At 41.2% G+C, this 144,179-nt stretch overlaps 4 protein-coding genes across 9 annotated transcripts in view; 1 reads left to right on the top strand and 3 right to left on the bottom strand.

The window, feature by feature from the left end:
• Window positions 1–19,037: 19,037 nt before the first annotated feature.
• On the bottom strand, window positions 19,038–21,206 carry LOC146969859 (tripartite motif-containing protein 16-like). Its single transcript, XM_085804563.1, has one exon. The coding sequence runs from the start codon at window positions 20,688–20,690 to the stop codon at window positions 19,038–19,040; it is 1,653 nt and encodes a 550-aa protein (XP_085660689.1). The 5' UTR covers window positions 20,691–21,206.
• A 2,242-nt stretch (window positions 21,207–23,448) lies between these two features.
• On the bottom strand, window positions 23,449–25,548 carry LOC146969860 (tripartite motif-containing protein 16-like). The gene has a single exon (XM_085804073.1). The coding sequence runs from the start codon at window positions 25,407–25,409 to the stop codon at window positions 23,751–23,753; it is 1,659 nt and encodes a 552-aa protein (XP_085660199.1). The 5' UTR covers window positions 25,410–25,548; the 3' UTR covers window positions 23,449–23,750.
• A 2,409-nt stretch (window positions 25,549–27,957) lies between these two features.
• Window positions 27,958–98,353, bottom strand: esyt2a (extended synaptotagmin-like protein 2a). Of its 6 annotated transcripts, none has more exons than XR_015038091.1 (24): window positions 98,187–98,353; window positions 96,332–96,731; window positions 76,023–76,064; window positions 70,999–71,133; window positions 69,672–69,748; window positions 68,850–68,922; window positions 64,643–64,732; window positions 57,143–57,198; window positions 49,982–50,102; window positions 49,559–49,735; window positions 47,791–47,873; window positions 46,937–46,985; window positions 44,242–44,331; window positions 44,058–44,153; window positions 42,740–42,841; window positions 37,020–37,094; window positions 36,463–36,549; window positions 36,221–36,370; window positions 34,778–35,211; window positions 32,073–32,303; window positions 31,869–31,974; window positions 31,705–31,754; window positions 29,124–30,744; window positions 27,958–29,090 (listed from the first exon to the last, which is right to left on the bottom strand). XR_015038091.1 is itself a non-coding variant. In XM_085805386.1 (24 exons), the coding sequence occupies exons 2-24, from the start codon at window positions 96,722–96,724 to the stop codon at window positions 30,699–30,701; spliced, it is 2,826 nt and encodes a 941-aa protein (XP_085661512.1). In that variant the 5' UTR covers window positions 96,725–96,731; window positions 98,187–98,353; the 3' UTR covers window positions 27,958–30,698. The 6 variants fall into 6 exon arrangements, 5 of the variants coding, with proteins under 5 accessions (XP_085661512.1, XP_085661509.1, XP_085661508.1 ...); XM_085805386.1 differs by adding an exon at window positions 38,198–38,260 and having other exon boundaries at window positions 27,958–30,744; XM_085805383.1 differs by lacking the exon at window positions 42,740–42,841 and adding an exon at window positions 38,198–38,260 and having other exon boundaries at window positions 27,958–30,744.
• Window positions 98,354–111,093: 12,740 nt separating this feature from the next.
• LOC146969862 (vasoactive intestinal polypeptide receptor 2-like) overlaps window positions 111,094–144,179 on the top strand; it is a 104,461-nt gene continuing 71,375 nt past the window's right edge. The window contains exon 1 of the mRNA XM_085805422.1: window positions 111,094–111,373. Coding sequence (XP_085661548.1) covers window positions 111,323–111,373 — 51 coding nt within the window. The 5' untranslated portion in view covers window positions 111,094–111,322. The remainder of the gene's footprint in view (window positions 111,374–144,179) is intronic.

The raw sequence follows: 144,179 nt of genomic DNA on the forward strand, positions 1-144,179 counted from the left end.
GGAGAGTCATGGTTTCAGAGACGCTGTAGAAGGACAGAATACCTGCTCTGTGATCCAGGTACACTCCTACTCTGGAGGGATCAAGAGGACCTGAGACTGGAGTCTTAATCTTGTTGAACCAAAATGTGAAACTGTCTTCATCACATTGTAACGACCAAGATTTGTCATTGAATCCAAATGAACTTTCTCTCCCTGCTCTGCTGATATTCTTGTATGCGACTGCTACATCAATAACTCTTCCGAACCACTCCACCTCCCAGTAACAACGCCCAGTCAGACTCTCTCTACTCAGGACCTGAGACCATTCAGTGAATCTGTCTGGGTGACTAGGATAAGACTGAGCTTGACTCATATATGTCACTGCCTTGTTTCCCTTAGATAATAACAGATCTGTGTGTACTGTGTTTGGATCCAGTGTGATTTCCTGTGAATATCTTAAGAAGTCAGCTCTGGTCCTGGGCTCTGGTGGTTCAGCAAAGTAGTGATCATCAGGAGCAGCTTGGAGTCCAGTCTTCTTCAGCTCCTCCGCTAAAGCTGCTAACATGGTGTTTTTCACCAGATCAGGTCTTGGTGTGAAGTTCTTCCTACACTGAGGACAGCTGTAGATTCCCCCCCCATCCTCTCCATCCAAGTGGGTTTTGATACAGTTGAAGCAGTAGCTGTGTCCACAGGGAATAGTCACTGGATCCTTCAGTAGATCCAGACAGATGGAACAGCAGAATTTCTCTCGATCCAGCTGATTTCCTTGCTGCGCCATTTCACCTCCTGAGAGTCACTGTCCAACAGTTTGACGTTCTCTGAACAGAAGCAGTCTCTGTCTCTGAAGGAAAACAGATCTCTGCTGCTTCAGCTGCTGCAGTGAGTCAGACTCATCATCTCCTGCAGTTCACTACATGTTGTCTCCACCCGTCCTCATACTTACAGATCTGTGAAGGGAGGGAACCAGGAAATGTGTTGACAGGGTGGAGCTTGATGAGAGTTGGAGCAGGAAGAGAGGGAGGTGTCTTTGGCCCAATTCCAATCCGACCCCTCACGCACTCACTGACTTACGCCTGATTTCCACCGGGGCCGTCAGCGCCGCGGAACGTCAGCGTCGCGGTTTTGCTCCGTCCTCTGCCCGGCGTCAATCCCCACCGGACGTGTTACGGCAGCGCAGCGCTGCCTTGCGAGCCAGCCGTATTCACGCGAGAATACGGAACGTACGCGAGATCGTTGCTCTTGATACAGTGTAGAGCGGTTGACATTAACAAAGTGGCGACAGCTTTTGATGTTTCACTAAATTTATTTATTTACAGCTGGCGGCACCTTTACTTTGAAAGTCCAGTGGAGCTGGATCAGAACAGAGCGTTTGTACGGAGGGAGAGATCAGCTGATCCGCTGCTGTTGACTTTCTCTCTGAGCGTCTCCGCTGAGTCTCCGCCTCCTCACCCGTTGAGCTGAGCGTCAGGAGCTCATTATATATTAGGCTATATATATTTTATTTTATATAGCCTACAGTCAGTCACCACCTTTATACAGTATATGGTCCCCACTGAAAGAAGTTGTCCGCTCGCAGCAGGACAGACAATCAGATGGATAATCAGTAAAGTTAATAACTTAACTTAATGTGGCCATGAATAAATTAATTCCAGTGTTTTGCCTGCTATATATCAGTGTTGCCCAAACGCAAATCTTGAATAAGTCTCCGCTGTTTTCACATTTAAAAAGGTCTTTGTTGTCTTTGTACAGAGGCAATATGAGATTTGCTTGTAGTGCAGCACCTAAAAAAACCCCCACTGTAACCTATTCAGCCTCGCTTCCAATAAAACACACACTCGCGTTATAATTGCGATCAGTGGAATATATAACAATATAAAACACAATTTAAAATGAGAGTTGATGTTGCTCTAGTTTATTTAGTTTAAATGGATAAAGCTTCATATAATAGCGCAAGAGCTGTCAGAAAAATTAAAAGCAGCCTCCTCTCGTCATATTTGCAGCAACACTGTTGCTGCGATCGTGCTTTTTTTTTTATATAGCCTATATATCGCTCATACTCTCTCCATTAAAACAATTGCACTCCTCTTGGCTGAAATCAGCCCGTTGTGGATCAATTTCGTGCAGAAGTTGAATCATATGACGCCAAATGCCCCCTTTGATATGAACACGCACAGACCATAAAGATGAGAGCCGGACTTAACAAACCAACTTGAGGTTTTGTTGAGCTGGAAGATGAACACAAAGCCTGGCCATGTTGAGCCTCCTTCGCAGTACAGTTTTCCATGACGACCGCTTCTGCACCTAGTCCAACACAGCTGACTTTTATTCTCCGACGTAATGTTGTTGTGAAGTTAGATGACGTGCATGTTGTGTTTTATTTTGAAAGGGAGCGGAAGTGTTTTACTTTGATACAGTGTCTGACTTCCTGTCTGGTGCGATCGGCTCTGTTGAGCTTGACGCGATTTAGCAACGGGAGCGTCAAAAATAGAAGTGCTACGGATTGATAGCGCTGCGGCGCGGAGAGCCGCGGCTGGGACGCTGCTGAGACGTGTCGCGGCGCTTCCGGTGGACATATTAATATTGATTAGAGTGACAGCTATCGGCAGCGGTGACCGCGACGCTGACATTCCGCGGCGCTGACGGCCTCGGTGGAAATCAGGCGTTAGAGGCGCGTTCACGGGAAGTCCGTGAGTGTGTGAGGGCTGTTCCATTGTCAGATCATCAAGTCAGTGAGTCAGTGAATGAGCCCTTACTGCCCCCTTACCGTAAGTCAGCACCGATGCTGACTTTGGGTAGGGGAATTACCCACAATTCATAGCGTTGTGAAGTCAAACCATAACACATGGGGTGCCGTCGGAACGCAAGTGTTAAAAAAAAAAGAAATTAACACAAGTAGTCAGAGAGAGCTCCGCCAGTCTCTTTATTGTTAATGGACAGGAGCCAAAAAAAAAGGAATAAATAAAAAGAAAAGAAGAAGTTAACTGTCAGTATTAACGTGCAGTTTGTGATTATTGATGATGATTTGATCAGATCTGATCCAGGAATATTTTGTTTTGAGTCCGCCTCCCTCTCACACCTTGTGCGTATTGAAAGTACAGTAAATTTATCGGTCCAAGGGTGGAGTTAAAAACATTTTGTTGTCAAGGTAACGTGTCGTGAGAGTGGGTAAGTGCTGTTCCATTCATGTTTACAGCATCTGGACCCTCACAGACTCTCACACTCTGTCACTTAGAGCTGACGTCACTTTAGTCAGTGAGGGTTCAGGGCTTGAGTCTTTAGGGAACGGATTGGAATTGGGGGTACCAGTCGTTACAACATGAGGTTCAGTTTGTGAGAGACAGAGTGTGTTAACTGTTAGACATGTTGACTTGTTGACCTCTCCACCTGATCAGGTGGACCTTGGTCCATGACACACGGTGCCAGATAGGGTGTGTTATCTCCCAGTTCAATTTATGATCCAAGTGAAACAGTTTTGGAGCAGCTCACAGCAGCAGATTATTCATTCATTCATCATTATTCATTCATTATTAGTGTGAATGCTGGAAGCATTCACACTATTGTTATTCGGTTCGGCCATTTTCTGCCTTTCTTCGTCATGTAACTAGTCCTTCATACTTTGTGCTATTTCAACAATTCAAATATCAAAATGTTCAGCCTTTTCGGGACAGGTGTGCTATGTCTTTTCTCTTTTCAACTATTCATACTTTTTGCAATATTCAACTATTTCTGATTTTTTTTTTCCCCATAGAGAATGCATTGGAACAGTCTTGAAACTTTTCAAATCTTCTTACTTCTTTCAGCCTTTAAAGCGTCCACATACTTTCAGCTAGAGACTTCATTCAAATTCTGAGCTGTAGACAAACTTCTAATGTATTCATCCTGTATTTACAACTTTTTCATAGCTTGTACCGTTTTTGAGATAAATCCATTAAAAGCACATGAGGATTTCTGACAAATTTCACACTTTTCAATGAGTGTGTATGGGGTTGGGTCAGAGTGAGTGACATCATCGTTAGAGTGAGAGGGATCGAAAAAACATTCAGGATTCTTTCTGGATAAATTGCCAGCACGGCCACAAATTAAACTCTAGACACATGATTTCCTCACCGGTTTGTAGCCACACTTGTCGTGTCTCATTTAATGTGCTCAAAACAGCAGACAGACTTACAGAATTGTCTCAGTGAGCCTAATTGTCCAGTTAGACCCGCTCCAGTGGCTCATCCACTTCAATATAAAAGTAGGAGCTGATTTTTTTAGAAAAACAGAAATGCCCCCCTTTACCTTGTGACCCCGAGAAAAGTTTTTGCCCTACAAACATTTAATGCACATCAATGTGCTCAGGAAGGTCTCCTTGCCCCAGTAGTCATGGCCACATTCTGATAAGAGGTACGGTTCTCTTTTACTGGGCTGTTTTGGGAAGCTGCTCAGAGCACAAATCTCTCTGCTCTGCTCTGCTCTGTGTGCAGTTGGTCCAGCTGTAGCGGCCAGCTCGTTATCAAAGTCTATTAATAGAGCAGTGCAGCTGCAGCCTGGCCGCTCGTTAAGATGTTTTTAAACACAGCCCCACACACACACATGATAAACCAGACAAACACACAAACACAACACTGTTCCACACAGTAAAATGTAAGCATGGTAGTCGTCATGGTAACTTCTGAGGGCAGGCTGCCAATCAATCAGATCATTAGGGAGAGAGGAGTTCGCAGTAACCGCACTGACGCCGGCGCAAATCACGCGAGATTTGGACGGACCAGGAAGAGGAGCTTCGAGAAGCTTCCGCTACAAACAAGCTTAAAATATAGACTTATTTAATTTTTTTCGGGACAATTACGCAATTTGGGGCTTCAGCACAAGACGGACATTACATACGAGCATCATGGAGGTATTTGGATGTTTTTTTGTGTGTGTTTTTTTACGAAGAGCTCTGGTGTCCCTTTGCAACCGTTATATGGACATGCACTGCTACGCCAAGACCCCCTGTAACTCAGAGAAGGGACGGTGGACTCTGAGAATTCTTCCAGCCCTTAGTCAACATGAGGGTGAGTAGATAATGAGCGAAATATCATTCTAGGGTGAACTATCCCTTTAACAGTTTTACTTTCTGCACATGTACACGCAGACAGAGAGACCGTCAGACTCACACACACACACACACACACACACACACACAGGTTTTCAGCTCAAATTCATCAGGCTCTCAATTATTTTATACTTTTGATGTAAACATCTCCAACAATTTATATTTTTCTCATGAATTTAAGTTCAGACGTTTAGTCTTTCCAACTCTATTAATAGTAGTACAATTACAGGTGGAGCCTGGGATATAGGATGCAGCTTTTAACATGTGTCCTATCTATCTATCTATCTATCTATCTATCTATCTATCTATCTATCTATCTATCTATCTATCTATCTATCTATCTATCTATCTATCTATACCCCTCCCTATTTTTTAACCCCTCTGTCTCCTTTCTTTCTTTCTTTCTTTCTTTCTTTCTTTCTTTCTTTCTTTCTTTCTTTCTTTCTTTCTTTCTTCTACTCCTTCATTTGTATTTTACGTAACTTTTTATATCCTTCCCTCTCTATCCATCCATCCATCCATCCATCCATCCATCCATCCATCCATCCATCCATCCATCCATCCATCCATCCATCCATCCATCCATCCATCCATCCATCTACCTCTTTCTATCTATCATCCCCCTCTCTCTTTTTCTTCTTTCTTTCTTTCTTTCTTTCTTTCTTTCTTTCTTTCACTCCATTTCTGTCTTTTTACTTCTTTGTTTGTTTGATTGTTTCTTTCTTTCTTTCTATTCCTTTTCTCTTCCTTTGTTTTTACTCCATTTCTTTCTTTCTTTCTTTCTTTCTTTCTTTCTTTCACTCCATTTCTGTCTTTTTACTTCTTTGTTTGTTTGATTCTTTCTTTCTTTCTACTCCTTTTCTCTTCCTTTGTTTTTACTCCATTTCTTTCTTTCTTTCTTTCTTTCTTTCTGTCCTTTTCTTTTTTCTCTCTTGTTTCAATCTTTCTTTCTTTCAACAATTTCTTCAGCTCATTCAGCATTGCTTCCAGCATTCACACCATTTCCATTCTTGGAAATGTTTTTTCTAGTTCATTTTACAGTTTTTATCAATTGCTAAAACACTAAACCCTGTTGTCTGAACCAAATTCTCAGTTGCCTGAATCCACTGATTGAATCAATCACTCTTTTGGCAAAACCATCAGCACTTTTCACCTGTTTAGACACATCTTACCAACACATTTTCATTGTGATGCACCTGTGTTGCAAAATGCTGAGCACAGGTGGCAAAAGTCAAACACAAGTAAAGCACAAGTTTCACCGGTTGAACACAACAACTCAAAATTGATAACACTTGTGTCCAATGATGTGAGGGCACATATACTGTAAGCCAGTTCAGGATGAAGTCCTGTGGCCTGATCCAGTACAGAGAAATGATGCTGTGGCTGAGTTATGCACTTCTCATTTCTATATTTTTGTACTTTATTTTTACGTAGGCTTACTGCATACAAGTGCTAAATGCACAAGATTTCTGTTTGTTTTTGTACTGTACAAGTGCTGCGTGTAAATGCACAAGATTTCTGTTTTTTGTACTCCTTTTTTTTTCACTATGTACAAGTGCTAAATGCACAGGTTTTTTGTTTTGCAAGAGGAGAAGATGAGAGATGACAGGGTGAAGGAAGAAAGGATGAGGGAGGGAGGGATGAACTGGGAAGAAAAAATAAGAAGGAAGGAAAAGGGGATGAAATGGATGTGGAGAGGGAAGGAGGAGGGTGAAAGAAAGGGAAGGAGAGAAGTGCTACAGTGTAAATGCACAGGTTTTTTGTTTTGCAACATGCATTTAGCTACAGTGAACGATAAACATTTATTTCTACAGCTTCATGTCCTGAGCATTGTGTTTTCTATTTTTCTATGTAGTGTTTAGTGGTTGCTCAGTAGTGTTTTTAATTTTGATTGACTCGGGGCACGATTTGACAACATAGTTCAGTTTTGGGCACAGATTGAACTGTTTTGAGGTGAAAGTTTGGTTTTGCAAGAAGAGTCTGAGGTTTTGTGAATGTAGCTTGAAAATTGGGGTTTGTGTTCACAGTTTAGAGAAAATGAGAGAAGCTTTCAAGAAATGTGTCTTAGCAATCGAGAAAAACTGTAATTCACCAAAAAATAGTCACAGGTCACAAAAAAGTCCTCTTCTTACTTGGTGTGGCTAATTTCTGCACTTTCCTTACTTTTTTTTTAAGCATCATTGAAAAATCTCACATTCATCAAAGTCTCAACCTCTTCTGCACAACTCCACTGTAGTGTAGGGGGTAGGGTGGCCGCTTGCCAACCCCAAGGTCACTGGTTCGAATCCAAGGGAAGAACTCTTGTTATGTTATGTTGAATTCTGCTCTCCTCCCCCGCCTTCAATTGGTTACAGGTGTTTGTTACTGTATCTCCTTGATTACTCATACCAGTTTGCAGCACATCATCACATTACAATGAATGACAACAGTCTTGAAAGCAGTGTGCTCTCTGTAGCTGAGTGGCAGAGTAAAGGCTTAATGATCATAAGGTCATGGGTTCGATTCCTGCCTCAGTCATTTCACATCATTGCTTGACTTTTGATTCCAATTATTCAGCTGTCATTGGACAGTCTTTGATTCCTCATAGTATAAAGCTCATTGTAACTCAGGTTCTCTGTGGCCGTATGCTTAGTGTGTTAGGTTACCACTCATGAAGTTGTGGGTTCAATTCCTTCCATGGACATGTTTCTTGTATGCCATTCCGCATGTCTTTGTCAATTTATTCTGCTAATTCAGCATGGTTCAGCATTGGGTTTCAGCATTCACACGCATGTTCCGTTAGGAAATGCTGTTTCTAGTTTATTATTAGTGTGAATGCTGGAAGCATTCACACTATTGTTATTCGGTTCGGCCATTTTCTGCCTTTCTTCGTCATGTAACTAGTCCTTCATACTTTGTGCTATTTCAACAATTCAAATATCAAAATGTTCAGCCTTTTCGGGACAGGTGTGCTATGTCTTTTCTCTTTTCAACTATTCATACTTTTTGCAATATTCAACTATTTCTGATTTTTTTTCCCCATAGAGAATGCATTGGAACAGTCTTGAAACTCTTCAAATCTTCTTACTTCTTTCAGCCTTTAAAGCGTCCACATACTTTCAGCTAGAGACTTCATTCAAATTCTGAGCTGTAGACAAACTTCTAATGTATTCATCCTGTATGTACAACTTTTTCATAGCTTGTACCGTTTTTGAGATAAATCCTTTAAAAGCACATGAGGATTTCTGACATATTTCACACTTTTCAATGAGTGTGTATGGGGTTGGGTCAGAGTGAGTGACATCATCGTTAGAGTGAGAGGGATCGAAAAAACATTCAGGATTTTTTCTGGATAAATTGCCAGCACGGCCACAAATTAAACTCTAGACACATGATTTCCTCACCGGTTTGTAGCCACACTTGTCGTGTCTCATTTAATGTGCTCAAAACAGCAGACAGACTTACAGAATTGTCTCTATGAGCCTAATTGTGCAGCTAGACCCGCTCCATTGGCTCATCCACTTCAATAGAAAAGTAGGAGCTGTTTTTTTTAGAAAAGCAGAAATGCCCCCCTTTTCTACCTTGCGACCCTGAGAAAAGTTTTTGCCCTACAAACATTTAATGCACATCAATGTGCTCAGGAAGGTCTCCTTGCCCAGATGGTCAGGACCACATTCTGATAAGAGGTACGGTTCTCTTTTACTGGGCTGTTTTGGGAAGCTGCACAGAGCTCAAATCTCTCTGCTCTGCTCTGCTCTGTGTGCAGTTGGCCAGCTGTTGGGGCCAGCTCGTTATCAAAGTCTATAAATAGAACAGTGCAAGTGCAGCCTGGCCGCTCGTTAAGATGTTTTTAAACACAGCCCCACACACACAAACCAGACTGACAGAGGATGTCCACACACAAACACAGGCATCACACTCACACAGACAGACACACACAGACACTCACACACAGTCACACATGCACACATACACAAACAAACAATTCCATTCCATTCTTCATTCTTCCATTCTTAGATAATAATTTAAAATATTTTTTAAATGCAGCCAGGGAGCTCTCTGCTCTCATTCAGCCCAATGCATTTTTTTCACAGCAGCAGGAGAAGGAGCTCAACTTTGTAACTTGCTGTTAAAGCAGAAGTAAGTGATATATTTGTGTTAATATAAGTCTTAAATAGTTATATCTTCCGACAGCAATCACTTACATAGAGTGTTTGGTCTGAAACACGGGTCTCTCAGTCCCTCTGCTCTGCTCTGAGCCGAAGAGAAAACATTTATCGTATCCTACAGTTTTTATCCAATGAGGAGAGAGAACGGCATGCAGGGCTGTGTGTGCAGCCAAGGAACGCCGTGAATGTGGCGACGTAGGGACGAGGACTGTTATGGTGCGTTCAAGGAAACTCGTATTTTTCCGACCGTGAAGTGGTACCAGTTCGATCTGGTACGAGTTCACCGGTCAGAAGTTACGAGTGTCCGTTATAGTGACTTTCACCGGTAAAACAGGTCGGAAAAACGCGAGTGGGTTGCCTGGAACGCTACAAAGTCGTAAGTTGTGACTTGAAGCTGTAATTTACGATTTCAAAAGCCTGCCTGGAACGCAGCATTAGCGAAAACGACCGGACCACTTACTTCTGCTTTAAGTGCTTTTTAATTCATTTTAATTCACCAAAAAATAGTCACAGGTCACAAAAAAGTCCTTTTCTTGCTTGGTGTGGCTAATTTCTGCACTTTCCTTACTTTTTTTTTTAAGCATCATTGAAAAATCTCACATTCATCAAAGTCTCAACCTCTTCTGCACAACTCCACTGTAGTGTAGGGGGTAGGGTGGCCGCTTGCCAACCCCAAGGTCACTGGTTCGAATCCAAGGGAAGAACTCTTGTTATGTTATGTTGAATTCTGCTCTCCTCCCCCGCCTTCAATTGGTTACAGGTGTTTGTTATCTCCTTGATTACTCATACCAGTTTGCAGCACATCATCACATTACAATGAATGACAACAGTCTTGAAAGCAGTGTGCTCTCTGTAGCCGAGTGGCAGAGTAAAGGCTTAATGATCATAAGGTCATGGGTTCGATTCCTGCCTCAGTCATTTCTCATCATTGCTTGACTTTTGATTCCAATTATTCAGCTGTCATTGGACAGTCTTTGATTCCTCATAGTATAAAGCTCATTGTAACTCAGGTTCTCTGTGGCCGTATGGTTAGTGTGTTAGGTTACTGCTCATGAAGTTGTGGGTTCAATTCCTTCCATGGACATGTTTCTTGTATGCCATTCCGCATGTCTTTGTCAATTTATTCTGCTAATTCAGCATGGTTCAGCATTGGGTTTCAGCATTCACACGCATGTTCCGTTAGGAAATGCTGTTTCTAGTTATTTATTGTGTTTAAATGTTTAAAAATACATCTAACACAAAATTGTTTTAAAATGTAGGCCTATATGTGTTATTATTAGTGTGAATGCTGGAAGCATTCATACTATTGTTATTCGGTTCGGCCATTTTCTGCCTTTCTTCGTCATGTAACTAGTCCTTCATACTTTGTGCTATTTCAACAATTCAAATATCAAAATGTTCAGCCTTTTCGGGACAGGTGTGCTATGTCTTTTCTCTTTTCAACTATTCATACTTTTTGCAATATTCAACTATTTCTGATTTTTTTTTCCCCATAGAGAATGCATTGGAACAGTCTTGAAACTCTTCAAATCTTCTTACTTCTTTCAGCCTTTAAAGTGTCCACATACTTTCAGCTAGAGACTTCATTCAAATTCTGAGCTGAAGACAAACTTTTTAAGTATTCCTCTATGACTCAGCTTATTGATATCTTCAACAGTCTCTGATATTTGGCCGCTTTAAAATCATTACGTTTTTTGACAAAATCCAGCTTTATAATGGGTGTGTGTTGCGTCTAACGAGCAGGGCTTAGAGTGAGTGACATCATCGCTAGAGTGAGAGGGATCGAAAAAACATTCAGGATTTTTTCTGGATAAATTGCCAGCACGGCCACAAATTAAACTCTAGACACATGATTTCCTCACCGGTTTGTAGCCACACTTGTCGTGTCTCATTTGATGTGTTCAAAACAGCAGACAGACTTACAGAATTGTCTCTATGAGCCTAATTGTGCAGCTAGACCCGCTCCAGTGGCTCATCCACTTCAATATAAAAGTAGGAGCTGATTTTTTTAGAAAAACAGAAATGCCCCCCTTTTCTACCTTGCGACCCTGAGAAAAGTTTTTGCCCTACAAACATTTAATGCACATCAATGTGCTCAGGAAGGTCTCCTTGCCCCCAGTAGTCATGGCCACATTCTGATAAGAGGTACGGTTCTCTTTTTCTGGGCTGTTTTCGGAAGCTGCTCAGAGCACAAATCTCTCTGCTCTGCTCTGCTCTGTGTGCAGTTGGTCCAGCTGTAGCGGCCAGCTCGTTATCAAAGTCTATTTATAGAACAGGTCAGGTGCAGCCTGGCCGCTCGTTAAGATGTTTTTAAACACAGCCCCACACACACACATGATAAACCAGACTGACGATGACGACTGAGGATGTCCACGCACAAACACAGGCATCACACTCACACAGACAGACACACACAGATACTCACACACAGTCACACATGCACACATACACAAACAGACAAACACACAAACACAACACTGTTCCACACAGTAAAATGTAAGCAGTTAGTTGAGTCGCCATGGTAACTTCTGAGGGCAGGCTGCCAATCAATCAGATCATTAGGGAGAGAGGAGTTCTGTGGCTTTCTGCACATGTACACGCAGACAGAGAGACCGTCAGACACACACACACACACACAGGTTTTCAGCTCACATTCATCAACCTTTCAATTATTTTATACTTTTGATGTAAACATCTCCAACAATTTATATTTTTCTCATGAATTTAAGTTCAGACGTTTAGTCTTTCCAACTCTATTAATAGTAGTACAATTACAGGTGGAGCCTGGGATATAGGACGCAGCTCTTAACATCTATCTATCTATCTATCTATCTATCTATCTATCTATCTATCTATCTATCTATCTATCTATCTATCTATCTATCTATCTATCTATCTATCTATCTATCTATCTATCTATCTATCTATCTATCTATCTATAAACCCTTTGTCTCTTTTTTTCTCTCTTTTTCTTTCTTTCTTTTACTCCTTCATTTGTATTTTACATAACTTTTTTCTATCTTTCCCTCCCTATCCATCCATCCATCCATCTACCTCTTTCTATCTATCATCCCCCTCTCTCTTTTTCTTCTTTCTTTCTTTCTTTCTTTCTTTCTTTCTTTCTTTCTTTCTTTCTTTCTTTCTTTCTTTCACCCCATTTCTTTTTACTTCTTTGTTTCTTTCTGTTTTTCTTTCTACTCCTTTTCTCTTTCTATGTTTCTACCCCATTTCTTTCTTTCTTTCTACTGCTCTCTGTATATCTCTCTCTTTCATTTATCCACCCCAATTTCTTTCCTTCTTTCTTACTACCCCTCTGTCTCTTTCATTCATTCTCTATTCTCTTTATCTTCTATTATTCTGTTTTTCTTACCTTTTTCTTTCTCTATCTACCCTTCTCTCTGTGTCTTCTTTCTGTCCTTTTTCTCTTTCTTTCTTTCTTTCTCCATCTACCCTTCCCATTTTCTTTCTTTCCTTCTGTCCTTTTCTTCTTTCTTTCTTTCTTCAGCTCATTCAGCATTGTTTCAACAATTTCTTCAGCTCATTCAGCATTGTTTCAACAATTTCTTCAGCTCATTCAGCATTGCTTTCAGCATTCACACCATTTCCATTCTTGGAAATGTGGGGTGGAAAGTAACGAGTTACATTTACTCAAGTTATTGTAATTAAGTAGCTTTTTTGTGTATTTGTACTTTTTTGAGTAATTTTTAAAATCAGTACTTTTACTTTTACTTGAGTACATATTGTTGGAAGAAATTTACTTAGTTACATTTCAAATAGCTTCCGTTACAAAGTAAAAAAAATATATCAACTTGCACCGCGTCTGTGTGGGTTGTCAAAAGTAGCTACGCCGCTGCCGCCTCTCTCTCTCTCTCTCTCTCTCTCTCTCTCTCTCTCCCTTCACAGACGCACACAGCAGCAGCAGGTAGCTACACACCCCTCTCCCCCCTCACAGCTACGTGAGTTTGTGCATAACAGGGCTCGTCGCTATGTTGTCGTCTTAATATTAGCCATTAGCCGCAGCTAGCAGTTAAAAGCTGACGTTAATGATTAAAGACAACGTTATCAGGCATGGTACAGTGACCAAACGTCCTCTTTTGCCCGGACATGTCCACTTCTCACGTCCTGTCCGAGGTGTCCGGGCCTTATTTTTGTAATGAACTCATGAACATGTCCGGCTGTGTTCGGTAACGGGACCGCTGACCCTGCCAGATTAAATGACTAGACACACCGGGGCTGAAGGCCGGACTGGCGGTCCTACTCCCACCGGCCCGTTGAGTTAAATGTAGGAGCCCAGTCTGATCCATGGCCATGCTCAGAGGAACAGACAAGCAGCCCACTGCTTCAGGGCAGTTACAGTAAAGAGGCAAGTGTGTGTGTGAGAGAGAGAGAGAGAGAGAGAGAGAGAGAGAGAGAGAGAGAGAGAGAACCTACAGTAAAATACCCCCCCCCTCCCCCTCCTCCTCCTTGAGAGCAGACAGGAAAGACAGTAAAAAAAAAAGGTGTGTGTGAGTGAAAGAGGGAGAGAGAGATTTTTCTTTTCTCTTTTTATCCGTATTGAAAATGATATTGAGTATTGAATATTTTCCTTAATATCGATATTGAGTTGAAAATGTTAGTATCATGATCATGATCGTGACAACCTTAGGCCAGTAACTGCAACTGTCCATCTGATTGGCTCTGGACAACTGCAGTGTCAGAAGGTCAGAATCAAGTTGGTGCCACAGGAGCTAAAAGATGATGGAGACCAGTGTATCGATGGAGAAGGGACACATTTGGAACACAGAGACATGCACGGAGAATGTTAGTACCAATCTCTGGCCATTATAGTCCCCCGCCAAAAAAAAAAAGTAACTAAGTAACTTTTACTCTGAGTAAATTTTAAATGAACTACTTTTTACTTTTACTTGAGTAGATTTTTACACCAGTACTTTTACTTTTACTTGAGTAAAATTTCATCAAGGTAACAGTACTTTTACTTGAGTAGATTTTTTTGGTACTCTTTCCACCCCTGCTCTAGACACATGATTTCCTCACCGGTTTGTAGCCACACTTGTCGTGTCTCATTTGATGTGCTCAAAACAGCAGACAGACTTACAGAATTGTCTCAGTGAGCCTAATTGTGCAGCTAGACCCGCTCCAGTGGCTCATCCACTTCAATATAAAAGTAGGAGCAGATTTTTTTAGAAAAACAGAAATGCCCCCCTTTTCTACCTTGCGACCCTGAGAAAAGTTTTTGCCCTACAAACATTTAATGCACATCAATGTGCTCAGGAAGGTCTCCTTGCCCCAGTAGTCATGGCCACATTCTGATAAGAGGTACGGTTCTCTTTTTATGGGCTGTTTTCGGAAGCTGCTCCCAGCTCAAATCTCTCTGCTCTGCTCTGTGTGCAGGTGGCCAGCTGTAGGGGCCAGCTCGTTATCAAAGTCTATTAATAGAACAGGTCAGGTGCAGCCTGGCCGCTCGTTAAGATGTTTTTAAACACAGCCCCACACACACACATGATAAACCAGACTGACAGAGGATGTCCACGCACAAACACAGGCATCACACTCACACAGACAGACACACACAGACACTCACACACAGTCACACATGCACACATACACAAACAAACAAACACACAAACACAACACTGTTCCACACAGTAAAATGTAAGCAGTTAGTTGAGTCGCCATGGTAACTTCTGAGGGCAGGCTGCCACGCAGGTCTAATCAATCGGATCATTAGGGAGAGAGGAGTTCTGTGGCGCTTAACAGTTTTACTTTCTGCACATGTACACGCAGACAGAGAGACCGTCAGACTCACACACCCAGACACACACACAGGTTTTCAGCTCACATTCATCAGCCTCTCAATGATTTTATACTTTTGATGTAAACATCTGTTTATTTGTTAGCCATTGAAATTTGTCTTGTTGTAATTTGTTATAGGGGTGGAACCTATAACAAACCTATAATCTGTACAAGCCAACCGGCTTCGTTCCCTCCTTGCACCATTGGAATTTGTGTGCTAAATAAATAAACTCTCTAAACTCTACAACAATTTATATTTTTCTCATGAATTTAAGTTCAGGCGTTTAGTCTTTCCAACTCTATTAATAGTAGTACAATTACAGGTGGAGCCAGGACATAGGATGCAGCTTTTAACATGTGTCCTATCTATCTATCTATCTATCTATCTATCTATCTATCTATCTATCTATCTATCTATCTATCTATCTATCTATCTATCTATCTATCTATCTATCTATCTATCTATCTATCTATCTATCTATCTATCTATTTTCAAACCCTTCGTCTCTTTTTTCTCTCTTTTTCTTTCTTTCTTTTAGTCCTTCATTTGTATTTTACATAACTTCTTTCTATCTTTCCCTCTCTATCCATCCATCCATCTACCTCTTTCTATCAATCATCCCCCTCTCTCTTTTTCTTCTTTCTTTCTTTCTTTCTTTCACCCCATTTCTTTTTACTTCTTTGTTTCTTTCTTTTGTTCTGTCTTTCTTTCTACTCCTTTTCTCTTTCTTTCTTTCTTTCTTTCTACCGCTCTCTGTATATCTCTCTCTTTCATTTATCCACCCCAATTTCTTTCCTTCTTTCTTACTACCCCTCTGTCTCTTTCATTCATTCTCTATTCTCTTTATCTTCTATTATTCTGTTTTTCTTACCTTTTTCTTTCTCTATCTACCCTTCTCTCTGTGTCTTCTTTCTTTCTGTCCTTTTGTTCTTTCTTTCTTTCTCCATCTACCCTTCCCATTTTCTTTCTTTCCTTCTGTCCTTTTCTTCTTTCTTTCTTTCTTTCTTTCTTTCTTTCTTTCTTTCTTTCTTTCTTTCTTTCTTTCTTCAGCTCATTCAGCATTGTTTCAACAATTTTCTTCAGCTCATTCAGCATTGCTTTCAGCATTCACACCATTTCCATTCTTGGAAATGTTTTTTCTAGTTACCTAGTGATACAGGTGTGTGTTTTATAACGAACAAAAAAAAAAAACTAAAGGGGAGAAAATAAACATGGTCTATCATCCTCTCAAGATGGAGGATCGGGTTACCGATCGGTTACCGATCGGCACAAGCCTAGTCACAGACACTCGGAGCATTTTAATCCTATCAGTTAACGTTTTAACAAGAATCGGTTATCGGTTAAAAACAACAATGTGCATCCGTCCATACAGCTATGAAACAGACAATCATGTTCAGGACTCTTACACGATTACAAAGCTTGGTGGCTCTGAGAATTGAGTCAGAGATAAGGGAAGAGGACGGACATGTATGAAGTCTGGGTCATTGTGAACAAGGAGAACAACTGCATCCTGACAAAGAACTGCATTTGCATGGCTGCTGGGTATGTAATTTAAAATAATATCACATTAATTAATCTTAATCACTAGCTTTCCATTTGTAACCTTGTCTTCAGTCACTGTTGTTATTGTAATAAACATTGCACAACTCATTTGCTGCAATTATACAGCTGTTCCAGCGGGCATATCTAGCTTCATCACCATTCAGACTAATGTGTCTAATACATTATATTGCTCGTAATAAATCTCCGATGTACTATTTTCCTTTCTTGTTTGCCTTGAAAGGGGTGCGAGTTGACGTTGTTCTACAAAATTTGCATGTTTTGTTATTTTTTATCAAAACGGTTAGTGCAACCAACAACACAACAATACATGATCGTGGCTCTTGCTGCAGGTGACATGCGCAGTCGAACATCATCGGGGCTACAGTGACGTAGACTGATAATCTCTATGTGGACTTGGTATTTAACTGAGTTATCTACTTCAGGTAGAGGAGACGGAGCTGCTGCTGCTGCTGCTGCTGCTGCATCCAGTTGACGGCCTTCACCCATTCCCTTCACCTGTCCCTTTGAACTGCATGGAGCCGTGAGTATTGACATAATATAAAAAATATTACTATAACTATTACTATAACAACACAATCCACATAATTGTAATATCAAATTTTAGATTAACCTAACCATCAGGTCAGTTGTCTGCCACGCACCACAAGTCACTGATGAAACACACTATGTTGTTAATATGGGGTCAAGGCAGACTGTTTTACAGTAATATGATCAACATTCAATACTGACGATTAAGTACATGACGAAGATGAAGAAAATAACATTCACAGACACTACTTCTGAACAAATCGATCCATGATTATTACAAACAACTATACTCAAATTCCTTTCTGTCCTGATTTTGTGAGACTGAAACTTTAATAACACAGCCAGTCAATAAACAAAACAAAACAAAAAACGGGACAGGGCTGGCTGGAAAATGGTCTGCCAACTCTGAGATCAGAGGAGAAATTCAAATTTTTTTTTTTTAACCTTTATTTAACCAGGCGAAATCAGTTAAGAACAATATTTACAATGATGGCCTGACAAGAGGCATAAGCAATATGGCATAAGCAATATATTCAATAATATTCTAATACAGTGTTTTTGGTCATTAATGCATTTTCTCACAATCATTGAACGATCACTGATATATAGTGGTGTCTCTGGAGGAAAATGTCTCTGATTAGTTTCACATTTCTACCTCCTGACAAAAAGACAAACTCAAACATCAACACAACAAGAAATGACAAGAGGTCAAAGTCCCGCCCATAATGTTTGATTGACAGGTGATCTCTGTGCAGTGCAGAGACACAACAGCAATGAGCTTTTAGCAACAAACATGGAGAGTAAAGAAAGTGATTGTTATTTACACATCAGTGTAAATGTGAGATATCTTTGTTTCCTCAGTGAGAATAAACCTCAGTGATATAAGACGTTCTGATTTCTAGAGATAGGAACTAATCAATAACTTTTAAAACAAGATGATTGATCTCATTATTTCCAGATCTAAGCTCTCTCATTAGTTTCACATTTCTACATCAGCTTTGAATCAGATCCTGGAAAAAAGACACAAGAAAACGTATAATTGATTCTTTGGTTTAACACATGTAATCATCTCTTCATTGATTATTATCATGATATTTACACTCGGATTAAAGCTCAAAGACCTTATTAGTGAGTGGATATGGACAACAATGTTTGGTTTGACAAACACATCAATGTAAATGTGATTCTAGGTTTTTTCATTACACAATGAAAATAAAAGCCCATGCAATGGAAGATAAACAACACACAAACATCAACACAACAAGAAATGACAAGAGGTCAAAGTCCCGCCCACAATGTTTGATTGACAGGTGATCTCTGTGCAGTGCAGAGACACAACAGCAATGAGCTTTTAGCAACAAACATGGAGACTAAAGAAAGTGATGAACTAAAATTAAAGCAGAAGTAAGCGATCCGGTCGTTTTGGCTAATGCTGCGTTCCAGGCCAGCTTTTGAAACCGTAAATTACAGCTTCAAGTCACACCTTACGACTTGTAGCGTTTCAGGCAACCCACTCGTGTTTTTCCGACCTGTTTTACCTGTGAAAGTCACTATAACGGCCACTCCTAACTTCCGACCCGTGAACTCGTACCAGATCGAACTGGTATGACTTCACAGGTCGGAAAAACACGAGTTACGAGTTTCCTTGAACGCACCATAACAGTCCTCGTCCCTACGTCACCACATTCACGGCGTCCCTTGGCTGCACACACAGCCCTGCATGCCGTTCTCTCTCCTCATTGGATAAAAACTGTAGGATACGATAAATGTTTTCTCCTCGACTCAGAGCAGAGCAGAGGGACTGACAGACCCGTGTTTCGGTCCAAACACTCTATGTAAGTGATTGCTGTCGGAAGATATAACTATTTAAGACTTATATTAACACAAATATATCACTTACTTCTGCTTTAAGATTTTAACCAACTGCACCTTCAATGATCTTTGTCTATTTGAGTTTACAATACTCTGCTGTGGCTCGACGTTCAACATAAACTCCAGCATGTAGAGGCTGAGTGAATGTGGTCTGGACTCTGTGGAGGAGAGTCATGGTTTCAGAGACGCTGTAGAAGGACAGAATACCTGCTCTGTGATCCAGGTACACTCCTACTCTGGAGGACTGAGGACCTGAGACTGGAGTCTGGGTGTTGTTGAACCAAAATGTGAATCTGTTGTTGGAACAAACTAACGACCAAGATTGGTCACTTTCTCCAAACCAACTTTTTCTGCTGATATTCTTGTATGCGACTGCTACAAAAACTCTTTCTCCTCTCCTCTCCACCTCCCAGTAACAACGTCCAGTCAGACTCTCTCTACTCAGGACCTGAGGACATGTAGTGAATCTGTCTGGGTGACTAGAATAAGACTGAGCTTCACCTTGTGTTACTTTCCTGTTTCCATCAGATAATAACAGATGTGTGTTTGCTGTGTTTGGATCCAGTGTGATTTCCTGTGAATATCTTAAGAAGTCAGCTCTGGTCCTGGGCTCTGGTGGTGACAGTAAAACATCCACTTCAGTTGGTGTCAGTGAGATGTTTGTCCATGTGTCTCTCAGAAGGTCCTGTAGTTTATCTCTGAGCTCTGACACAGCTGCTGTCACATCCTCAAAGTGTCTGAGAGGACGGATATTGATGCTGGATGAGTGTGTAGATGGACTGAGTGCCGACAGTGAGGGGTAGTTGTGTAGAAACTGGGTGTGATCCTCTGTGTGTGACAGCAGCTTCAGCTCAGCATCTTTCCTCTTCAGCTCAGTGATCTCCTGCTCCAGCTTCTTCTGAAGCTCTTTGACTCCACTCACTTGAGTTTCCTGCTGGGATCTGATCTGCTGCTTCAGCTCAGAGCTTCTTTTCTCCATGAGACGGATCAGCTGAGTGAAGATCTTCTCACTGTCCTCCACTGCTTTATCAGCAGAGCCATTGATGGCCTCCACCTCCTGTTGAAGCACCTTCACATCTTTCTCTGTGTCCTGGATTCTCTGCTGGATTTTTTGTCGACTCAGCTCCAGCTCTCTCTGCCTCTCAGTCCTTTCTGCTGCAGCTGAGACTGTGTCGTGGCCTTTATGTTCATCCAGAAGGCAGACAAGACAAATACACTTCTTATCAGTGCGACAGAAAACCCTCAACACCTCATCATGATGAGGGCAGATGTTCTCCTGGAGCTTCTTGGAGGGCTCCACCAGCTTGTGTTTCTTGAACTGAAACACATCATAATGAGGCTGCAGATGTTTGTCACAATAAGAGACCAGACATTGCAGACAGGACTTGACAGCTTTGAGTTTTCTCCCAGTGCAGACATCACAGGCCACATCTTCAGGTCCAGCATAGCAGTGATCAGCAGCAGCAGCTTGGAGTTCAGTCTTCTTCAGCTCCTCCACTAAATCTGCTAACATGGTGCTTTTCACCAGCTCAGGTCTTGGTGTGAAGTTCTTCCGACACTGAGGACAGCTGTAGATTTTCCTCCCATCCTCTCCATCCCAGTGGGTTTTAATACAGCTGAAGCAGTAGCTGTGTCCACAGGGAATAGTCACTGGATCCTTCAGTAGATCCAGACAGATGGAACAGCAGAATTTCTCTTGATCCAGCTGATTTCCTTGCTGCGCCATTTCACTGCCCGAGAGTCTCTGTCCAACAGTTTCACTTTCTCTGAACAGAAACAGTCTCTGTCACTGAAGAAAAACTGATCTCTGCTGCTTCAGCTGCTACAGTGAGTCAAACTCATCACCTCGTACAGTTCACTACATGTTGTCTCCACCCGTCCTCATACTTATAGATCTGTGAAGGGAGGGAACCAGGAAATATGTTGACAGGGTGGAGCTTGATGAGAGTTGAAGCAGGAAGAGACGGAGGTGTCTTTCAGTCGTTACAATATGAGGATCAGTTTGTGAGAGACAGAGAGTGTTAACTGTTTACTGTCCTTTACAACATACAGTAGGAATTATGAGCCAGGTCAAAGAGTTTCAGTGATATTATTGACATTATACAACATGTAGCCTACAGCAAAGTAAAAGAAAAACAAAGCAGAGGGAGGAGAGTGTGTCTTATCTGATGTCCAGTTATTTGTATAAACTTTATTGCATGTTTAGCTGCAGACAGGCTGCTGTTATAGTGGAATGACTGAGCTCTGACACAGCAGGTATGAAGCACTTAAAGGTGCTTAAGGTGCAAATGAACAAACAAACAAAAACATAATTTTACTTCCAGTGCTGTAAAAAATACATCCTGCTTTGTTTTGATGGTCTGGATCCTGGGACACGTTTTGTGAGTGTGAACCATGAAGTGCATTTATGATCTGGTCTGATGTGGACTTGGTGGGAACTGAATCCCATCATCAGCATTGAACTCCCTGTGATGTGGCGCCACCTACAGCACAGCAGAGGTGTTGATTTGTTCACAGATGCATCACATGTAACTAGTTCATATTAAATGATCAAGATTTCCCCCACACCAATCAATCAATAATCGGTTTCTGCAGTTTTCACTAGTAGTTCGAGGATGATGGAGATGTAAAGTAATTTTTCTCTGTTTCCACTCTGATGGGAAATCCAATCAGACACTGGAAGTAAAATGTTTCTGTTAAAATATATTTACGGGTCAAACTGAGATTTCCATGCATAGTTTGATGACCTGCTGCACGTTGTGGTCAAATTAGATTAGATTAGAAAACTTTATTGATCCCCAAGGGGAAACTGCTTTGCCACCCAATAAAAACACATACATCCACTTAACAAACAATACAAACAGTTCCATACCATTGCACAAAACTTATCAACATGATTGGATACTTCATATGACAGAGTAGGCTGCTCAAAGTAAATCCCTCGGGTACATAAATGTTTCATGAACAAAAAAAATTACAAATAAATCTGTAAAAGGAAAAAAATACAAAATTAAATGTTTTCTACTCTCTGATCTCCATTGTCAACCATCCAACCTGCAGTGTAGTGTTTTAAACATTAACAAACATCTGATTGATTTGATTGATTGATTTTCATTCTGGTTGTCGTGTGTGGAATTCTGAGTAATGTAGCTGGATGAATGATACAGCATCACAGTGAATGTTATAGGTTTGTTGTGGCAATTATAATTCTGGGAGATTTTGTTTGAGCTTTAGTTTCAGTTCAGAACATTTTCATTGATATCACATGATTTTTACCGCCATTTATAAGCAACATCAGTGTTTTATTATTAACTACAATGTTGGAATAAGATATAAGGGCGTTGTAAGTGTACAAACTGATAACAAATGGTAAAGTCATGTATGACAAGTGGACTTTTAATAATAACATATGACATTAATTACACTCAAAGTATCTGTAGTGCCCTTCTTGTACCAATAAGATGGGCACGGTGGCTGGTCTTCGGTGTTCGGACGCGTGCGTGTGCGGTAAAGCAATGAGTGCCCAAAACGTGGTTACACTAGTAAAAACAACATTTATTATGACAAATACCTCGTTCGTAGTGGCAGTCAGGACACAAAAGCGACACATCAAACACGGTCAAAAACTGTGTGCCTTGGACCAGCAACACCTGGCACTGATTGCCCTGGGTTTAAATCACCCCCGCGACCCGGAAGTGCGTGACGCCACTTCCGGTGTCAACGGAGGTTATCACAATAAAACCGCCACATAAAGAACAACAAAATAAAGGCTAAAATGGCTCCTACAGTATCAGTGAAGAATTGATTTTTAACCAAAGCCTTGAGGTGTGGCTGAAGCTCTGACAGAGTTTAATCAAGAGGACGATGAGTTAATCAAAGATCAGACTCATATTCTGATAAACACATAAATAAATACTTTAAATGCCCCTGTGTGTTTGTAGCTAAGCTGTGGTGTTAAAAACCATTTATTAAGTGTAAAGCAGAAGTAAAACAGACTGGTGTCTCTCTGATGTAGTTTTTATTCATTTATAAATAACTCAGTTTTGGTATTTCCTGACTGACTGAGACATTAAAGACCCATTCATAATCAATTGGATAAAAATACCCTGAATCCAAAGATGGAAACGTATCAATAACTTTTAAAACAAGATGATTGATCTCATATTTCCAGATCTAAGCTCTCACATTAGTTTCACATTTCTCCATCAGCTTTGAATCAGATCCTGGAACAAAGACACAAGAAAAGACTGGATTGATTCTTTGGTTAAAACAGTTTTATTGATGATGTGAAGCTTCAGTTTGTTCACACATTGATCAGTGAAGTCTGTTCAATGACTCTTGTTCAGTGATGTCATGAACACATGGATCAATCATCTCTTCATTGATTATTATCATGATATTTACACTTTGATTAAAGGTCAAATACCTGATTAGTGAGTGGATTTGAACAACAATGTTTGATCTGACAAACACAAATATCCAACAAACATTTAGAGCTCAGAGAAGTTTCTATTTTCATGTGGAGAAATGTGAGTTTAGGTAAAGAAACATCATCATGAGCAGTGATCTCCTCCACGGCTCCAGCTCCACCTCAACAAACTCAAACATCAACACAACAAGAAATGACAAGAGGTCAAAGTCCCGCCCACAATGTTTGATTGACAGGTGATCTCTGTGCAGTGCAGAGACACAACAGCAATGAGCTTTTAGCAACAAACATGGAGACTAAAGAAAGTGATGAACTAAAATACAGATTTTAACCAACTGCACCTTCAATGATCTTTGTCTATTTGAGTTTACACAACTCTGCTGTGTCTCCATCATCACCAGCCCAAACTCCAGCGTGTAGAGGCTGAGTGAATGTGGTCTGGACTCTGTGGAGGAGAGTCATGGTTTCAGAGACGCTGTAGAAGGACAGAATACCTGCTCTGTGATCCAGGTACACTCCTACTCTGGAGGACTGAGGACCTGAGACTGGAGTCTGGAAGTTGTTGAACCAAAATTCATAACTGTCGTTGTCACAACGTAACATCCAAGACTTGTTATTGAATCCAAACCAACTTTCTCCCCCTGCTCTGCTGATATTCTTGTATGCGACTGCTACATAAACTCTTCCTCCTCTCCACTCCACCTCCCAGTAACAACGTCCAGTCAGACTCTCTCTACTCAGGACCTGAGAATATGAAGTAAATCTGTCTGGGTGACGAGAATAAGACTGATCTTTACCTCTTGTTACTTTTCTGTTTCCCTCAGATAATAACAGACGTGTGTTTGCTGTGTTTGGATCCAGTGTGATTTTCTGTGAATATCTTAAGAAGTCAGCTCTGGTCCTGGGCTCTGGTGGTGACAGTAAAACATCCACTTGAGTCTCTGTCAGTGAGATGTTTGTCCATGTGTCTCTCAGAAGGTCCTGTAGTTTATCTCTGAGCTCTGACACAGCTGCTGTCACATCCTCAAAGTGTCTGAGAGGACGGATATTGATGCTGGATAAGTGTGTAGATGGACTGAGTGCTGACAGTGAGGGGTAGTTGTGTAGAAACTGGGTGTGATCCTCTGTGTGTGACAGCAGCTTCAGCTCAGCGTCTTTCCTCTTCAGCTCAGTGATCTCCTGCTCCAGCTTCTTCTGAAGCTCTTTGACTCCACTCACTTGAGTTTCCTGCTGGGATCTGATCTGCTGCTTCAGCTCAGAGCTTCTTTTCTCCATGAGACGGATCAGCTGAGTGAAGATCTTCTCACTGTCCTCCACTGCTTTATCAGCAGAGCCATTGATGGCCTCCACCTCCTGTTGAAGCACCTTCACATCTTTCTCTGTGTCCTGGATTCTCTGCTGGATTTGTTGTCGACTCAGCTCCAGCTCTCTCTGCCTCTCAGTCCTTTCTGCTGCAGCTGAGACTGTGTTGTGGCCTTTATGTTCATCCACAGAGCAGAGATAACAGATACACTGCTGATCAGTGCAGCCAAACATCTTCATCACCTCATCATGACGAGAGCAGATGTTCTCCTGGAGCTTCTTGGAGGGCTCCACCAGCTTGTGTTTCTTTAATGCTTCATAATGAGGCTGCAGATGTTTTTCACAGTATGAGGCTGAACACGTCAAACAGGACTTGACAGCTTTGAGTTTTCTCCCAGTGCAGACATCACAGGCCACATCTTCAGGTCCAGCATAGCAGTGATCAGCAGGAGCAGCTTGGAGTCCAGTCTTCTTCAGCTCCTCCACTAAATCTGCTAACATGATGTTTTTCACCAGGTCAGGTCTTGGTGTGAAGTTCTTCCTACACTGAGGACAGCTGTAGATTTTCTTTCCATCCTCTCCATCCCAGTGGGTTTTAATACAGTTGAAGCAGTAGCTGTGTCCACAGGGAATAGTCGCTGGATCCTTCAGTAGATCCAGACAGATGGAACAGCAGAATTTCTCTTGATCCAGATGAACTCCTTTCTGCGCCATTTCACCTTCCGAGAGTCTCTATCCAACAGTTTGACTTCCTCTGAACAGAAACAGTCAACGACTCTGAAGGAAAACTGATCTCTGCTGCTTCAGCTGCTGCAGTGAGTCAGACTCATCGTCTCCTACAGTTCACTACATGTTGTCTCCACCCGTCCTCATACTTACAGATCTGTGAAGGGAGGGAACCAGGAAATATGTTGACAGGGTGGAGCTTGATGAGAGTTGAAGCAGGAAGAGAGGGAGGTGTCTTTCAGTCGTTAACATGATTATCAGTTTGTGACTGCATGTTAACTGTTTACTGTCCTTTACAAAACGCAGTAAGAATTATGAGCCAGGTCAAAGAGTTTCGGTGATATTATTGACATTAAACAGTAAAGTAAGCTTAGACATAGGACAAGATGGTGTTTATCCCATGTACTTTAAGGGTCTTCTGGACAGTGTTGGTGTAAAGCCAACCTCTAGCATAATTCAAGGACACATCATAATTTGTGTAGCTCAGTGTCATCTGGTGTTTCGGCCTTTTAATCACAATACACCCTCTGCTAAAGGAAGGCAGGCTGATCAGACCTGGGTGTTTGTCACTAATTCTTTGGGGGCCCAGCTGGGGTCTTTCCTCTGCAGCCACAGCCACTGACTGCAGTGCTCCGCAGTGCCGGATGTCTCATTAATGCTGTGGGCTTGGATGCAGATCCCCAGGCTTTTAGGAGCTCAATGGTCGATGTTGCAACGAAGCCTGGGCAACCAACCTCTATTGGGATGACTTTTGTCCTCCAGCCTCGCTGTTTTGCATCCCACTTTAGCTCAGTGTGCCGCAGCCTCTTCCTCCTGTGAGATTCATCCGTGGGATCCTCTCATGGTACTGTTAACTAGACGGTGTGCAGTGTGTTGGACCAAATTACCAGGTCTGGTCTGAAGGTGGAGGTGACTATTGTGATTTGCATTTCCCAGTGACGTGTTCCTTCCAGCTGTCCATTCCTGGTCAGTAATGGAGTGTTTCGTTGTCTTTGCTCTCCGTCTCGAACAAAGGATGATGTTGGGGATATTCTAGAGGGTGAGAAATTGGTGGCTGCTCTTTTTACCTCAATATATGCGGCCAGGGATTTTAGTGCTCACCTTGCGTTGAGTTGAGCAGTGGGTAAGGGGTTAGTGTGCAGCATGCAGGATCTTTGCCTAGCCACTGGTGGAGGTTTGTGGGTGAGGGAAGGACGTTGTATGTTGCTCTGATTACCCGCAAATCTTTCCAGCTGATCTTTGCTTTTTTCCACACTTTCCCATTTCATCCAGTGGCCTTGGCGGGCTTGTGAGAATGCCTTTGCCCATCTCGTGGCTTCTTCCTGGCCCCAGACTTGCAAGAACCACCAGCTTTCACCATTCTGATGGGGTTGCCTTTTTCCACAAAGGTCTGTCCTGAGAAAGGCCCAGCCCTCCTCTTCCTTGTTGGACATGGCCCATAATCTCAGTGTGCTGATTTAGCCTCTCTCCATTTTCTGAACTGCTGTGATGGGGATATCGACGACTGTCAGTGGCCACAGTAGACAAGGACACAGACCACACTGGAGGCACCCGAGCTTTAGTTTTTCGGGGATTAGGGGTGATTTATTTTCTCAAGGTCCCTTCCAACGTCCTGCTTTAGTTGCTTAACCTTTTCACCATCTTTGAGGCTTGCATTATAACATCTCCGCAGGCTTTTAATGGATTTTTCAGATATAGTTGGTATCGGTTCGTTTTGAATGAAAAAATTTTGATCTGACAGTTTACACCTTGTGATGGAGATGCTTCTTGATTTGGCTGGTTTAATCTTCATCTTGGCCCATCCGTCTGGTGCATGGTGTTGTTTTGGTGAGGGTTATTATGTCGTCCATTGGTGTTAGCCGGACTCCAGACTTTAGCCACTTTCCACCCACGACTCATTTTGAAGCTCTAATTATCACCTCCATCGCCATGTGGTGAATGCTAGTGGAAATATTGTGCAGCCAGCCATGATGCCAATTTCAAGACTTGGCCACATGGTGACAAAATCATATGTGGAGAAGAACTGCAGGTTCTGGAAATAGGTCTTAACCAAGTCTGTGATTGGCTCCGTTACTCTGAAGAAATTGAAGGCCTGCCTTATACTCACCAGAAGCTGCCTTCATCAGCTCTTGTTAACCATTTCCATGTTTTTCCATATTCCGTGTTGTAAATTGTTTTCCTTGTGTGTATACAACATCTGTCACGTCTTCCCGTCCTGGGTGAGGGATCCCTCCTCTGTTGCTGACCCTGAGGTTTCTCTAACTTTTTCCCTGTTAAAAGGTTTTCTTGGGGGTTTTTCCTCAGTGGATAAGAAGATCTTGCCTTCAACACTGACTGATAAGCCGGAGCTGGCTGATGTTTGTGGACAGAGCAGAGGTATCTCATTTCCAGTTATTTGTATAAACTTTATTACATGTTTAGCTGCAGACAGGCTGCTGTTACAGTAGAATGAGATAATTCATTCAGCTTCAAGTGCTCTGCAGTGATAAGTGTAAAAAGAAACCCCAGAGGAATCAGAAAAGACCAGAATGCTGAGCAGCTTCATGCGGCTGTATCCAGCTAAAGCTCTTTATTCATATTTTAAAAGAGGTTCAGGAGACACTGTGAGACAAAGGAAAGGCTTGTAGCATTTCATTGGTTCTTTGTTTTCTACATGTAAATATCTGTGGGCCGTGTGGATCTTAAGGCACAAGATAAATGAAGAAGACGGAGGAGACAAACCGTCTTACAAGGACACACTCCACCCCAGAGGCATCGCTGTCACATCCAACAGCTCACACACATACATTGGTTTTTAATTACTTACAAAATCAAACGCACACAGAGACAAAGAGCGCGACAGCTGGAAAACACTGAATACAAATTAAAATACATTAAATGCATAACACCACAGTTTACAGACAGAAATGTAAAACACTTCCTTGATGCTTGATGTGGAAACAAACAAGGCAAAGGTCTGTATGTTTTATGTTTTTAAAGGTCACACTGGCCCCCTCCGTGTCAACACACAGTCGCTGCTCTTTGGCCGCACAGGAAACTAATGCATTCATCTAGTGTTTGATAATGTGAACAGTTTCATCTGTGCCTTTGTTACTGACAGAAATCTCTTCTGAGCGAGTGCTGGAGAGTCGACGATTCATAAAATGTGCAACAACAATGTGAATGTGATTGGCAACACTGGTCTAAGTGCTGGATTCACAGCACAACAAACCCAACATGTTGAAAATGACACTTCATGATGAATTAAGACTAAAGTTGAGCCATGAACAAAATGTGAACAACGATCATATATATATTAAAAAAACTAAACAATAAAAACAGTTCTTTGTTGAGAAAATGTCACCAAATTGAGTTGTAAAGCTTCTTTCTAATTCTTCAGTGAGTTTGTAGGAATCTGGTGAAAACTGACAGTCTCTTTGTGCTGCGTTCATTCAGCTCAGTGTTTGTGCAAACTGACAATCATCATGTAAAAGCAGGAAATACTGGTCACATACACACAAACACACAGACTGTGTGAGGTGGAATTACATGAAGTGAATTCAGGAGAACAACATTTCTACAGCACTCAGTCACGTCACACTCTCCACGCTGCTGCGCTCCATTTCTAGAAAGCTGGAAGACTTTTAATGTGAAAATCAGACAGGAAGTGTTGAGTTTTCTTGACCGTAGCTTCTTTTTAATTTCTTTCTTTGCCTCCCTGACAGAGGAAGTTTTCAAAATCAAAGTTTTGTTTCTAATACAGGAACATGGTCCAAGTAAAAGTAATATACTGAGAAGCCACTGTGTGTGAACATAACTCTACCACTGGAGGGCGCAATAGATTTTACACAGGTCTACACATGTTGGCTTAAGATGAATGAAATAAATATTGATAATTGAATCATTTAATTTGAAAAACAGTTCAATTTCATGTAGAAATCAGCTTCAAGTAGTAGTAATATGTTGAGTACGTAGATTAATGGTCATTGTAGTTAGTTTAGCTTAGCATAAAGAACAGAATTAGGGAAAAGCAGCTAGCCTGGTTTCTGTCTGAAGCTAAGATAAAAAATGGACCAATCAGCAGCTCTGAAGCTCATTCAATAACATGTCACATCTCGCTTGTTTAATTCAAAGTTGATTAAATTAGTGTGTTGGCCGGGTGCAGGGACTTCTGGGAGTTTTAATGTCGCCAACAAACAGTCCAGCACACACAAGACCACGATTACTTTTTGGACTTAATGAGGTGCAAATCAAGCAAATGAGTAGTAACGTGTTAATTATTGAGCTGATCATGATGAAGGCAGCTGATGTGGTGAAAAATCAAAGCCAGGATATCAAAGCATTCTGTTCGGTAAACTGAGATATATTTTGTCAAGACTTAAACTTTTACATTTTCAATGTAGAAAAACATTTAGACTTTTTTTTTAATTTGAGCTGAAATTGTCTGATAAAACTTTGGGAGGATTTAAACTTTCAGGATTAAATTACAGCTAAGGGCGCAGATGATCCCCGACCAGATTTAAAACCAACAAACTAACAAATAAATTGTGCAAAAATTCAGTTGAAAAACGAACAAACATACATTGGCCTCATGTCAGTGTAACAGCAAATATATGAACAGATTGTGAAGCTGAAGAAACTTGGTGCTCGCATCATATTGAACCAAATCTCCGTATCTTTCCACTTCCTGTCACATGACTCATAAAAACATCATTACCGTGGATTAAAGCCAGAGTTCAGCGTGTTACCAAATCACATACAAACACTCGTCTTTTCTCTTTGGTGACATCTTTGCCTGCGCCAAAACATTTCTGATTAAAAAAACAAAAAAAAAGATAAAATTACAAACAATCATTTGGCCAAGTCATAGACCACACCCCTCTCTCTCGCTCTCTCTCTCTCGCTCTCATTTGTGCAGCGCCACTTTACATTATTTACAAACTTGTTCATCGTCGTTTGTGACGGAAACTGGAGGCAAGAAAACGCAGCGACAGCACGAGAAATAAAAAAAAACAAACAACATAGAAACAAGAGAGACATTAATATTTTATCTATAAACACGGACTCTTCCATAGCTGTATATAATGTCCTATATAGTTGTGTTTACTCCCTTTAGTCAATCACACTCACTCACTTGTTAAAGGGGAGGTTTGCCTTGCGACTGATGTGATTAAATGAAAGTTAAAAGCTGCTTTTCTGTTTCCTTTTTTTCAACAGTTACAAGTGATGATGAGAGGAAGATGGCGACATCATGATAATGGTGATAATGATGATGGTGGTGGTGGAGGCGGTGGTCTTCTATAGCTGGTGGGGCTTGGCCAGGCCGTCGTCACTCAGCTCATACCTGCAGGAGGAGAGCCACGTTGATGGATGAATTATTGACACGTTTAATCCTTTTATCAATGTTCCTCCTTTTACTGTTTATTATTTACTGCATTTGTATCCTGTTTCATTTCCTCCTGAACTTAAAGTATCATCAACTGTTTCAGTTTCTCCTCTTTAATATCACATTAAAGGGATAGTAGCATTTTTTTAAAGTGGGGTTGTATGATCTACAAATAGCCTCTAAGTACTTTAATTGCAGTAGAAGACTCTCTACACTCCTCCCGTTAGCAACGCCAGCCCATAGCCCTGCCCAGAGATTTACAACATACATTGTTGTGAATGGACCCAAAGAAACGGCCTATTTTCGTGGCCTAAAAGAGGTTTTACCCGAAAAAAAAATACACAGTTCCATTGTTCACTATAATATAATTTTTTCCAGTCCTTCAAAGTGCAGGAAAAACGCAGTTTTTATTTGGACCTAACCAACTCACGTATCTCTCCGGCCCAGGATTTGCGCCCGCCGATCAGCAGTTGGTTAGGTCCAAATAAAAACTGTGTTTTTCCTGCACTTTGAAGGGCTGGAAAAAAATATATTATAGTGAACAATGGAACTGTGGTTTTTTTTTTCAGGTAAAACCTCTTTTAGGCCGTGAAAATAGGCCGTTTCTTTGGGTCCATTCACAACAATGTATGTTGTAAATCTCTGGGCTGGGCTATGGGCTGGCGTTGCTAATGGGAGGAGTGCAGAGAGTCTTCTACTGCAATTAAAGTACTTAGGGGCTATTTGTAGATCATACAACCCCACTTTAAAAAATGCTACTATCCCTTTAAATGTTGCTTCTAGTTGTTGTCATTTTCTCCAGTGAAATAAATCAGAGCTAACAAAACACACAGAGCAAGAACTTTCTCCATCTAATGAGTTGAATCAGTTCCTGTCAGAGCTTCACACATGTGTAACATAGAGTTCAAAGTGACTGACCACTGTGTCCAACCCTTGGTGATGTCATCATGAGTCAGATCCACCAGGACCTGATGGACAACAACACAAGAACAAATACAAAGTGAAGCTGATGTTTTAGTGGCCAAAACATCAACATTAAACATCTGGACATTTCTCACAGCGTGAAGACATCAAGTCCGTACCTTTCCCAGAAGGCCTTTGTGTTTGGAGAGCAGGCCTCCGCCGTTCTTCACGGCCACGTCCAGAGTCCGTCTGTGCAGCTCGACGAGGGAAACACTGAACTCAAAGCTGGACAGAGACAGAGACAGAGGACAGAGGACACCACGTTCAGTCGGCTTTCATCAAAAACAAAACTAACCCAGAGCAGGAAGAGGAGCCGGACTCACGTCTGATCATAAACGGGGTTCAGGGTTTTCTTGTAAGTGTGAGTTTTCCTCCTGCCCGACCGCCGCTTGTCAGGGAGCAGGTAGAGGCGGACGTACGGGTCTGAGCCCTGTTCAGTGAACGCGATCAGGTTTCTGCAGCTGTGAACCACCACGATGAGCTTGTTCCTCTGAGAGCTGTGTCTGATGGTCAGCTGGACCTCGCCCAGCGGGAAGTGACTCGGCCCTGAACCGCTGCAGAGAGGAGGAGAGAGAGAGAGACAGCAGCGTTAAATCAGCAGCTGTGGACAAGTGTCTCCAGGAATGAGCTGATAATTTGCAGTCCTGTGCAAAGGTTCAAGGCAGAATGCTGATCCATCATGCAATACTGTCAGGGAGGGGCGTCTGATTGGCCCCAAACCAGAGATGGGGACTCGAGTCATTGTGACTTGGACTCGAGTTGACTCAAGTCGCTGTTTTAATGACTTGTGACTTGATTTAACAAAAGATACAAGACTTGAGACTCGACTCGGACTTGGACGTTAAAGACTCGGGAGTGTTGTTCATTTCATTCCTTCCACCGCTAGATTTCCTACCGCCACCAGCTCACAAGTCTGTTTTTTTTCTCTCTCTGGCTTTTTATGCATTTATTTTGAAAGGACAGCTGGAGGGAGACAGGGAGGGGGAGAAGAGAAGAGCGAGAGGGGGGAATGACATGCAGCAAAGGGGCCGCCGGGTGGAACTGAACCCAAGGTCGTTGCAGCGGGCATTGCTCTACCAAGTGAGACAGAAGACGCTTATGGCTCAGCGTATTTAATCAGAGATTCTATCGAGCGTTGCAGTGACGGTGAGAGGCCTGGCGCTGCTTCAGTCGGGGCAGATGCTTTATAACAGTCACCGTTACCATTACTAGGGATGTCCCGATCCGATATTGATATCGGATTAATGTCCGATATCAGCCAAAAAAACGAATATCGGATTATATCGGACTGCATCTAAAATCTCCGATATAAACGCTCCGATAAAAGCAGTCCATTATTCCGCTCCAGCACTTCTGTCCCATATGAATAGGTGACTCTCGTTCACACTCCAACACAGTAGGTGGCGGTAATGCACCTTAATGTTGGTGCGCCGCCGCCAGAGAAGAAGAGCGGCCGGCTCCAGCATGCAGAGATCACATGATCACAACAACAACAGCGTGTGTGCGATATATCCAAGGTGCGACTGTAGCAAGGATAAGTGATGTCGGCTGTGTGGCACGTAGGACACACACACACACACACACACACACACACACACACACACACACACACACGTCGCGCTTGCCCGCTAATAAACGGTAAATGCGCTATAAAGCCAGAATTATATTAACAATGCTAATTTCTGTTAGCCCGTCTATGGCGTTTTACATTATACGTTAGCATTAAGCTAGCGGGCTTTATGCTTAGTTGTGACACTGGCTGTGTGTTTTGAACGTTGTTTCAAACTATGTGGGTTTGATTAAACATCTTTGATGCTTAAATATTGCAGCTTAATATATTGCTTTACTCCTCTTTTTATTTTATGTGGGCCATTTTTACTGTAGGGCAGGCTATAATCTTCAATTTGGAGTGACAAATAAAACCTTGAAGCAAGAAGATTTTGCCTTTTGTTTGACATTGATGTACATACAGTAATTCAATAACAGTTGTAAATAAGGTTTATTTTTTAATATTTTACAGTTCAAAAGTAAGCTCACTACTGTCTGTCCCATAGAATAACATGGCAGCAGCAGCCTGTCAGTCAGCAACAGGAGGACTCTCCTTTGTATTAGAAAATATAAATAATCGTTTTTTTTCACCACCCCTAATATCGGATCAATATCGGTATCGGGCCGATATTGAAGGCTGCAATATCGGTATCGTATCGGAAGTGAAAAAGTGGTATCGGGACATCCCTAACCATTACCATACCAACGAGCTAACATGTCCTTCTTAGTTTATGATCTCCGTTCCTTCAGTCACATGTTCTCACTACTCGCTGTTCTGTTGTCAATAAACACACACAGAGATAACACTGCAACCCAACTACACAGCTGTTAGATGATTGGCTGTTTGCCTGTCACCCGTAGCATCCAGGGATGTTTCAATGTCCCACACCCTTGAGTTTTACACTGCTGACTTGTATCATCAGAACAGACATGTCCTTTACTGAATATCAGTAATTAAAATGCAAGTCCAATTCATTGTCATACCTTTTCAACAGGTTGGATAAATTGATGATGTTAACTGACAGTTACTAATATCTTGTCTTTTCACTTGAGATCAGATTTTGCGGGTGCAATAATAAGGTGACTTGACTTGCCCAAGAAAAAATGACTTGGGTTAAGGTGACCCAAGTTGCATGCAAGCCTCAAGTGAGTCCCATCTCTGCCCCAAACATACAGCCAATGTCTTTAAGAACTATCTTTTGCACAGAGAAGAACAAGAAGTCCTGGAAATGATGGTGTGTGATGATTTCCTAACGATTTCTGTTTTATTGAATTTGAATTTTACTTGAACTTGAGTTGAATTTCTGTCATAAACTTCACGTTCAGCTTGACAATGAAAACAGGGAGGAGGTTTATCAGATTATCTACATCTCGCCGAATAAATAAAAGAAAAACTCTTCTAAAATGAAGAGATGCAAACATCTGGGTCAGACGCCCCAGGGTGATTATTATTGATGGAGGTGAAGTGATTGACAGGTACTTGTGCAGCTGGTGGAGTCTCTGCTGCAGCTCCTGGGTGGCGTAGGGGTTGGAGATGTCCGATGCGATGCTGGGCGTCGGCTCCTTGCCTCCGGCCAGGTACTGCTGGGAGCCCGAGATGGCCAGGTTAGAGGTGCTCCTCCCGGTCTCCGCCAAGGTCTGACCCCCTCCTCCTCCTCCTCCTCCACCCTGACCCAGGTCTGTGCTCCCAGGAGACCGGACCATCTCCTCTGCCTCCCTCCGCCGGTTCAGCAGGTCCTGGGGCGACACGGATGCAGAGCGGGGGACGTCCGAGGTGGACGAGGGAGGTTTCGGGGACTCTGAGGAGACGGAGGCCCGCGGGGTGGAGGCGGAGGACGACGACGACTTGCGGACCTGCACCGAGGACGGGGTGGGGTTTAAGGACGAGGACGTGTCCTTCTCCAGACACAGCACCTGAAATCAGACGACAACAAAAACCAACACGTTTCTAATCGATCAATGACTCCGGCCACACAAGATCCAAAACCCACAGGATCAGAAGGAGCTTACACGTATACATCCTCCGTCCCATTCATGCTTTGGAAAGGTGTTCTTTTCAACGGTTGTCCCTTATTTTGTTAATGATTGTTTCTATGTTTCTTACTCTCTCAGTCCCAGAAGTCTGATTTAAAGATGTGCAGTCTGTGGCTCTAACTGTGAAATAATGTCTTACATGCTTAGAAATTATGAAAAAATGTATCATAGAACAACGCAAACATGCGATCCAATAGTGGAAACACTCATCAACTCAAAGTCTTTAGTATTATCACTAGGCGCTTCTTTGGAAAATAAATCCTTGGTGGGGTCTGAACAAGTCAAATAGAGCTCTGCTAACTGAAATAATTTTCCTGGTCCACTCAAGATTTTCAAGGACATTTGACTTGTTTCCCCCTCCTTTTCCATGTATTTTCCATGAATGGAAATTTTCCACGTTTTCCAGGACACGTGGGAACCCTGTCTACATCTGATCCGGTTGGTTCTGGTTTGCACCAAAGAACTGTTCATGACATATTGACATCCTTTCCTCATTACCTACGTATGCTGTGTCTCCCTACACTTGACATTGATGGGTTTTACATTCATATGCCAACTTTTTCCCTGTTAAAAAGGTTTTCTAGGGAGTTTTTCCTCAGTCGATGTGAGGGTCTGTTGTCCAAGCCTATCAAAGCTCTCCTTATGTTATGTTATGTAATCGCTACCAGCAGCATCAACACCATCGGGCCCAATAAGGAGCCTAGTTGGGATTTGGATGAACATCCTCATAATGCAGAGGCTTTAATGTCACTGGCAGGAAATGAGAAGACAACTGCAGGCTCTGTTGTGAGCCCTTCGTGTGGTCCGGACCGAGACCACCTCTTTAAGTCTAAAAGTCTGGACCAAACAAGACTGGTATGAAAGCTCCAAGGAAGAACAAATGTCCTACCCGCAGAGCCATCTTCATCTTGACGGTGCAGCTCGGGCCGGAGTTCTTGAGGGGGAAGTGCTGGTTAAGCGTCATGTCCTCGGCCTCCAGCAGGCGGCTCAGAGGCACCGTCAACGTCCCCAGCGAACACTCGTGCTTGGCGTCCTTCACCTGAGGACACAGAGTTTGAAGAAGCGTTGCTAAGAGGACACGTCTGACTGTATCAACACAACACTGACTTATGAATCCAGAAGTTTTCCTACCTCGACCTCCAACTCCTGGGTTTTGGGGTTGTGGATGGGGAAGGTGAAGGCTTCCTCCCACACTGGTTCATTGGTCTTAAATCTGGTCTGCAAAAGGAAATGACAGGAAGTTCGTGATTTGATATCAGACTAACCAAAACGTGAGTTATTCTGACGTCATTTCAAAACAACAAAGTGTAAACAGACCCAGTAACTGAACTTGTTATGATCGATTCTTATTTAGATACTCTGTTTTATGCATCATAAGTACCCATATACATTATACAAACTACAAATACAAATGGAAGTTTTTGGTATTAGAACAATAAAAATGACTAAGGTGATGAGCTGGATTGTATCAGATAAAACAGATTTTCACTTTTAGGATGTTATGTGCAGTGGGAGTTGTTGCAATACTGAAAAATGATCACAAAGTACTGTAGTAATGGTATTGAACTGGCAGTTGGTTTGAAGAGATCTGAATCCCAACTTTCTATTTGTCAGAAACTCTTTTTATGCACAAGTATCATTACAGTGACTGAGTGGGTGTTGATGAGAGTGTGGTGCTGTGGTCTCACCTTGCTCTCAAAGGACTTGTGTCCCACTGTGAACTGGACAAGTGGACTGGGATCGCTGGTGACCTTTTTACCGGACTGCGGGAAGAAGAACAGGTTTTACAAACAGCTGGTTGCCACGGTGAACTCAAAGCTGTTGCAGCATAGTTTTTACGCAATTAAAAAACACTAATTACAAAAAAAACCATGTAAAATCTGTCACATATGTTCATGTTTGTGCAGCTTCGACCTCAGCACCAGCTGATGGATATTAACACTTTCATTACAGCATCCTTCTGTGTCATGGTGTCACTTTTAATGGGAAAAGTGGAAAAAAAACCCACTAATAGAGCCCAAACAAACAAAAGTTTGAAAAACTCATGAGGTCAGAGTGAAGGAAAGATCCAATCAAAGGTTCAGTGTGAACGCAGCTCAGACAACAACTGTGTTATTTACAACACAACATCGTTAGACACGACAAACGAGATTAGTGGAGTTGGTTAATGTTTTCAGGAGAAAACTGACGCGTTAAAGACAAATCTCTGATTATTACCAAGTTCCTGAGTCTCCTAAGGTCACATTTCAAAATGTAAACGGAGCCGTTGGTGGTAAATGGTGGTACAGGAAACTGAGGTATACCTTTCACAATAATAAAAGTGCAAAGGCTCTTTCCTCCGTCGGTGGCCATGCGTTTGGAGATGATGAGATCTGCTCTTTATGGCCAAAAGGCTGTGGACACATCAGCCTAGACTTTTTGTTTTTATTTCCACTGGAAGGAAAACTTTAACAACTTTTCCTCTGAAATCACATCTGAGTCACCACAAACGACCAGTGTGTGTGCGTTCCGAGGATTATAATGTTAATAAACGTTATTAAAATTGGTTTAGGTTTGAAAATCGTCTCCTGTGTATCTGACCTCACTGACAGAGAAGATGTTGTAACTCACTTTACGACTGAACTGTAACTGTTGTTTTTTTTCTCTTCTTCTCTTTTTATGTATTTTATTTTTAACCGCTAGTAGTTTTTCCACTGCACTTGTCTGAAATCTGCTCCATGAATAAACAACAGACTTCACATATTCAGTGTCCACACACTTTTGGCCTCGCGGTTCGATTCCTGAGATGAGTGTGTGCGTGTTTGAAGCCTGTGTGAGCGTCTGTCGCCGTGTTTTCCTTCAGTGTGGGTCGTTGCCGTGTCGTTACCTTGATGGCCTTACTGAGCGAGGCCTTCTTCAGCCCCGCTTGGTTGAACTCTAACGGATTGCGCTTTGATTTTCCCCCAGGGACAAGGCAGGAGAGAGTACACACACCACACATACACACACACACACACATGTACACCAGGTTATTAGGGAAAGGAGGAGCGTGCAGGACGGAGGAGGAGGAGGAGGAGGACACACCAACACCACCATCATCACCAAACACCAAGGTTACAGCACAAAGGACAAGACAGAGAGAGACAACATGAGCGATCACATGGTTAATGTCATTCCCCAATCAAACCTGGACATGAGGTTATATGAGGTTACATGAGGTCAGAGCCCGATCAATAATGGATCCATGAGGCCGATATTGAAATATGACGCACAATTTACCACTTTAAATTCAAATACACTTTAAATAATAATAATTATGTCACATTTGGAATTAAAAATTCCGCTCACAGCCAAGTATTTCGGACGTTTGCAAATATCATAAATCAATATCGGCCGATATGTATTGTATTGGTTGGACTCTGGTCAAAATACGATGACAGGTTAAAAATGAAGAGGAGGGAGGGGGTGAACTGAGATCAGAGGGAGGGAGTCATCTGATCAGAGAGAAGCTGAGGTGGTTCTCTGTTGTCGTGACGATTGGGGACCAATTATTGATCCATATTGATATGAAATCCATTGATATCACAGCAGAGTGCACAGAGAGCCTCAGTCTTCCAGTCAACAAAGACATGATGAACTGGAAGCACCGGGAGTCTTTTCTTTTCCACTGTAGGAACTGAGAACCAGTTTCTGTTTCTGTTCAGTCTGATTGAACAGTGAACCAGCGTCTCTACGGCTCTGTCGCCTGGAAACAAACATGGACGTTGAGTTTGAAGAGACACTGTCGCCTCTGCACTTCATCTTTAAAAGAGTGACAGAGAAGCTCTTCTTCTTCTAGCATCAATGCCACCATTTTAATTTGATTCACCTCGAGGACACATTCACACTGACTTTGGGTAGGAGGGAGTTAACGACCGATTAAATTACTTTTTTTTTTTTTTTTAAGGAGGGTAAAATATCTATGTCCTGGCTAGATTCATTGATAAATGAATATAAATTACTGTTTATTGTTCTGTATATCTTGGAAGCTTGTTTGTTTTTTTGCTTTTTCTCCTTTGTTTTCTTTTATGATGACACACTAGCCATTCTTACTTAATGTTTAGTGCCTTATAAGCCCATTTGGGCTGGGCACAAAAAATGTGCATGAGACTTAAAGCAGAAGTAAGTGATATATTTGTGTTAATATAAGTCTTAAATAGTTATATCTTCCGACAGCAATCACTTACATAGAGTGTTTGGACTGAAACACGGGTCTGTCAGTCACTCTGCTCTGCTCTGAGCCGAAGAGAAAACATTTATCGTATCCTACAGTTTTTATCCAATGAGGAGAGAGAACGGCATGCAGGGCTGTGTGTGCAGCCAAGGGACGCCGTGAATGTGGCGACGTAGGGACGAGGACTGTTATGGTGCGTTCAAGGAAACTCGTATTTTTCCGACCGTGAAGACGTACCAGTTCGATCTGGTACGAGTTCACCGGTCGGAAGTTACGAGTGGCCGTTATAGTGACTTTCATCGGTAAAACAGGTCGGAAAAACACGAGTGGGTTGCCTGAAACGCTACAAAGTCGTAAGTTGTGACTTGAAGCTGTAATTTACGATTTCAAAAGCCTGCCTGGAACGCAGCATTATGGAAAACGACCGGACCACTTACTTCTGCTTTAAATAAACAATCAATCAATCAATCAATTATAAATCATTAAGATGAGTGGTTTTTGGACAAAAGGTGGGACTAAAAAAGTTTTTCTCTACTTTATCGGTTATTATTATTCTTATCTCTTTTTGTTGATTCTTCTTTGTTACACATAAGAAATGAAAATGTCCAATTCTTTCAGACGGTCTCAGTGTTAGATGTGTTTAGTGCAGGATTTTTTTGGTTGTTTTTTTGCTGTAGAGGAAATTAACTCATAAATGTTGATGAACTCCAACTCTTCATGTCACTACATGACAGAGTGTGACTCTCTTCTTCTTCGATCAATCAGATGTGAAGGAAACTAGAGTAAATCTCTCATCCTGAAAAAGTTTTTTTTCGATGGACGGAGATAAAGGGAGTCGTCTTCTAATTATCCAAACACTGAGCGTTTGTTACAGTTCCTGCAGTGGAAAACAGAAGATTCCTGAGGAACTCTCTGGTGTTTCCATCTTCAGTTGACTGGACTTTAGAGAAATACAACATGACACATTAAAACTGTAGAATATCAATGAGTGAATGTTTGGAAATGTGGAGGAGGTGGAGCAGGATCAGACTCTGGTCCTGATCGGGTCTCATCAGTGATGGGATCAGAAATCACTGTTTTCCTAAAAGGGAACACAGACGTGTTGACAAGAACTGTTTTCATTTAAAGAGGATATTTTACTCATCGCTGCCCCCTGGTGGCAAACACACACACCTGCATTACCTCTTCAAATCCTCTATATCTGACTGACTGACTCACTTCCTGTCAAAAGGTCTGTGTGTTTTGGGTGAAGGTCACCACGGTAACTAACTTCAGCCTCTCATGGAGCAGTTAGTGTCCGTGTGCTGCCCCCTGGTGGCAGAGCGGAGCAGCCACAGAGGAGACTGATGGGGAAAACCATGGAGGATGGAAAGGGAAGCAATCCACAGAGAATTCACCCCTCCCTGCTCTAACACGAACACAACAGCTCAAAACACACGCCTCCCTCCAAAAGACCGTCACACGGGGACACTGACCTGGTGTCGGACACAAAACTAAACTCAAAGAGGAATCTTACTTAACTCTTACTTCTTTAAAATAACAACAACAACCTGCGTTACTGGCAGCTAACGGGATCTTTAAATGAATCAGGAACAATATAATATTGAATTCATATTGATATTCAGGTTTTTTCCTGAAGAAGGTCAGTACCATTAAAGGGATAGTTCACCCAGAATTCAAATTTCACTCATTATCTACTCACCCTCATGTCGACTAAGGGCTGGGAGAAGTTTCAGAGTCCTCCGTGGCTTCTCGAAATTGTTCCGCCGGTCAGTGCAAATCACGCGAGATTTGCGATGACACAGGAAGAGCAGTGAACTGAGACACTGGGAGCTTCCGTTACAAACAAGCTTAAAATATAGTCGGGGCTTCAATACAAGAGGGACATTACAGACGAGCACTATGGAGGTATTTGGATGTTTTTTGGTGTGTCTTTTTGGACGAAGAAAAGTGAGCACCATTCACAACCATTATATGGACAAGTACTGCTGCGCGAACCCCCCCCCGTAACTCGGAGAAGGCACGGAGGACTCTGAAAATTCTCCCAGCCCTTAGTCGACATGAGGGTGAGTAGATAATGAGTGAAATTTGAATTTTGGGTGAACTATCCCTTTAAAACTGTTTCTGTGCAGGTATCACAGTGTGCAGGAGTCTCTATATTCTGCACTGTTGTGGATTTAACTGTCCCTCTTCTACACACTTGTCAATCTAATTGATGTGCAAAGTATTTTCTCTATTTACAACATCATACTGAGAAACATTAAAGCAGATATCAGTGGAATGTTTTTGTTAATATAAATCCTAAATAGTCCTATTTTCCGTCAGCAATCACTTACATGAAGTATTTCAGCCTAAACACGAGTCTCTCCGTCACTCTGCTCTGCTGTAACCCGAGGAGAAAATTTTCCTTGTGGGATACAAGTGTTATCCAATGAGGGGAGAGAACGGCATTAAGGGCTGTGTGTGCAGCCAAGGGATGCGCGTGAATGTGGTGACGTAGCACGAGGACCAATTGATGCCTGACAAGGGCGGGGGCTGCTAACTCATGGTGCGTTCAAGGAAACTCGTACTTTGTGTTTTTCCTTCCTGTGAAGTCATACCAGTTCGATCTGGTACGAGTTCACGGGTCGGAAGTTACGAGTGGCCGTTATAGGGAACTTTCACAGACAACAGGACGGTAAAAACACGAGCTACGGGTTACCTGGAACGCTACCAAGTCGTAGTTGTGACTTGAAGCTGTAACTTACGGTTTCAAAAGCCTGCCTTGAACACAGCATTAGCCGAAACGGCCGTGCCGCTGTTATGTGCTTTAATGCTCTAAATCCCTGTAACCCTCAAAGGTAACGTCACAGAAAAAAACAAAACTTCAACATCATTTGTGTATTGGGAGAAAATGAGTTTGAAGTTCATTTTATCAGACACGCTGCTGTTAGATCAGTGGAGATGACTGGAGGAGGGAGGGTGGTTTTGATCTGACGCCTCGCTGCTGTTTCCTGGTCACGTGTCGTGTTGCTCAGTCAAACTCCAGACAAATGACAGTCACAACTAAATCAATAATATTAATACGTAGGTACAACTCAACCCGTGCACTAGTAAAGGGGGTTCATGCTAATCAGGCAAACAGTTAAAAAAAACAACAACCTTTATTTAAAACCAAACGCAACCAGACAGCAGCGTCTTCTCCAAACTACTGTAGGATGCAGAAAACAGACTCACAAACAAGGTCCTATAGAGAGAGGCCGTGTTCTCGCAGAACACCAGGCCGGCCGCCCGCCTCTCCTTTAAGTAGCCCGAGCCCAAGTTCCCCTCGAAGACGCTCTTCAGAGGAAGAGGAGGAGGAGGAGGAGGAAGAAGAGGAGAGAAGAAGAGGAGGCTGAAAAGAGGAAGGTGAAGGAAGGAAGACTCTACAGAGGTTTAAACGACGGTAACGTGAAGCGTCCTGAGACAAGACAAGACAGGACGGGACACGTGTCTGACTGCATTGTTACCACAAACAAACAAACAAAAAAAAAATCTGGAATATCGAAAATAAAGTCATATATTTTGTCATCACAAAAGTCACAAAATTTAGAATAAAATCATAATAATATAAGAAAAATAGAAAAATATATCAATAATAATGAGAAAAAATAGTAAAAAGTAGTATCTAAACAGTAATAAGCCAAATTTCATGAGAGAAAAGTTGTAACATTTGGAGAAAAAAGTCACAACATGGAAAATTATAAACTATATACTGTATATAAAATCAATAAAATAACAATATTTAGGATTATTACAAGCAAATGCTCAGGATCCTTAGATAATTAAATGCTTTAGTTGCTTGAATAAATACACTACACCGTATGTTCAGGTTTAAGAAACAACCAACTTTACCTTGAACTTCAATATGACCCACGAGGTCTCACCTGTTTATGATTATTATATAAATGATATTTGTTCCTCACTGTATAAAAAGAGTCAGACAGTCAAAGAACTGAGAGTTGATATAAAATAATTAATGTTCTTTCATCTCTGAAACAACTTTGTTCACAAACATGTCAGACCTACAGTTTCCACTCAGACATATCAACTTGTTTCAACAGTAAAGACTCTGATGATGATCAGTTAAAACAAGATATTGTACTGAAAAAAAAAAATTTTTTTTTAGTATTTTCAAATATAGTAAAATATACATTTAAGAAGCTAAAGGTGACGAGTTCATATGAAGTCAGAATCATTAATATTTTCAGACAAGATGGAGAGAAGATGAAAGAAAGGATGAAGAGCAAAAAGAAAGTTGGGAAAAGTAGATGAAAGAAAGTTTTTTTATCTTCCTTGAAGAACGGGAACACAACTAAAACACCAAATATCTAATCACCAACTACTAGACCAAATAAAATAAAGTAAAAGAGTAAAATCTGACGTGAACGTACAGCTGCTGAACAAACAGAAGTGAAATGTGAGTCATCTTCTCCTCTTTCATTTCCTGCTGAGTCATGTTAGTGATCGATACGACATCATCAGATCTACACGTGGTCATGTGACGGCGACTCACCGGCAGGTTTCTGGCTGAGTCCAGGAAGACGACGAGCAGCGCCGACGACAGGCCGTCGTTGGCCTGGCCGCGGTCCGCCTTGATGCTCGCCAGGGCCTGAGGCGGAGGGACAGAGGCAGTGAGTGTCAGAGTCAGAGGTCAGAGGTCAGAGGTCAGAGGTCAACAGAGACTCTGAGGTCGGTACCTGGTCCAGCTTCTCAGGCGAGGGCAGCAGAGACAACCACTCCAGCTTCAGGTGCAGTTTCCCCGTCGCCACGTCGTCCAACACGAACCACTGAGGACACAGTCAGGCACAGAGGGTTAATATGCAGCTGCAAGTCATTTATTCTTATCAAATCATGTTAAATTATATATTATTTTTATAATTGTCAGTGAGAAATACATCCTGTGACACGAAAGTGGGACTACTAGAAGTTTTTTTGTTTGTTTTTTTGAATATGAAAACAACATATTGGGCCCTATTTTGCTGGCGCAACTCAGGGGGGCGCAGCGAGGCGAGCCCTGGCGCCGCTGGCGCAGTGGCATTTTCCTCCAGTGCAACAACGTGTGCAGCGGATTCGGTAAATTGGCAGACTGCTGTGCGCTGAGATGGGAGTGGTCGCGCAGCAGGGGGAGGTGTCGACAGATTCACCGTGGCGCAGTGACAATTTGTTGCCGATAGACCGCGCGGAGAGTGCGCCGAAAGCTCGCCAGCTCCAACCTGGTCTAATCTCAGCGCAGGGCGAAGCGCAGCCAGCGCAGTGGCAATTTGACTGCCCAGCGCGCAGTGCAGACACGTCAACAAGACCTCACAGGCAGATTTCCACACTTCCAGGCACATTTAAATGCAATTAACAATAATAATAATAATAATAATAATAATCATCACAATAACCCCTATTTATTGTATCTGAATCAGCACATACACCTAGATCTATATAGATTGTCCCGTCACACTGATGGCAGACCAAAGGCTTGCGTAATGGAAACTCAGCCTGACTGAATTAACACAGATGAAACCAGGGAGGGACTGAGACAGCCGTGGATGTCCCAAGAGCAGGTGTTGACACTACACACTGTGCCGTTGCAGATTATCAGCTATTTATTTATTTATTTACTTATTGATTTATTAGGGGCCAGCGCCGCATCATCACGTGACCATAACAAATAAAACTGAAATGCCTCCGTTAAGCACAGCTGTTTGTTTATGCTGTGATCTGTGCACACGTGTTTAAATATAGGTTAGATAGATAGATAGATAGATAGATAGATAGATAGATAGATAGATAGATAGATAGATAGATAGATAGATAGATAGATAGATAGATAGATAGATAGATAGATAGATAGATAGATAGATAGATAGATAGATAGATAGATAGACCTGCTCCCTCCTCCTCCCTCCTCCCTCCCAGACTACTTTTGCATCATCAGCCCGTGAGGTCTGTTCGCGCGACCGGACACTGCCAGCTTGGACCGGACCAGAACATCAGTTTCCTCCCGTCTCACTTGCTCTGACAGATTGAGAGCTGTTGCCCAGTAAAAAAAAACAAAAAACAAAACACACACACCCCTTTTCCATTAATAAAGACACTCATATTTAGTAACCTATATTTAAACACGTGTGCACAGATCACAACATAAACACAGCTGTGCGTAACGAAGCATCACGGAGCGTCTCTCTTTTTCTTTTTTCTTTAGAATTTACCTGAGATGGAGATGTGAATATCTGCTCACTATGATGCCAGGCTGGTTGTGGTTTGCTGTGAGAGATGATAGTTTTATTTGTTTTCAGTTTTATTTGTTATGGTCGCGTGACGATGCGGCTCAATAAATCAATAAGTAAATACATAAATATAGCAGATAATCCTGTAGTGTCAACACAGCAGTAATCCATCCTCATCTTTCATCTGTGCAGCCTTTGATCTATCATCAGTGTGACGGGACAGTCGATATAGATGTGCTGAATGTCTATGCTGTAATCTGTAGGTGCTGATTCAAATCTTCTCTTCCACGGTGAAATCAAACGTCCGCCTTGCGCGCGCGGCGGATTTAAAGGCGAGGAGAGGAGCTCATTTGATTGGTGAAGATCTGACTCGGCTGTGTCAAACCCACTCCACGCCTTCTCTCCTCCCTCTATGCCATTTGCGCCGGTGGGAGGGAAGTAGGCGGGATGCGCTCCGCTGCGTTTCGAAGCAAAATCGCAATCTGCTCCTGACCACTCCCCGTTGGCGAAGCGAAGGCGAGGCGCAGGCCTGATCCGCTCCGCCTGCACCTAGTTCACGAAAATAGAGCCCTTTATGTGATTTACTGAACAGCAACTACTCAAGTGTCGGGTTTCAATAAAAGTTCTATAAGGACAAAGAATATAAAATAAAACATGAATCATTATTCATATTTCACAAATTTTCTAAATATGTCTCATTTTAAAATATGTTTTTTCCCCTTTAATTTCACTCATGAATTTGTGATTTTCATTGAAAGAAATCCAATTTTAAAATGTATGAGGGGTGACTATTTTTTATTTATTTATTTTTTAGAAATATAGGTAGGCCTATAGAAGTTTTTGTTCCAATACATAGTTGCTCATAAAGTTGGAATAAATTTGTTTTCAGACTCATTCCTCTTTTTTTCCCCCCTATCATAAAGATTAATTGTGGTTTAATTTTCACATGTTTGGAAATAGTGATCAATAAAGGTTTGAGAAGATATACACTATATTTATCAAGAATAAATCACATTGTTATAATAATTTTATGATAAGAGGTAAAAAATATATATTCAATTCCAACTTTATGTTCTACAGTGTATTTATATATTGTATTGAATGTTGAACAGCTTGATGCTAAACCGTGTTTTTTTTTCAGTAATATCACAACAACTTGTTGAACGGACGTCACCTCATCGACTCTCTGTTCCTTCTGCAGCTCGGCCACGTCGATGATCACACTGGAAAAAACACAACAACCATGAGAACAAGTAAAACAAGTTTAAAGTAAAGAGATCCTCCCTTCAATAATCACTTTATCTTTGGTCAATAAAACGCCCAAAAGTTTATTTTATCTGTTTATCCAACATTAAAAACACCTTTTTTTATTTAAGTTTATTGTTATTAGAAAAAAATAACTAGAAGCCAAATCCTGATATTAATTATTGATTTAAAGCAGAAGTAAGTGGTCCGGTCGTTTTCGCTAATGCTGCGTTCCAGGCAGGCTTTTGAAATCGTAAATTACAGCTTCAAGTCACAACTTACGACTTTGTAGCGTTCCAGGCAACCCACTCGTGTTTTTCCGACCTGTTTTACCGGTGAAAGTCACTATAACGGCCACTCGTAACTTCCGACCGGTGAACTCGTACCAGATCGAACTGATACAACTTCACGGTCGGAAAAATACGAGTTTCCTTGAACGCACCACAACAGTCCTCGTCCCTACGTCGCCACATTCACGGCGTCCCTTGGCTGCACACACAGCCCTGCATGCCGTTCTCTCTCCTCATTGGATAAAAACTGTAGGATACGATAAAAGTTTTCTCTTCGGCTCAGAGCAGAGCAGAGTGACTGACAGACCCGTGTTTCGGTCCAAACACTCTATGTAAGTGATTGCTGTCGGAAGATATAACTATTTAAGACTTATATTAACACAAATATATCACTTACTTCTGCTTTAATAAAATCTCATTCAGACTCTATTTAGACAGTGAGCACATGTTTGCATCATGAAGCGGAGCGGACGCAGCAGACTGGTTGTCGTACCTTCCCAGGAAGTCGTCTTTATCAGGATCCTCATCAAACAGCTCCACCTCCACGTTCTGCTCCGAGTGGTCGTAAATCAGCGCCTGCAAATACAAACCAACACATTCACATCATCAAACATTAAAACTTTATTATACATGAACTAAAAAAACAGGGACAAATACTGTCCAGAAACCCTCCAATAAAAACATGCCCCAAATAAGAGAATGTGACTTAATTGTGGCGTTTAAAGGGATTTGTATTAATGTGTTATTATTGTTGACAGCCCTGATGAAAACATTTAACACCTCGATGTGGTTTCAGTAAAGCGTCCGAACAAGGGGGCAGTTGTCGGTCTGAGAAGTGTAGCTCACTTGCGCTGACTGCAATCCCACTGCAATCCCCTCGGCTTCCTCTGGGGGCTGGTGTCAGAAGGGAGCATTCTCCATAGACCCCCATGTGAAAATCGCCGACTTTACATCCTCAATAAACATGTTAAAAACCTGGTGTCAGAACGTTTTTTGTTCTCAATCGATAGTTTCTACCCCCGCACACACTCTGAGGGGGGTGAATTTTTTTCTAACTCTACCGTTTTACTGTTATTAGGTTAAAATTCTGGCCAATTAGGACGCAGAAACGTTGAGTGACAGGTCCGAGCAGCTCCGTAGACAGCTGCTTCGAGGCCAGTGGGCGGTTTCTCGGCCGGCCAATCCAACATGGCGCTGTTCAGGCCGCCATATTTGAGTCACAAAAACGACTCCCTAAAACCAATGGGTGACGTCACGGATGCTACGTCCATTCTTTTTACAGTCTATGCGTCCGATAGAGAATGTAAAATGTGACCTGGTCCCAAACCAGTAAGAGCTTTAAAGGAGCGACGTATTGTCAGACTGTGGCCAAAACTGTTGCTGCAGTCAAGTTTAAAACACTGCAGCGTGTTGTTTCCCCTCTCTGGTACCTGAGACTCACACACACACAGTCTCTACGCCACCGGACGATGGATGTAGTGGCAGAAGGAAATGAAGCGGATAAATCTGTACACATGCACTGGGAAAACAGATTATTGTGCAGAAAGAGGAGAAAATGAGCTTCTCCTCTTTCAAGCTCATCTCCTCCTGTGCAGATGCTGGTTTTGTTTCTGCTTTTTGTTGAGATGTTTCTGAGAGTCACAGCGACGTCTTCTAATGTTTAGTAACGTCACATAATAATCCACATAGATCGTTGTAGCTGCAGCTCAGTGGGAACTCAACACAAAGGCCAAAACACAAAGTCAATCGATTTACAGTATATGTGAATATTCTGGCTGAACTATTCTTGTTCTTAGATCAGTGTTTCACATTAACATTATTCCTTAGATTGGCTGATTTTATGATTACTTGCCATAGATTTCTTACATATACTGTAGCTCAAGTTTTTTCATCTTTTTTTGAATTTCTTTAAATTGCGGCATGTTGCTTTTTTGTGGATCTCTCTAAAATTACGTTTATCACAGTTAGTTAATGATTTACTGTAACAAGGAGGGTAATTACTTTTTCACACAGGGCCAGGTAGGTTTGGATTAGCTTCTTTTTCCCTTAATAAATGAAATCATCATTTAAAAACGGTATTTTATATTTACTTAGGTTATCTTTGTCTAATATTAAAATTTGTTTGATGATCTTAAACATTCAAGTGGGACAAATATGCAAAAAAGTAAGAAATCGGGAAGCGGGCCAATACTTTTTCACAGAGCTGTATTTCCCAGACGATACAGGGAGCTGATGGAGAGGAGCTAAACCACCTCACTGACCTCGTACACCTCGTTCCACCGTGGGTTCACCGTCTCGTGGATGACTTTGCTCTGGAACTGTTGGACCCCGACCCGGATGACGCCGTACGGGTCCGACTTGCCTTTGATCAGCCCCCCGAGGAACTTGTCTTTACCCAGCAGCTCCTGGGCCTCGATGAAGTGGATCCTCAGGAGACCCTGAGAGGACGAGGACAGGGGAGGACGTTCATTATATAATACTGTATAGAAGTAAAGAAGATTCAGGTTTAATACGTAAAGACACCTGAGGTGGAAATCAGAGCTGTGGTTTTCAGTCCATGATGAGGTGAAACAAAGGTTGTTTTCTTTTTATGTTAAGTGTGAGTTCACTGCTGTCTAACACAACTTTGTAGTGAATAAAACAATAAACAAGATGAAGTATTGTGATTGACAGCTGGGTGTTACCTTGGGCATGGGGAAGCGGAGCTGGGCCAGCTGGGCCTCGCCCACCAGAGGGATCTTAATGCAGTTGGGCAGAACCAGGAAGCTGTAGATGATGTCCTGGATGATGTTATCACATAAACCACTGAGGAAGAGGAGGGGGAGGAGGAGGAGGAGGAGGAGGAGGAAGAGGAGGAGGGGAGAGAGGTTGATAGAGATGGACATAAAGAAAAAAAAAAAGTTAAAATACTAAAATAATGCTGTATTTAAAGCAGTGGTTCTCAAACTGTTTTACATCAAGGACCCTAAATTGATACAAATTAGACCACGGCCACCTCATTGGACAAAATTTTGAAGCAAACATCAGAAATACACAAATATTTAGATAACGTTACTTTTTTGTCATTATACGTTCAAATTAGGGTTAATGGTGTGAATTTTTGTAAATATTGTAGACAAATTTCTACTGGTACAATTTCTCCGAAAATGTTTAAACATTTCTAGAAAATTGGTAAAAATTCTCCAAAAAAAAAAAAAAAAAAATTGGTAACATTTCTAAAAAGAAAAAGAGTTAAACATTTTCTAGAAAAAATGGTAAAATCAATTAAAAAACAAAAATCTAGAAGAAAGTGGTAAAAATTCACAAGAAAAGTTTTTTTTTAATTCTAGAAAAAGTGGTCAAATTTAAAAAAAAACCCAAAATAAAGTTTAAAAAAATAATAATAATAACAGTAAAAAGTGGTAAGATTCTCAAAAAAAAAAAATGTAAAAAGAAAGAAGTTGGGGACCCACTTGAACCGTCTCAAGAACCCACTTTGAGAACCACTTGTTTAAAGGAACAGAGACGCTGCTGCTTACATAGTTATTTTGAGCTCAATTTGAGCTTTTATTTTGATAGGATGAGCATTAGAGTTTATTTGGACAACTTAAAACCAGGGGAGCAGGGAACTGGTCCAGAGGCAGAGCTAGAGCTTTACTGTTCACTGGCTGAGTTTCCCTCACTCCTCAGGTTTAATGTGGCGTTACACCGCCACGTCCTCTAGAGGGCAGCAGCCTCCCGCTTTAAAACACAGCTGCTCCGACTATAGTCTCCTCTCACACACACACACACACACACACACACACACACACACACACACACACACACACACACACACACACACACACACACACACACACAGACACAGAGCTGATCCTGGGTCTGCTTCCCACTACAGCTCAATGTGATTGTTGTAAACTGGTGTTTCTGGTGTTGACGTGCTGATTCCTGCTCTGCTCAGTCACCACACACACACACACACACGCACACACCACCACCACCACTCCACGTATCCCATCATGCCTATGAAAGCAGCCAGCTCTGGGTTGGCCACACACACACACACACACATATGAAAGTGACCTTAGGTTTTCCTGCTGTTTCAGGATAAAATGCAAATAATCACTGAGGAAATGTGAGCACACACACACAGGAAGAGAGTAAGGAGGGTAAGGCCTGGGCAGGTCTGTAGCTTGTTCACAGCAGAAACACACACACACTCATAGCCACCCACACACACACACACACACACACACACACACACACACACACACACACATGCATTGTGGTGCTTTCTCACAAAGTCGTCAAACAAGGAGAGCTGCATTTCTCAGGGTGGAGTCATGTGGAAACCACAGAGGGTTTCTCTCTCTGCTCAACACAAACAGAGAAGCAGCAGGAAACAGCAACAGGTCAGAACCAGCTGGTGACAGAGCTGCAGCTACTCAGGGATTAACAGCTAGTATTAAGGTTAACAGCTAGTATAAGGTTAACAGCTAGTATAAGGTTAACAACGATTATTAAGATGAAGGGTGAAATATTCTGACATCTGTCATTTTAAAGGGATAGTAGCATTTTTTAAAAAGTGGGGTTGTATGATCTACAAATAGCCCCTAAGTACTTTAATTGCAGTAGAAGACTCTCTGCACTCCTCCCGTTAGCAACGCCAGCCCATAATAGCCCTGCCCAGAGATTTACAACATACAGTGACAACATACACCTAACCAACTCACGTATCCCTCCGCCCAGGGTTAGCGCCCGCTGATCAGCAGTTGGTTAGCTCCAAATAAAAACTGTGTTTTTCCTGCACTTTGAAGGGCTGGAAAAAAAAATATTATAGCGAACAATGGAACTGTGTTTTTTTTTTTCAGGTAAAACCTCTTTTAGGCCACGAAAATAGGCCGTTTCTTTGGGTCTGTTCACAACAATGTATGTTGTAACTCTCTGGGCAGGGCTATGGGCTGGCGTTGCTAACGGGAGGAGTGTAGAGAGTCTTCTACTGCAATTAAAGTACTTAGGGGCTATTTGTAGATCATACAACCCCACTTTTAAAAAAATGCTACTATCCCTTTAAGAACCAAAAACCATCTCAGTAGTATCTCAAGGAAATTTAAATCGAACACAACGCATCTTTGTCTAGACAAATAGCCAAGTCCTACTATGACCTGGACAAATGAGAATATTCACAGGCCTCTCAGTAGTAGTTTTCCATCTCCTCTCTAAGCCAATCAGAAGAGAGGAGGAGGCTCTGATGCTCTCTTCTGATTGGCTGACTGTTTTCTAAAGTGATAGAATAAAAAATAGAGCAGGTTTCAGAATAAAACACTCAGAGAAAAACAAAATCAAGCGTTGGTTGGATGGCGGGTCCAGGTGGTGGTGAGGGGGCGGGGCTAAGTTGTGACATCACAAAGTGACAGGAAGTCCTGACGGCTGGTTTTAAGGCTCAGTTTCTGAATACAGGCTGTGTGCATTTCTCTGTGGACTGAGGCTTTGATACTTTCACAGTATTAATATAGAACCTAGAGCTGCTTTATAATCACACTACACATGAACATCTACCTTTATACTGTATGGAGCTTTAACACAAACATCTACCTTTATACTGTATGGAGCTTTAACACAAACATCTACCTTTATACTGTATGGAGCTTTAATACAAACATCTACCTTTATACTGTATGGAGCTTTAATACAAACGTCTACCTTTATACTGTATGGAGCTTTAACACAAACATCTACCTTTATACTGTATGGAGCTTTAACACAAACATCTACCTTTATACTGTATGGAGCTTTAATACAAACATCTACCTTTATACTGTATGGACAGTGAATCAGTGACTTAGCAAACGATGTGTGGATCTGGTTTGTACGGTGGCCCTGAGGGCTCATGCAAAGACACAGACGTCCTCCACACCCGACCACACACAGCATGTGAGTTAATAGAGCTTTTCTTTTTTCTGTCGGGATGAGTCGACTCTTCTTTCCTCTGACGTCTCAACATAACGACGGTTACCGCCGAGGATCTGAACGAAGAAGTCCTGTCTTGAAAAGCTTCTTCCAAACCGGCTCAACGTCACATCTGTCTGCGGCGTCCCTCTCTTTCCCTCTCTCTCTGTCTCTCTCTCTTTCATAATCACGTTACTAAAAATACCAACACTTAGCGGAGGAAAAATACAGGTCATAATCCGTCCTGTGATCCGGTGGTGAATGTAATGGTTTCAGCAGCGGAGCCACAGAGCTCGTCCGTCCACTGGGATCGTCTCTTCAAAGCACCGCTGTCATTTTCTCTCATTATGTCAAACAGGAAGGATTGTGCATGCTCTCACAAACACAGTTGCAGTTGTAATTGTAGTTTTCCTCCAACATGTGGTGTTTCCTGACCAAGATTAAAGCAAAGTGCTTTTTATTTATCTCCTGTTTGCTTCCTGTTTTTAAAAAACCCGTCCTGTTCTGTCTTTTTATTGAATTTTTCTGACACTGTCTTTCCATCATCTGCTCCGTCCTTATGCAAATATGAATTCCCGTGGACATGGCAACATTAAATAATTGATGGAGCTGCAGTAACACAGTTAGAAGACTGTGACTGAAGTTACTGGGACTGGACAAGAGGGAAAAGGCTCAATGCACTGCAATTAAAAAAAAGCAAACAAACTTTTACTCTCAGAGGCTCCAAGACCTTGAAGCATCTAAGGAGAGGAAGTTTCACTGCTTCCCACAATTCCTTGCTGTAGTAGTATTTCAGGCAGCGGTCACCAATCTGTTTCCGCCAAAGACTCCTGAGCTCGGCCAAGATCTACAGTACCTGCTGTAACGTCCACAGACAAAGACCGACAGAGACTGTTTACTTGGACTAACTGAATCGGTGTCAGAGTAAGTCCAGAGTTTCCTATTATTTGAAAAGCAACTGCTTCTTATACAATGCAACACTTTAAAATAAACTAAATATTGAATTTAAGTCCAAGAACAGATAAAGGCATGTAGCTCATTTCACCTTTTATGGGGAGACAACAAACAAACTTCACATGTACTGAACGCATCATATTACGTTTGTTAACAGCTCTGATTCTTCACTGAAGCTAATGAATCTGCAACTTGTGATCACATTCACCATAACTCACCAAGTACAACTATATCATTTTCTGCAAATCATGGTTTCGTCAGTAGGATTTTGAATTTCTAATGCTTTTTATGTTAAATATTCTCATTAGATTTGTAATGTTTTTTTTTTAAGCTCATTATATTCACCTATATATCATCTTATTATTATGTCTTGTGTCCACTAAAGGGCATTCCAACCAAATCTGTTATGTAACATTTGCAACACACTGAAGTTTTAACAACTCAATATAAAACTTCAAGAAAGGAAATCGAAATATTACAAGTAGTGGTGCAATGGATCACAGTTGATCTGTGGTCCTTTCGGATCGTGTGGTCCACAGATTGATCGATAAAACAAAAAACAAGGTGTGTGTGTAGTGTGGGAACACGTGGGTGCACCGCCCCAGCAGAATGAATAGGCAATTTAAAAAAAGCACACGTTTACTGCCCCGAACGTCGCGACGCACAACGTTAATTTGCGTCGTTGTGGAAGTCACATGTTCGAACGTCAGTTTCCACCTTTGAATGTTCTCATTTTAAAATAATTTGAATGCTGTTCGAACAGGGAAGTTCGTTCTGACAGCACTAGGACACAGTGGAGGAAGGTGGACCTGCACCTTGAATGACAGAAATAAAGCCCCGACCACTTTTTTTCTTTTTTTTAAAATTCTTCCACAGTGTTTTATTTCTTAAATCCATAAATGTAGCTTCCCTCATATAAACGGAGCATATTTAACCTTGACATGTATAAATCTTGTTTTTCTCAGTTAGTTTTCTCCACCTCCTCCTCGTTGTTGTGGTTGTGAACTCTCCTCCACTTCTTTGTTTCATGTTTTGCGTTAAAGTGAGCAGAGGAGATTGTTTTGACTTGTCGAACGCAGCCTTGTTGTTAAAAGCGCTGAACGACGAGTGCATCTGTTCTTTGTTTTGTTTCGTTGTTGCCGTCTGTGATTCTCATGTCTGGATTTGCTTGTGTTTTTGTCCCATTTGCATGTGTTTTCTTAAAGCTGCGGCATGTTGAGCTCTCTGGGCCACCGTACGCCGGAGGACTCGGGTCACTCACACATACACACACACACACACACTGGAGCAACAACATGGAGGCTCGTCTTGAAACTACAGAACCACACAACTGACTGGGATAGAAGAAGGAGAAGAGGAAGAATGAATGAATGAATGAAGCTTCTCCTCTTCAGGATGTCGTCTGCTCTCACACCTCTGTCCTCTACTCGTCCTGCTGCACAGGCGTGACAACGACACGACGACACACAGCGGTCGGACTCGGTCGGTCTGCACCAGATCTGCCTCCATTAACATTTCCATGAGCTCAGCAGACAAACACTGAACTGAGTCAGTGGGGAAAACACACACACACACACACACACACACACACACACACACACACACACACACACACACACACACACACGAACACACAAACACACTTTGGTATGAAAAGGAAAATAAAGAGATGCAGATGTGACCTCAGCAGGTTGAAGGATCTCAGGATGGGTCTTTGTTTAGCTGAGCTGAAAGAGCACGAGTGTGAGTGTGTGTGTTAAAGGGATATTTCAGCATTTTGGCTAATTGTTCCCATTGCCATAATCCCTATAGTCATAGCAGTAGGTTCGTTACCTTTAATTGTCGGTGCAAGCTATTTTTAGAACGGCGGAACAGAGCCGTGAGCTCTGCACAGTGCATGGTATTTCCACGTTTCCCTCATCAAACTCATCAAATACACAATCCAACAACTCCACAACGCTCTGGTGGACAAGTTGTGACCTGCACATTCACCACGCTATGAGATAATCATGTAACATTACGGAGATGGAGTTGTTTTTGATGCAAAGGCAGCAGGAACTACTTTCCAGACACGGCTGCAGGGCGGAGGGATTTCAAATTACACAAAAGTAGTTCTGAGTATTTGCTTCATGTGTCGTAATGTTACACAATTATACGTTATTATCTCATAGCGTGGTGAATGTGAAGGTCACAACAGAGTGTTTTGGAGTTGTTGGATTGTGTATTTGATGTCTAGTTTGATGAGGGAATAACGCACAGCTCACGTCTCTGCTCCGCTGATCTCAAAACAGCTTGCTCCGACAATTAAAGATAACGAACCTACTGCTATGACTATAGGGATTATGGTGAGAGGAGAATTTGCCAAAATGTTGAACTATCCCTTTAAGGCCCAGAGGGGATCAATCACTCATGTTGAATGGCACCTCTGTGTGTGTTTGTGTGTGTAGTGTGTGTGTGTGCAATGCAAAACAGTGTATTTTAGTGGAGCGTGAACCACACAATGGACGTCCAGTGTGAGAGCAGCAGCACGTCGTCCACATGTAGACAGAACACACACAGTTATGACATCATGTCACACACACACACACACACACACACACACACACACACACACACACACACACACACACACACACACACACACACACACACACACACACACACACACACACACACACACACACAGCTGCTCTCTCTAATGACCAGCTCGCCCCCCGAGGAACTGTGTGAAGCCACCTGGTCATGATTATCAAAGGAATCTGGATAGGTGTGTGTGTGTGTGTGTGTGTCTGAGTGAATGTGTGTGTGTCTCTTAACGACACAGTAAACCGATTGATTTTAATTAAAAACAGTGGTTGCTCGGGCAACAACAGCAACAAACAAACAAACAAACAAACAACACGCAGACATGCAAATGAAAACACATTACTTATCGATTAACACACACACACACAGGAACTTACTTGACACCGGGAATGTCCAGCATGTTTGTGAGTCCTGTCCAATTGATGTCCAGCAACTGAAAGACAGGGAAAAAAAAGAAATAAATAAAAGACTCAATTGGCTGTAAAAGTGTTTTACATGAATTTAGAGAGAACATTAAATCATTAAATAATGTATGTCTATTCTGTTCCCTTCTTTTTTTTAAAAGGGATAGTTCAACATTTTGGCAAACTGGCCCATTGCCATAATAATCCCTATAGTCATAGCAGTAGGTTCGTTACCTTTAATTGTCGGTGCAAGCTATTTTTAGAACGGCGGAGCAGAGCCGTGAGCTGCTCAGAGCTACGCTACGGAGGCTAATGGGATTTCTTGGTTTCCCTCATCAAACTCATCAAATACACAATCCAACAACTCCACAACGCTCTGGTGGACAAGTTGTGACCTGCACATTCACCACGCTATGAGATAATAACACAACGTTACCACACAGAGTTGTTTTAGAGGGAAATTCAGAGACTGCTTGATGAAAAACTGTCCCTGAAGGCAACACGCATCAGAGGTTTTACATGAATCGAAAGCTCAGATAGAGGTGGGTTAACCACATTGTGTAGTTTTAAAGCCTTTTGTCCCTGACAGGATCCTGTAGGAGCGATCTGATTGGTCCGTAGTTTGGCTGCTGATGTTGACAGGTTCTGATCGTCTGACCCTTAGAACTGGTTCAGCATCTGTTACCATGGGGATTTATTTTCCCCCGGTAACAAGTGAACCACCATCATCATCATCATCATCGGACAGAAAAACCCACGGGTTAAACAGTAAACACATCAGACCGCTGTGTGTTCCTGCTGCAGACGTGGACACACACACACACACACACACACACACACAGAGGAGACAATCACCAGTGGCGTTGGGACGGCGCCCGGCTCAAAATAACAGCAGCCCGTCGACCATATAAGGAGCTGCCAGGTGTCGTGGACTAAACAACCTGATGTCAGTGTGGTTGTGTTTTTAAATACATCACTGACACCGTGGTCGACCAGCTACTGTGCACAAGTCAGAGGGATTGTGTGTGTGTGTGTGTGTGTGTGTGTGTGTGTGTGTGTGAGTACGTCTGAGATTAAGCGTGACCAGCAGCAAAGCTGGAAAAGGTTGTAAAAGAGGCTTAAAATGTTAATCGCTGGAGGCCGCTGGTTATCACAGCTGAGAGATGATGCTGCCTTTAATTGTTTTATTTTATTACATTTTTTTTTAAATATAATGTTTGAGATTCTTTGGTTTCTTTGTTGAACGCTCCACCACTTATTATTATTGTCATCTGATATTAGGGCTGCAACTAACGATTATTTTCATTATCAATTAATCTGTTGATTATGCAAACGATTAATTGAGGAGTTGTTTGTTGAAGAAAATGTTAAAAATATTTTAAAAAATGTCACTCAAACCACAAGACAACGTCCTCAAATGTCTTGTTTTGTCCACAAACCAAAGAGAGACTCAGTTTATTGTCATAAAGGAACAAAGAAACTAGAAATATTCACATTTAAGAAGCTGAAATCAGAGAATTTGGACTATTTTTTCTTAAAAAACTACTCACATCTATTATTCAATTATCAAAATAGTTGACAAATTAATTTAATAATCAATTGCTGTTTAATTGATCAACTAATTGTTGCAGCTCTAGTTAATATTATGGTGATAAATGCATATTATTATTCTATTGCATATTAAAATGATGTCAAATATGAGGCATTCAGTCGGTCAACATGACTTCTTTTAGGTCAAACATGAGATTTAATTGGTTGGTTGTGTGACGTGTCCATGAGAAGTGACTGAGCATCAAAGTGGATGATGTTTGGTCGCAGGTTGTTCAGGAAGGAGCAGGAACGACTGTTTTAATAAAATCATAAAGTCAGCAGCTTGAAAACTCATGACCGCACAAACTTTGTGTTTACACACCAGCCAAGTTTCCTCCATCGGCCCCGACAACAGGAAACACACACAGGAGGAATTACAACAAAAAAAGTCAAAAATCTGTGCAGCACACACACACACACACACACACACACACACACACACACACACACACACACACACACACACACACTTGAACGGCTCGAGCTCCTAAAACTTTACGTCAGATCCTTCCTTCCTGTCAGACGTCGGCCATGTTTTTCTATCCAGTGAAATTCCTTTTAATTCTCGTGTAAAACACATGTGACACAGATAAATAATTAGACATGCACAGTTGTGTGTGCACAGGCAAATGCTGGCATGTGTGTGTGTGTGTGCAGTGTGCAGTACAGTGGAGTGTGTGTATGACTTTCTGTGGCCTCCTCAGTGCACGCGATGCGGCCCACGGCGGACCACAATGCCGTTCTGCCGTGGCACAGGAAGACGATGAAACGAAACTCACGACAACCTGAGCTGAGTGAAGGTTTGGCCTGAGGACGAACTCAGCTCCTGAATAAGTAAAACATGCTCAGAGAGTGTGTGTGTGTGTGTGTGTGTGTGTGTGTGTGTGTGTGTGTGTGTGTGTGTGTGTGTGTGAAAGTGTTTGTGGTCGATGTGTTTGTGTTGGCATCGTTTTTGACTGTAAGCTACATTTGTTCATCCTGTTTCATCCGGACACGGACCGACTACGCCTCGGTCACATGACTTCAACATCACCACCACTAAACTTCACACTGATCTCCGTTCACACCGCCAGAACAAACACAACCGGGCCGTTTAACGTCCTCCACAACCTCCTTAGTTAGTGTCACGTAGACACTTGTTGGACATGAAATTTTGAAGAATCAGGGACGAGGTACAAACTAGAAAATGTCTTGAGCTCGTGTTTTTCTCAGCCATCAAAGACAAAACCCATTGAAAAAAACGTTCAGGACGAGGTTACAGGAAGTAGAATACAACTCATTTGTTGGTTTTAAAGGGGACATATTATGAAAATATCACTTTTTTAAGGCTCTTTAGCATTTATTTGGGTGTTTGTCTTGGTTTCTGGCCCCAAAATGTGAGAATTGACAAAAAAAATCTGTAATTTTCAGGCTCATGAGGTTGAAATCCATGTGGTTTTATGAACTGTTCCCTAAGTTGTCTTCCAATGATGTCATTAGTTTACAAATTTGCATAATACCACCCCTACCTGGTACCAGTAAAAGGGGCGGGGCAAGTAGGGGTTCATTTGCATTTAAAGGGACAGGCACTGAAACCAGCCGTTCTGTTTTGAGAGGATGAAAAGAGCTGTGATGTTTGATCCTTGGGGGATTTTGAGCGAATCATGTCTTTAAGACACCTGGGAACTATTTTAATGTATGGAAAAGGGACATGATATGTCTCCTTTAAGACTCAATCTTGCAGCATTTTATTAACTATTTTAATGATTGTAAGAAATTCTGTGGATAAACACCTTAAAAAGCCGTTGTGGACAGGTGCGTTGGAGGATAGAGTCACTGTAAGGAAGAAAAAAGTTGCCCACACACTGTCCTTAGACTTGCAAAAAGAATATAATGTGGGAAAAAAAAGCACAACGTTTCGGTCCTCAGACCTTTGTCAAGCAGAGATCTCAAGTGTTTTGCAAGTTTAAGGACAGTGTGCAGGGAACGCTTTTCTTCCTTACAATGATTGTAATAAATAATATTAATAATTCCTCCTGAAAAGTGGATCGTCCACTCATAATAACCTCACGGTGGCTCTGAGGGAAGATGATTCGTTCACCAAATTGATCCCTCCTCTAGATACCACAAACATGAGTGCAAAGTATCATGGGAGATCAGAAAGTTGTTTTAGATATTTCAGTGTCTGACAGAGCGACCGGCGGCCCAGAGCCGTCCACAGAGACGATGCTGGTAAAACAGAGTTCAGGTTGTAATCTGGAGACGACGTCGACCTTCCTGTGTGAAGCCGTTACTGCCTGGTTACCTCCCGTCTCTGTGGCTGAAAACTCGACTTCCTGACGAGCCAGAAGCCTCAGTGTCAGATCGCACCCAGACGACCTGCCGCAACACGACTGCAGACCACAGGGAGGAACAGGGTGAGGAAACACCGGCAGCTACCGACACACAGCAGCAACGTTGGGCTGTGGTGGACCAGTCGTTGCAGCAGCTGAATCAGTTTTCACGTAGAACATCTTAATTCGTCTGCCATTAAATGGTTAAAGCTGGACACTCATTTCTTTCCAGCTCCTCAGAAAGAACCGTGAAGCTCAGAGCTCTTTATCCTACATTAAAGGGATAGTTCAACATTGTGGCAAATTGGCCCATTGCCATAATCCCTATAGTCGTAGCAGTAGGTTTGTTACCTTTAATTGTCGGTGTAAGCTTTTTTTAGAACAGCGGAGCAGAGCGGCGAGCTGCTCAGGGCTAACAACTTGTCCACCAGAGCGTTGTGGAGTTGTTGGATTGTGTATTTGATGAATTTGATGAGGGAAACCAAGAAATTCCCTTAGCCTCCGTAGCATAGCTCTGAGCAGCTCGCCGCTCTGCTCCGCCGTTCTAAAAAAAGCTTACACCGACAAATAAAGGTAACGAACCTACTGCTATGACTATAGGGATTATGGCAATGGGCCAATTTGCCAAAATGTTGAACTATCCCTTTAATGAATTCTTTCTCAACTTGTCGACTCTCTGTATCTTCTCACATTTGTCCACGTGCACGCTCTCTGAGAAGAGACTGAGATCATCTGAGCTCCTCATCTTTCCGAGGAAACCAGCCTGAGGTGCAGCTGCACACTGGATGTTTGAGTGGTGATGTCAGCAGCGACTCCAGACGCCGGCGGTCGGCAGTTGGCGGCCAACGGGCCAAAAAAAGCCCCCCCACCCCCCAAAAAAAAATAAAAGCAAGAGAACGGCCCAGTGTGTTTATTATTCAGAGTTGCAGCAGAGTTCAAATTCAACACCACTCCTCCTACACTGTGACATATCATCATCTGATTCTGCATCATGATGCATTGGTATCAGTTGAGCCGTGAAAAACTTCAGTGAAAGTTTAGACATCCACTGCTGCCTCACACGTGCAAATCAGCACCAACGATGAAACATTAGGGGACGTAACAAAGAGTAGACTAATAATTAGGGGTGGGAGAAAAAATCGACTCACATAAATATCGCGATATCTTTTTTGGCGATTTTTAAATCGATTTTTTGGGGGGGAACATATTTTTTTTTTGATTCTTTTGGGGGGGGGGTTAAAATATTGTGCAATGTGCATTTGTTAGCCTTTTTTTTTTTTACATACAGAGAGTACAGGTTTTGAAAAGGGTTTAAGTTCACTTTATAATGGAGTATGTTCATTTATAGGCTCCTACAGTATTTGTGTGCAGATAAATGTTGCAGACTAAAAATCGAGAGAATCTGCAATATCGTAGAATCGCAATTTAAATCGAATCGCCATCCAAAAAATCGTAGAAGAATCGAATCGGGAGAAAAGCATATTGTCCCAGCCCTACTAATAATTTATCAGTAAAAACTCTAATATAAAGAACAGGGATGCGCAAAACAAATGGGCGGGGCTAAGGGATAGAAATGGGATCGGGGTAAAGTTTGTTTTTAGCATCAATTCTTTATTTGGAACTACTTAGGGGCTTTTATTTTTAAAGTGTTTATTACTCACTTAAAAGACGTCTAAAATAGTTGTGTGGTATGAAAAAAACCTTTATTTATCTTTAGCATAAACGTTTAGCCAACTCTGCCAACCGTGTGCTGTGTTTGTTGTGCTGAGAGTGAAGTTTGTTCAATAATTAATGGATATTACCAAAGCAGCTGTCAGTCATTCACAAAATAAAAATGCTGAACATCCGATTTCCAAAACACGGAAAGAGGAAGTGAAGTGAACTAAACTGGTGGAGGATGACACATCTCAGTGATTCTGACTAAATCCAAAAGATCATTTTCCCTCCCTGGTTTCAGACTCAAAAACAACAACAACAGTAACAACAACAGGAGGGGGAGAAGGGACGAGTTCACGTCTCTTTTTTGGTGGGGACTCTTTTCCTGTGGACGCCGGCTATCGCAGCCAGGATCTAGAAGATAAAACGTGTTTGAGGACGGGAAGGAAGACATCGTTCAGGGAGGAGGAATGCACGGATAAAAGGACGAGTGAGGCCGGGCTGTGGCAGCGTTCAGGGAGAATGAGATCGTACTAAAAACAGAGCTGTGTTCCTTCAGACAGAGGTGAGAGGTGGAGGATGCCACTGACTTTACTGCTGCAGCACAACAAGTACAGACGTGCAGCATAACTCATCTGCTGCAAGACACCAAATCCACATGAACCCCGGGGACGGCCGAACTAGAACCGTCAACAACAGACAGACGCCTCATTTTCTGTTTCTACTTTACAAATCTTTACAAATTTAATGATGACATGAAATTAAAATCCAGACTTTACTAATCATGTCAGGCTGCACTGGGCTGGTCTTTATTCAGGCTCAGTTTTACTCCTCACTGTGGCTTTTAACCCTGATTGAAATCTGTACATTTGGGTTCTTGTGGTCATATCGTTTTTTTTTACTTCCTGTGCTTTAATTTCATTTTATCTTGAATAACTACAGACGTGGACAAAATTGTTGGCATCCTTTGAAAAAGAAAAAACACAATCGTCACTGAAATAACTTGAAACTGACAAAAGCAATACATTTTTAATAAAATTTTGGACGAGAATCATCAAGCATTGCTTTTGAATAGCTTTTGGATCAAAAAATTCAGCTCTGGATCAAAAAGCTTCAGTTTTGGATCAAAAAGCTTTAGTTTGGGATCAAAAAACTCCGGTTTTGTATCAACAAGCTTCAGCTCTGGATCAAAAAGCTTCGGTTTGGGATCAAAAAGCTTCAGCTCTGGTTCAAAAAGCTCCAGTTCTGGATAAAAAAGCTTCAGCTCTGGATCAAAAAGCTTCAGTTTAGGATCAAAAAGCTTCAGTTTTGGATCAAAAAGCTCTGGTTTTGTATCAACAAGCTTCAGCTCTGGATCAAAAAGCTTCAGTTTTGGATCAAAGTGCTCCAGTTTCATCTCATCTGTCCAAAAAGCTTCTGGGAGAACGTCCTTTGGTCCTTTTACTTTTGTCAGTTTCAAGTTATTTCAGTGACAATTGTGGGTTTTTATTTCTTTAACAGAAGGGCACCAACAATTTCGTCCACGTCTGCACGTCTGCAGCGCTTTGGTTAACCAGGCTTTATAAATAAAGTTGCATTGGATAATCTATAACAATAAGGATATGATGATGTAAAAACAAAAACTGAATGAATGATAGTGTTTTGCACTTATTTGTTTTTAAAGATTTGTGGTTGATCTTTAAATCTGTTTTTTAAGCATCTTCAGTGTGTGGAGCTTCAGTCCAGGCTTTAATGTGGATGTTATATTGTGTTTGGCAGCTCATGGATCTTTTTATGGTTGTAAGTCAATATCATTAAGAACCGGGTTGGACATTTTCAGATAATCTCCATAAAAACTCACAACATTTTAAATCCTGTCTCACTTCACCCCCTCGTCGGTATCACATGAAAAGAAAAGTCTGTGAAAGGAACTCACCGGTTTCTTGAGGAAGAAGACAGACAGGGCTCCGATCAGAGGCATGTCCCCCAACAGAGGCTCCATCACCACCCTCATTACTCCATGGAGCTGCGGAGAGGAGAAAGAACAGATATCATCATCATCATCATTATTATTATTATTACTACCGGTTATTATCACCGACTCGTCAGTGTTGTGTCTGCTGCCGACATTAACCTCGTTATCTCTCAGGGGCCTGACGATCCCGAGCTCCGGGTTCAGACAGTTCCTCACAACAATACATCTGTGACTCCAAACAGGTTTTATTCTCATCATGTCGGATTACATCATCATGTGAGTCGGCCGACAGACACATCAGACTACAAGCTGAGTTCTCCCATGACCTTAGAAAACAGCAGGAGAAGCTGCAGACAGACGTCTGGTATGAGGAGTGTGAACGAACACACAGAGGTCACAGAGTTTAAACCTCTGACTTGGTCACCTTTTGTTCTGGTTCTGCACCTGAGGTTTTGACAAACAGAAGAAAACTCTTTCCATAATTCATCAGAAAGTGGGTGTGGTTAATTTAATTTAATTTAATTTATTTATTTAAAAAGGACAACGTACATTAATAACATCAGTTCTTTTCTCTTTTTAAGGAAGAGAAAAGAGGAAGCCCAAACGTAAATGTACCGGGATTAGCAAGTAGCTAATTTTCACCCGCAGTCCTCTGGCAGTTTACATAGAGAAGATAGGGGGCATGGCAACTGCTTTGTTGTGACATCACAAAGTTGCAGGAAGTCCTGATGGCTGGTTTTAAGGCTCAGTTTCTGAATACAGAGCTGCTTTATAATAGGACTACACATGGAAATCCATACCTTTATACTGTATGGAGCTTTAATACAAACATCTACCTTTATACTGTATGGAGCTTTAACACAAACATCTACCTTTATACTGTATGGAGCTTTAACACAAACATCTACCTTTATACCGTATGGAGCTTTAACACAAACATCTACCTTTATACTGTATGGAGCTTTAATACAAACATCTACCTTTATACCGTATGGAGCTTTAACACAAACATCTACCTTTATACTGTATGGAGCTTTAACACAAACATCTACCTTTATACTGTATGGAGCTTTAACACAAACATCTACCTTTATACCGTATGGAGCTTTAAATATAGTTCAAAATTGGTTAAAAACTGGATTTAAATGAGGAACTATCTGGTGAAACAATAAAAAAAACAACAGAATTTTGAGTCTGAGTAGATGTTTGTTGAGCCAACACCAAAATACACAGTTTCCATTTTCAGCCCGGGACAAAAAACTGGACGTCTTCCACTTCTGCAATAATGGATCTCGACAGCAGCGCAGCTTGTAAATGACTCTGTGGGGACAGAAAAAGCTCTGGACCCTTAAATCCAAGTAAGAACTGTGCAAACTCCTATTTTCTATTTTTTTTTTCGTTTTCCAATAGAAACAGCTGTGCAGCCGACCTCTGTTCACACTCGTCGACACGACACAGAGGATTTCTCAGTCTGAACTTCTGTTGCTCGTCTCGTCTACAAGTTGATGTCATAGCCTCATTTATCTTCTTTTCTAAGCTAACCCTCGTGCCATTATGCAATTTGTCACACACACAAGTCTGCAACATTTGGCTGCGTCTGCTAGTTCCAAACCAGACTGTAAGATGCTGCTAAGATCTGGGACTCAAACCAAACCGTGTTGCAGCAGCAGAGGCAGATGGAAGTTGTTTTGTTGTTTTGTAGCTGCTGATTCTTCAGAAACCTTCTGTGAGTGAAGGTTTCCCCTCTGAGCTTTTCATTATCATTATTATTATTCGGGGGAGGAAGAGGAAGAAGAGGAGGAAGAGGAGGGGGATTAAGCAGTGACTCAAACCTCAGATATGTAGACTGCCCGTCTGCAGCACCAAATTTGGTTGCAGCTCGCTCTGAGTAATCAAATACCAGCATTTTGCTCATCAAAACCAGTGCAATGGAAAGATTGGAGATATGCTTGTGTTTACCCCTCGCCCGCTCCCCCCTTCCCCTCCTGTAAATCATGAGTGGCTGATAAAGTTGTGTGAGGAATTAGTTCAAGCAGAGGAGAGAGAAGTTGTCTCTTTTTCTGCAGGATCACACTCTGGTTGGAAAGTTGCAGTCTGACAGCGAGCGGGTGGAAAAAAAGAAAAGAAAAAGAAAAGAAAAAAACAGCCAGCCGTACGTCTCCTATCCTTCACACTAAGCCCTAAGTCAACGTCTCTGCTATCTGAACCACTTCTTCCTTCTTCAGCCGACACACACGCAGCCCGACGACGGCGAGCTGTAAGATTTAAGCCGCACACAAAAAGACAAATATTGACTTAGCGTCACACATGTCATCGTCGTCGTCGTCGTCTCTCTTTCTCTCTCTGTAAATCTTCTCTCTCCTCTCTCACTTTCTCTCCTTTCTCTCTGATCTCTGAACAGCAAATATGGCCTGATGCTGCGCCGGCGGCCGAGTGGATAACGTCTGCTTTATCAGGCCTCTGTCAACACATTATGTAAAAGTGTGTCTGCACAGGGCCACAGGTTAATGAGGCCCTGATAAAGTGTCTCAGACTACTGTCACTTCCCTTTGAACAACTACACTGTGGAAGATAAATACATCAGTCATTTGTATATATATGCAGTACAATGCTGCTTGAAAGTTTGTGAAACCTCCAAACATGGTGGCTGTGACTGTTCATTCAAACCTTTATTTAAGCCTCAAAAAATCATAGAGAGCCGAAGCGGAAGCAGGAAGTAACGGCACCATGGGTCTTCAATTCGAAAAAACTCGCCATACAAATGAACGGGAGTCCAAGTTTTATTTCGTGATCCGTTTGAATTGTGCCATGAGAAAAAAATCTGTCCTCTACCTGTTTAAAACATCACGTTTCATGCCGAGAAATCAGCAGTTTGTTGTAAAACTATTGTAAAATAAAATTCCGAAGAATCCGTAACCAGAAAGACTGCAGGTCGCGTAGGTGACGTCACCACATGGCGTCATTTCTCGTGTCAGTTGGTGACGTTTTTTTTGTGGGACACCAGATTTGTAGTCTGTAGAGCGTTGTCACACTAAATACATTCTTCTGTTGCCGTTTTACGATAAACTGCTGATTTCTCTTCATGAAACGTGATGTTTTAAACAGGTAGAGGACAGATTTTTCTCTCATGGCGCAATTCAAACGGATCACGAAATAAAACTTGCACTCCCGTTCATTTGTATGGAGACTTTTTTTTGAATTGAGGACCCATGGCGCCGTTACTTCCTGCTTCCGCTTCGGCTCTCTATTGAGGTTTCCTGCATTTGAAATGACGTCGAGGTACAACAACAGAAAAATACAAATCAAACAAGAGTTTAAATCTGAACTCTCCAGGTCTGGTGTCTCCTCCGCATTAATTTGTTTCCAACGAAGCCGGTGAGAAATCAATCCATGGAGCGGTGGATAAGGTTATTTATCATCTACCATGTTACCATGGTGATATCTGTGTAGTCTTATCTGTCATCAACAAGAGATTAGGGGTTACCAAGGGACACATGGAGCTGAGTTAAGGTGGAAATCCTAAAGAGTTCCCCTTTAAGGAGTTAAAACATTAGTAGACGATACTCAGTGCTCAGTCAAACAGGTGTACATTGAAGTGAGGGGATTTGAGAGCGATGTCTTAAAGTGAGAGTGTCAATCATGAGTATGTTTTGAAGATGAATCCATGTGGTTAAACTAAAAGTAGATTTTCCTAGTTCAGAATTAACCGTGGGACTTAGATAGTGGGACTTAGATAGTCAGCTGAGCGGGTTTGGTGAAGTCCTGTGGTCCAGGGCTTCATGGATAAAAAGATAAAAGTGTTTAAAGTGTTTATCACGCCTCTGTGCAAGGGAGGATTGTGGCCAAATAATTCAGTTTTGGACTCCTGTGAGGCTCCAATTAGAGATTATTATTATTTATCTGAAATGTCAGGAAACAGAGAAACTGTCCAATATGACATGGTGACGTTTTCAAAATTCATAGTTTTGTCGGCTCTGAGGTCGAAAAGAGTAAATTTGTAATAATGTTAACCAGAGGAAAGCAGAAATTCCTCATATTAGAGAAGCAGGGAACTGTCATTGATGACGAATCTATGAATTGTTGCTTATTCTGCAACAAATTAAACAAACTTCACAATAAAAGTTTTATCCTGACACGACGTCCTAACGCCCACTCCACCTGTACACACCTGGATGCTTTTGATTCCAGCTCTGCAGTAGTATTTCTTTATGTCCACGTCGATCTCTGTGTTCCCAACAAAACTGAAAGAGAAACAGAAATGAAATTATTGGATTTGTACCATCGACACGTGAGCAGCACAAACACTTTAATTGTAAAAGGATCACACAAGAATATTCGGAATCGTTTTTAAATAATTCAGAAGAAAGCAGTGGGACCAGGCAATAAAAACATTATTTACTGTGATGTTTTTAATGGGTTTGTTGTCATTTTTTGTATTTTTGTATATGTGTTTGTATATGTCTTTATATATACTGTATGTATATGCCTATATATTAGATGGATTAAGATTAGTGATAATATGTTAGAATAAATCCATATATGTATATGCCTATATATTAGAGAGATAAAGATTAGTGGTAATATATCAGAATAAATCCACCTAAATGAATTTATAAATTAACTTACTGTATAGATTATAATGACAAGGAAGCTTCGTAGCTAATTTATGAATAGGGGGTGGGAGTAAATACTAAGTTTTACTTCTTTCCACTCCTTTTTCGGACATGAAAAAAAAAAAAAAATCAAATTATCTTCATATAAAATTATTTTATTTCTTTCATGTGTTGTCTTTGCAAAGTATTTATTTGTTTTGTCTGTCCATTACTGAATTATTTCTTACGTCTTTTAACATTTCTGAAATAAACTGAAACTAACAAGCTAACTAACAACTATAAAACTATAGATCAATACTAGCATCGTCTTGTAGAAATGTGTGGTTGAGCTGGGAGTTTATGGGATGTTTTGCTGTTGCTGGAGGTTTTACTGTTACCTGATCTGCAGGTCCATGATCACCTGCCTCTTGTCCACGTTCTCCGTGTAAACCTTCACCCCGTTCACTCTGAGCGGCTGCAGAGACACAGGTGAGATAAAAACAGTTTCAGGTGAGTGAACCTCTCTGGACTTGAACCTCTCTGCTCTGCTCTGCTCTGACGTGACGACGGGAACTAAATCTGGGTCGGCAGCATGTGGTTTAAGTCACAGAAGACAGAAGGAGAGCGATTCAAACCCAGATTCACTTTTGATGCTTTTGTTCTTCTCCAGCAAAAAAAAAAGGAGCAGAAAATAGAAAATTCATGGAAGTCATGGAAGTTCAGCAGCAACAAAGTAGATGAAAATAGAAACACGCCAATAAAAGATCTAAACACATCGTCTTTGAGAGAAGCCACGAGCAACAGAGCGACGGTAACAGCTGCTTTTATTGTTCTGCTTCAAGACTAATTTAATTCTCACTATTGAATTTTCTCATCTCTCGTAAAAAATCTCATATTTTACAAAAAAAAAAACATCTCCTCTGTGTCCTGATTGGCTGACTGTTTTCTGAAGTGATAAAAATAAAAAAACAGAGCAGATTTCAGAATAAAACACTCAGAGAAACCAAATCCTGCAAAGTTTTTGTTGGATGGTGGGTCCAGGTGGTGAGGGGGCGGGGCTTAGTTGTGACATCACAAAGTGACAGGAAGTCCTTACGGCTGGTTTTAAGGCTCAGTTTCTGAATACAGGCTGTGTGCATTTCTCTGTGGACTGAGGCTTTGATACTTTCACAGTATTAATATAGAACCTAGAGCTGCTTTATAATCACACTACACATGGACATCTACATTTATACTGTATGGAGCTTTAACACAAACATCTACCTTTATACTGTATGGAGCTTTAACACAAACATCTACCTTTATACTGTATGGAGCTTTAACACAAACATCTACCTTTATACTGTATGGAGCTTTAACACAAACATCTACCTTTATACTGTATGGAGCTTTAATACAAACATCTACCTTTATACTGTATGGAGCTTTAACACAAACATCTACCTTTATACTGTATGGAGCTTTAATACAAACATCTACCTTTATACTGTATGGAGCTTTAATACAACATCTACCTTTCTAAAACACTATTAATAACAAATTTAAATGAACATGCAAATTTTCAGCTCTTATTTAGTTTCCACGTTGAAAAAGGACTTGATTACAGTTGGAACCAGTAAAAGCTAGTTTCATTTGTTTGTAGGCGCCACACTCGTCCTCTTTTTTTACACTTTTGATACATTGATCATCCAAACTACTTCAGGATGCACACTGTGGTGTCGTCACCTTGTCGCCCATGTCGATCTTGGTGAAGCAGAAGGAGCTGAGATGAGGGTTGGCGCTCTTCACCGCCGGCTCAATGGTCTCTCTGAACAGCTTGTCCACGAACTGGCAGATGAACGGCCACATCTGCTTCACCGTCTGAGGGAGGGAAGGAGGGAAGAATTAGAAAAATGTCATTCTGTCGACACGGGAGCTGAAAAGCAGAGCGTGTTACAGACGACGTGACACGAGCTGGCGTGTCAGTAGCGCCGGCTGCAGAGCGACGGCGTGGAGGGATTTGGAAAACAGAACGATGCAGATCAATACTCACACAATGATCATTATATATTATAACTTCCAGGCTTCCTGCACTTACACGCTCAATTAATGATGAGATTATGACAAATTCATTGCAAAACTTTTGAATTAAATATATCATTATCATAATAATTTATGACCTAACTCTGTTTTTCCTTTATGAATAATATCAACCATTAGAGCCTGAACACTGATATAATACCTCACTGCTGTTCCTGCTGCTGACCGATGAGCCAATTAAAATCACTGTTGTTCACATCATTTGTACATCGATGGGAGGAAGCAGAAATGATTTATTTTCCAGGACTCGGAGAACACAAAACTTTCCAGCATTTTTTACCTTTCCTCTCCTTTTTTTTCTTTCCATAACTGCAGAACAGTTTTCCAGGTTTTTCCCAAGACACATCAGCATCAGAGACTGAACTTCAGGAACTAAGGCCGCGTTCAGACTGCCAGCCAAAATCCGATTTTTAGCCCATCCAGATTGGAACTGGATGGCTCTTTTTAAGTCTGAACAGTCCCAAATCACATGAAATCCGATTTTTGCAAAACGGATCGAAACCACCTCCGGGAGGTAGTTTCAGATCGCATTTGGACAGATCTGTCAGATCAGTCTGAACAGCTCCAAACACTCAGATCGGTTTTGACTGTCCGTGACGTCACTCTCCGCGGCGCTGTCACTGTGTTACAGGTCCCGTATGGTCCCTTGAGCTCCAGTTAAACATCAATTTCCTTCTTGTTACTTTTCTTTTATGCAAACTGCCGTGTTGTCGGCGACAGGAGTGACGGCGACGGCGCGCACCCAGCTCTGGGGTGCTGGAGTTTCCCGTCTCTGTGGCTACACACACACACGCGCGCGCGCGCACACCAGTCTCTCTGGTACACGTACACGTACACACACACCAGGCGGGCTGAGGTTGAAACTAGCGGGGCAGTGCGGCTGCAGCACCGGGCAGATCATCGTACTGCAGCTGATCTGCTCGGTGCTGCAGCCGCCGCGTCCGGGAGGCATCGCCTGTCACATACGGCGTAGCCTCCGCTCCGATGTCGTTGCTACAGCAACCTGTCAGATGGTCAATAATGTGGCCCAGTCTGAACAGAGCCAAATGCGATTTGGACACTTGCTAAAAACAGTGTGGACAGTCAACCCTAAAAATCGGATATGAGAAGGAATCAGATTTGAATCAGATTTGCCTGCAGTCTGAACGCGGCCTAAATCTAAACTGTCTGCACAGAGAACAACAGCAGACGTGTTTATTTCTCAGCTTCAAACCGTCTGTTCTTTAGTGCGTATTGTGGTCACAGCTCTGAAACGACTGCATTTAAATAATCCTCATTAAAATCTGAGTCACATTTCATCGTAATAATAGTAGTAATAATAATATAATAGTAATAGGGTTGTTCGGTATACCGGTACTAGAGTGGTACCGGGGTACTGACGCATTTAAAACGGTACCATACTGCGCTTAGATGGGACCGGTACTTTCATTTTGCGCCGCCGGCAGCGGTGACGTCGCCGCGTGAAGTCGCCGCATTGTAATTTGAGCCGAGGCGAGCGAGTGAGCGAGTCACAAGAGAAGCAAGGTGCTTTTTTTTATTACCGTTACAGCGCCACCTGTCCATGTGCCTGTGTTTATGTGTGACTGTGTGTGTGTGTGCGCGCCGCGCGCGAGAGAGACTGGCCGCCACAGACTCGTTAATTAATGCAAACAGCTGGTTGATAAGTCCGTTTTTACCGCGGATCACCACTGGCATGCTCTCTGTCTCTGTCTCTGTCTCTCTCTCTCTCTCCCTCTCTCTGTGAGTGAGTGAGTGAACAGCGCTACGCGGAGATGAATTAATGGAGCGATATTGCGTTGATGGGGGGGTGAGGGGGGGCTTGGTCTTGATTCTGTGGCGCTGCATATGGGAAACAATAGGTGTGTGTTTGTGTAAAATGAACGTTTGTGTTTCATTCTATAAACTACTGAGAACAATTTCTCCCAAAAATTACAACTGGTCAAAATAACAAAAAAAGATGCAGTGTTTTCAGACCTCAAATAACGCAGTTGATAATCATTTTTAAACAGACCACTAATGATTTAATTTAGGAAGAGTTCAGTAGGCTACTGATGCATATGTTATAGTTCTAAGATTTTCTATTAAAATAAAGTCAATAATGACATTTTTTGTGTTCTCTTTTTATTTGGAAAAGTACCGAAAAGTATCGAAAAGTATCGAAAAACATTTTGGTACCGATACCGGTACCAAAATGTTGGTATCGTGACAACACTAAATAGTAATAATATTTATTTTTAAAACTTAAAGGGATAGTATCATTTTTTTAAAGTAGAAAAATAGAAATTAGAAATAGAATAGAAATACACAGTTCCATTGTTCGCTGTAATATAATTTTTTCCAGCCCTTCAAAGTGCAGGAAAAACACAGTTTTTATTTGGACCTAACCAACTCACGTATCCCTCCGCCCAGGGTTAGCGCCCGCCGATCAGCAGTTGGTTAGGTCCAAATAAAAACTGAGTTTTTCCTGCACTTTGATGGGCTGGAAAAAATTATATTATAGCGAACAATGGAACTGTGTATTTTTTTTTTGAGGTAAAACCTCTTTTAGGCCGTGAAAATAGGCCGTTTCTTTGGGTCTGTTCACAACAATGTATGTTGTAAATCTCTGGGCAGGGCTATGGGCTGGCGTTGCTAACGGGAGGAGTGCAGAGAGTCTTCTACTGCAATTAAAGTACTTAGGGGCTATTTGTAGATCATACAACCCCACTTTAAAAAAATGATACTATCCCTTTAAAGTCCCCCTAAAGAGGCATTTTAAAAAAATTTAAAATGCTCTGCTATGACTATTTTTTTATTAAAATTGCTTTCCCACAAAAAAGTTGTTCAAAAGAACTCCCAAAGAGGCTAAAAACACATCTACTATTTCTCCCTCATTGAGAAATCCAGATTCTATGAATATTCATGAGTATGCAAATGTATCATGATAATACCTCTTGGCCACGGCAACTAATGATATTACTGTTGAACATCTAGCTGTAGGCCTATAAGTAGATTTTAAGAGTCACCATCACAGTGAACAACAAATGAGATTCAGAACAAAATCAACGGGATTAGTTGCTATAGGGATTATGATGTATTAATCCCGACTGTTTGCTGAAAAACTGAATCCGACTTTTTCAGACTCTGGCTTTGAAACTGCATTTTCAAATCTAAAATGCTCAGTTGTGGCTGCATTAGCGACTTTGCTGCTGAAATGTCTTGTAGCAGAACCCAAACACGACACTGACATGTTCATAATATTTTTTTAAAGTCAATTTTTGCTTTAGGGGGACTTTAATGAGTCTCATTTACTGAGACAATGAAGGAATCAGTTCATTGTTCACTTCCACAAACCGACTTTATCTCTGCTGCATGAGCTCAGATGACGTCATACAGACGGGGATTATCTCTTCTAGTGATCAATAAAGGGAAATACTGGTTTTTCTCTTTTAAAATGCCACATTCACAGACACACACATACTACTGACACTCTGTGAGTCTGTGTCTGAGTCGTCTGCTGCTCCGTGACCCAGAAACAGCTCTGAGACAGGAAGACGACGTGGACTTGCATGAGTGAACACGCAGGAATGTCGTCACCTGACATCATGTTTTGGGGGCGCGGCCGCTCCGCTGTGGACAAACCAGATTTTCCACCTTGTGGTTGTTTTGTCTCCTCCAACCGGTCCAGTCACAGGAAGTATGTGTGTTACGTATTAAACCACTGACAGGTGGCACTACCATGTGCACTGTTGTGTTTTTATACATTACTGTATATTATATTTCATCTTTATATAGACAGATACCCTCTAATTTAGATTCTATACTGTTTATTCCGAGGGGAGAGGGAAGCGGCTATTTGATTCTTCTGTACGTCCTGGAAATAAGGAAATGTAGAAAACTGACTATAAAAAAATCTTGAAAGTTGAATCTGGTTCACTTCTCGTTCCTCAGCATCTACGGTGTCCTGAGTGGCCCATTTAGAGGGTGAGTTTGTCAACTACAAGATTCTAATCAAGATAAAATATGACTACCAAGTAAAATATAAGATAAAATATAGATATATATTTATAATTCAGCAGCAGTTAAGGGGTTAAATGTGAAATAGAGTCATTTTATCACTTACTGGGTCAAACTTGTAACATTAAGAAAGGATAATACTTTATGTTTTTCATCTTTCTTACATTTCTGAGCTTTGGAGAAACTAAAATCGTTCTTATTGCTTCATTAAATCAAACTGTGTGTGTGTGTGTGTGTGTGTGTGTGTGCAAACAACCATAAAAGAAAAATACACCGTGAGCATCAGTGCATCAGGTTTGGATATTAAAAAGCTATTTTCCTGATGATCAACATCCATTAATGTTTTACTGGAACTACTCAACGTGTCCACATTAACATGAACATTAACATTAACCGTAAGTGTTGCTCCACCAGGTGCCAGATTCTCTCTCTCTCCCTCTTTCTGTCTCTCTCTCTCTCTCTCTCCGGGGAGTCGGCGGCCGAGCGGCAGTGGGTCAGGGTCTATCAGAGCTCCAGATTCAGATCCTATTTATACTCATACTACTCTACTCTACCTGTCTGCTGCTCTGGCTAACAGGCTGCGGCACCTGCTGTACTACACAGGAAACTGGAGAGAGGAAGTGTTGATGTGTGTGTGTGTGTGTGTGTGTGTGTGTGTGTGTGTGTGTTTGTACCTTATTCAGCCACTCCACTCTCTCCACATCTGGATAATGGACCTGGAATAACAAAAAAAAGACAGAAAGACCAGAGTTAGAGTCATTTGGGTTGTTACAGACTGGCTCTGTATCTGGGTCAGAGCTGAACACATGTAAGTGCATCATGGGTCAGATTTGTAGCTGCTTTCTATTGACAATCGGACCATTTAGATCAAGATCAATTATAGATTTGAAAGTAAAAATGCCAAATACTTTTAGTCAGCCAGACAATAATCAACAGATAAACAACACATACAGTTCCCTTGTGTTGGGTTGTTTCCTTTCAAACTGCACAAAATATACTGATGGGAAAAGTCCTGCCATAAATACTTTGATTTAAACTGTGTAAATTTACGACGGAGTATTAGGGCCACGTTGACAAAGAAAATGTTATGACTTTTTTCTCGTAGGAAATGTACAACTTTATTCTCATAAATTTACGACTTCATTCTCGAAGTCTGTGTGTTTTTTTTGTTTTTTTTTCCTCAATGTGGCCCTAATATTCCGTCAAAGTAAATTCAACCGTATGATTATTGTGGAAGTTGATGTTTGTGCCGCAACTTCTCCATCCAGCCTAAAAGCAATAAAGAGGTTAAAAAAAGGGAAAAGTGCTGCAGAAAAAAATAAATAAATCACATTCCCCTCTGTGCATTTACTGTAATGATTCAACAAACTGCAGCTCTACCATTACTTCACATTAACACGATGCAGCCTCATCGATCCGACAGCGTTACCTGTCCTGCTCTTCTTCCTCTAGTCATACCACATCTCTACACAACTCACCACCACACAATAACCTGCAGATTTGCCCAGATTAGTGCTGCCACTTTTTAGAAAAATTAGGTTCGAACGGATATCAAATGAGTCGTAATTCGTTTGGATAAATTCAAATTAGTTTAATAAACTTTAATAGAGACTCGAGCTGAGGGATTTTAGTTGAACTGACTGACATGACTGTGGTTTGACTGGTGTCGGAGCTCCTGACTATGGGATGCATGCGGTCTGACAGGACGTCAGCGCTGAGGACTGGGACTGTTCACCATGACAGACGTGTGTTATGTAACTGACACACTGCGACGGATAATCTCGAGCACACACACACACACACACACACACACACACACACACACTTGAGCCCGGGGCACACACACATGAATGAGAACTGGTGTGGACGGACGGAGCCATAAACGCAGCTCATTTAAATACAGGCCGAGGTCAGGACCAGGAAGACACAGAGACACAGACACACTGTTTTTGTGTGTGTGTTTGTGTGTGTGTGTGTGCTTCCTCTTTTCAGTGTTTTGCATTTATGTACATTTAAATGACCAACGATCAAAGACCTCTGGCAGAGAAATGAAAACTCAAAAACCAGCACGCTCTCAATTTTGGGGGAAAAAACTGGGAAAAAATACACAATTAAAGACAATGGGCATCATATACATGTTAAATATAAAAATTTAACATTTTAAAAACATCATGTGAAATTATTTATAATACTGTATATAATTAAGAAAATATGTATGTGCATATATATAAAACACATGATTGTAACACATCAAAGAGGTAAATCTGTGGGTTTTTTTTAACTAGATATGTAAAACTGGTCTTTATTTATCTTTCTAATTAGTTGAGACACACAAAAATTGTACTGTTTATGTGCAAATCAAAGCACCTACAATATAAACGCTCAAAAAGAAAAGTAAATGTTTAAAAAAACACCTTAAAAGCCAGGTTTTTATCATGTAGCCTAATGTTTAATTTTCATAACGTTGGCTCATTTGTTGAGCTGATATTTCCCATCTCAACACTTAAAGTCATCAACATAAGAAACGTGTTTGTAGTTTCTTCTCCTTGAACACACAAGGTCACTTTGTCCGTCTCACACAAACACAAACACAACTCATGTGTCCCCGTGGAGACACACGACACCACCCAGGAAACACACACTTGTACTGGACGATCCACCACGTGGACGTAGACAAACAAACTCACGCCCACGTGGTGTTTCCCTTCCACTTCAGATTACAATCGCTGTTTTTACGACACCAAAGGCAACAAAGAGTCGCTGATGGACGGACGCCATGAAGCCACAGTCGCCTTTTTATTTCACTAACACATGAATTCACTTCAGTTATTGTCTTAAAAACCTGCAGAGGAGCAGCTCACCCACTGTTTAGATGAGACCATCGTTATCCGTTACAAATACAGACTTTTACACTTTTTAAATTGAGTTTAATTCAGTTTTTAATCTTGTGTTTAATGTTTCAAAGTTCACTGGATCCTAAATAATCTGACATTAAACCTTTAAACATTTATAATAATAATAATAATGATGATGAGGTTTTTTCTTCACCCAAGACTCACTGATGAATCAATCACTGTTGCCATGGTGACCACAAATAGAGTTACACACCGTCCACAACATCATGAAAAGTATAAGGCCGGATCGATTACTCACACACTTCCTGTTTGCACCGTAACCACGAATACACCGAAAACAAATCAACTGATCATTTCCATCGTGGATTCATTTGTCTGTTCGTCCACAATTTAATTTTCTACAGCGCAGAGTGAAGTGATTAAATGATTAAGACCTCAATAAAAACACCAACATGGCTCCAGTCTGCCCCTACATGGAGGCTTTTTGCCCCTAAAGTTTGAGACAGTGCAGGTACATTTTGTATCTACTACCAGTGAATTTGCTGTTTTATTTAACAGTGGTGAAACATGGAAGAGGCGATTCAAAGTATCTGGAATCTGTCATTAAAGCAGAAGTAAGCGATCCGGTCGTTTTGGCTAATGCTGCGTTCTAGGCAGGCTTTTGAAACCGTAAATTATAGCTTCAAGTCACAACTTACGACTTTGTAGCGTTCCAGGCAACCCACTCGTGTTTTTCCGACCTGTTTTACCTGTGAAAGTCACTATAACGGCCACTCATAACTTCCGACCCGTGAACTCGTACCAGATCGAACTGGTACGACTTCACAGGTCGGAAAAACACAAGTTACGGGCTGCCTTGAACGCACCATAACAGTCCTCGTCCCTACGTCACCACATTCAGGCGCATCCCTTGGCTGCACACACAGCCCTTTATGCCGTTCTCTCTCCTCATTGGATAAAACTTGTAGGATACGAGAAAAGTTTTCTCCTCGGCTCAGAGCAGAGCAGAGTGACTGACAGACCCGTGTTTCAGACCAAACACTCTATGTAAGTGATTGCTGTCGGAAGATATAACTATTTAAGACTTATATTAACACAAAAATATCGCTTACTTCTGCTTTAACAGGCCGTAAAGCCGGGTTTCCACCTAATCAACGATCCCTTTCTTTTTTTCTTTTTTCTTTTTACACCGCAACATATGGTTCACATCATAATAACTCCTGTATTTTGACTATTCAAACTTCCACAGTCCATGGTCTCTTTGTTTGACACTTCAAGAGACCATGGACAGCTCCTATGCAGGATCGTTCTGCTGTGTTGTCGTTGCCACCGGCATCGCATTGTTTTAGAGGTAAATTCATGTAAAACCGCTGATGCGCGTTGCCTTCAGGGACAGTTTTTCATCAAGCAGACTTTCCCTCTAAAACAACTCTGTCTGGTAACGTTGTGTTATTATCTCATAGCGTGGTGAATGTGCAGGTCACAACTTGTCCACCAGAGCGTTGTGGAGTTGTTGGATTGTGTATTTGATGAGTTTGATGAGGGAAACCAAGAAATCCCATTAGCCTCCGTATAGCATAGCTCTGGGCAGCTCACAGCTCTGCTCCGCCGTTATAAAAACAGCTTGCACCGACAATTAAAGGTAACAAACCTACTGCTATGACTATAGGGATTATGGCAATGGGCCAATTTGCCAAAATGTTGAACTATCCCTTTAAGGACAGGAACCAAAAACACCATCAAAAAACAAGTGACTCACTCCACCTCATCCAACCACATGTGAAAACCTCAGCCCTAATTTTACTCCTGTGAGTTTCAATACCTTTGTAAAACGTTGAAATGACCGACACACAGGAAGTCGTCTCTTTTAAAAAAAAGTTAAAGAGTTAAAGTCGAGGACTAAAAGGAGGAAAGAATGAATCACGTGGTGGAGGAGGTCGACTCGGCAGCGACTGCAGCACCAGTTTCTCCCCTTTTAGGGAAAATAACCAGAGTGAGACGCAGCAGGAGTGAGACGGTGGACGGGTCTGACACCGAGCTGCAACTCCAGTCAAGTTCATAACAGTTGTGGATCTGACGTAAGCAGGAAATAACACACACACACACACACACACACACACACACACCAAAAAGCTGCCAATATGACTCAGCATTAAAAAGACAAAACTGAGGATAAAAGTCAGAGGAGGAAACGAATATGAGACAGAGATAAAGGAGAAGAAGAGATGAATGAGACGGATGGAGGTGAATAAAACAGTGGCTTCATATACAACATTATCTACATATCTACATAAACAATACTCTAAAGAACTGGTTCAGTTTAGTCCTGCACCATATCAGCAAAACATCCCACGTGCGATGACGATGAGTTAGTGCTGTGCGATATGGACAACATTTGATATCCCGATATAAGTCATTTTATATCCCGATAATGATATACATACGATATAGTATTTTCTCTTAAAATCATATGTAGAGGGTTTTTCCTGCATAGGTGGCTGCCACACTAAATATCTCACCGTCAGCTCACGACTCACGAGTCAGTGTTTTTTTTTTTTTTCTCTGGCTTTTTGTGCATTTATTTTGAAAGGACAGCTGGAGAGACAGGAAGGAGGAAGAGAAGGAGGAAGAGAAGGAGGAAGAGAAGGAGGAAGAGCTAACCCGGTACCCCACACTCAAAATGACGATATAAACGAGGGGGCTCTATCGTTCGTAAGGTAGACATTTTTATATCGCACTACGATATATATCGTAATATCGCACAGCACTACGATGAGTTGTGATAAATAAGTGAATATTCAGGTGTATATCGACCATACAGTTCCTCAATAGGCTGTAGTACACACACCAGGCCTGTGGTGGCGCTGTGACGCTGCCACACTAACACAGGAAGTCGTACCAGAACAAATATGCAGATCGATCCGTATCTGAGGGACATGACCGAAGTCCACCGTTGCTGTTGTTGTTGTTGCGTTACATCTAGCGGTGTAGCACGGCGCCTGTAAATAAAGCGTATTTATCGTCCATGTTGATGTCGCAATGACGAAGAAAATAAGATTAACGGGGCAGCCCTAAACCAGGGATAAATAAAGGACAAAGGTTTTCCAATTTAAGTGGCTTTGCGGAAGCTGCTGGTTAACTCCTCTTCATCATCCACTCAGTCTTGTTTTTGAGTCATTAAATCAGAGTGTTGTGCAACTTCTGCCTGTTGACACGTTGTTATGTTGCTTTCACACGCAAACGATCACATTGTGTGTCGATATCGGCTGCTTTTATCTAACAATCTAACAAAAACAGTGTTTTTTGACATGTGCAAGGACTCATTTGTTGATATGTTGTTACTTCCTCTCTTTCTGTTTCATTTTTGGTTTTGGTTTTGTCTTGTTTCATTCTTTTCTTATCATTTTCTACTCCATTTAATTTTTACTTATCCATTTTTCCCCCCTACCTCAGACTGCTACTTTTACATGTATGATTAGATGCACTGTTGTAATGTAAGCAGGGGTAGACAATAAGGGAAATTTGCCACTGGCCCTCCGGGCCAGTGGCTTTTGAAGATCACTGGCCCCACCATTCTAACCACTGGCCCAGGACAATAGGTATCGATCCCCATATTAACGAAAAACAACATATCCCAGCCAATTCCTGCGGTCTCGCCATCGAGGCTGGAACTTTCTGATACCATTACTAGTCAATTTCCAACATTCTTGATACTTATTCAATACCACGATCTTGTAGTTTCTTGAGATTTTGGGGGATTATTTTGTTATATGTATTTTAGTGATTATGTATGAGTTGGTATATTTGTGTTTAATTTTTGTATGTTGTTATTTATTTGAGTCTGAGGATTTATATCCTGTATCAGATATTTTTCATTCAATTTCATTAAAGAAGGTCAAAAAAAGTGCTTTTAAATTCATCAGGCTACTTTATTTAATAAATAAATAACTGTTTCACATATTTAGCCTCCACTGTGGTTTAACAATGAAGTAAAAACAGAGTTAAAATGGTAAATATGCCTCAACACAAACATGAAGTTATGTAGTCATTACTTTTATCCTCCAAGTAGTTCAGTGATATAACTGGTGTTCTCATTCATTCACGTTTAGGCTGTTTCCACAGATTGGTGCAAAACTGACTCATTGTTTCATTTTCAGCTCAGTTTTGCGTTTACACACGTTTTTTTGTTGTTGTTATTATGGTCTAAATGTCACGTGACGTGCCACCGCTGTGGCGCACACCGAACAGCTGGCGCCCCAGCGCGAGCTCTGGCCCGTGTGTAACGTTCGCGTCGGTCCCGACAGGACTCGACCCGACGCGCTGAGGAGGAGGGAAGTTTCATGGTTAAGAAAAAGGTTTTTATGGGTTCTTGTGACGACCTTCTATCAGCAGCAGTGAGTGAGCTGGAGCTGCAGCTGCAGCTGCTTGCAGGTGGTGCTGACGTGCCAGGGCACAGCGCTGGCTGCGCACAGAAAGTAGATGTCTCTGTCGTTGATCGGGTCGGGATCTCTTAGCACTAATTACCGAGACGATTTGACAGTTATCATTTCAAACCACAGGGATTTAATGTGAAATTAGATTTATTTATTTACTTGTTATATTTTTTTCAAGGCATTATTTTCACTGGCCCCACCGGGCCAGTGTTTGGAGCGTTCTGGTGGCCCTGACGGTTTGAAAAGTACGTCCGGGCCACCGGGCCATTTATATTGTCGACCCCTGGTAAGTGTAAGTGTTGTTCCTGAAATGTAACTGGTTTCCATTGACAATTCATCATCTCTTGATTATTTGTATCAAATATTAGAGAATATTCCATATTTATGTTACGTTATACAAAGCTGATCAATCACACAACGACCTCTGATTCCAACATGTTAATGATGAGACTCTGATGCTGCACCAGATTACTCAAGAAAATCACAGAAATAAATAATCCGTCTGTACAGAACACACCGGCTTTATTTGTCTGTTTTAAAAGGTCACAGCTGTCCAGATCAGACACTTGAACTTCTCAGACTTGTTGAGATCCGGTCTGCTGCTGTTTTTTTTTGTTATTTTTTTTCTGTCTCTGCCGTGTGGATCTACAGTTTTATGGATTTATTACTCAAACCGGCCGTGGTGGATCGTATTTCATCTGCCTGCAGCAACACGAAGGAAAGGCCCGGCCGGATTGCAGAACAAATTAAACTGATCAGGAATCAGCCGGTGGACAGTACGGGACTGGAGCATCCTGGTTGGCTTTACGTTGTGTGTGTGTTTTCTGTGTTTAAACGTGTCGTGGGTGAGACTCATAGGCCAACTATGTGACAGCTGTTTGGAAATCCTAACCTCCCTCTGCAGCCACACCCCCGACAACAAGCATGCCAGTCTGTGTGTGTGTGTGTGTGTGTGAGAGAGAGGGAGAGAGAGGATGAATAATCCTGTTGAGTAATGCTAAACTATTTATCTCAACAGCATCGGACGCATTATAATAAAACTGCTTTTCCTGTCGTTGCTGTTGTCGTGGTGGTGTTTAAAGCGGTGCCGTGTCGCTGCCTCGGCTTCAGAGATTCTCCTTGACAAGGTGACGACAAAAAAAAAAAAAAAACAACAGGCAAAGCTGCTCCGTCAGCTTCCCGTCGAGCTGCAGCCGGCTTTGAAAACGTGCAGAAACCAGAAACCTATATGACGAGACGGCTGCACCGCGCTGACGTCTATATTTAGGCTGAGAGAGAGACAGACAGAGAGACAGGGAGAGTTGAGGACGGCAGTCGAGGAAATCTGCTCTTGTTGTGCCGAGGCTGGAGAGAGCCGAGTCACGTCTAATAGATACAACAGCAGCAGCAGCCGACCCCTGCTTTATTTTGTACATGCAACTCAGGTGACTCATTTGATTTCAGGCTGATGCACAAACATTATGAGATGTTATAGTGTTTCCATTAGATCCATTATAATGATGCTGCAGCTGCACGACTCCACAACTCTGCAGAGGGCTTTTAATTTGAAGTGTCAGATCAAGTAGAGACACGTGGCCACACCAGCAGAGGAACTGGGACAACTCTTTCTTTTCCTGCAGCTGCTGAATTATCATCGACTCTTCTTATCAAACATTTGTCTTTTGTAATTTTTGGTGTCAATCACAATTAGGGTTGCAAAATTCCGTGAATTTTCATAGTTGGAAACTTTCCATGGGAATTACTGTAAAGGGACAACGAGGAGTTTTTGAAAAGCAAAGCGTTTTCACACTACATTTATGAGCCTCCGTGCGCACCGTGAAATTCTTTGACCGGCGCAAGACAGACTCATGTTTTCATTCATCAAGAATTAAAGTCAGAGGTTGGAAGACGATCACATACCGTCGTAGTTCCGACCATAAAGGGAGATTCGGTGGCGTTATTCTCATGACTCGCCGCGAAACCGAAAGTAAATAAACGCCGGTCGGCTCGCCCAGCATTTCCACCACCACTAATAATAACAAAATAACGACAGAGACAAATCGATATATTTATCGAAAATGGACCCATTAACAAGTGTGGGTAACGTAGATTCATCCACATTAACGTGAGACTTTTTTATAACCAAATAGAAACTCCTCGTTGTCCCTTTAACGGGAATATATGGGAATTAACGGGAATCTATGGGAATAAACGGGAAAAAATATGAAATTTACAAAATTGAAGTTTGGCCCTTAACAGAGAATTTAAATATAGTTGGGGAAAATATATTGTAGCATAATCTTGGCTAAAACAACCAGATTTAATCCAATATAGTAAGTAATATTTTACTCAACATTCATGTTTTTGTTGTTCAGTAAAATAATTGATTGTTCATACAAGAATTAAAACTTGATAAAGTTCTACTCACAAATAAATCTGTTGAAATGTCATGTTTTTTAATTGTATTAGCCTATTTTGCATGGATGTCTGCTTATGACAAAACAAAATATTTACATTTATGTTTGGATATGATACAGTTTAAACTGTTTAAATGACCCCCAATTTCCAGTTAATTCACAAAAATTCCCAATAATTCACATAAATTCCCATAATTCCCATGGAAAGTTTCCAATTTGGAATATTTCCAAAATTCCCCAGCTTAACTTCCCATGGAAAGTTTCTGGAAATTTACTGGAAATTTTCCACCCTTTTACAACCCTAATCACAATAAAGGCAGTCTGGAGGCTGAGGGAGATTATATGGTCCTATTAGTCTATCTGCATCTCTATAAAATACGTTTTATATCATAGTGAGATCTAATCTGTCGTGCTCGTTGTTCTGCAGCCTGCAGTCAAAACATCTGTCACCACTGCGCCCGCCACCTGCTCCAGCCCAGCAGGTAGCCGCTAGCCGCTAGCGCTATGACAACGGACCGGGAGAAGACACGACCGCCACAAATGTCAGTCTAGGAGTTGAAAAAAAAAAAGTTTGTGAAACAAAGAAACAGAATACTGATGTAGAACCAGAGGTAAACACTCCCACTCATATTATCTTGAATTCAACTTAAAGGGATAGTTCAACATTTTGGCAAATTCGCCCACTGCCATAATCCCTATAGTCATAGCAGTAGGTTCATTTCCTTTAATAGTCGGTGCAAGCTGTACTTTTGACTTTCCCTTATCAAACTCATCAAATACACAATCCAACCACTCCAAAACGCTCTGGTGGACAAGTTGTGACCTGCACATTCACCACGCTATGAGATAATCATGTAACATTACGAGACAGAGTTGTTTTTGAGGCAAATGCAGCCGGAACTACATTCCAGACACGGCTGCTGGGTGGAGGGATTTCAAAAGCGCAAAGTAGTTCAGAGTATTTGCTTCATGTGTCGTAATGTTACATAATTATACGTTACTTCATAGCGTGGTGAATGTGCAGGTCACAACTTGTCCACCAGAGCATTGTGGAGTTGTTGAATTGTGTATTTAGTCTGATGAGGGAAACATGGAAATACTGTGTGCCTCCGTTGCATTAGCCGAGCAGCTGGCGTCTCTTCTCCGCCGATCTAAAATCAACATGCACCGATAATTAAAGGAAATGAACCTACTGCTATGACTATAGGGATTATGGCAATAGGCGAATTTGCCAAAATGTTGAACTATCCCTTTAATGTAAAGACACTCGCAGGTCAGATTGTGGAAAAACAAGATATGATCTTTTGGCCGAATCGTCCTCTAATGTGAATTTTACACTGTTTCATGTTCAAGGACCCGTCAGCAGCGTTTTCCTCCAGTCAAAGTGAATTGATTATGTGGATTTAGTGAAGCAAAGCAGAACTAGATCAAATGAAATCAGGAGTTTGGATGTTAACAGAGAAAAGTTTGCACACACAGACACACATACGTACAGACACAGGTAAAAGAGAAAGTGCAGGTAAAAGCAGCAGAGAGCAGCACGAGGCCTTTCTGTTGCTCCGCATTGTTTCCACTCGGTGCTGTGGAGCCGAGCCCGGCCCTTTGGCACAACCACACAGCACACAGGCCCCACCCAGGCCGTGTCACACCAGCACCGAGACGAAGAGCAGCAGCAGCAGCAGGAGGAGGAGGAGGAGGAGGAGGAGGAGGAGGAGGAGGAGGAGGAGGAGGAGGAGGAGGAGGAGGAGGAACAGTTAGGCTGCGGTCGTAATGACTTTCCTGGTCTGTTTGTTGACAGTCTGACTGTTTTAACATCCAGCGCTCGCTGGCTGACTGGGGAACGGCCCGTCACGGCTTCATGTTGGTAGTTAACCACATCCACACCTAGAAACGCCTCTGACTCATCAATCCAGCAGCTGCACGGATCAAAACCTGCATTTACACAACCCAGTGATCCAGGTGTGGATCTGGATTCAGTTTTGTTTTCTGGTGAAATACTAAAACACACACACAAAAACAAAGCTTGTACAGGACAGACACAAAGTTAAAAGTTTCTAAAAAAGAAAATAAAGTCGACGTTTCATAAGAATACTACAAATTAAAAACCAAAGAGAAGAAATGAGTATGTAGAGTATAACTGCTCAGACTGTTTATCCCACAGTCAACACTACAACTGGGAGTTCCTGTTTGTTTAAGATGCAAGTACCAAACCAAACAGCACCTTTGAGTCTACATGGAGATTTACCCAGTGTTAGTACATGTACGCACGTACACACGCTCTTAGTACTGGAGCATAAAGGAAGTAGAATGACCCGAGTTTAAAAGGATAGTAGCATTTTTTTAAAGTGGGGTTGTATGATCTACAAATAGCCCCTAAGTACTTTAATTGCAGTAGCAGACTCTCTGCACTCCTCCCGTTAGCAACGCCAGCCCATAGCCCTGCCCAGAGATTTACAACATTGTTGTGAATGGACCCAAAGAAACGGCCTATTTTCGCGGCCTAAAAGAGGTTTTACCTGAAAAAAATACACAGTTCCATTGTTCGCTATAATATATTTTTTTCCAGCCCTTCAAAGTGCAGGAAAAATGCAGTTTTTATTTGGACCTAACCAACTCTCGTATCCCTCCGCCCAGGGTTAGCGCCCGCCAATCAGCAGTTGGTTAGGTCCAAATAAAAACTGTGTTTTTCCTGCACTTTGAAGGGCTGGAAAAAAATATATTATAGCGAACAATGGAACTGTGTATTTTTTTTCAGGTAAAACCTCTTTTAGGCCACGAAAATCTGTTCACAACAATGTATGTTGTAAATCTCTGGGCAGGGCTATGGGCTGGCGTTGCTAACGGGAGGAGTGCAGAGAGTCTTCTACTGCAATTAAAGTACTTAGGGGCTATTTGTAGATCATACAACCCCACTTTAAAAAAATGCTACTATCCCTTTAAAACCTTTTGGTTTTTTATTGGTGGACATGGCCCATTCAGGATGAAGAAATGTAGTCGATTACTTATTTTTGACATATTTACACTAGATTTTGACCTAAGACGTACATTAGCTGCAGCATCACTGCTGTATCTGTGTCTTGGTGAGTATATCAAAGTCAACTGATGATGAATTGGTCACCAGGAAGTTAATTATTGAGTGAAAGGATTAAGTTTATGCTTTCTCCTGCTCCTTTTTGGACATATAACATATTTTTCATTTGCCATCTGAACAGTTTTGATTTGTTTTTGCCTCTTTTTTTATTGCATTATTTCCACATGTTCTACATTCATATCCGTGCTACACCAAACACTGCTGCCTTTCATTAGTCCGCTCTGGTCTTGTCCTGTCTTACAGCCTCGTCATTTCATCTGATTAGGTTAGATGTGATAAATCAATCGCAGTCACTCAAAAGCCAGTTCAACGAGTCTTAACCTCTCAAGTCAACAGCTTGCAGGTGGCTTTAAAGCATGGGAAGGACTATACGACTTATCAAACAGGACTTTAGGGGGTCTGGTTTCACTCTGGCCCCTTCTCTCTCTTGTCTCTTTTCTGGATCTCCGCTGTTAAAGCTTTGTGTCAGAGCCAGAAAAAAATCCTTTAAACCCTCAAGCAAAATGTCAAGTGATACTTCACACATGTTCTCTGACTGTGCTACTGTGACAGAGGTAGGAAGGAAGTCTTGATTCCTACTTAGACGACCTTAAAGGGATAGTAGCATTTTTTTTTAAAGTGGGGTTGTATGATCTACAAATAGCCCCTTAGTACTTTAATTGCAGTTAGCAGACTCTCTGCACTCCTCCCGTTAGCAACGCCAGCCCATAGCCCTGCCCAGAGATTTACAACATACATTGTTGTGAATGGACCCAAAGAAACGGCCTATTTTCGTGGCCTAAAAGAGGATTTACCTGAAAAAAAAATACACAGTTCCATTGTTCACTATAATAAAATTTTTTCCAGCCCCTCAAAATGCAGGAAAAACACAGTTTTTATTTGGACCTAACCAACTGCTGATTGGCGGGCGCTAACCCTGGGCGGAGGGATACGTGAGTTGGTTAGGTCCAAATAAAAACTGCATTTTTCCTGCACTTTGAAGGGCTGGAAAAAATTATATTATAGCGAACAATGGAACTGTGTATTTTTTTTCACGTAAAACCTCTTTTAGGCTGCGAAAATAGGCCGTTTCTTAGGGGTCCATTCACAACAATGTACTGTATGTTGTAAATCTCTGGGCAGGGCTATGGGCTGGCGTTGCTAACGGGAGGAGTGCAGAGAGTCTGCTACTGCAATTAAAGTACTTAGGGGCTATTTGTAGATCATACAACCCCACTTTTAAAAAATGCTACTATCCCTTTAAGTCCAAACACACAAGCTGAGCATCGGGGATACTGAACTAATGTCTGACTGCAGGAATGTGGGTTTCATCATATAAAAGTGTGGCCTCAATCCCCGCAGCCTGCATGTGTAAAACTTCCAGACCATTAGTTTCCTGGCCTGACCTCATTCCTCCTCTGTAACGCTGCTGTAGCAGACATTTCATCATTCACCGTCCTCAGCCGGCCAGCAGGGACCTGGGGTGGCTTCTGTGGCTTCAAAGCAACACATTTTCGCATCATGTTTTGTATTTTGATTAAGTTAATATGATGAAAATGACATATGAGAATGATTAAAACAGAAACTGATGCCAAACAGTGGATTCTGACTGACGGCTGCAGCGGATTTCTCTGCTCTGGTGGTGTGACGCTGTTCAGAGGGAAAAAAAGAAAAATCAATTAGACCTCATGTCACGCGTTGCTAATCCCATTAATAGCTTTTAACGGTTGCAGATAAGATTTTCACTCTGTTTATCTTCCCTCCATCCGGCACACAAACTTTCTGATGTTCTCGTTTATGTGGATCAAAGCGTCACAGGGAAACTGGGTAATCGTGGATGCACTACGCTGCATCCAGTACACTGAGTTACATACAGACCGAATGAAACCAGCCACAAGAACAGTGACCGATTTAAAACGAACAGGACTAAATGTCTTCAAGGTCACATGTCATATAAAGTGACACATCCATGTCATATCTGATTATAGATCAGCTCTAGGTTCTATATTAATACTGTGAAAGAATCAAAGCCTCAGTCCACAGAGAAATGCACACAGCCTGTATTCAGAAACTGAGCCTTAAAGGGATAGTTCAACATTTTGGCAAATTGGCCCATTGCCATAATCCCTATAGTCATAGCAGTAGGTTTGTTATCTTTAATTGTCAGTGCAAGCTATTTTTAGAACGGCGGAGCAGAGCCATGAGCTGCTCAGAGCTACGCTACGGAGGCTAATGGGATTTCTTGGTTTCCCTCATCTGTTTTCAAGGTAAATTCATGCAAAACTGCTGATGACTGACTGCTGGTGTTCCCTTCAAGATCAGTTTTTCGACGAAAAGTCTCTGCATTTCCCTCTAAAACAACTCTGTCTGGTAACGTTGTGTTATTATCTCATAGCGTGGTGAATGTGCAGCTCACAACTTGTCCATCAGAGCGTTGTGGAGTTGTTGGATTGTGTATTTGATGAGTTTGATGAGGGATACCAAGAAATCCCATTAGCCTCCGTAGCGTAGCTCTGAGCAGCTCACTGCTCTGCTCCGCCGTTCTATATAGCTTGCACTGACAAATAAAGGTAATGGACCTACTGCCAAGACTATAGGGATTATGGCAATGGGCCAATTTGCCAAAATGTTGAACTATCCCTTTAACAACTTCAAACAGCCTTCGTCATGGTTGCAATCTTGCATCTCAGTTTTTTTCTTAGTTTTTATTTTATTATACTTAAATAATACTAAATAATACCTAATAATAAGTGATTGTCTCCATGTCCACTGATCTTCATGGCTCATGAATGTAGCAGTTCCTTGTTTAAATAAATCAGTGAGACAACAACGGCGCCTCTGTCTTCTCCTGAATAAAGAGCCTTTACAGATGCTTCTCTTTGTGCCTGACAGCAGCGAGGGAGTAGTGCAGTGTCAGCTTGTCTTCAGAAAGATAAAACTGTACCTCAGGCATTGTTGGCATGATGCTAACTACGAGCTGCTGGCTGCCCACGCTGCCTCATTCCAGGCATATTTTCTGAGAGGAGGCGATCAGCTCGCCACCCAAGTCTATTGGTGATCACGGTATCAGTCTGTTCACTGTTTGCTGGTATATTGCAGATGTTGTAGATGTTTTGTTGATTTTACAGACAGACTGAGTCCATGTGTTATGCATCCACTGTATCTGCAACTGTGCAACCGAAGTGCATAACACATGAAATTCAGCAAGTGTTTATCAAACCGATGAAATTCACTGAAACCTCCATAAAGATCAACTTATTTGTCCCTAATTTTATGGTTCAACATCTCAGATTTGCACCACAACAAGAACAAAAACCATTTGCTTGCAATTTCTTGACAGGTAATGAAGAAAATCTTCTACAGATATAAGAATTAAAACAGAAACTTGGAAACAAATTACTATGCAGGTTGTTATTTGACATATTTGCTGCTTTACTTTGCTTTATATATTGTAAAGTGACTACAGAAACATCTGTGACAGATAAACCAATGATGAAAATAATCGCTAGCTTTTACCAGTTTTTAAATGATCAAGAGTTTTTTGTCGTGGTCCCATTAAAGATCGAAAATGTTAAAAAATGTGCCTTTATTTAGACATTTCAGTCTTCTATGGTGTTATGTAGTTAATTCATCCCAAAGTCCAAATAAAAACTGTGTTTTTCCTGCACTTTGAGGGGCTGGAAAAAATTATATTATAGGAACAATGGAACTGTGTATTTGTTTTCACGTAAAACCTCTTTTAGGCCACGAAAATAGACTGTTTCTTTGGGTCCATTCACAACACTGTATGTTGTAAATCTCTGGGCAGGGCTATGGGCTGGCGTTGCTAACGGGAGGAGTGCAGAGAGTCTTCTACTGCAATTAAAGTACTTAGGGGCTGTTTGTAGATCATACAACCCCACTTAAAGAAAAATGCTACTATCCCTTTAAATGGTAAATGCCCATTTACCATCATTAAAGGTCTAAAATGTTAATAGTTTGCCTTGGTTAGAAATGTCAATCTTCTATGATGTTATGTAGTGAATTTCAATATTAAGCAGTCACTAAAAAGAATCAATTGTCAGCAATTCATCTGTCATTCATTCAACCATTCATATGGTTCAGAGACAACTGGGTGATTAATCATAAAGTAGCCAACAGTTTCCTCATAGTTTCATCCTAGTTAAGAAGTATGCTGTGGTAACCGGAGGACTTTCACTGAGTTTCTAATCATTGAGGTCAGTGTTACAGAGGTGAGGCAGATAAAGTATCTGGTTTGAAGGACGGGGGGCATCTGACCTATCGGGGGTCAAAGTTCACCGCTGATTATCAGGAGGACATAGCCTACTAATCCTTTGACGTCCTTTCACTGGTCTCTCCGTTTCCCTTTAATCAGCCGCACAAAGAGCTGTCAGTCAGCAGCACTGTTGGGTTTACACTTCCAAATGGCATTAGTCATGTTGTTTTGTGGATTTAAACATCTGTGACTCGGTCTCGGTCGAATAAACCAACAGCACAAACTAAAAGCTGGCTGCCTCCCTGCAAACACATCACACAGACATCGTACAGCAGAGCTTTCTGCAGGGTTCGGTTGTTCGGCTCCGTTTTCCTCAAGGTCTGTGTGATAATGGATGTGTTGATGGGATGATCTGTGATGGGAGGGGGGAGGTGGGGAGGGTGGGGGCTGTGTTTGGGTTGTTTGGGTCTGGCTGGCATCCTGCCATCCACTCAGCCTCTCAACAGCTCTACGGCATCATCATCGATTACACAAAGTGGTGCTGCAGAGCCGAGGCCTCTTTATGACACAGGAAACAGCTTTCTGTGTGAATCTCTCAGGATCGGGAAAATAGCGACTGTGTTGTTTCCAGAGGTGGTAACTAAGGCTTCATGATTAAGAGACTCTGAAAATCTACAAATGGATTGCAGCCTTTGTTGGCGTCAACAATTAGTGACTATTGTCATCATCCACTGGTGTGAGTTTTTCTTGCCACTGTCTCTCAATCTTTCTTGGATGAAAGTACCTTTCAGTGTCCTTTCGAATACTTCTACCAAAACTGTTTAGTAAACAATAATTGCATTGATCAATAACCGCAAAGCAAGCCCAATATCATCTGGACATCGGCAAAGGCATTATATAGCTGTTGGCGATCGCTCCGATTATTCGTCAGTGACTAGAATTCAATTTACAATGACATTCACGAAAAACACAGCAAATCCACACTGAAACACGACTGAAAGCAACAGTCCTTCAAATGTCTTTCAATAAACTTATAGTTGCAGCACTAAAACTTCAGTTATTAATCTGAAGAATATTGATGAGATGGTTCGTACGACTAGACTGTTGACCTGTCCAGAGTTACCCCAACCTCACCAAATGTCAACTGAGATCGGCCCCAGATGTCCTTGACTAATCAATCAATCTAATTTTTTTATTTTTTATTTTGGTTGATATGGCCAGAACCAGGAATGTCAACACGGTGTGTCCTGGATGCAATGTTGTATGACCATTCACATTTAAAGGTCCAGTGTGTAAAATGGGGGGCGTGACATCTAGCGTTCAGATTCTAGTTTGCAGTGCTCACTCGCCCGCACTCGCCCCTCCCATCGGCAAAGTGACGGTGGCCTCCGAGGACAAAACAACTTGTTTACCACGACCGTGACGACTGGGAGTATTTCAGGAGCGATGAGGTGAAGATCTAAACCACCACATGTCTGCTGTTTCCTCCTCCTTCGAAACGCTTGAAACGTGCTCTCTGACTGGCTGGATTTTCCCTTCAGGCTGCCGTATGTACAAACATGGCGGCGCAAGATGGCGACACTCTCTAAAGCAAGACCCTTGCTATATGTATAAAACAAGAATTAAAAAGCTACGAAAAACAAACAAATTTTATTCTATAGCGATTATACAAAATACTAATATATTCATGGGTAGAATATTCAGATTTTGCCAATAAATGTCGCCAATTTTTACACACTGGACCTTTAACAGAACTTTGATGTCCGGCTTGAAAACACCCATCAAGTATTTGTGGATTTTAGGGCTGACCCAAAAAATTTGAAGCTTCGAAGCTTCGTTCGTTGCCATGGTAATCGATCATGAAGTCCGTGATCTATTTTTTTTGTTTTGCTCCTTTTTCCCTTTTTGACACCGGTTCTCATCGGCAATTGTTACATTAAAATGAGTAGGCTACTTGGCATCCTGGAAACCTGCCAGATTTAGGAGATATGCAGTGTTTGTTTGCCATTACTTTCATTATTTCCGCTACGATCCCTAGTGGATTTAATGAAGCATGTTAGTGAACCAAAACCTTTTAACACTTCACATGCTCTCATGAATCTCTGCTACCACATGCTAAAGCACTAATTAGCTCTGACAAGCTAGTGCTACTGGTTGGTTCAGATAAAGTGCATTCTGTTGGCCCTTTTCCACTAGCACTACTCAGTTTGACTTGACTGGCGACAGTACCTGGTACCTGTTTTTTTTTTTTTTGGTATCGCCTCGGTCCCAAGCGAATTGAGCCGATACTGAAATGTGATGTCAGCCGACTGCCAGTCACTGATTGGCCTGAGTCATGAGCGCAACGTCCGACACAAGAATCAAACCCGTTATTTTAATAACACACCATCAACAACTGATCTGCGCTGCGACTGTTGTTATTTAAATGGCTGCTGTGCCCAAAACCACACCGTGGTCCATCGACAGGCCGCAGACGACTATTTCAAAGAGGCGCTAGATGAAGCGATGGCTATGACGACCCCGCCCATGTTGACCAAGTACTATGAAGTACTCAATTGTAATAGAAAATGATCAAAACCGAGGAGAGTCCAGTTGAGTAGTGCTAACTGTCATTTGAGCACACTGCCAATGGTATCCTTAATTCACACCAAGCCTGCTGAGAAGCTGGAGGAGCTGATCACATGTCAGGTTCAGAGTATATGGCTACGTAAGTAAACAAGAGAGAGAATGGCAGCTATGTGGAAGTGGAAGGCATGCAGCCAGTCTGCCTTCTCTCCTCTTCATACCACGTCGGTGTGGTTGTCAGGCCACCATACACAACCACAGAGATGGAAACAAAAGTGAGAATTAGAATTAGGTTTTTAAAAGAGTGTATCGGTGGGCTTCATGGCCCATATGTAAATTATTCATCGAGGACTCGAGGCAGTTAACAGGATTGGAATGGTCATAAAGAGTTGGTGTGCCGTCAACAAACGGGTAGAGAGTGTGACCTTTCCAGCGGCTATTTACGAGAACCTCATTAACAAGCAACACAGATTGTTTTTGTCCTGCGGATTAAAATGAATGTGTCAGAGTATCAAATGTCAGAGATGTTACTTCTGTTTATCCCTGGTTCCCCTTAGAGCCACCACCTGAGGATCTAAAACCCATTTTTCAAACACCAAACATAGTGACATAGTAGGGGTGGGAGAAAAAATAGATTCACATAAATACCGCAATATCTTTTTTGATGATTTTTAAATCGATTTTTTTTTCAATTTCTTTTTTTTTTTTTGGGAGAAATTTCTTTTTGGGGATTTTTTTAAAATATTGTACAATGTGCATTTGTTAGCCTTTTTTACATACAGAGAGTACAGGTTTTGAAAAGGGTTTAAGTTCACTTTATAATGGAGTATGTTCATTTATAGGCTCCTACAGTATTTGTGTGCAGATAAATGTTAAAAATGCAGACTAAAAATCGAGAGAATCGGCAATATCGTAGAATCGCAATTTAAATCGAATCGCCATCCAAAAAAATCGTAGAAGAATCGAATTATTCATTTGTTATTTTTTTCGATAAGATACATTTAATATTACTTACTTATTTTATGGTGAGGTTCTCGATAAGCCCTCCTAGGGATTCTAACCTCTCCAGCACTGTTTCATTGTAGTTTATCATATATTATCTATTGTATATTTTCTTTCTTCCATCTGATATACTCTATGTATCAGCTCTATGACATAGGGTAAAAACATCATCTTTTTTTTGTAATATAACTGCCACATACCATTAATTTAATCAGTTTCTTGACAGCTACACTGCTCATATACAACACTGACTTGTTTACAAGGGATTGAGGTATCACTGTCTGTCAGTTTGCCAGCCAACCGCTCAGTGTTTACATGCCATACTCGGCGCTGGCAGGGAGCACACCCCCGTGGAGGGTGACGATTGAGACACAGTCATAATAATACGAGACATTGATGACAAAACAGCGATAACACCAGGTATGCAATAAGACTGGAGGACTCACCCACGGTGGCAGCTCAGCAGTAGCAACACTTCTCCTGACTGCTTTCTCCTCTTGTTCCAGGAATGCTAAGGCACGGTTTATCCTGTAGTCCTTATCGCCGTGGTTCTTCCTCCAGTAGAACAACATGGCGAGTCCGATCAGAACCCAGCTGAAGCTAAACTCAAAGTATCCCAGGATGTAGATGGGCAAGATGACGGCAAACGTCTTGGCAAAGTTAATCCACATTTGGGTGACGTCGGTCAGCGACGACTGCTGGTCTCCTTCCAGCTCGTCCGGAGACAGAGGCGGCTCCACGGCCGAGGGTGCCGCCGGGCCGCTGGGCGCCGCCGCCGCTGCCACGGGTCCGTTCGCCCTGACACCTGGTCCCATTGAACCCTCCATCCTGTTACTCATTTCCACTCTGGGGAGACAATTACAGCAAATGTTTGTGTCATATCACACACACACAAAGGTGGAATTGTTTGGCTGCCAGATATTATGGGTCCCTGATGTTCAGTAAGGTCAAACAATTATAACATATTCTGTAGTTATATTCACTAAAACAATGTGCAATTTATTGTATTGCTAGTTATTTCCACTGCTGCCACTATAGAACCCCAACACAAATACCAGGGTTTTCTAACATCCCAACATTTTGATTATAATCTATTACACTTAATCATATTATCAATGTTCCCAAACTTTGAGGGAAGCAAACTAAGTATGTATCACAGCAAACCTAAACATTTTTACTTAGCAAAACGAGTGGTAGGCATTGGCAATATCAAAAAGGATGATAATGGCAGTCGTGTCTTGTTAGGCAGGTTAAAAACATTTCTCTTTTCATGTGCTTATAGCTGAACTCCTTTTAAGAACTTTAAACTTCATCTATTTTCTTTTATTCTACTTTTTCTATTCTTCTTTGCTCCTGTTTTTAACTCTATAGTTAATGTTTACATTTTTTTTCCATTAAAAAAAGTTTGTTTTTATGCTGTTTTATGCTATTCTTTTTAAATGTTTTGTCTTTTGTAAAGCACATTGAGTTGCCTTGGTATGAAATGCGCTATATATAAATAAAGATGCCTTGCCTTGCCTTATAGTAGGCTATTTACCTTTAACAAGCAGGCAGTACAAACTTGATTAGAAAAACTACATTCCCATTGGACATTAAAAATTACTCCACAGATGTCCACACAGTGCATGCCTAAAATAAAATGTTAGCCTATGTGTTGAGTCATTACATATCCACACAGAGTCAGACTGTGGGCTGAGCTGTCAGTAGGCTACTAGTGGTCGTTGTACAGAACTCCATTGAGAAAATATAGACTTTTCCTCACCTATATTGATCTGTAAACTGTCAAAAGCACGTACCTGAGAGACTCAAACTTGTAGTATCTATTGAAATATCTAGATCCACTTTTCAATTCGGCATATATCCCAAACACCTACATGCATTAGTTTCGGTTGTAATATAACTTTAAAAAAGTGCCCCAAACGTTGGCCCCGCGGTCGCCTGACGACACCGACGTCCCTGGCAACAAGTGTGAAACGGTTGTTAAAGTCCAAGTTTCTGCTGAAATCTGCGCCGTGTGATTGGATGGTTTCTACGCCGAAGACAAGAACACCTACGATTTAATCCAATTTTAACTCAAAGTCGTTGCTTTCCGTGTGAGTAAACCTTCATCTGCGTGTAGAATAGTTGAACTGCCCGGTTTTCTGAGCGGAATCTGTCGTGACGTCCTCTCCAAAAAAAAAAAAACTGACACGTACCGGGGGCTACGGCTTCGTGAGCCAAAAAAAAAAAAAAAAAACACACACATAGGCTACACTGTAACACAACTTCTTCCTCTGAGCTCACCGCAGCCTACTCACTCACCGCTGTCCCCCTGCGACATTCGCTCTTCGTGTGGGAAATGAACTCAGAAATCACTCCACTGCTGCTGCTTCATGCCGAGCAGCTCAACTCTGACAACCCTGGCTCCCCTTCTTCCTCCAGTACATCCTGCTGCGCTGTGAGGGCAACCAGACCAGTCCGTCTCAAGCTGGCAGCAGCAGCAGCAGCAGCAGTCAGAGCAGCCCGCAGGAAACTGTCATCGCGGGAAACGGGTCAGCCTCCCTCCTCCGACCGACAGGGAGGGAGCTTCAAACCGCTCACTCAACAGTAGGACCGGGCGCCATCTTGTGGTGGGGAAAAGGTAGGCCTATAATGGTTTCAAAACGGTTCAGAAAGCATGAATGTTTTTTGTTGGTTTTGTTTTGTTTTTTTGGAAGAGTTTGACGAGGTTGATAGGCTATCAACATTTCAAATCTAAATTTTGCCTTTGGTCAATGTTAATCACAAATTCTTGTAAAATTGTTTGGGTTTTTTCCCTGTTAAAGAGGAACAATGCAAGATATTTAGCTCACATTTTTACCCTAATGAAATAGCTTAAAGGGACAACGAGGAGTTTCTCCATTGGCAGAATGAAAAATTCAGCGACAATAAAAAAAGTCTCATATTAATGTGGATGAATCTACGTTACCCACACTTGTTAATGGGCCCATTTTCGATAAATATATCGTTTTGTCTCTATCGTTATTTTGTTATTATTAGTGGTGGTGGAAATGCTGGGCGAGCCGACCAGCGTTTCCTTACTTTCGGTTTTGCGGCGAGTCATGAGAATAACGCCGCCAAATCGCCGTTTATGGTCGGAACTACGACGGTAGGTGATCGTCTTCGAACCTCTGACTTTAATTCTTGATGAATGAAAACATGAGTCTGTCTTGCGCCGGTCAAAGAATTTCACGGTGCGCGCGGAGGCTCATAAATGTAGAGTGAAAACACTTCGCTTTTCCAAAACTCCTCGTTGTCCCTTTAAGAGTAATTGTGATGGTTAAATAATTGACTTGTAACTTTTTGCATGGAGAATAGAGGCTCTCTGACTTCCACCAGTCTCTTGGCTGAAAACCAACCTTGTAAGATCAGAGCCTCCCAGCTCTTCTCGTCTCTGCGGCACTGCAAAACAAATGTGCCCTGCAACCCATAATCTCTTATGACAGATAAGACCGCACAAATAAACACGTCGTAACATTGTATATGATATAACGTCATCCAGCTCTCCATGGATTGCTTTCTCGTCAGCTTCGTTAAAAACAAATGCACATGGCTGGGTGGAGGGTTAGCAACAGCAACAGCGGAAAAGCAACCAGACTTGCATAGGCCTAGTTTCCCTTTAAGGGTTTTCTTGGGAACTTTTTCCTCAGTCGATGTGAGGGTCTAAGGGCAAAGGATGTTGTCATGAGATGCAGTGTGCAGCCCTTTGAGATAAACTCTTTGTAAAAATGGGCTATAAAGACAATTGGCCTGCCTTGCCTTGCTTCCCATGGTTGGCTTAGGCTGTCATCATCCACAGCACATTTTTTAAACAAACTAATAACATTTGGGCTAAAACTTTTGTTATTAGGCTACCTCATAGCTGATGCTAGCACAGCTGTTCATAGTCGGACTGGAAGAAACATTCAAACACAAACACAAACACACGTGATAGCCTACTACCAATTTTCTTCTACTGAAGTAGCATGCTAATCCATAGTTTTCTGATATTTAGTTACCAGTCTAAAATATCTATCTAGGCTATCTATCTATCTATCTATCTATCTATCTATCTATCTATCTATCTATCTATCTATCTATCTATCTATCTATCTATCTATCTATCTATCTATCTATCTATCTATCTATCTATCATGCAGCCCTCATGTTTTGACACTAGCTATACAATATTAGTCTTAGTGGTTTAGCTGAAGAAAATGAATGTAAATTAATCAAATATTTTATTCATAAAAGATAACTTTTAGACCACTTTGAATGCCAAAATTGTATAATAGCCTACTGTATGTTGTTTGGTGAAAAAATATAAAATGATATGGCGGCTGAACAGTCAAACCCATGTGTTCTTTTTTTAGCAGGGATAATCCTGTGCAAATGCCATTAGGATACTAAACCTTCAACCTTTGACCATTTCATCCTATTTGCTCCCTTCAATGCTGAAACTCATTGTTGTTTAAAACGGTTACATAAGCCAGCCAGGCGATTCAAAATTCAAAATTTTGTAATTTAGTAGAGATTTATAGAGACCATCAAAGTTGAGTGTTGTTTCAGACATTCAGTTGACTTTGCTACCAGCATTTCCCCACTAGATGTCATGGTAGTGCTTTTACACTAAAGCATCACAGCAGTTGTGGAGTATATATATCCATATCATCATGTTACATTTCTAAACATGTATATTTATCTATCTGTCTATTGAAATAACCAATAGTAGCCTACTTTAGGAAATTGGAAAAACCCTCTCAGCAGTCGCCATTACAGCACCCATTCCCCCTTTCCTTTGATTCTGCAAGTTTCATCAGGGTTTTTTTTTCTCAATCTGGAATTATGTCGTTATTATTATGCACTTTAATAAGAAGAAACCCACCTCAGCGTAAAGTCAATTTAATAAACTGTCTGATTGTTTTTCTTCTTAAAACAAGTGCATAGCATTTTTTTTTTTAATGAGCAGTGTCCAAGAACAATCAAAAGACTCACTTGTGAATAAATTGTTCAGTGTCTATTTGGAGAATATTAAAATCAACACAAAGACAATTTGTAGTTTGCTAATGCTATGTATTATTCAGTCTTGACGACTCCCCTTCTCAGAAACAGCTGCAAATTAGTATTATAAGAGTGATGTGTGTCCATGCAAGTGGGAAATAAGAAACATGGGAAATGAAGAGGAAAAATCCATAAAAACAACAAATAAAATCTGTAGTGAATTAACGACGTCGTCTGTTTAAATTAGGTTTTGGTGCTTAATTTGCATTGCACACAAATTTAAGTGTGTGTGTGGTTGAAGGCAAAGAAATGAAAAATACATTTTGCATCAAAATGGGAAGAATCCAAGATCAGGTAATTGAAAAGATAAATGCAAGACTTTTTTTTTCAGAAGCCATTCTAACTGGGTCAGACAAAACATATTCCTTTCACCGTTAAATATACACACACTTAATTTAGATTTATATTTATAAAGTTGGGGTAAGATAAGATGAATCCTCCTTATTTAGGCTGTAAAGTTAGAGAAGGCGTTAGAGCATAACTTAACTATGAGTTCTATATAAATTGTTATGTTGACTGTGTTGTGATTTGCAGTAATAGTGATTTATTAACCTATTTTCTGCTCTTGCACTCACTGTAATTACCCCAGGAAACCAGAATCAAACTAAATGCCAAAATGTGAGATGGAATTGTTATAGCAAAAGAAATAAGGAGCTGATGTTCATATCATGTCATATCTTGGTCCGTGCCCACACTGTCTTACCTGCCCACTGTTTGCTATTCAAGACATCTCTGCAAGGTCATTAAACGAGCTACAGTAGATTAGTCATCCCTGTGTCCCACAGGTACTTTAATGTTATGATACATCAGGTCAGTGCCAGTCTGAATTTGTGTCAAGATCATCACATTAGTAGAAAGTAAAGCGAAGAGCCAAACAAGGGACTGAGATTTCTTTACAGGCTAAAAATAAATAAAGGTAATAGCGCAAACATAATGATAAAGGATTATCAGGTAGGACAAATGCAGCCGGTTACACTGCTATGCTCATTATTCTCATTTTTCGCTCCTCTCTGAAACGGTGCAGGGTAATGACAGAGAGAGGGAGAGAGGGAGAGTGGATTATGAGGAGGAGGAGGAACAATGTGATTTCTAATATGAGGGCGAGAGAGGAGCAATTTGCAAAGCTGCAGCACAGAGGCAACGAACACCCTGCATATATCCAGACCAGCACAGGTAGGCTACAGTATAATAAAAGAAATTCAAGTCAGAGCTGAGGCAGAGGAGGATGGATTTTATTTGAGCTCAAAGAAAGGAAAAGTCACTTAAAGTTGCTTCAAGGCACATTTTCGGATTGAAAAAATACTTTGCTTTGATGAATTAGAAGTGCATCCAACAAGTCGTCCAGATATTGAAGCCCATACCAGCAGCACAACATCCATTACAAGTCAGTCATCCGCTATGGATACACTTAGGCATAGACGCAATAAATGACCAGATTAGGATGGTTATGGAAAGAGGATGATCTGGTTACAGTAATCCACAGGTGAATTTTGATTATCATGATGGGTCTTTCAAGCGACTCATCATTTCATTTCAGCTCTACAATAGTGCTTTCCTCTCTGCTATACTGGAAAATGGACTATCTCACTTACAGCCATTCTTTCTTGTGCCTTTATTTATCTACTCACCCTCATGTGGACTAAGGGCTGGGAGAAGTTTCAGAGTCCTCCGTGGCTTCTCTGAGTTACAGGGGGTCTCGGCGTAGCAGTGCATGTCCATATAATGGTTGCAAATGGATACCAACTGTCTTTGTAACAAAAAGACACACCAAAAAACATCCAAATACCTCCATGCTGCTCGTATGTGTCTTGTATTGAAGCCCCGAAATGCGAAATTGTCTGTCCCCTAACCCTCCAAATTTGACGAACCGGGAAGAGGAGCTTCCGCTACAAACAAGCTTGAAATATAGACTTATTTAATTTTTTTTCGGGACAATTTCGCATTTCAGGGCTTCAATACAAGACAGACATTACATACGAGCAGCATGGAGGTATTTGGATGTTTTTTGGTGTGTCTTTTTGTTACGAAGACAGTTGGTATCCATTTGCAACCGTTATAATGGACATGCACTGCTACGCCGAGACCCCCTGTAACTCAGAGAAGCCACGGAGGACTCTGAAACTTTCTCCCTTAGTCGACATGAGAGTGAGTAGATAATGAGTGAAATTTCAACTTTGGGTGAACTATCCCTTTAATAATGAAAACTGAAGACAGAGAGGAAAAATGGGCGAAAATAAGGGGATGAGGGAATAGTCCAACCGGCTATGGAATCAAACCTCAGGCTTGCTGCTCACCGCATTGATGCCAAGTACTCAACCACTCAGCTCAGGAGCTATATCCAAAGTCTGTCACTGTGATAAGCCAATGATAGGAACTTCTATATTTGATGTCTGATCGCACGGCAAGCGATTACACCAATGTTAAAAAAAAGTGGAATATCAAACTGGAGAAAAGGAAGAGCTGAAAGGAAACAGTGAAGAGACAGATGGTGAATCGACAAGTGATTTTTCCCCTTCATCAAAGAACATAATTTGCCTCCATATTGTTACGGGGTTGGATGTGGGTCGTCAACATTTTTTGAGATTTAAGTTGGCCATGAGCTGGAAAAGGTTGGAAGCCTTTTGTGTTTGATAATGAGGTTGAATGTAATGTCTGAGCTCAGCACAGCCATCATGTTGGCAGGGGTTGTTGTTTTGATCTTGTGCAGCAGCTTTAATCCAAAAACTGAGGGAAAAAAAACAACAAATTTTTCCAATATATATATATATATATTTTAGATCAGATTGATTTTGTTGAGGGGGGTTGCTTTGCCGCCACCCCCACCCCTCTGGTCCCGCCTGCAGGATTTCAGTTTCTTTTTTTTTTCATCCCACTGGATGGTAATATTTTGGCCCATGTTGTCTTTCCATAACAAATTCAATAAGCTGCTGCAAAAAAAGTTCTGAAAGCACATCGAGTCCCTGTGTACTGAAAATTCTATCAATATGCAAATATATTTTTGATGGAGGCCGTCTCTAACCTCACTGAACATCTGCTCATGGTGTATACTGTATGACCGAGTTTCTTGTGTAATTTGCAGCGGACCGAGACCTCTGGAGAAAAGATTGTGCTTGTATATTCACATCTTAACCCTCAGACCTCAGGAATCCACAGAGAAACTTTGTGCCCGCAACTTTCTTTCTTTTTTTCTTCGTGACAAACTCCCCACAAATATCAATTGGCACGGTTTCTGCGATCACCAGTCTGTCCTTAAAATTCCTCCTGAAGAGTTACACGCCAGAGATCCGTCGTGGACCCGACTTCACAGAAGCAGCAGGCAGTCACTTAGATTTTTTTCAGTCCCTATGGATGGTACTTAGGAGGTGATTACATTTGAGACACTTTGGTCCGCCTGCCTAAAGAATCTATCCAGTCATCCAGAGCCGTTTTCCCACTGAGCAGATTTACCTAATTTACATTAGATGAGCGGCTGCTGTCAGCCAGTCACGGTCCAGTATCCCCAGAGTCGACATGTATACGTGTAAAACACTACAAAAGAGATACTGTTTGTAGCTAAGAGTCTCTCAGATTAACCAGAGTGGAGGTTGGTAAAATAATATAATACAAATACAGATACAGCTTCATCTGCAGGGTCAGTTAGGGATTCAGTATCTGTTTGTAGAGATTATCTTTCAGAGATTATTCCTGCCTGAAAGATTTCCTCCAGTGCAATGCAGGTGAACTGAATTTAATTAGTAGTTCCAAAACCACTTGAAGACATTGTGCCTCCAATGCTTCCACAGTTAAGAAATACAATACAAGAAAGAACTGTGGTGAAATCTGTTCAGTGAGGCCAAACTTGTATTAATGGGACTGTACTGTACTCTTAAGGCCCCCCACAGTGAACGGAGTAGACTCTGTGCAGCAGTCGTTTGAGATTTCATAGTCCTTCAGTTGAGCCTACCAATTTCCTACATTTCTCATGCCAATTCCCTACGTGTCCCACAATCCTGCACTACATTTTCTGGCCTCATGGCTACATGGGAAAAAGAAGCAGAGAAGGTGGGGTAACACTTTACTTGAATAGGTATTCATAAGATTGACAAAACACTGTCATAACCATGACATAACAGCTGTCATTAACATCAATGAATACTTATGACAGCTGTCGTTAAGTGTCATTCGGTAAGTTATGTCACTTTTAATGCAAAGTTGACATTGTTTGAGATGTTTTTGTTCTGACAACTTGACATAAAGACAATTTAAACTGTCATAGCAGACCTAATTGCCAAACTTCAAAATTCAGCGCACTGAATGAATTGTTATTTCAATTAGTGATAATGAACGCCCTCCTCGTCCCCTCTCTCTCCCCCTCTCTCTTTTTCTTTCTTTATTTTTTGCTTGTGTGCATCACCTGTTTAATGCGAGGTGGAGATTACGCCGCCGCCGCATCAGCTGACTCCTGGCGGAAAACGTTTGCCTACCGGTATGTTGATTTACACAGGTTATACACCGCTACGTAGCCACGACAGTGATCACTGAGGGTGTGAAGTGTGCATCAGTCCACACACTCAACTTTTGGACCGTTTTGAGTGCACAATCTGGGTTCTTAACGTAGCCTACTGCCTGGCTTGTGCTTCTTTGAATGTCGCGCTTTGACTCCCGGTCCCGTTCACTCCCGTTTACATTTTTTCCCGTCACGTCCCGATCTTACTTACTTACTTTACTTACGCCTGACACCCCTTGCTGGGGTATAGGCCATTGACAAGGGACCTCCAGAGTACTCGGTCACTGGCTTTCTTTTCGATCTGCGACCAGTTGTATCCCATCTTTTTGGTGTCAGCCTGGAGATCTCTCCGCCAGGTATTTTTGGGCCGGCCTCTACTTCTCCTCCCTTGTGGGTTCCAAGTTAGAGCCTGTCTAGTGATCACGTCCCAATCACGTGATTAAAAATAAATTGACTCCCGAATCCCACGGGAATCCCGAGAAAATGTCAGCCTCTACTGTGACTATACCCGCGGACCTCCGTTACATAAGGCCACTAAATGCAACAAGGGATGCCATCGCCGAAGGGGGGTTCATCATGCTAGTGAGGGACATGTGAAGTATTGATGAAGAAACACACTTTAAATACTTCAGGATGAATAAAACACTGCAAGTTTGACGATATGGTCGGACGTCTGTTCCTTCTGTACCTGGTCCTTATCGTTCACCGGTCAGTAGGCCTACTACAGACACAGTGGCTGTCACATGGAGGGTTCTTGCCACCGGTTGCTCCAAGCAACAACGTCCGCATGGACATCTGCGGAGTACGTAGCGCATATGTTTGGCCCGACTCTGTGGGGGCCTTTTGTGATCTTTTAATGTGAAATTATGTCTTTACTGATTATAATTTGGCTAAAAGAACAAATCCCACAATCCCATATTGTACAACCCACACATTATCAGTAAATGTTAGGTTTTTATACTGTTCTGATTAAATTTGGTTTTCAGCTAAATCTAAATTTAAAGATTTTCATTTTTTCCGTACTGTGTCTGTGATGATGATTAGTGAGATGAATTAAGCCTGGTTTATCAGCAGTGGCTCTATCAGATCAAGTCTTTCAATCAAAGAAATGACCAAAAACCAAAAAGACAATTAAAACTCAAGAGCAAATGTATAAACTTAACCAAAGCCTGACCCTGAGTCATACATTATAAGCTTTTGTGTGAGATCTAACACCACCTTCTCCCAGGAATTCCCCCTTAGAAATAAACCATATAAAAGAAAAATAAGAAATGAAAAATAAAAGACTGGTGGGACTTCCCCTCCTCTGTTTGGATCAGGATGGGTACATTCTGTTTAAAAGTAAGATCACACTGTTTAAATTTGGGTTTATACACAAGCCATAAAACATAAAGTAAGTGAATGAGGAGCGACTAGCGTAAGATTTTCTGTCTGCACATTTTACTGCAGTGTTGACATTTTCGCCCTCAGCAGGGCAGCTGTTGGCCTCTGGCTTTGTGTAAATACATGCCACTTCGCCCTGGCTCCACTCTCATGAGTTTACTGTACGGGACAGAAACCATGTATACAGCTGTGAGTGTGTATGGGAGGGAGGGGTTTCTCTGCACTTGTGGGCTATTTCTATGGTCATTATTCACATAATCAAGAAGTTTCATCTCTGGGATTGAAATGTTATGGTTACATTAATAAACACATGGAGTGCACCTACAGCAGTGCATCAGACCCTTCGTCAAATTCATCATTAATTTGTATATTTTTCGGTTTGTCTTCAAATATGAGTATAGAGAGGTGGTGTCTGTGAACAACCAAAGTATATGGGTAGTATAGCACCATTTATATATATTTTATATTTATATCTATTCAATCGACTCAGAGTCCCCAAAAGTAGATTGAATAGATATAAGAACTCCTTTATCCCTTCCGCCATTAAAACACTAAACAATAATATGTAGCACTTAATGGCAGAACTGTAAGTTCTTTATTAATTTGACCGGTTTTTACCTACTTTTTTTTTTGTATAGTTTTATTGTTTTATTACTTTTATTATTTCACTCTTGATCATATTATTTTTTATATGCAATGTAGCACTCTAGTTTATTTATGTACTGTTGGCTTTATTCCATTGGTTTAGTTTTTCTCTATGTCGAACCACAGCGCACATAGCACTTTAACTTAAAGAGCTCCCGCTTTGATCAGTTCTATAGACTGTTTTTACTGACCTATTTGTAATAGAGTGGAAGCACCCTTCACTGTTTTGAATGCGTGTTAAAGGTGTGAAAGTATTTTGTATGGATGTCTGGTATTTGTCTTGTGTATGCAGTGGCTCCGAGCCCAAAACAAATTTCCCTTCGGGACAATAAAGTACAATCCAATCCAATCCAATCCAATTTAAAATAACTGTGATATTTACATAATTAATAATGCATGTGTTTGTGCACATGGTTGTGTTTATCAATGCATGGTCTTGTCTTACAAAGTTAAGAATAAAACTGACTGATAGCTTCTTCTTTTTTTTCAAAATTTCCACCTTGATGATATTATTATTGTGATTTTTTTTTTTTTTTGCCATGATATTCATTGAGGGAAAATCTGCTATCAAGACAGCCCAAGATTGAACACTGAAACATTACTTTTAAGTTTGCGTGGATGGGAAGAAAAAGACAAAAGAAGAATATTTCCATCTTGTGTAAAAGGTTTTTGCGAGGTAACAAAAAACAACCTGTTTTGTCCATTTGAGGACCTGTTGAAATGTTGCGACTGGAGCCAGGGGTCAAAATTGTTTCCTGAAAATGGATGTAGGGGATGGATGGATGGATGCTTCCTGGGGAAATTGCTGTTGAAATTACTACGTACAAACTTCAGCCATTACTTGTTGTGGCTATGAGTTCATGTGGAAATGTATCACCTCTCTTTGATTTACCAAAAAAAACACACAACTCAAAACAACACTGTCTTCACCAAAAGCCTGGAGGTTGCAGTTGTTTGAGGTGCAAACTGTACTAAAGACAGCCTTGTGGAGCGGCGGCGGGGAACTGGATAAACTCAGTGTCAGAGTCAAATTACTTAATCACTGCTGAGCGGTAATGATGTTTTCAGACCAATTTCACGGTAGCCACTGGGAGGAACAAGGCTGTTCACAAAGTGTGGGTGTATTTCAAATTGTAGGCATTTGTCTGCCTAGGTAATTATCCGCTGGGCACGTACTGTATTTACTTTATTTAAAACCTTTTTTACTTTCAGTCAGTCTCGATTATTCTAGTCTGAGATGACTCCCAGAGGAGTTTCCTTACCAGTCAAGTCAATTTTCTAAGACAACACTGAGACCTTCGGAGTACAGAAAAATCATTAAAGTTTGGATGTTAGTCCAACCATCCGAAAATCCATTCCTTCTTTTTAAAAAACATTTGCTCTTCCGGTACTCAAGTTGTTTTGACAATTTAAGTGAGTCTGTGTCACTTCTGAAAGAAGGAATAACATATTATTCCTCTTAGAAATGGAAGGTTGAATTCATAAACAGTAGAAGACACTCCTGTTTAAATTTAATACACTTATGGGGTTTTCATCTTCAGCCTTTTTTGGTCTGGTATGACTAATAGCTTATGGAGGCTACTTTGAAGGAGATAATACCGTCTTGCTGACATTATGGAGTCAGTCTTTTAACTTCTTGAGTCTGCTCTGCTTATTTATCAAGTTGTTAATCGTTTGCTGAAGTCAGGCATGTCCAAAGTCCGGCCCGGGGGCCAATTGCGGCCCCTGTTCAAATTCCCACCAGCCCGCAGCCTCTGTCATAAAATCAATTAGCTATATGCAGCCCGCCAGCACGTACAAAAAAAACAAAAAACACGTACATTTTATATTTCACTAGAAGACAGCAGCTGTGGCCGTACTCTATCTGCGTGACCCTTGACCCTTTCTAGCCCATTTCTAAAATACAATATAATACAATATAATATATAATATGTAATGTTTCAAATTAAACTAGATATGTTTAAGCTTCCTCAAAGTATTTTTTTTCCAGACAGACTTTTTCTTCATTTTATGTGGTCTTCAAATATGAAAAGCAGAGTGATTTTGGTAAAAACCTGTTTAGATTTATTTATATTCTATGTGAAGAAATGAAAAGAATGCCATTTGCAATAAAAAAAAATGTATTAAATAGTTAATTTGCTTTTAATGTTAATGGTTCAAAGGATGTCAGGCTGAATGGTCGGCCACCTCATCAAATCTGGCCCTTTTTGCAAAGAGTAGCAAAAAGTAGTAGCCAATAAATTAATACAGACACCACAAATATACTTTTTTTTTTTTTTTTTTAAACATAGGGAATAAAAAATGAAGCCAACATCAAAGTTCCAAAAACTACGGTACCTTAAATGGCCACCAGAGGCTGCCTGTTACAAACTCCAAAAGTGTTTTGAGTAGAAAATTGGTGAATTATTGATTTTGGGTGAAGTATCCCTTTAACCGTATAGTACAGGACTATCCAGCCTGTCACTACATTTCTTCTATAACACGTGTACCGTGGCAGTTCGATGTATATAGAAGTTAACCTCTAGCGGGCACAGTTGTATAAATATGTCTAAGCTTTTTAGTATCGGTTCATATCCAGTACAAGTTGATAGATCCTTTGTTTGGACCCAGCTTGGGCACTTTTTTAATTTAGCATTGATTTGTGGTTTGTTGGCTGGAGTGCAATGTTAGAACATGAAAGGTAGCCTACAACTGGAGCCGGTTTTTATATCCTTTAAAGCTTCGGTCAGTTTGTCCCCATTGTCACTGTTCTACCCAAATCGCACCTTTCATCTATGACGGTGACTGGGTTAACATTTCTAAACATAATTGGCTATCCCACAGTTTGAGTTCTAGATGGTTCACCACATTCCTTTATCCTGACAACTGAAATCTAAATGCAAGATGACCTCATGCTAATTCTAAACCATTTTTGGTCCTGGTAATTTTAAGGGTTTTAGAGGACCAAGGAGGGGAAACTATCACACATCCACATACGACACAATTACATATTGCATTGATTTCAAGGACACTAACCTTTAATTCAATCTAGTCTTATTCTGACAAATAAACATGTCTACTACACACTCAAACTTAATGACTTTCTTCATGCCCCCGAAAGTAAAACAAGTCCCCATAATGGGAACATAAATAATGTCCCCACAATTTGGGTAACATCTGGATCACAAACACACACACACACACACACACACACACACACACACACACACTCACGTGTTTTCCTGTCTCTATGAGGACACTTGTTGTAATAACGAACCTCGTCCTAACAGTCTAACAGGCCTTTGAAGGTGTGCCAGACATTGAGGACATGAGGATGTCCTCAATTTTCTAAGATGAAAGGGAAGGAAGGGATACACTTATTTGGTCAACAATTAGCAGTATTTTCAAAGACACACACCTTCATTTTTGTTAAGTGCTGTGGCAGCTGCATTTTATTCCAGGTCGAGGAGAGAACACTTCCCAGATTAACAATGATTGGATACTACAGTACCATACACTGATTCTTTTTCGTTCTTTCTTTTTTCACTGTGAGCCACAACATAGGTTTTATTTTGAAAGTCAGAGCAGGAAGTGCCCGTGCTTGTCGTTGTGCTCTTGACAGTGGAAGTCGGCTGCGGGAAACTGATCTCCCTGCACATTCAGCTCAGTGGAAGCGACCAGTGTGGATACAGGACATCATCGGCTGGGTTTTTCTTTTCTTCTCCTCTTCTCTTTTATTTCCATACTTCTTCTTTTTCTTCTTTTGCTTCATGGAATTAAAAAGCTGCACAGATCCTGTCACCAGCATGAACAACTCTGCAGTGGAGTTTAAATGAAGTCCAGTGCTCCTGTTTTAACCAGCGTCTCCTATACCTGAGGGTTAAAGATGAGAAGTTTGTTCTTCCTCACCTTGTGTTTCTCGACGTGTCCACTCCTGGTGAGTGTTTCCTGTTTTCTTCCGTCACGGTTAAAATTATTCCATCAAAAGAATCGAAAAACAAACCAAATCATAATGAAAATCAATTATATTCTCTAGCTGGGGATGCCAGTGTGAGAAAAACTGGATTCCTTTTAGATAAGTGTCAACACGTGTTTTCAAGGTGATAAAAGTAGGAATTCAACTGCAGACACAATGTTGAGACATCACATTTACTTTATATTGATTTTATATTGATTAATATTCACAACAATAATCTTTTAATCACGTAAACTTGACCTTTCTGGTACATAAGTGTGAGTTATTTTACTTTAAGTCATTTGATTTTCTTCTGTTTTAGTGTAAAATATCCTACAATCATGATATTATTATTTTCAGCATTATCACTTATCACACTGTCTCATCGTCTTCTTGATTTATTTGGTTTATAAAATGTCAGATAAAAGGTCGTAATAATCCATCCCAGCCCAAAGTAACATCTCCAAACGTCCTGTTTAAAGCTGAGCTGATGAGCCGATTCAGTTCTGATAATCGATTGATCACTGAAGCACAAAGTAATTTATTTGAGTATTGAGTATTTGCTGTTCTTCTGTTGTTCCATCTTGCATTTAACATCAAAAACCAAAACTGTGACAGAAATGTGTTTATTGTTGTCATTCAGATTTTACTGGTTTAATCAAAGAGTCCAAGATATTCATCATATCATTGAAGAAAAAAAAAATCTAAATGTTTACATCCCAAAGGAAAGATCATTAAAAGAACATTTTTTATTTTTACCCTATTAAATGATTTTTGACTGATTGATTAGCTGAAGTGAATTTAATCTGAGTAACTGTTACCAGAGGTGCAACTGCTCTAACAAACAAACTACACTTACTCTTACTAAAACTAATCAACCAATCAATTAACAAGAACTTTTTAAAACCATAGTCCCACAAATACAAGAAATGTAACATTCAATCTGAGGAAAAAGTTGATTTAAGGGCTAAAGGCAATCGGCAAAAAAAAAAAAAATAATAATCATTTTTGACATTTCAATCAACAATTGTCTTTCAGCAATTTTCCAAGCAATAATGCAAAACTTTTCCTTCTCCCAGCGTCTTTAATTAGAGGATATTCTGTGTTTTTTTCTGTTTTATATCATAATAAACCTGTTAAAATCTAAACTCATTTTATTGAATTGAGAAAACAAATGTAAGATTGATTAGTATCAGTTGCTATGAGCATTAAGTGATAGCTTGTTGGAATAAATATATATAAATAAATGTGAAAGGCATCTGTGTTGGCCCCTTGGCTTTTCTGTTTTCATTAATTAAGATAATTTGTGGGAAATAATCTCCCACTGTCTCCTTGTTGTTGTTGTGGATTCATCCCTCCAGCTATTATCGCACTTTTTTTTCCCCCCTCGCTCCCTCACTCATGATCATCTGCTCTTTTCCCCGTGTTGATCCTCCCCACAGGATAAACAGTGGAAGTGCTCTCTGTCTCTCTTCCCATAAGCCTCCTTTGACTAAAAGCAGACCGCCGCTGTCAAAATGTTCACGTCACCCCCCCAAAAAAGAAAAAAAGAAAAACCCCAATGTGCTTTAATTTACCTAACCTGAGAACACACCGCTGCTCCCAAGTACCCGCAGACATCCAGACGTTGCCTTTATTCCTTTAATCTCACAGTAGATTCCAGATATGGTCAATGGAGATTAATGTTCTCATAGTGTACCTGTACCTATAGATATTACACTTATACTGTTATACTTACTTTGTAAATTAGTGTCTAGCTTGGTTTTATAGGAACAGCAGATCATTTTCCATTGCGTATAATATAATAATATAAAGATGTATGGAACTTTTCCTTGTGAAAAAGTTTATCTAGTGGTCACAAAGTGTTACCTATACTGACCGCCATCGTCTCGCTTCTTCAGGAGGAACAGATTCGGGTGCATGTGTTCAGGGTTTGGAGTTTTTTTGTTTTTTTTTGTCTGAATGGGTCGGACAGCTCATTTACTGGAGTTTAATGCTCCACTTCCCTCACATTCACTGTGTCTCAGTGATAGCAGCAATATATTAAAATATTAACCTTCATCCTGCAAATTATTATGTAAAGTAATCTGATTTCACTCGGTGTTGGTGGTGGGAGAGTTTATCCACATCCTCCCACTGGGTGGTGCTGAAACAGTTGAAACAGCTGATGGATTTGTCAATTGATAAAAATAAAAAGTCAACATCAGTATTAATTCATTAAACAGAAGATTTCAGCCTCTCCGGTGTGAAGATTCATTGCTTTTCATTGATACTTGAAGAAGATTGAAGCTATTGGAAATGCTGACGGTACTTTTCACTTTTTTGGTTTTAGTTTTGCCCACATATGAATATTAATTGTTAAATTAATGAGTATTCATTTAGTTTATTTGACTGCTGACTACAGTTGCAGTATGTAATGTGATGCATATACAGTGTATGTATTTCATGCTTGTTCCCCACCGGTCCTTTCACATGCACTTAGTAAATGGGCTGTGTGGATGTGTGCTGTTAGGTGGGCGGAGGTCAAAGGTCAGTGGGATGATGAATAGACAGGTGAACATGGATACAGGCAGTGAAAACACACACACACACACACATCACATTTCACCAACAACATACAGATACAGATACACATACACACATTATGAATACATCACCCACATATAACAATAAACAAAACACACATTTAGCGACTCACTGATCTGTTATAGTGGAGGGGACAAAGCTCCTGCTGAATTTGACCCTTCTCCAGGTCGGTGACCTATAACAGCAGCCAGATGGGAGCAGCACAACAACTCTGACTGATGTATTACAGTCTATACATCACATCTGTATAGACTGTTAATGTCAGGGATAAATTAAAGGGGATAGTTCACCCAAAATTCAAATTTCACCCATTATCTACTCACCCTCATGTCGACTAAGAGCTGTGAGAATTTTCGAGTCCTCCGTTCCTTCTCTGAGGCTGTCTTTACACTGCACGGTTCAAGTGGCCCAATTCCGATTTTTTCCTCTCAAGTGGCTCAGATCGGATCTGTAACATGAACATGTAAACGGGACAAATACACATTGAATCGGATATTGCCAGATCAGATTCAGGCCCCTGTTATATGTGGAAATAAATCAGATACAAATCGGATCTCTGCCAATGCGTCTGCAGTCTAAACAGACAGATCGGATCTCTCCTGGCAATGCGTGTCATACGTCATCAATGATAATATTAATTCACGTGCTCACGCGTCTCGCTGAACCTCTGTAGCCCGTGATTGACATGTGGGGCTGAGCTGGACTACCGTGGCCAGCTGTGGCCAGCTGTAATCACTGTCACAGGCGTTACAGTGTTTAATAAACTCGCCGTCCCTGTAAATGAGGGAAACCTCAATGACCAACGAGTTAAAATAAAGGTTTAAATAAATAAAAAAATAATTTTTGTGGTGTCCGCGCGTCTGTTTTTTCCCCCCTCACTAGTTCTTGTTTTCATATAGCCACTACAGTAACATTCATTTCTATGCGGATCGATACGAGGGCAAGCGAGGGAATGCAAGATAAACACCAGATTTCAGGTTTTCCTACCGGCAAAAACTGAACCGAGCCGATATGAAATCAAGAGAGGAAAAACAGACATTGTATACAAATGTGTGAGGCTGTCCCGTCCTCACGACGTGAGCGACGGAGGATCAAACGGTGGCACAACGTCACCGTCACTCAGCTGCTCATCTCACAGCAGCTCCGCTCCACGCAGCCACTTCACTAACGTTACTTTGTAACGTTCACTTTGTAAGTGACGTGTTGGATATAAACTCTGAACACCAGACTCACCTTTGTTTAAAAATATTATATTATTACGTGACAATTTCCTGAAATCACTAGTTTATTTCCAGCGGGTTGTCACATGCAAGCACAACAGGTGTAAATGCAGATTATCAGATCTGGGTCACTTCTGATAGAACATGTAAATAGACCGTCAAAAAAATCGGATATAGGCAACAAATCGGAATTGGGCATCAAGGCCTGCAGTGTAAAGACAGCCTGAGTTACGGGGGGGTCCGCGCAGCAGTATTTGTCCATATAATGGTTGTGAATGGATACCAACTTTCTTTGTCCAAAAAGACACACCAAAAAACATCCAAATACCTCCATACTGCTCGTCTGTAATGTCCGTCTTGTATTGAAGCCCCGACATAAGAAATTGTTCCGCCGGTCAATGCAAATCACGAGAGATTTGCACTGACACAGGAAGAGCAGTGAACTGAGACACCGGGAGCTTCCGCTACAAACAAGCTTAAAATGTAGACTTATTTAATTTATTTTGGAACAATTTCTCATGTCGGGGCTTCAATACAAGAGGGACGTTACAGACGAGCAGTATGGAGGTATTTTGATGTTTTTTGGTGTGTCTTTTTGGACGTAGAAAAGTGGTATCCATTCACATTCATTATATGGACAAATACTGCTGGGCGGACCCCCCCGTAACTCAGAGAAGGAACGGAGGACTCTGAAAACTTCTCACAGCCCTTAGTCGACATGAGGGTGAGTAGATAATGAGTGAAATTTGAATTTTGGATAAACTATCCCTTTAAGAGCTCATTTGTTATGTTGTAGTCTAAGTGTGTGGACGGGCTGCCCATACATATGATGTTCATCTGTGTGAGTGTGGGCTGCAGGATGGTGCTATTTTCTGACGGGAGCATGAAGAATAAGCAAAGCAGAGCTGCTGGAAAAAAAGAAAGAAAAAAGCAGCCAACTCCAGGTCATCTGTGTTGATTCTGTCTGATATTATCTGGCAGAACAGGAGGTACCGGATTCAGGGCTGGATTCAGCCGGCGCTGGCACGTCTTTTTTTTTTTCATGATTATTATTATTATTTATAGATAACAGTGTTAATAGACATCTGGCAAAAAAATATGTGTTTTCATTCAGGAATGAAAATAGAGAAATCCTGTTTTTTTTTCCATTACCTGTGTGTTTTTGTAACCTGGAACAACAATGACAAGCCTCTGAACATTAATGGCGTTCCTGTGAAACGCAGTAGCTACTGTATTGTAGGTAGGGATAAAGCTCAAAATTGTCATGATGATCCAGCATGGTGGAAGAAAAAAATATAAATGAAATGCAGAAAAGTTAAGAATGATTCACCGCCTGAAAACTTTCAGTATTGATGGAGTTTCAGGACTTAATGCAGTTTCAATAGAGTCATTTAAAGCATCTGGGGCACCTGTTGGTAAAAATCCTGCTTCATTGTCTGCAGAGGTAAAAAAAAAAAAGAGGTGACTGACAGTCGGAGAAATTGGAGGCTTTTCTGAAAGTAAAACTCTCCTAGTTTAAATCACTGGAGCAAAAGATTTGACGAAATCTGTTTCTTTTGTAACTCAACGTTGGAGTGTAAGAAACAGAGGCATAAGTCCATTATGTGTGCCAGTCAGGACGGACAGCGGCATCCTGGAAAACCATAATAAGATCTGCAGCTCAATTATGTTTACTTTCAGATTCTGGGTCAATTTCAGATGAATTTGTGAACCGTGGTGCAGCGTTTGGTTTCCTCCCAACTGCAGCAGCAAAATGTTTTGTATTTTATACCTCTCTCTCTCGCTCTGTCTCTTTGTGTCGGTCTGTGGCGGCTAAAGTCTGAACAAAATAAACTTTAAAGCTTTGTGCAAATTGACGACAATGAAAGTTAAAATATTGTTCAGTGCCCACTGCCCACTTCTTAAAGGGATAGTAGCATTTTTTTTAAAGTGGGGTTGTATGATCTACAAATAGCCCCTAAGTACTTTAATTGCAGTAGAAGACTCTCTGCACTCCTCCCGTTAGCAACGCCAGCCCATAATAGCCCTGCCCAGAGATTTACAACATACATTGTTGTGAATGGACCCAAAGAAACGGCCTATTTTCGCGGCCTAAAAGAGGTTTTTCGTGAAAAAAAATACACAGTTCCATTGTTCGCTATAATATAATTTTTTCCAGACCTTCAAAGTGCAGTGGAAGTGGAAGATACAGGTCGCTAGCCTAGAAATCTAGACACACCCTAGCGGCAGCAAATATATTTGCTCCATAGGTGGGTCTAGAAACAAGCCATAGGAACTTTTTGAGTCTCGAACACCGTTTGTGTTCACCAATCACAGCGCTCTATCTGTGTAGAGAGTCGTTGGGCGGGCTTAACGCGATGACGACATACTTGCGACGGCGAAAAACATGACAAGATGGCTTTGGCAAAGGAATCGTTTGAATCGGCGTTGGCATCAAGAATTAAACTTGTCGTTTTCTTTAAAGTTGAGCAAGAAACTACACTGAAGTCATTCATTTCGAAGAAGGATGTATTTGGTGTTTTGCCGACGGGATATGGGAAAAGTTTAATCTACGTCATCCTGCTCTTTGCTCTGATTGGTCGTAGCGCTACCCTATTGCGTGCAGTCAATGAGTTTGAAAGACAGCTTTCATCCCGCCCCCTGGATTGAGTCTTTGCCAGACTAGACATTTTAATGATATAGTCTGGTTTGTCAGGCTAACAGGTCGCTTGATTTTCTTCCATTTTAACTCTTTAACTGGTGAAAACCAGCTCGACAACATAAAAGGTCCTGTCATTGGTTTATCACATGGATAGGTTTTGATATAAAAACACTTAAAAAAAGATCAAGAAGATCATGACAACATCTTGTTTGTATATTTTTGCACCAGATTGCACGTTTTTGCTAAAGATTTGTCCTCTTGCAATACCTTTGTGACCCACCAGTGGGCCCCAAACCACAGGTTGGGAACCAGTGCCACTAGTCTAGATAGAGTTTCCAAAAGAGTTATACACATTTGGGATTTGATTAAAGACCCCTCCAGTGTAAATGAGGCTGTTATCACCATAATAACGTCCATATGGTGTTTTTCACTACACATGAGTGAAATAATAATCAGCATCAGGACTGAGTGTTTGAGTGTTTCAACCTTGAACCAATGACAGCCTCATAATTCAGACAGCCACAGTTTCATACATCACAAATCTAAAGAGGCCATGTATGTTTTCTCTTTTAATCCACACGAAAACTTGTTTTTTTTGTTCACTGAAAAGGATTATTTCTGAAAAACTGTGGAGATTTGGGAAAACTCCAGTTTAGTGTGCGCGTATAAACTATAAAACAGAATGTGACCATATGTGATGTCAGATGTGCAGCTACGTGTATATAGAACCCCAAATTACCAACAACGTCTCCGCTCCGTTTCAGTTGCAAAGGCATTTCGATGCAATTCAAATGCATTTCAGTGCATTTTCAAATGCATTTCAACCTCTGGTCCATCTCCAGTCAATCCCAGTCTGCACAAATATGCAGCAGGTGTATTTTTCCCAAAACACGAAGCCATCACGCATCAATTCACGTTGATAAGATCGCCCCACACAGGAAATCAAAAGCACCGAGCGAGCATCCAGTAAATTTCAAACTAAAACACAATGGACAAACTTTAGATCGTAAAATCATCACTTTCACCATCAGTTGGCACAAGCTACAAATTGTCAACCAGTCAGATGGTCTGAAAGCTCACAGAACGTCATGGAGGAAGAAAAATAATAATCATGGATGTGGAAAACCACACAGAATAACGTTGAACGGTAAATCAACCTCAGAGGGGCAAAGTGGTTTACATGTTAAAAGTGGTTTACATGTTAATCTCATTTTATACACGGCTGTTATCACGATAATTTGTCATTCTCCCATGATCTCGAGTCTCCAAATGCTCTGGACTTAAGAGACGGGATCGGAGACGCAACGCATCCAGGGTTGAAGTTCAGACAGATTCAAACCTCTAAGAAAAGTATAGGAAGATGAGTTTCCAGACGCAGTTTTCTTTTTCTTTCACCATGTGAAACAGTCTGCTTGTCCCAGACTTCTGTAAAAGAAAGCGTTTTCCCCCTTATTATCATCATTATTATTATTAGCTATGGACTGTGTGAACGCCACATAAGGTCGATTATACGTCTTTTAGTCGTGAAGTTTCAAACTGTAAAACTTTAATGTTTGTGAAACTTTAATCAGAACTCAGAGCGGCTCCATTTGCATGAGCCGAGAAGCAAACCAGGTGAGGGAAAAGCTTCTAGCATGCGCTCTGGGTGAGACAGTGAAATTTAAATAAAGAGGTGGTTATCCCGCCGCACCGTCTCCAACTCTAATGCACTCACACTATCCTCAGAAAATCCACACAAGTAGACATCAAAGCTCTCAGTGTTTGACTGACAGGTGCTGTCTGGCAGGCGCTGAGCTGAAACAACCGTGAAGCAATTTAGTGATTAAAGATACAGACTGAAGATGAAAAAAAAAGAAGAAAATTCACAGGTTTCCGTTTTTGGATAATCTCTTAATGCCAATTAGGAAAATAAGGAACACAGGGAAACAGTCTGAGCGGTGTGTAGCATGTATAATCCCTTTCATGTGCTTCAGGTTAAAGCTAATTTGCTCATAACGTTCATTTATTTGCTTATCACTGCCAACGGAGAATTTCACACTGTAACTAAAATCAACTTACACATATTCTTTGAGCAGAATGAAGGAACACTATCGCCGCACACTTCTTCCACACGGCAGATGAGTTACAGAATTACAAAATTAAAGGGATAGTTCACCCAAAATTCAAATTTCACTCATTATCTACTCACCCTCATGTCGACTAAGAGCTGTGAGAAAGTTACGGGGGGGTCAGCACAGCAGTATTTGTCCATATAACGATGGTCAATGGATACCAACTTTCTTCGTCCAAAAAGACACACCAAAAAACATCCAAATACCTCCATACTGCTCGTCTGTAACGTCCCTCTTGTATTGAAGCCTCGACATGAGAAATTGTTCCGCCGGTCAGTGCAAATGACACATGAAGAGCAGTGAACCGAGACACTGGGAGCTTCCGCAACAAACAACCTTCAAATATAGACTTATTAAATTTTTTTGCATCAATACAAGAGGGACATTACAGACGAGCAGCGTGGAGGTATTTGGATGGTTTTTGGTGTGTCTTTTTGGACGAAGAAAGTTGGTATCCATTCACAGCCATTATATGGACAAATACTGCTGCGCGGACCCCCCCATAACTCAGAGGAGGAACGGAGGACTCTGAAAATTCTCACAGCTCTTAGTCGACATGAGGGTGAGTAGATAATGAGTGAAATTTGAATTTTGGGTGAACTATCCCTTTAAATCAGCCTGATCAAAGAGAAAGTCAAATAAACTATAGAGCCTGAGAATCCCCCGGAGGCCTTTATCAAAACATCTTCCCCCTCCTCCGAGTCTTGGTAACGACGACGCTCGCTGTGCTGCTGCTGCTGCTGCTCTGATCCACGTGTCGATAGAGAAGCTTCACATCCACTCACTCTGCTGCTCTCGTGGCCGACGGAGCGTAAACCTGCTGACAATCATCAGTCATTTTCAGTCTGTGCGTGTTTTCATTTCGGAGGCAGATTTATTGTTTTAACGTGGGTTTGGAAAATGTTTGTGGAGTAAACTGAAAGAAAAAAAGAGGTTAAAGGGATAGTTCACCCAAAATTGAAATTTCACTCATTATCTACTCACCCTCATGTGGACTAAGGGCTGGGAGAAGTTTCAGAGTCCTCCGTGGCTTCTCTGAGTTACAGGGGGTCTCGGCGTAGCAGTGCATGTCCATTATAACGGTTGCAAATGGATACCAACTGTCTTCGTAAGAAAAGGACACACCAAAAAACATCCAAATACCTCCATGCTGCTCGTATGTAATGTCCGTCTTGTATTGAAGCCCCGAAATGCAAAAAATTAAATAAGTCTATATTTCAAGCTTGTTTTGTAGCGGAAGCTTCTCGAAGCTCCTCTTCCCGGTTCGTCAAATTTGGACGAACTGGGAAGAGGACAGACCCTGGTTTGTCCAAATTTGACGAACCGGGAAGAGGAGCTTCCACTACAAAACAAGCTTGAAATATAGACTTATTAAAATTTTTCGGGACAATTTCACATTTCGGGGCTTCAATACAAGACGGACATTACATACGAGCAGCATGGAGGTATCTGGATGTTTTTTGGTGTGTCTTTTTGTCACGAAGACAGTTGGTATCCATTTGCAACCGTTATATGGACATGCACTGCTACACCGAGACCCCCTGTAACTCAGAGAAGCCACGGAGGACTCTGAAACTTCTCCCAGCCCTTAGTCGACATGAGGGTGAGTAGATAATGAATGAAATTTCAATTTTGGATGAACTATCCCTTTAACACAGAACGGCGATTAGAAAATCTGCTAGATTCTAACACCATAAATCCATGATATATATATATATATATATATTACACACAATCTGTGCATGCTGAAGACTGGCTCTTCGCAGCCTGCTGTTCTCCTCTAAGGGCTGAATCATTGGCCAGATTTCCAGCTGTGTGCTTGGATGTTTTCCAGGCTGAAATCTTGAAGCATGCAAGTGAGATTCAGTCTCGCGTCTGAGTTGAGAGATAAAAAATAGAAAAAACACACACACAGAGCGCTGTAATGAGGGGAAAGGGTCAGACTGTGCATGTCTGCAACAAGTGTCCAGAGGTTAAACACACACTTGGTGATGTGATGGAGAAGGTCAGAACCTTTGTTACAGAGCAGCAGGAGGCTGATGGTGGTAATTAGCCGTTAAAGGACCGCTGAGAAGGATTTAGCCAGAGGGGGTGAGGGGGGTTATAGATATCCACAATTATGTTTTCATTTGTGTATAATCATCTGGAAATAACTCTGTTTTTATCAGCCATGCTTTATTGCTCATTTTTCTTGGACAAGACAAATATTTTCTCATTACATGAGATGGTTCATGTGGTTGCAGTTCACAACCTCACCACTAGGTGCCACTATATCCAACACGCTGGTCCTTTAACCTTAAAGGCTCTGGGTTGGTTCAACTGACTGACACATCTATGGGCTGAGTTGTCGATAGGTTTTATTTGTGGTTTTAAGAGATATTAAACCCATCTCAGTGTAGGTTTCATTGCATCAGTATTTTGAACCGAGCATTTGATTGGCCGATTGCTTTCTGATAGATGCACCGCCAGGCCAATCATTTGTGACAGAGTCTATCCCACTAATGTAGCTTGGGAAAAGTCAGATTAAAGAGCTTCAGTATTCAGGAAACACAAACCTTTGCTTGGTGTTGTGTTCAAACAAAAACAAAATGATGGTGGGTCCAGGTGGTGAGGGGGCGGGGCTTTGTTGTGACATCACAAAGTGACAGGAAGTCCTGATGGCTGGTTTTAAGGCTCAGTTTCTGAATACAGGCTGTGTGCATTTCTCTGTGGACTGAGGCTTTGATACTTTCACAGTATTAATATAGAACCTAGAGCTGCTTTATAATCACACTACACATGGACATCTACCTTTATACTGTATGGAGCTTTAACACAAACATCTACCTTTATACTGTATGGAGCTTTAATACAAACATCTACCTTTATACTGTATGGAGCTTTAACACAAACGTCTACCTTTATACTGTATGGAGCTTTAATACAAACATCTACCTTTATACTGTATGGAGCTTTAACACAAACATCTACCTTTATACCGTATGGAGCTTTAATACAAACATCTACCTTTATACTGTATGGAGCTTTAATACAAACATCTACCTTTATACTGTATGGAGCTTTAACACAAACATCTACCTTTATACCGTATGGAGCTTTAATACAAACGTCTACCTTTATACTGTATGGAGCTTTAATACAAACATCTACCTTTATACTGTATGGAGCTTTAATACAAACATCTACCTTTATACTGTATGGAGCTTTAACACAAACATCTACCTTTATACTGTATGGAGCTACCTAACTTTATTCATGAGGAACCTTTCATTGAGCAGTTTGAGAGCAGCACTTTGATGATTAAACAATACTGAATTTCATCTTCGGGCAGGTAATTTGGCCATTTAGGAGATTTAAATTTAATCTAAGACCTCTAATGGTCTTGCAAATGTGAGAGAGTGAGTTCAAAAGTGAGTGGAAACTCTGAAAGCAAAGTGTTGAATTGAGTGTTGAAAAGAGTGAAGTCATTATTTTAGACATTCAAATCTTAATGTCAAATGTTTTAATCCTACTTTTCAGTACAGTAGATTACACTTTCAACCTTTCAAATTCCAATTTTCATGTTATGGAATAATTTCACCTTCAAAAATTTAGCTTTTTTTAATTTCCCATACACAGGATTGGTTGTAAGCATCTCTGGTGGTATTAGATTTATAAAGAGTGCCTACACAGAGAGCTGGCAGGGCTGATAGAGGATATGAGGAGGGGGAGGGGGGGATGAGAGCAGGTATGTCCACCTCCAGAGGGATCAACAGTAATAGGAAGCCTCAGCATCCACAAAACCTACACCAACACCCACACCATTATGCTCCCAGCGCGAGTCGGGGCGATAATTCATCCTATAAGTTGCTTACATTATCCTAGAATTTGAATGATGAGGCATCAGCACAAAAGTAAAAAACAACATCTGAACTCCCACCCCGGCAGCGATCAAACCTACACACACACCCTCTCTGTAAAAAGACACAACAACAAAAATGGAAAGCGAGACTGAAACGCTGCTTCGAGCCTACATTGCTCCAAAATAGACAGAAGATATAAGCAACACTTTGAAGTTTTATTGCCATAACATTTCACTAAAATGTGAAAAATGTAGCGGGGGTAAAAAAAAATCTGCTTTCACAGAGTTTTATATCTGGAAACTCGCAAAATGGTAACATTTGCCTACCTGAACACAACGGGCAGTCACATATCTTATGTCGTACCAGTATATCACAACCTAACAGCAACATAGAACTGCATAACAAAGCCAAAGCCATCAAAGCATGTGAAACCTGATAAACCCATTGTGTCGTGTAAAGGGACATATTTACATTTGTCCGTTTGGCAACCGGCGACCGACACGTCAAAGTAGAACCGAGGCCTAATGAGCCGGAAGCTGTGAGCTGCACTTTGATGAACGGCGCAGCTAGGGTGATAATTGTGCTGCTCGTTGGTGTTTTCAGGGAAACAAATTGGATGAGTCACCTGTGACTCGAGGTGGTCACAGAGCAGGGGAATGGAAATCTGCACCCGCCTTCCCTCTCATATGGAAATGTCTTCATTTATCACTTACCGGGGGTTTGTGGCGATACGGGCCCCTGCTGTCAGTTTGATGCAGCGGAGAAAAACTCCAACCTGGTTTCTCTATATTGAAGGGACTGAACTTTTTTTTTCCTTCTGTGGTTTGAGAGAGTTTGTTTTTTTGTTTTTCTTTTACCAACTTTAAAGAGGAACAAAGTCTGGATGGTGGTTGAGATGAAGTCAAATGTTCTGCACAGTTTGTTTATTGGTAGATTGAAGCATTTTCTTGACCGGCCCAGTTCCTCTGACAGTTGGCAGATACAAATCGTAAAGTGGGCACAGATTTAGGTAGAGATGACTGGCAGGATGAAATGAAGTATGGCAACCTGTGGTGTACTGAAGTCTGGACCTTCCAGAGACATACAGTACCTCAAGTGGAGCTTGGAGCCTGTCCAAGTGCAAGACAACTGAGCCTGCAATGGGTGTTACTGTTGTTTTGATGAGCTAAATAGACCAAAGTTCATATTGTGGATATGATTTGATAATTGGCGGCACTTTTAATACTTCTACACCAGTACAAAGATGCTCCAATGGCATCTTGCCATTTATAACTGTTTCATGATGACAGTGACAGTAGAGTATTGCATTGAATCAAGTAGCTACTTAAAAGATTGACCAGCTTCCAGTGCAGGACCCATTGGAGCACTTTTGACCTTTTAAAGGGACAATGTAACCCAGACGAAGACACAACTCACCCACTCTCCTCCAGCCGCTTCCTACTGATGCAGAAGCCCTAACAAGTCGATTACCGAATGCAGTAGAAAAGCAAGGAGTCCATTGACGTTTAGTTCCAAAAATGCAGCGCGCTGTGCTGACTGTGATAGTTTGAACAACTCAACTCAGTTAATTTTCCTGTCAACACTCGCTAGTTATTGTTAGAAACAGATAGGAACAATTCGGTAATCGACTTGTCAGGGCTTCTGCATTAGTAGTGAGCGGCTGGAGGAGAGTGGGTGAGTTGTGTTTTGTCTCTTTTCAATAGAAACCAGGCAAAGCTAGCAGGTGTTTGATGCCTCGTATTATGGGCTGGGACCCTGTTTGTACTGTTGATGAAGTTTGTTACTGTTCTGAGCATCATTTGTGGCTATAAGCGGCTTTTTTGATGGCGGTTGGCTCGTGGCTACAAAGACAGCAGTGTTTTTCTATCTGTCTGTGCTGAAGTCGCTACAACTAGAGAAGTTTACAGTCGGAAAACTTGATCTCTGGACGGGGAGGTTCTACTCGGTCTCACGGTGCGTTAGAGCATGGGTTAAACTTACGCCACAATGTCCCTTTAAGATCTGACATGTCTCACTTCAGACTTTTAATCACAACACGAGTGCTCTTACGTTCCCGTGGCAGGTAGGCACACATCAGAACACCAAAAGTGCGCTACAGGTGAGTGAATGGGTATATTTTGGATACAGGGTTGAGTAGGCTATGGCCTTGGTGATTGGAGCGATAGCTGATTGTGGGTGTGACCGGGTGTGATGTTTGATTTTATGACTGAACGAAAGGGGTGGAGACATGGCTCAGTCAGCTGGAGGCACCGCTACATCCAGGCTAGGCTAGACTAGGCTAGGCTAACCATGCTGTGTCAGAGAAGGTTCAGAAATTAGCTTTTTTTCGCCCAAAGACTTCAAAAAGTGCATCTTTAAGTGTATCTTAAACCCATTATCGCAAATTCAAATTCTTTGTTTGGCCACTAGATGGGGCCGGTGGTGCAGCGTATCAGATATCAGGCCGGCTTGTCTCATAACAAAAAGTAGGCACTACACCGTTGGTTATATTTTCTACAGATAGTTATAGCTCACCTGGACTTATTTAAGTTTTTTTATTGCTATTACTGCTGTATTTGTGAAAGTGCTACTTTAAGAGTAGTTATTTATTTCCTGACCACCTCGACTACTACACACACACACACACATGGCCCTGACTAAATATCCTGTTATAAAAGTTGTTGTGATTGCCATGTTGGCAAACCGCAGTGTTTTCTGACCAGCAGCTCGACATCAGTCTCCTGAGGAAACATCCCTGACCCTTCAGCTGCTCCACGTTCCTCTGGCTGTGTGTGTGTCTGTGTGTGTCATTTTGATGCTGGACAGGTGGTTCACTGCCACAGCTGGCAGAAAAAAAAGACAAAAACACACAACAGTGAGAGAAGAGACAAGCCCGAGAGCTCTGCAGAGACATAATTGGGTGGCAGGTCTCCAGGTTTTCATCACTCCAAGCAACAGCTACACATTATGCACGGTCATTTGACTGACTGAAGGTTAAAAACAAAACAAAAAATGACTAATGGGGCATTAAGCTTCGCTCCAGGTTTTGTTTTAAGGATCTAATCTAATTTTAGAGTGACGTGTTGACGTGTAAATAAAACCACAAGGTCAAAATTAGAGCGATGTGCTGAGATGAAACTGTAATAAGAGAAAGAAAACATGAATGAACTCAGGATGAATAATTCACCGTACAGGCATCTGAACCGAGCCGAGTGCGAGCTACGAGGAGGTTTATGAGAGGGAGAGGCACAGATTAAAGCTTAGATATATTATTGATTATTGTCAAATATAGATGACGTTCCTGGTTATGATCACCGTCTGTTAATGCACTGACACCAATGATTTTATAGAGATATCACATCATTAATTCATTTAATACATGATTTATTATCAGACCAGGAAGTGGATTAATGTCTGGCTTCTTGGGTTTCTGTCACATCTTTATATGGTCGACTCAGGGATGGGAGGGTTACTTTAAAAATGTAACTTACTCTAAATTAAAGTACTGTATTGCATTACTTTTGGATTATTTCAATACCAAACATGCGAATTAAGAATATTATGCAGCCATCACGCATCAATCCGTGTAGATACGATCACTCCAAACAGGCAGTCAAACGCTATGTTTGTCCGGTAAATTTCAAAGTAAAATACAATGATGACAAACTCATTTCATGTGTTGGTTTGTTGTGGTGTTGTGTTGTAAAGTGTTGCTATTAGTGCCGATATCTGCTGCATTGTACTGTTTGGTTTTAAAAATGTAATCCTGGTAAAACTACGTCCACTAATTATTCTTCAAAAGCGTGCAATAAGGATTATTCATTATTCATTACTCACTGTTTTTACAGTATTAATGTACTGTCTGACACCGTAGAGTATGCAACAGCACAAAAAGCCATAGAAATAACCTTTTACCAGGAAATAGACAGAGACTGTTCAGTAATCAGGATGGGAGGTTACAACTTCAGGAGTAATCTTAACTCTTAAAGTGTGTTCCTATAAGATGTGTTGCAAATCTGTGAGTGGGGTGAGACTATTGAACGGATCTGAAGTGGAAATAAATCAAGTATGAATCAGTTTAAATGGAAATATAAAGATGTAATACTGATGAATCATAAAGGAATGAAGTAAATGTTTGTGGTTACTATTGTTGCACTTTTGGAGAAGACATGTATATTTATTTAATACGTTTACAGGCTAATTTTTTTTATTTATTTAGCCTTTATTTAACCAGGTAAAAAGACCCGTTGAGATCGAGATCTCATTTTCAAGGGCGACCTGGCCAAGAGGGCAGCAGCACACGTCGTCAACATTATAAAATACAAAATACATTACAATATTACATTATAATAAATAGGGCCATAATACAGTAGAGGTTTAAACAAAAGTGCAAGGAGCAAGGGGGTCATGGTGACAAGGTTGGTCAGCAAAGGCACCGCTCAATTGATTTTTGTTGTCGGACCTTTAGGAAGTGACGGAAAACATTAAAAGATACAAGTTCAGACAATTTCTCAACAGTAATTGAGAGGAAGCAGATTCTTTTTTATCATGTTTTAATGTATGGAGATGTGGGACCAATTAAGTTTGACTTTTTCTGACTCCTTTTTGAGAATACAACGTATTTGTTTTGTACATTTTGTTTGCATAGTGTTTTTGTGGTACGCCCTTTGTTTATTTTTCTGTCAACCAATCCCCATTTTTATCAAATATACCAGTACAGGTAATTTTTTTCTGTACTGTAATGGATTACACATGTCGTCCATTACTCCCCGAGCCTGGGTGTATACTATAATATAACATAACATCTCAAATGGGGTTAAACGTACAGTAACAGATCTGAGTAGATCAATGAAAGTACAATAGAGTCAGTAAAACACACTGATCCACGTCCTCTGGCTGCTTATAATGATCATTAAAGACAGAAAGATAATGAAACATGAGCAAAGCTTTAAAGTTTCCCATGTTACATATTTAATTTAATATCAGTGAGGGTAGATGTAATCTGTTTTTCTTTTTTCTTTTTGGTCTGTTCAAAGGGATCTCATTTTGGAAAGCTGTTTGTTGTCTTTGTATTTAGGGCAGGGAGCGCGAAGCGAGGCGTGACCCACTCTGATTAAAGCGTAGTGCTCCGATTCTTCATGTGCTGCGTTTTTACCAACAACATTAACACAACTTCCATTACATGAGGGGCCACGACACAGCAGAGAGCAGATAGAATAAAAACAGAAACAGCTCTGTTTGGTGTTGGACTCGTGTAGTTTTGTCTTTGTGTTGTTTTTTATAATCAGGTTTAAATTGTTGTTGTTTTTATTCTTTGTATTGTAAAATCACTCTGGATAAGAGGATCAGCTAAATGGCTGTAAATGGGATTAGCTCTGTCTATTGTTCCCAAACTCTGTGTTTTTCTTCCTCTTTGTCTTAAAGCTGAAAACAAAAATGTGTTAGTTCGTCTCTCAATGCTTCATATCCTTCCTACGATACATGGAAATATGCTCCAAGTGTAGTGGTTCCTACTGACACACACACACACACACACACACACACACACACACACACACACACACACACACACACACACATTGCTCAGGTCGAACTTGACTTTTGACAGCAGTGAACAAACTGTAAATGTCAAATGTTCTTCTTTGGACTTTTCCTAAAATGACCCGAAAATACACACACAAACACTAACTGTGAGTTTTTACCACAGTGAAAATATGCGTTTTGAAACTGCAGAGAGAACTGTGAAGGAAAAAGCAACTGACTTGCATAGTTGGTTGGTTGGTTAGTTGTTGCATAGCCAACTGAAACCTCTTAAAGGGATACGGCAACATTTTTTTTTCCGTGTCTTGCCTCACTCCCGAGTCCATGACAAGCTGATAGACACCATCCTTTCGACTGTGCGTGCAGTAACGAGGGAGATAGAGCCGTATCGCCTGTAATTAGCTTAGCTCAAACACTGGAATTGTATAGGTAGTGTTAGCCTGCCTCCACCTAAAGTCGCTAATTAGCTTAGCTCAAACACTGGAAGTGTATGGGTAGTGTTAGCCTGCCTCCACCTAAAGTCGCTAATTAGCTTAGCTCAAACACTGGAAGTGTATGGGTAGTGTTAGCCTGCCTCCACCTAAAGTCGCTAATTAGCTTAGCTCAAACACTGGAAGTGTATGGGTAGTGTTAGCCTGCCTCCACCTAAAGTCATCAGAGAAACTCTTCAGCAACTCTAAACGGAAACCGGCGGGCCGATCTTCGTCTCAGAGCTGACAAAACTCTCCGGTAAGGCATCTTGAGCGGTCAAATGCCGCTAACGGGACGAGATCGGTCAAAACGGAGGGTTCAAGCAAAGACGGTTTATTTTGGTTCAAGCTAGCTACATCGAGGGGAGGTTAGCCTCCTATTTCAAAGTAAAAGCACAAATTCTATCGTCATGGTTTTCTGTATGTAAAGGGCAACGGGTGTTTTATTTTGTGAAAGTAACCGGAAGTAATCGGAAGTGTGTTGGTCACAACGGCTAGCTTGAGTAGCGCCGAATTCGTCCGAACAAAAATGTAAACAGCTGGTATTTAGACAAATTAACGACACACTGCTGATCTAAACGGCTACTTTCTCGCCTAAAATGTTTGAAATGTCGATAAAGTGATATATTTACAGAGTTTAGAGCTAAAATGAAATCAGCTTCTGACTGCTGACTGCTGTACACTTCCAGCGTTTGAGCTAAGCTAATTACGGGCGATACGGCTCTATCTCCCTTGTTACTGCACGCACAGTCGAAAGGATGGTGTCTATCTGCTGGTCATGGACTCGGAAGTGAGACAAGACATGAAAAAAAAAAGTTTGTCCACCACTGTATAATGAATTCCAACATTTCCAGAATATTATTCCCATTCTCATTTTCAGACAAATATCAAATCATTAATCATTGTGATGGTTTTAATGTTGTTGGTAAAAAGGGACATGATGTTGTTGGATAGTAGAAAACAAGTGGTGTAAAACCAACAAACCAACAAACAAAAAACACTCTCCTTGTTCTCTGACACAGAAGAGAAGAGAAATGGTTTGAAATTGTTCTATTAAAACCAAAATTCAGGACATTTATGCATATTCAATCTAACTTTGGACCTGAATTTTATGTTACATCACGTTTACAGAGAAGTCAAAGATCTTTAGTTGCACAGCTGAGATCTGGTATTCTTCCTCTGGCCATCGAGGTTGGTCGATTTAAGAATATTCCCGAGGAGAATAGAATATGTGAAATGTGTGAGTTAGATGAAGTGAGTCTCATTTCCTTTTATATTGTACCAAGTATGAGGATTTGAGAGAGGTATTATTTCATGAAATCTGTGGACAAAACCCTGAAATATGTTGGTGCTCTGATGAGCAGAAGCTGGAGTGGTTGTTTAATTTCAGTGTGTTTAAGACTGCTAGTTTTATTTCTAAATCCTGGAAAAGAAGACAGGAAAATTAGTTTAATTAATTTTTGATGTTTTCTTTTGAACGTTGGCGTTGTTTTCCTTTTTTTTTCAGATAAAGGTTTTGAACCCCTGTTTGTTTTCTTATTTATTTGATGTGTTGATGAAGTGCTCTGGGTTTGTTTTCTTGGTGTCTTATAAACCCATGCAGGCTGGGCATATACAGGAGTATGCATGACACAATAATAACAGTCATTCATTCTTTCCAATTAAGGATTAATCATCCAAATTATTGATCTCATAAATAATATTTATGCATTTTTAAATAGATCTGGAGTTCAGATGCATGCATTGGAATTCTGAACAATTGAATGACTGAACAAACTTTATTGTCATTATATTGCAGGCATTTCAACAAAATTAGAGGGTACTCACAAGACACACAACATGCAGACACACAAATAATGCTGTTCTGAATATAATAATCGCACATCCTAACAGGTGTGAAATATGAGCAGCAGAATGTAAAGGGTTAAAACAGACCACTAACTCATAACTTCATTAAAAACAAAGGGAACATGATAAAGACATTACACTGTGGAGCCTGCAGCAGATGGTGGAGTCAGCGGAGGGTTGGGGGTCGCACCTCAGGGCCGACTCTGAGGTCAGCAGTCGTTTCTCTGGCTCCTCACACAGTTTCAATTTATTAACATGACTGAGATTTGGGGCAGCTGTGGCCTGAAGGTTAGAGGAGCAGCCTTGGTACCCAGAGGACCAGCTGGAGAAAACCAAACGAGCAGCGTCCTCCCTTCCTTCCTGCGCCTGCAGAGCGCCCTCGAGCAAGGCACTGAACCTTGAACAGTCTGAAGAGCTCAGTAAGAAAAGATGATTTTATTTTATTTTTGCAGTAGCAGATGCTGAAGTCGAGATAAGACTCGTCTTTGCAAGTGAATTTGGGCAGAATCGGAGGCATTCGGAGGGAGTGGGGCTTCATGGTGCTCAGAGTCTCCCCTGCTGTGTGATTACTGCGATAAAAGAAATTAGGAAACCGCATTTTCCACTATCTGTGTAATCTGACAGACGGTGCAAGTTCTGTCTGCTAATAGGCTTTGCTGCCCACAAACACGCTGAGCTCCGATAAGGGGCTGTGAACTCTTTTGTACGAGATCGTTCCTGAGGGGATCTGTTACAGGAACACAGTCGCCTTTTTTTGTTGATGTTTGATAAAACATTTAGACTCGAGGCGGTTTCGCTAAGCCTCTTATCCCGAGTGAAGAACACGATTTTGTTTCCTCGATCTGCGACATGTCAAGGATTCATGTCTCTCTGTAAACAACACAGCACATGTTCAGTGCAACACGGCTCTGTTTGGCCATGACTCATGAGGCGGGTCCATAAACACAGCTTTATATCTATATATCTACTCTATTGTGTATAATATGCAATTTCACTGTCTGTTAACGTACTTATTATCACAGTTTGGTTAGATCCCTATTGTTTCTAAATGAGCTATAACAGTCTACTGGTAATATTGAAAGCCAAAACTATAAAACACTGGAAAATATAAGTTGAAAGACACTTAAAAGTGCTTAAAAGGTTAAAGGAAACCATTAAACATGTTAAAATGTTGTGCTGAGGGGGCTAAACAGGCAGTAATTCTTTGTTTTGTTTTGTTTTAATAGGTTTTGAGTTTAAAATGCCTGTTCTCAATGATCTGCAGATCAATTGTATCTGTCATCCATTGGTCCTGACTTTCAGGTAAAAGATAAAACCAACAAGTCCTCCAACTCATACGCCCCATAATGCCGTTTGTCCATACACTCGAATACGACCCAGTGGAGCGTTTTACCACCGCCCTGGCGTTTCCAAAAAGCACCCCCTATCGGTGACATGCGGACAGATACTTTTACCGAGCAGAACCGAAAGCAGATGATTTATTTGGTAGCCGACCTTAATGAACTAACCAAGGTAAGTAGTCAGTAATTATTAATTAATTAATTTTATAACAAAAGACTATGTTGTGAGTGCGACTAGTCCTTGCGGGTTGTCATTGTTATTGTGTTTTAATGATGTTTCAACTGAGATTAGTAGCCTATACTTAATTAAGTAATTTGTTTACCGACTGAGTCCGGCTAATAGTTAGCACGGACACCGTGACTTTTCATGAAACTACACAACTGTGTGCAAAACTATAAATGTGTGCGTTAATCCCTCGTATTAGACGAAATATTTTTCGACAAATGTTTTATAGACGACGGTGCGTGTGACGGTAAGGGACGAGGAGTAGATAACTGTCGATTTTCTGACACAATATTATAATATAGCCTACCATGTTATTTATTTTACAAACGTATTATTATGTTTAAATGGACACTTAATTATTGTTTTATTTATTTTGGCGATGATTATGTGAAGCTGGAGCATAAATGTCGACTTGATCGCTATATTGACAGCAGTGAAGAGGCAGCTAATTATTGTTACATGAATCTAAATCGGCACCATGCCTGTAAAAAATTAAGGTGGAAAATTTCAGGCCTATGAGAGGTAAAGATGGTAGTTAAACAGACTGACTGTGACTGTGCATAATATCAACCTCTGTGATGATGTCTAGGCATCACGTTTAGTCACATATGTTAAAAACAAAACAACAACAGTAACATTAATAAATGATTTTCCATAATCACAATAGCTTAAATCTGATGGAGAATCAAAGGAGTTTTTGCAACATCTGACACCATTCAGCTTCTTGTGACTATGTGTGCATTCTTTTCAGATAATGGTAGGCTATCTGTTGCATATTGGTTGGTTATATGATTATTCTGACATTTGATTTATTATGTCCACTAGAGCTCAGTTTCTTAGGGCTACCACAACTTTTAATTTATTGAGTTCATAAAATGAATAGGGAGGACCAGGTCCTTAATATTAGCCTACTAAACGCATTGAAAACCAGCACATTGGGTTGCTGTGTTGACCAGTTTTATAAGGTTGATGACACTCCCTGCAGTGTTCCAATTATTAATTTATGTTTCTTCTCCAGATGCCAACTCAAAAAAAATGTGTGTTGTGTGAGGAGACAATTGGCGTGGCAAGCAAGACTTGCCACCACTGTGGTGCAAAGCAGCCCCTGAAAGAGAAGCTGCAAAAGAAAAAAGAAAAAATTACAACTGGGTGGAAAGAGCGGCAGAAGAAAAACTGCAGCTTAAATAAAACATATGATTCATCACATTTACTGGTAAGTTTTTCTTTCAAATGCTTTTAAATGTTTGTTATTCCATGTCAGTTTCATCTACTCCACCCCCTGGTTTATATTTTCTTTTGGGCATTTTATTTTTCAACTAAATCAACATAAACCTGACCACAATCTTTTATGTGGACAGTTCAATTCAAGAATATTGTGTAAGAGGCAGAGTACACTGAACAAGAGAGACACGTACGTTGGATTCGCGGTAGCCACTGGCACTGGTTGAGAGGAGCATCTGTCTGCTACTGTGTCATTCCCAGAGAAGCACATTATGTGAATTTGTTACTGGTGCTGCCACCTTTGCCGTGCAGCCCAGCACAGGGCGCTGGTCTGTGACTGAGAGGAGCAGGGGGGACCGGGCTTGAGCTCAGTCTCTGGAGCTCACCACGGTTTCCGACCTGTGCAGGGAAGTTACAGAGTGCAGTTTCAGCTGATGCGACCCCGCTCAGGCTGTAGCGACTGCACCATTGTTATTAACAATTTTCTACCACTTCATTGAGTTTAGAAACATTCACATTGTTTAAGGTTGAAAAACTATATAGCTGCTTTAAGGCCAGTTCAGACCATAGATTCACAAGACAACAACTTCAACTATGTGCACCCTCTTGCACAACTCAATGCCCTTACAAAGCCTTGCAACTGTACAGTTCACTGTGGCACAGAGTTGAGACTAGTTTATGTGACGTCACATCAAGCACACCACAGTAGCTCAAGCAGACATAATGTTTATTTATGCAAAAATATTTTTCTACGGGAGCTGCTTTGGTGTGCAGTTACAAAGTTTGAGACAGTCTGCACACTCTACCTGCAATTGAACAGGTTTAAAACGTGAGCCGGCATGAGTCGAGATGCAACAGGATCATTCACACTGCTGCAACGCCCCTGTGCACCGTTCTTAAACTGCTTTGTTGCGTTGCATAATATTTGGTCAGACTTTAGACTACTATCCAGGGACACATACAAATCTTTGCATTGTTATGTCTGCGTGCAGTTCAAAAAGAGCTAGGGAGCTGCCATTTGCCATTTCGGACATTGCTACTGTATTCAGAAACAGTTCATTTGTAGCAGTAGCTACTTATAGCGTAAGTCAGCAGAATGTTTTTGTTAATATAAGTCCTAAATAGTCCTATTTTCCGTCAGCAATCACTTACATAGAGGGTTTGGGCCAAAACACGGGTCTGTCAGTCACTGCTCTGCTGTAAACCAGGAGAAAACTTTCCTTGTGGGATACAAGTGTTATCCAATAAGGAGAGAGAACGGCATGAAGGGCTGTGTGTGCAGCCAAGTGATGCGCCTGAATGTGGTGACGTAGCACGAGGACCAATAGATGTCTGACGAGGGCGGGGGCTGCTAACTCCATCGGCTGACAAGAAGTTATGGTGCGTTCAAGGCAACCCATAACTCGTGATTTTCTGACCTGTGAAGTCATACCAGTTCGATCTGGTACGAGTTCACGGGTCGGAAGTTACGAGTGGCCGTTATAGTGACTTTCACAGGCAACAGGTCGGAAAACCAGGAGTTGCGGGTTGCCTGGAACGCTACAAAGTCGTAAGTTGTGACTTGAAGCTGTAACTTACGGTTTCAAAAGCCTGCCTGGAACGCAGCATTAGCTAAAACGACCGGATCACTGACTTCTGCTTTAACTCTAACCTTTAAAGAATCGTGGATCTGTCAAAATAACAATGCATAAAACATCAACTTTTCTGCATATATATGTATATTTATGTAATCCAATTAATTGCATGATTTTGTGTCTTGTGTCTTCCAGCTCCACAAGTGGGAACTTTTGGAGAGGCACCCCATCCTCTTCCTAGGAAAAAAAAAAGGAAGGGGCTTTGTGTCAGAGTGGCTGTGTCCATGGTACAGTGAGAATGAGATTGTGAAAGCTTCCATCCAAGCCATGGAACGTATTTATGAGAGACTTCTCAATGGTAATGTATATAAATGTGCAATAACTCAAACACATGAAAGTGTTCAGGGAGACACTGATTACATTACTTCTCCACTGCCCCATCAGTTGTTTTTTGTGTCCTTTTAAATGATTAGTTTGATGTTACAATTGTAAACTGAAAGTGTGTGGCCCAAACAGCAGCAACAGAATGGCATCAATAGTCATAGGAATCAAATGTTATTTAGTGGTGAGAATAAGAATAGTTGATTGACAATATGGTCTTGGAGTAATTTGCTAAATCATGAATTTGGCAACATTTGCTAATCAGAAGGGATGGGAAAAGAGTAAATAACAATAATAATAGTAAAATATTTTCTTGAAAAGCTCCTTTCAAGCCACTCAAGGACACTTTTTAGAAAAGAACATCAAGCTAAAATCATTAATAAACAACAATCAATAAGGTTTGCTACCTTACTTAGAGGTTGGAGGTGTGCAGCCATTTAACAGGTCACTGTGGCTGTTCCTGACTGTTGCATTACTCTGCAATGTTTAAACAGATCTACTGTTAAAAGAATGACAAAAAATAGGCATTTTCTGTTTTGTAGAGATGTTTTCTATCTCCTACCCCCTGACAGTGTCATGCATGTATGCTGATGTGTCTGGTCACTGAGGGCTGCGCTAACCAACATAAGCACACTAACTGCCATGTAAAAATTGAATTGAAGAATGTAGAACTCTGTCAAGGCCAAGTGTCCCTTCCTCTTTGCAAATTTCCAACCGCAACCATTATGTATGTCCAGATAAATTTCAAAAATATTAGGACTACAACCATGTTTACAAAACAGTAGATGCACTGTGTACAATCATGTGAACACAAACAGACTGGTATGATTTTCAAATCATAGAATTGTCATATGTAATGGGAAATATCACTAAGGTAACATATCAGAAGTTGAAACTGAAGCTGAACATCTGATTTTACACATCATTTCTTTGTTTTCTTATAATATAGGCAAGACTGTTCGGATGGAAACATCACATTGAGTGCTCGAACACTGATACCACCTGTCTCTCTCTCGAGCTCACACACCCGTCTTTCTCACTCTCTCTCTCTTGCTTGCTCCCACACTCTAAATTTGGGCCTAAAGTTTTATTTACAATAACTACGAGATGCATTCTTCATCTATTGCACAGCACGCACACACACACACACACACACACACACACGCACACACACACACACACACACACACACACACACACACACACACACACACACACAAACAGCAACAACAAAAAAACACAGCTGTCCATGGTGCTGTGACACACAACCCCTGAACCGTCTATACAAGCACTGATACATGTATCATGGCCACACAACAATGGGACATTTTATGCGGCATAATTAATGGCACAAACTCTAACTTGTCATTGCTACACTGTCAAATGGACAGTGATGTTGTGCATGCAGTCTAATAAGTGGGATCAGGAAAAAGGATGGATGGAGAATAACCAAATCTTATGACAACTGAAGAAGTTGTTTATTCAAGTGTTTCGTTTCTTCAGCGCATAAAAAGACACAAATGAGGTCATGAATCTATGAGGGAAAAAATAACATGATTCCACAGTTAGTTGACTATGGGCAAATCTGTTGTTGAGGACACCCCTAATCAAATACTTGTTGCATTTTCCTATGCAAATTAAAATGCTTATACCAAAGTCTACATCACAGTTTCCTCTTCCCCACAGTGATAACTGCACCTGTACCAGACACTGCAGAGGGCGAGAGTACAGCAGCAAATTCAGAGGATCCTCCCATGTCCACCTCCGAGACTCCTCCTGTCTCCTCCTGTCTTGTGTCTCTCTCCCCAACTCCTCCTGTCTCCTCCTGTCCTGTGTCTCTCTCCCCAACACCTCCTGTCTCCTCCTGTCCTGTGTCTCTCTCCCCAACTCCTCCTGTCTCCTCCTGTCCTGTGTCTCTCTCCCCAACTCCTCCTGTCTCCTCCTGTCCTGTGTCTCTCTCCCCAACTCCTCCTGTCTCCTCCTGTCCTGTGTCTCTCTCCCCAACACCTCCTGTCTCCTCCTGTCCTGTGTCTCTCTCCCCAACACCTCCTGTCTCCTCCTGTCCTGTGTCTCTCTCCCCAACTCCTCCTGTCTCCTCCTGTCCTGTGTCTCTCTCCCCAACTCCTCCTGTCTCCTCCTGTCCTGTGTCTCTCTCCCCAACTCCTCCTGTCTCCTCCTGTCCTGTGTCTCTCTCCCCAACACCTCCTGTCTCCTCCTGTCCTGTGTCTCTCTCCCCAACTCCTCCTGTCTCCTCCTGTCCTGTGTCTCTCTCCCCAACACCTCCTGTCTCCTCCTGTCTTGTGTCTCTCTCCCCAACTCCTCCTGTCTCCTCCTGTCCTGTGTCTCCCTCCCCAACTCCCCCTGTCCCCTCTTGTCAAACGCATCCACAGAAAAACAGAAGAAAGAGAGGGATGAAGCAGATGAGTGGTATGTATGTGTTTGGGGTAATCAGTAGTCTTATTATCACAATATGAATATTTGTCAAACTGTTTCAGTGAAAAGAGTCTCATTCTAGCTTTTTCTCAGCCCATAACTTGCATCATTGTTTGATTGGCCATTATTTCTTCAAAGGAACATAACATATGATAGCAAACTATTTAGTGGAAACTAAGGGGTAAACATGAAGTTAAACACCTGTAACTCCTTGATGGGACAGTTCTGCTGATGTCATCCAGCATCATAAGGACTTAAAGTCAAATCTAAATGTAGTTATATAGCCCAAAATCAAATCCATAAAATCAATGACATTTTTCTCAATCCAGTTTTGATTTTGAACTCTTTGTCAGAGAAAATGTCTGTTTAGATGTCTGTCAATAAACCATTGCCTTTTTTTATTCATTTCAGAATGTCCCGTTCATCAAGGCTCAAGCAGTTTCCCCTACAAAAAAATACTGAGACAAAGAATCAGGGAGGTATGTTTCAAGGCAGATTTGAAACGACTGATAACGAAAATATCTCTGTGGCACCATCAATTTAGGGGTTTCCATTTCCTTTCAATACCTATGTTAAAGAGGAACTAAGCAGGATTTCTCCCGTAGCTATGCTACATTTTTGCCTTAATTAAAAAGCTCCAGAGTAATTTTGATAGTTAACTACATGACTTGTGACTTATTACAAGTGACAACGTAGGCTGTCTGTCTTCACCTGTCATCTCACGGCTGAAAACCAAGTGTAGTTTCTCACTCGCCGCCCCAATGTCCCACTCTCGTCTCTGTGGCACCGTGACACAAACGCACTCCGTAACCCGTAATCTTTTCTTTAAGACGGTTAAGACTATACAAACACACGTTACGTAACATCGTATATGTTATGTAACGTTATTCACCGCTCCATTTATTGATTTTTTGGCGGCTTCGTTGTAAAAAGATGCACATGGGCGAGAGGAGTGTAACCAAAACAGTGGAAAAGCGAGCAGACTTGCATAGTTACCCTTTAATTGGTGTTGTGTTACGAGTGTATCTGGCAAGACAGTGCATGTATGATAAACAATAACAAGAAATAATGTATTATATGTCTTATTATAATGAAATACATACAGTATATCATTCTTGTTGATTTTTGACTTTCCTTTCTGTTTCCCAGCTGTTATTCTGTGATAGCAAATAACCACTCAGACTAGTTGCTTTAGACAGGGCATCTCCCTACACACGAGAACTTTCTTTTTCTTTCACTTTTTCTTTTTCTTTTATTGAAATTGGATCTGTGTATTATTATTTTACTTGGAAATTTTGAAAAGGACCCCAGGAAGACTAGCCTGGCGTTTGTGCGTCGGCTAATGGGGATCCTGAATAAACAATAAACAATAAACAAAACGATCATACAGAGGAAAGTTATTATGACTTAAGTGCTGCAGAAGATATGGGGAATATGTACACATAGAAACTGCAAGAACATAATGATATTATATGAATTATGTGTGATTGGAAAGACTGGTCGGTGTAGAGAAATAAGTTTCAGAGGTGGACAGCCAGGCTGCTGCTTGTGTGAGCTGTCCTATTGTGCTTCACTGCAGCTCTTGTCTCCTGTGTGTCCCTGGACAGCAGACTGCACAAACAAATATCAAATCACAACACTCCTCTGTTATTCTCACTGACTACTATTACACTTTACTATCTGATTTCACTTAGACATAGGTTTGCATTTACAACAGCATGTAGCCTATATTAGCCAATGTGCTTTGACATCGTAAAGAAAAATTCTCTTTTTCTTTATATTTTAAGGGCCGTGTGGAGGTGTTGGTGCAGTGGCATCCTTGCTCTGGATGGTATGTATCTTATTCAAAGTTGACTATTGTTTATTTTTGTTCTTTTAAGTATATTTATTTGGCATCACTGCCCATATAGTTAAGTGGAGAGAGAGACAAGAAACATCTGATGGTGATGGAGCAGCAGAGGATGGACTCATTGATGGCGGTATAGGGGATCATCATCATTGCCTTTGGCAGGTTGAGCTTCCTCAGATGCCTCAGGAAGTACATCCTCTGATGGGCCTTTTATGTAAAGGACCTGATGTTAAGATCCCACTGGAGGTCCTGGGTGATGATGGTGCACAGGAAACAGAAAGACTCAGTGCAGACTTGGGGAGTCACAGGGTGATGGGGGCATGGGTGGGTGCACTCTCTGCACTCTCTCTAATGTCCAGATCCATCCCCACCATCCTCAGAGCATTGAGCTTCAGTTCTTTCTGGCTCAACGCTCTGAAGACAGTGGAGATGTTTACCATTAAAACCTCACTACACTCAATAAGGTTCTTTACATGACAGCAGATTAACTGAGTAGCCCTTACACCAAATAACTAGCAACGCTGCAGTTGGTCTTAAGTGCTATGTAATATTTAATAAGCAATCTGGTGTGCTTGACATTGTGACTGTTGGGGTTAGTAAACCACTGTAGTGATTTATTTAAGTTTCATTAGCACTTAATGTCTACACCTTGTAGGTGCCTCGCTACATAGTACATACTATGTACATTGTGTCCTACATGCATACTGTGTTACATAATGGACTATTTTATCTAACCTGGCTACACAAATTTTTCGTGTCATCTTCAATTTTAGGCTGTTGTATACATAAGAATGTGGCTCTTTTTACCAGGTACTCTGATTACAAATGCCTACACATCAGAGGACTCAATGTGTCATTTGATATTTTAGTGTCAGGATAGTACATTTTCCGGTCAATTTCAAACAATATAACAGTAATAATGAATGAATTAATTAATGATTTTTTTTACTTTCGTGTAATGTCACCACTGTGGTCCATCCCATAAGGGATTACAAGACGCATTTCAGACAAATACAAAAAAAAAGACTGGACAGTCCTTCCTGTTAGTGTTACCTGCCACACAGGTGTGACAAATAAATAATGTAAGATTACTTTCACACTTTTTCTCCTTTATTTGACATCTCATAGGGAGATAGATAGCAAGCGGGAGGCAGAGATAGGGGGAATGACATGCAGGAAAGGTCTGACCGGCACGGGACTCGAACCGGGGACGCCTGCGTTGTGGACTGTAGCCTCTATATGGGGCAGCCGCTTTCACTACTACGCCACGCACCACCCCTATATATCGCTCTTTGACTCATTGCCCAAGCCTTTGTAATATTTGCAATCTAATGTAATGCTGTCTCTCTATCTGTCTTACAGTGGGACTAAGTGGAAAAACTCCTGGGAACCAAAAGACAACATTCAAAATTAAAGCTACAAGCAGCTGTGATCGGCCCTCGCTCACCCATGGAACCACGGTGGCCTGAGGCTGTTGTTCATCTCCATTGTTTGCGTTTGTGGGAAGATTGGTGGCTGTGTTGAGGTTGCCACTATATTTTAAAAAATCTTCATTCAGTTTGTCGTATGTTCCTGTTGTAGGGAAAGAGAGAAAGGCTTTGTATTTGTTCCAAGTAGAACCGCAGAGGTTATAGGACTGAAGGGAACTTTGAAGTGGATCCAGGGAGAGAAGAGTTTTTACTTTGTTTACTACTCAATTCCTGTGTTGCTTTGTTTGCCAAACAAGGAAATTTGATGGGGTATGTGGAAAATAACATTGGATCTTTTCATACCTTTTCCCCAGTTGTCCTACGCTTTTTATGTTCATGAATGTGTTGTCTAACCTCTTCATTAATTTTCATAATGTCAACTTATATTAGTAGACCTATTTTCCCTGTTCTATTGATGAATGTGAATCCATTTAATAAATGTTATTTTTTCTCCTTCCACGGCTCTGTTTTTTTCGACTACAGATGGTGTGCAAACTAACTGGCGTAAAACCTGTATGTGTTTTGAATGGGATGTCTTGGGAGGAAAGCTAACATAGCTGGATTGTACTCACTTGTAAATTAGTTTGTTCATAGAGCAAGAATAAAACAAACAAACTTGTCCAGCCAGTTTGAACATGATTGTGGGCTACAAGACTTTGCGTGAGTGAGGCCACCTTAAGGGTCAAACAGTAAAGCTCAGATTCTTACACTAAGGTGCACTAAGACATCAAAGGGGAGATGTGTCAACATTGGCTATAGTGCATTAACATGAAGATAAGGATTCACACAAACTAGTGTTGTCCAGACAAAATAAAAATGGGGTTTGATTTAGGCCTACTCTAAATCCACTGACAAATAGCTGTTGTGATTTTAGTTTTTGCATTATGTTTGGTTCAAGATGTCTGGTGGTGAGGACAGGAAGTAAATGGAAGGCAGTGGAGGAGGCAGAGTCACATCCAAGGCAAAAGGCTCTGGTGGAGGCCTTGGCATCAGTAAGAGCGGGCTTGGGCTAACTCTCAAAGACCCAGGTCAGCAAGGAGAGACACCAACTACTCCAGGAACAGGTTCAAGAAGGCCTGGAGGAAGACAGAGTGAGAAGGGCAGTGGGACTCAGGCAGAAGGCAGCATGGACAAGATGGGAGAGCACATTGCAGCGCAAAGTCACCTGGTCAAACATCATGCAGGGCAGACTTCTATCACATTCGGGTCCTTGTGCATGCAGTCTAGATTTCCTCCCAAACTCAGCAAACCTCCTGGGGGAAGAGTGAGACACCTCCCTTCCCCCTTTGCTCCAGAAGAGCTCAGCAGGGTGTCAGATACAATATAAATTACTAATTCAGTTGTAAATCTGTCAGATATGATTATCTTACATGTTTTTTCTTCTTCTTCTTCTTCTTTTTATTTCATGGGCTGAGCCCTCAAAAGGCTCTCTGAATCTAAGCCCAGGCACAGCTGTGTCCATGAAATATGAAAATACATACTTTGTCATAGGACTACAATAAAGACATAATTGGAAAGGTCTCCACCTGGAGAATAAAATATGTGGGTTTAGGGGTTGTAAATGGCTCCTTCTTTGAACTATTGATCTTTAACCCTGACTTCTGAGAATTTTTGAAGGGATGTAATTCAGCAACAAAAGGGGGTACAGAAATGGGACAAAGTGTTCTAGAAAGCTTATGAACTCAGCTGTGTGACTGTGTAGTGGATATAGTCAGCAAGTGGAAGTATTGCCCAAAATGGGAAACATATATTTTCACCCATTTTTATTATATAGGCCTACACATAGGCTATTCTGGTCACAAAAAATGTGTTTTCCACTCCCTAAAACCCCCTAATGGATTTATTTTATTATTTATAAGCACCTATTTTAGGAAATCAGTAATCGTTGTAGAAACTACAGATCCCATGAGCTGCGACGTGTGGCTTGATACAAAGTCACCTGATATTTGTAGTTTTATCCGGTTTTCAGACGTATGTAAAACTAGGGTTGTGAAAATACACATATTGATGGCATCAAATATCTAAAGTAAAGCCGAACTAGCGACGACAGTGCATTA

The sequence above is a fragment of the Trachurus japonicus genome, chromosome 17 (genome assembly GCF_045865225.1).
Source record: "Trachurus japonicus isolate A0001 chromosome 17, Traja_1.0".
NCBI lineage: Eukaryota > Metazoa > Chordata > Actinopteri > Carangiformes > Carangidae > Trachurus > Trachurus japonicus.

Coding starts and splice junctions, on each gene's coding strand:
- esyt2a (XM_085805386.1), bottom strand. CDS start 96,724: ATGAGTAACAGGATGGAGGGTTCAATGGGACCAGGTGTCAGGGCGAAC. Junction 47,874..49,558: donor GGTGGAACGAGGTGTACGAG/GTCAGTGAGGTG, acceptor TTGTATTTGCAG/GCGCTGATTTACGACCACTC. Junction 35,212..36,220: donor AGATGAAGATGGCTCTGCGG/GTAGGACATTTG, acceptor GTCTGATTTCAG/GTGCTGTGTCTGGAGAAGGA.
- LOC146969860 (XM_085804073.1), bottom strand. CDS start 25,409: ATGGCGCAGAAAGGAGTTCATCTGGATCAAGAGAAATTCTGCTGTTCC.
- LOC146969859 (XM_085804563.1), bottom strand. CDS start 20,690: ATGGCGCAGCAAGGAAATCAGCTGGATCAAGAGAAATTCTGCTGTTCC.